Source organism: Chenopodium quinoa, unplaced genomic scaffold, assembly GCF_001683475.1.
Source record: "Chenopodium quinoa cultivar QQ74 unplaced genomic scaffold, ASM168347v1, whole genome shotgun sequence".
NCBI classification, from domain to species: Eukaryota; Viridiplantae; Streptophyta; class Magnoliopsida; order Caryophyllales; family Amaranthaceae; genus Chenopodium; species Chenopodium quinoa.
In genome coordinates, this window is record NW_018743863.1 from 116,371 (window position 1) to 260,549 (window position 144,179).

The 144,179-nt window shown below is 37.6% G+C and overlaps 2 protein-coding genes and 2 long non-coding RNA genes across 17 annotated transcripts; 1 reads left to right on the top strand and 3 right to left on the bottom strand.

Annotated features, from left to right (window-relative positions):
• Positions 1-35,636: 35,636 nt before the first annotated feature.
• Positions 35,637-39,563, bottom strand: LOC110686492. The gene is made up of 2 exons (XM_021863113.1): positions 39,393-39,563; positions 35,637-38,497 (listed from the first exon to the last, which is right to left on the bottom strand). Exon 2 carries the CDS (start codon positions 38,480-38,482, stop codon positions 38,015-38,017), a length of 468 nt encoding a protein of 155 aa, XP_021718805.1. The 5' UTR covers positions 38,483-38,497; positions 39,393-39,563; the 3' UTR covers positions 35,637-38,014.
• Positions 39,564-40,862: 1,299 nt separating this feature from the next.
• Positions 40,863-51,928, top strand: LOC110686494. The gene is made up of 3 exons (XR_002504204.1): positions 40,863-41,025; positions 46,372-46,624; positions 51,371-51,928. It is a non-coding gene; the product is annotated as an uncharacterized LOC110686494 (long non-coding RNA).
• Positions 51,929-68,405: 16,477 nt separating this feature from the next.
• On the bottom strand, positions 68,406-72,856 carry LOC110686495. 13 transcript variants are annotated; one of them, XR_002504208.1, is made up of 9 exons: positions 72,392-72,844; positions 70,669-71,339; positions 70,427-70,548; positions 70,145-70,249; positions 69,520-69,647; positions 69,260-69,344; positions 69,058-69,141; positions 68,735-68,854; positions 68,406-68,650 (listed from the first exon to the last, which is right to left on the bottom strand). It is a non-coding gene; the product is annotated as an uncharacterized LOC110686495 (long non-coding RNA). The 13 variants fall into 13 exon arrangements; XR_002504211.1 differs by adding an exon at positions 71,607-71,692 and having other exon boundaries at positions 69,520-70,548; positions 72,392-72,856; XR_002504215.1 differs by having other exon boundaries at positions 69,520-70,548; positions 72,392-72,500; positions 72,591-72,855.
• Positions 72,857-129,220: 56,364 nt separating this feature from the next.
• LOC110686496 lies at positions 129,221-134,399 on the bottom strand. 2 transcript variants are annotated; one of them, XM_021863115.1, is made up of 4 exons: positions 133,985-134,399; positions 130,443-130,800; positions 130,091-130,335; positions 129,221-130,012 (listed from the first exon to the last, which is right to left on the bottom strand). In XM_021863115.1, the coding sequence occupies exons 2-4, from the start codon at positions 130,664-130,666 to the stop codon at positions 129,744-129,746; spliced, it is 738 nt and encodes a 245-aa protein (XP_021718807.1). In that variant the 5' UTR covers positions 130,667-130,800; positions 133,985-134,399; the 3' UTR covers positions 129,221-129,743. The 2 variants fall into 2 exon arrangements, with proteins under 2 accessions (XP_021718807.1, XP_021718808.1); XM_021863116.1 differs by lacking the exon at positions 133,985-134,399 and having other exon boundaries at positions 130,443-133,798.
• Between the last annotated feature and the right edge of the window lie 9,780 nt (positions 134,400-144,179).

The following is a 144,179-nucleotide window of genomic DNA, read 5'->3' on the forward strand; positions in this document are numbered from 1 at the left end:
TCACCCTAGACGTGAAAGGTTTAATTTCTGAGGGTTTGGTCCCAAATATCTCTTTCAATTATTTAATTTAATTGCTTTGTTTTATTATTTTTCCTTGAAGTTACTAACGTGTGTATTTTGTTATTAGAAAGATGTACGAAGCATCAAAGTAAGTATTTTAATTGATTTATTGATATTATGATGTAGATATCATGTTTATATTGTTATTAAAATTCCTAGTATCATGTCTAGGGTAAACTTAATATCAAGTATGATTAAAAGTACGATGCTTCCTATATTCTTCCTAATACTTATGATTGTTAGTATCATGTTGGGGCTAAAGATGTGATTTTTATTGTTTAGTGACATGCTAGGATTTTTTATTAATCTCATTAGTATCATGCCTAGGATCTTGCTATGCTTTAACATGATTATGATGATTATTATTATGATTAATATTATTATTCATGATGTTGATATTTATTATGTTGCTTGATATTCATATTATTATATTTATTTATTGCTTGATCACCTTTTATTGCATGTTTAAAGGGAATTTGTACTTGCAATCACGCTTAATAAGATACTTAATAATCTTGTTAGGTTAATTGTGATTATAATTCAAGTGATCGCCAATAATAGTTTATTTGTGCATTTAATTCAACCAACATAGATTAAACAGGTTTAGGGTTAATCCTATTGATTGCATGTTAATTAGAAAGCGCACTTGAATACGAGCAGAATAAAGTAAAGGCCTATTATTAGGGCAGGGTCAATCTTTTTTAGGTTGGATTTGTACCTTCATCCCCGAACCCTTATTTGGTTCATGACCTTATGGAGTTGACGATCTATTGGATCGTTAAGGGGTGTAACCTTCACCTCGTAAACGGTTTACAAGTTCCTTAAAAACTTGTTGGCGACTCTTTTGCTCTATCTTCTTCCCTTTCGGACGCCACCGTACTTTAGTGTATGATCACAGTGGGGTTCGAGCTAGTTGGATTATTAAAGGCTTGAAATTATTCCCTACAGTTTTTGGCGACTGCACTGGGGAGGATTTCTATTTTAATTCTTGAATTTGTTTCGGCAATGATTTAGAATGAGTGGATGAGACTCGAAAAGTTCTAAGTATTTCATGTGCTTAATTTTGATTAACATTATTGTCATATGCATAAAAATGTTCTCATTGGAAAGATCATCCGTAATGAGTAAAAAACATAGGATTTTACACGTAGGAAATTTGAGAAATGTCTTTCACAACTAGGACTGAAATAACACCACGCGAAACTGGATGATTTTATTGAGCATAGAAAGCTGCTGAGGCATGTGGGAAGTAGCGTCAGGGGCCAGAGCTTGGCGCCATACTTTTAGCCGTAGCGCCAGACGCCAATATTGGCGCCAGGCGCTACAGTTAAAAGTTGGCGCCAATCTTTGTTTGCTGGCACCAATTTCCCCTAATACCGAGCTAGAAATATGCGTTCTAATTTCGACCGGTTTTTCGTATTGTTTGCTCGACCCTGCTTCCTGGTGGAATTTTTTCTCACTTTTCTGAAACCCCATATGTATTCTACATATGGACATAACCCTCTGGGAATTCATGCTCTATCTACCCGATTGAACGCTCCTGGCAACAAAGAGTACATCTGAGATGTTGAATTCACCAAACCATGGAAGTGAGTTTTTCTAAAAACTCGCGGTGTCCCATCCACATGCGCTAACCCTTCACGGTTAGGCTTCTGCGCGGTGCATCTGGACAATTAACCATGGACCCTCTATTGACTAAACCATATCCCGAACTTTAGAGAACTAGAGCCATGGTTAGGTTGCGAACTCATTGCATCATATTGTGCCTACTTGACTAATTGTGCATTATTTGTTGTGCATATATATTCTATGTTTCTCTTAACCGTTTGTTGACTTGTGTTGAGATTAAATAAATTAATGATTTAAAAAAACTTTTCCTAATCAATCAATTAATTAATTAATTTGAGTCAATAAAGTCTTTTTTTTAATCAGAATTGACCTAGCACGACTTTAGGCATACCCCAGTGGACTAATAATACCGAAAACAGTCCCGGACCGAAGTTCTAATATTGGCGCCAAAGTCTGAGCTGTAGCGCCACAGTATAGTGTGTAGCGCCAGACATTAACTAAATTGTCTGGCGCCAACCACCATAGTGTGACGCCAGTCTTGTCGCTTGGCCGACAATTCAGATTATTGGTCGAGTCATCACCTAGAGTCTAATTAACCAGTTTGCTAATTAATTCGGTTAATTTCCGCTGTCAATAATACCTTGTCAAGTCATTAATCGAGTCTTGGTCACATAGTCTAGCCACATGGTCATGACACGAGTCTCAACATGTCACCTACACTCACTAGTCTTAGCACACAGTTTGAGTACACATCACCATGACCATGTCTTAGGTTCATGCATGAGTCGGTCTTTCCGTCGTTTAAGTTGGGGGTACATTCTATTCCTAATTCTTTATATCCCTCCACCTCCATCATTCTTCTTTCACATCCTATACCACCTTTCTTCACTTCCTCCATCCATTGCATGTTGAATAAAGTTTGAGTCAAATAATTAACAATAAGTATCCCCAAATTCCTTTTCCACAGTACTTGGTTGAGGAGAGAAGGGCGATTAATCAAGGACAACACCTTTGTTCAAGTCTCGCTTTTTGATAAATAGATTCGTCAAAAGAGGAAGGCTAAGAAGATAATGGCAACTCAAGAAGAAGTTAATGAGTTTAGGAACCAATTGGTTACCATGACTGAAACACTGAAGCTCCTCACACTTAAGGTCGATGATCCCGTGAAGCAACAACAGATGAATCTCATGCAAGAGAGTCTAAGCAAGCTATCTAGTGACTACAAATTTCAGGGCATGAGTTCGCAAGGGGTCTCGCTGGACAAGGAACTTCTTCCACATAAGTTCAACGCCACTGACATCCCTAAATTCAAGGCAACAGATAACCCTTACTTCCATCTAACAGCTTTTAAAACTATAATGAGCATTAAGGGTATCGATAAGAAGGTTTTCCCCTCTCTGTTCCCACTATCTCTCGAAACCGTTTGTCAACAATGGTTCTTTTCTATTGAGAAAGAAAAAATTTCTTCTTGGGAGTCGATAACAAACGCTTTCATAGATAGATATAAGTGCAACATCCAAGACGAAACAGACTACAGACAACTTGAGATGTTAAAACAAAAGGAAAACGAAGGGTTCACGTCTTTCTTCAACAAATGGAGGGAAACTTCTGCTGATATGGTCAAGGCTCCCACTGATAAAGAATCTGTGAGGATGTTCATCAAGAATCTCCAAGGGAAGTATTCAAAGCACTTAAAGTACCAACACAACTAGAATACTTTCAAAGCTGTCTATAATATAGGCATTGACATTGAAGATGACCTTCTGAAAGATAATAGTGCGAGAGGAAAGAAGAGCGGCCATCCTTCTTCTTCCTCTCCCATTAATGAAGTATATGCTACAAACACCTCTAAACCACGAATCCAAAGATAAAAAAGGGTGTTCACTCCACTTGGTATAAGTTATGAAACGGCTTTTGAGAAGCTACATCACAGAGGACTAGTCATGCCCATAGGGCCCATCAAAGATCCGGTTCCAGAAGCTAGGCCACCTAAGTGGGATCCTAATAAGCATTGCAAATATCATCAAGGAAAGGGTCACGACACTGAAGAGTGTTGGAAACTCAAAGAAGCTATTCAAGATCTGATCGATAACAATGAGACTTCCGAGATTCTAGCCATCGAAGATGAACAAGCATCCTTTGATCCATCACTTCTTATCACACCTGTAGGAGAGCCTATAATCGAGACAGCTTATATGAACTCTCTCGATGAAGTGGCCATAATTGAGGAGGATGAAAGTCTTTTCTTAGATAATACCAAGGAAGACTCGTCAAGTCTAAAAGAGGAAATTCGAAAACTGCAAGATGTCATTGCCGTGCTCTTGAATGTGATAGAAGGATTAGCAAATCGGGTGATGGCCATTGAACAAAATTCTCGCCAAGAGTTTAATGAAGAACTCAATGCTCCTAAACCACAAGCAAAACGGACCATTGAAGAATACACACCAATAAGAATGACTTGCAATGAAGCTTTCGGTTGTCTCCACAATCAAGGATCTAAAAGGAAACCCAGGCGAGAGTTCACGCTCATTGGAATGACCTACGATGCTGCTTTCGATCGTCTCTATGATCAAGGATTAATCAAACCTATTGGCCCTACCGAGGATCCATCACCAGAAAATTGATCTTCGAGATGGAATCCAAATTCCTATTGCAAGTACCATCGAGGAAACGGTCATACCAATGATGAATGCTATAGGTTTCAAAATCTCATTCAAGACCTCATTGAAGAAAACAAGGTCCCATTGCCTCTAGTTAGCGAGAAGACTGGGTGATGATGAAGCGAATGACACAAGACAAGAGGCGAGCTTCAACGACAAGATTTCGTGACCTCTTTTTCTATTTCTTCTTCATTTTTTCCTTTCTCAATAAGTCTAGCATAGGCACCTTTTCTTTTCCTTTAGATTAATTTTGTAGTCTTTTTTCCTTTTCTTTTAATAAAAATGAGCATTTATTTCCTTACATATGATCATTTCATTATATTGCATTAAAAAAAAATTGTCGAATTAAACACAAGGTATACCAATGATATGAAGCACCCCTTGTAGCCACATCATATCTCCTTTCACCTTTCAAATTTACAATCCTTTCTTCATAAACCACTTTGAGCCTCGTCTAACGATAGACCCTTCTTTTTTCAACCTACATCTACCTAACCTTGGGATGGGACAGTGTGTAACTTATGCAATTCTAAAGAAAGCTTGAGCAAATTCAAAAGAAAGCAATAGATAAAAAATAAGCAATAATAAAAAACGAAAACAAGTGTACAAAAGGGCAAGTGTTCCAATGTCTTTGATATGAAAAATATCTTCAATAAGAACACGTCTCAGATTGCGTCTCTTATCGAGTGCTCAGTACCGTGCCTGAGAAACATGAATGCCAAGTGAGTGATAGACCGCATGATCGAGATTGCTCACACTTATTAAAATAAAATAAATGCTAAAGCAAAAACGAGAGCTAAAAAAAAGAGTAGAAAACCTCAAGCATAAAAATACAAATATTCAAAATCAAGGTTACACACCTTAGGGGGCTTATCTAGGGTCTTGAGCCTTTATCCCCTTCTTCTTCTATAACCTTTAGCCTAACCACGTTACAACCCTTAAAAGACCTTTTTGAGGTATACACATGATGCGTGGCATTTATGCCACCATTTTAACCCCTTTTTACTACCGATTTCCCCCGGATTTGTCACTTGCTTATGCCTATTTTAACCCCTTTTATCTTGATTTTAGTCACTTTAGCCCCCTCTCGTATTTTTCCTCCCCTTTTCGTCTTTTCTTCTAGTTTTGACCTCCTTTTTATGTGTTTTGACAGCTCCCAGGGCTTATGTGCGATTCACGAATCAATAGCTCGAGTGGAGATGCCAAAGGAGCTTGGCAAAGGAGTGGAGATGCCAGGATGGAGAGGGCGCGCTGTTCTGATGGGCCGCGGGCGCGGGCTTGTAAGCCGCGGGCGCGGACAGGAAAAGTCTGAAGCTAGCAGAAGAAAGTGGAGATGGCGAGCCGCGGGCGCGGCAGAGAAGCCCCGCGGGCGCGACACTTAGGCCCGCGGGCGCGGCTTTCTGGGTTTTACAAGGCTTTTTACCCAGCTTGGAGAGGGCGCGGCTGCTTGTTCGGAGAGCCCTCTCCCTTGCCCTTTTTCTTCCTTTTGGTAGAAGACTATAAATAGTCCCTTACTTGATTTTCTTAGCATCCACTATTCCATTGGCCCCAAAAATCATTTGTAGAGAGAGAAGTTCATGGTTTCTAGAGAGAGAAAACACTAGTGTTCAAGATTTAATCTTTGTAATCAAATATTCAAGCTTTCTTCAAGATTGTTGCTACTACTTTGATGATTTGGTAATCTTTAATCTTTATAATATCAATCTTTACTTTTGTTTCTCTAGTTTTTGATTTTCTTTGTTTTATTGCTCTTACTTCAGTTTATTTCCATAAATATTCAAGCTTTATTAGTTTCTTTGATTTTCCTTTCAAGTTAGAATCATGTTAGGTTGTGTTGGTATTGAATACAAGCTTATGTTAGTTGTTATGGCCATTCCCTTCCTTCTAGCTTAGGTTTTTAGCTAGGGAAGGGGGTGAAAATCATGTGTATTTGAATATCTATTGATTATTGATTAGGACTTATTCTTGAGTTGATGATTTGAGCTATAATATGCTTGGAGTTAGTGTGTGCACCTCTAATCCCAAGAATCTAGCCCTTGAATGAATGCATGAGAATGATTTAATCTAGGTGTGAATGATTTCGTCGACTTGCTTAAGTAGTTGCATGAGAATGAACTATTTTAGGTAGAGTTTATACTCCTAGAATCGGTTTCCTTTCGGTTTTCACTAGTATTCTTTGTTCATGATTGAATCCCCCTTTCCCTAGTGCTTTTGTCATTGTTATCTCTATAATCTTGTCCATTTATTTGCTTTTAAAAGTGTTTAATCTATTCCCCTTATTTCTAGTTTATCCTAGGCTCAATAGTAGTTAGTTTGTCCATAGAATTCTTCAACACAAATTCAAATACCACCTTTTGTTATTAGCAACTTCTCCTCGATTTTGTATTAATTGTGTTAAACCCCCGTTTCCTTGGGAATCGACCCTACCTTACCACTATCTAAAGCAAAATTTGATAGAGCTAGGATAGGAGTTATAAATTGTAATTTTGATCTAGGATAATAAACTAACGACCTATTGTCCACCGATCAACACACTTGTGCGAGGTTTGGCTAGAGCTACGTTCGGCCTGATTCCTAATGGATACGCAGGCAACCTCACATCGAGGTGCGGCCGTAATAAAAATGCATTCATATTCACATTCACACACTTGCACCATGATCATATCAAGGAATCTCCAATGCTCATCCCTTTTCACTTAGAGCTAGACTTGGGGGCTTGATCCCTACATCATTAGATTACCTAGCCTAAGAGTCACCATTATTTGGCTCTTCTAAATAATATCTTTCCACACACTTAGCTCTTGTGGCCTAGCTTTAGTGTCACTTTCACACACCGCACAGATACATGGCCAAATAGTCTTTCCCTTAGGAACCCTTTGTCATGAAATCTTAACACAACATTGAAGCATGCCTTATCATATCAAAATCGCTCATCACTCATAATTGTCATTGCGTCACGAAGTATGAAGTACTTAGCCTCCGTGCCTAAGTTACCCAAATGCTTTCATCATTGATTCAACAGTTGAGATAGCCTAGGATGGATTAATCCTTGAACTTTGAGAGATAGTATCGAACAACATTTGACTAAGCTCATTCAACATGCATATTCAAACTTTTTTTTTTCACGTCTTTCTTTTCCGGGAGAAATCGGTACCCTCCACAAAATTGACGGAAAATTTTTGCTTTTTGCATTTTCGAGTCGCACGATCACATTACAATGCACACACAGGTCACGAGTCACATGTGTCATGTTACTTCGAGTCGAGTCAACCTCGAGTCAGTCAATCAGCGAGTCAAGTTTATACCTTGAGTCGTGTCAAGTCGATGAGTCAAGCAACATTAAACCTTAGATCAACCCTAAGATAATTTTAAGCCTTAGGTCAACCTTAAGATAATTAAAGAAATTGGCAAAGTTCTATAGTCAAAAATAAATACAGGTGCAGCGGAATAGGGAAGACCCTACTCCAGCGCCTGGCACTAGAAATATTTCAGCAACGACAGAGCTCGAAGCCTCTCAGAAAGGTGATTTCGACTTCATACAGCAATTTCGGGTTCCTTGCTTAAAGCGCCTAAGATATGGCTCATCACGAAGACACCGACATACTGGTTTTAGCGGAATAAAGTTCAGGCGAGCTTTAGAGATCGACAAACGTTGGTCTTCGAAAATTTTTCTTCAAGACATTATCGCAACAAACGTTCAAGTACTGAAGCTCTATTGTTCAGAGACGCGTGAACATTTCCATCAAAGCTCTTTTGTTCAGAGACGCGTGGACATTTCATCAAAGCTCTTTTGTTCAGAGACGCGCAGACATTTCATCAAAGCTCTTTTGTTCAGAGACGCGTGGACATTTCATTCAAAGCTCTTTTGCTCCAGAGACACGTGGACATTTCATTCAAGCTCTTTTGCTCCAGAGACGCGTGGACAATCCTTTTCAAGCTCTTTTGTTCAGAGACGCGTGGACATTTCCTATTTTCAAGCTCTTTTGCTCAGAGACGCATGGGCATCCTATCATCAAGCTCTTCGTTCAGAGACGCGTGGACACATCATTCAAAAGATCATATCAAAAAGGAAGCTCTTTGTTCAGAGACGAGTGAACATCGAAACAGCAAGGTGGCGTTCCCTAGATTGTGGAGAGTTGTCACAAACAACTGAGGATTGTTTCAAAAGAAGAAATCTTCGATAGTATTCCCTTGGACGTGGAATGTTATCAATGCGGATGAGGATTGTTTCAAGAGAAGCAATCTTCGATAGTATCCCCTAGGATGTGGAATATTATCATTGCGGAGGAGGATAGTTTCAGGCGAAGCAATCTTCTAATTTGGAAGCAGTTACGGGCGTAGCGGTTTTCAAGTGGGATGACATTCTCTAGCTTGCAGGGGGTCATCAAAACAGCGACAACAACAATCGGTTACTTTCAGAGACGTGTGCTCGACGGTGCAAGATACGCGTTTCTTAACTCTTTTATCTGTTTAACTAACGCTAGTTTTGCAGGTATCGGCGTTACAAGAGTGGTTTAGGATCGCACAACGTTCTGAATCATTCTCCGTCCCTATCGATACTTTGACTTTCGTTTTCGAAACTTGCGTTTCTCCAAACTCAGTCAAAGTGGGGGCTTCTGCAGACACCCATTTGTGTCTCCCCAAAACCAAACCCATTAATGAGTGCCTTTCACATCGAATCATAATCGAATGAAACAAAAGTGTGGAAAGGTCTAGTGTTGCGGGAAGTTTTATTTCTTTTCTCTTCTTCCTGTTTTTGAAAACTTTATTTTAATAAAACAGCCAATCCAGTTTGTTTGGTCCATGATATGGGTCCAGTAGTGGTGTAGTTATATGGGGCTTGCAAAGACCTTTCCAACGATATATTATAAGCCCAATTCCGATGAATATTGAGGAAGTTATGGCCAATTTACTAAACTGGGCCCGGTTTGAGCTTTAAGTACGGCCTAATGATCTAGGGAAGGGCCTAATATAATTTATCATTCCTAATGTAATTAGGAATGGTTTTAGTCTTCTAGAACATTCTAGAAGGTTCTTTTCATTCCTAATTCAATTAGGACTCTTCACAGTATTAATTAAGATCAAATAGCATTTTCGATGGAATTATATTATTTTTTTCTTCCAGTACAGGAAATTTATCAGATTTTCGAAAAACGCGTTGAAAACCACTTTGGCGTCCAACCCCAGGCCTTGGCGCCTGGAACCAGGCTTGGCGCCAGACGCTAGCCATTGGCGCTGGTGCTAGCCACTGGTGCCTGGCGCCAATTAGCCAGGGTTGGCGCCAATGCTTTTTTGTGATCTTCAGACTCTGTTTTGTTAAATTATCTTTTTTGGATGATTTTCTCTATAAATATCGTATCAAAAACTCCGTTTTCATTCATCATCTACATCTATTCATCAATTCTCATCAACTCTCAGTCATTCATCAAATTCTTTTAATTCATTCTTCATCTTTCTTTCATCAACTTTCAATAATATTAATTCTTCAGTATTCTTTTCTAAACTTTGCTTTTTAATACAAAATTCCGCATTCAGAAGGTCTAGAAACACTTAGTCATATTCGAAGTTGCCTTCACCCTAGACGTGAAAGGTTAAATTTCTGAGGGTTTGGTCCGAAATCTCTCTTTCAATTATTTAATTTAATTGCTTTGTTTTATTATTTTTCATTGAAGTTACTAACGTGTGTATTTTGTTATTAGAAAGATGTACGAAGCATCAAAGTAAGTATTTTAATTGATTTATTGATATTATGATGTAGATATCATGTTTATATTGTTATTATAATTCCTAGTATCATGTCTAGGGTAACCTTAATATAAAGTATGATTAAAAGTACGATGCTTCCTATATTCTTCCTAATACTTATGATTATCATGTTGGGGCTAAAGAATTGATTTTTATTGTTTAGTGACATGCTAGGATTTTTTATTAATCTCGTTAGTATCATGCCTAGGATCTTGCTATGCTTTAACATGATTATGATGATTATTATTATGATTAATATTATTATTCATGATGTTGATATTTATTATGTTGCTTGATATTCATATTATTATATTTATTTATTGCTTGATCACCTTTTATTGCATGTTTAAAGGGAATTTGTACTTGCAATCACGCTTAATAAGATACTTAATAATCTTGTTAGGTTAATTGTGATTATAATTCAAGTGATCGCCAATAATAGTTTATTTGTGCATTTAATTCAACCAACATAGATTAAACAGGTTTAGGGTTAATCCTATTGATTGCATGTTAATCAGAAAGCGCACATGAATACGAGCAGAATAAAGTAGAGGCCTATTATTAGGGCAGGGTCAATCTTTTTTAGGTTGGATTTGTACCTTCATCCCCGAACCCTTATTTGGTTCATGACCTTATGGAGTTGACGATCTCTTGGATCGTTAAGGGGTGTAACCTTCACCTCGTGTACGGTTTACAAGTTCCTTAAAAACTTGTTGGCGACTCTTTTGCTCTATCTTCTTCCCTTTTGGACGCCACCGTACTCTAGTGTATGATCACAGTGGGGTTCGAGCTAGTGGGATTATTAAAGGCTTGAAATTATTCCCTACAGGTACCCGATCCGATAATCATAACGGTTCGGGTACTCGTTCAGATAATTTGTTATCGGGTATGGTTATTGGGTATCATTTTAAAATTAACGATTACACGATCCGTTCCGATAAGCATTTTTTTTTTTTTTGCTTTTTTCCCTACTTAATTTTTTTTTTTTTATAATCGTAACTCTTATTTTACTTCATAATTACTTTATAATATCAATGATTAGTAATATTATTAATAATTTGGTCAAAATCATATGATATTGTTGTTGATTAGTGGTAAATTATATCAAAAAAACTACATAATTAAGTTAAATTATCATTATTGGATATCTTATCGGGTACCCGATAACCGATCCAAAAATTCGGGTTCCCGAACTCCGGGTACCCGAACTTATCGGTTCGGGTTATGGATATCACTTTTAGAGATTTTGGTTATAAGGTACCCGAACCGTTAGTACTAACGGTACGGGTACCCGTCCCATGCTCACCCCTACCTTGAGCAAGACGAAATGAATCGTATGGATTGAATTGCTTGTCCTGAAAATAATGTATGCATGATGCATGTTCTTAGGCCAAGAGGCTAAGGACAATTACATCATGTTACACGATAGATGAATGAACTTAAGTCATGGAGCTAAGCATCATATATGGTGTAAAGAAGCGATCTTGAACGTCACTTAGGTCTGGAAGCTAAGCATGTATATAGATGAAGTGATTATGAACGTTGCTTAGGTCAAGGAGCAAAGAACGATATGCTTTGTATTATTACAAATCATTGATATAGAAATGTTACTCAGCACATTATGCGATGCATGAAACAATGAACATTGCTCAGGTCAAGAAGCTAAGCAAGTATACAACGTTTCTTCTTATGAATGTTGTCTTGAAAGATGATGAAGCATTCGCGGTAGGGAAACAAGATTTCATGATAAAGGGTTTCTAAGGGAAAGATGATATGGATATGTATGTGTGAAAGAAGTTTGTGAAAGTGATACTAAGGTGAGGCTGCAAAGGTTATGGTGATGGAAATATATGCGTGAAGAGTCAAAGATGATGACTCTCTAGGCTGGGTAAGCTAACGTGATTTGGGTTCAAGCCCCCAAGTCTAGCTCTAAATGGGTAGGGATATAGAGATAAGCATTGGATATTCTTTGACTCGAACATGCATAGATATGAATATGAATGTGGTCGCACCTCAATGTGAGGTTGCCTACGTATCCGTTAGGAATCAGGCCGAACGTAGCTCTAACCAAACTTTGCACAAGTGTATGTACACCTCAAAGAGTTCTTTCATGGGTTGTAATATGGTTAAGTTGATGGTTTAAGGAAGAAAGGGATAAAAGGCTCAAGACCCTAGAGAATCCCCAAGATGTGTAATTTTGAATTTGAAAATTTTGAATTTTGCAAGTTTATTTTCAACATTTTTTTCTTTTTTTTTCATTCTTTTGAATAAATATAGGCAATCTCAGATCATGCGGTCCATCACTCACTTAGCATTCATGTTTCTCAGGCACGGTACCAAGCACTCGATGAGAGACGCAATTTGAGACATGTTCATATCAAAGACATTAGAACACTTGCCTTTAGACATTGTTTTATTGTTGCTTTGCTGCTTTTTTTTTTTTTACTTTCTTTTTGTATGTTATACAATTACACAAATTCCAATCCCAGGGTTAAGTGAATGTGGGTTGAAGAAATAAAGGCCAAACGTTAGACGAGGCTCAAAGTGGTTGATGAAGAAATGGAATGTGATTGAACGGGTAACAAGGAATGACATGGTTGCAAAGGCGCCTCAAATCATTAGTGTACCTTGTGTTTAGTTCGGCAATTGATTTATTATTTTTTTTTGAGAATGAATGAATGAATGAATGAATGAAAAATTCTATGATCTAGATGTAAAGGAAATTTGCTTATTTTATTAATGGCAAAGGTGAACGAAACACATGAAACATATAAAAATTCAAAATGGAAAACCTATGCTAGACATGGATGGGGGAATGGAGATGAATGATAAAGAAAGAAATCATGAAATCTTGCACGAAGGATCTGCTGTGCGCCTTGTGTTCATTACTTCTTGCCGCCTAGAGGGACAGGAAGTTTGTTTGCATCCACCAAGTCTTGAATGACGTCCTTCAAATTCCAACATTGCTCCGTAGTGTGGCCCCTTCCTTGATGGTACTTGCAATGGGAATTGGGATTCCATTTGGCGCTCCTTTCTTCAGGTTTTGGCTCTGGAAATGGCCCAATAGTTGTGATCAAGCCTTGAATGTAAAGGTGATCAAAGGCCGCATCATAAGTCATTCCTAAAGGAGTGCAAGTTCTTTTCTTTTTGGGTAATGAAGTATCAAGAGCTAACACTTCGTTGAGATCAACTTGGCTTATATTGTTGGTAATATTTTCGTGCTTAGAAGACGAAGAAGAAGGATGGTCGTTCTTCTTGTTTTTCCAAGTGTTATTATTGTTACTACTAGAAGTCTTTATTAGCTCATCCTCGATATTGATGCCGATGTCGTATATAGCTTCGAAAGTGTTCGGTGGAAGAAATTTGAGATGTTCCCTATATTTATGAGTCAGATTTTGAATAAAGAGGCGAACCATCTCTCTTTCTTTGGGAGGATCTACCAAGAGTGAAGTTGTTTCCCTCCACCTGTTCAGGTAAGCGGTGAAGCCTTCATTCTCTTTCTGTTTGAGAATGGAGAGTTCACGTTCAGAAGTTTTAGTTTGAATGTTACACTTATAACGATTCATGAAACTGTCGGTGACATCTTGCCAAGTCGCAGTATGCTTGGCATCTAAGGAATAAAACCATTGTTGGCAAGCATGTTCTAAGGAGAGAGGGAACACCGTAGGGAAGAGTGTTACGTCCAATCCCTTAAGATCCATGGTTGCAGAGAACGCCTTCAAATGGTATATTAGATTGTCAGTAGGCTTGAACTTTGGAATATCAGCAGTGGAGAACTTTTCAGGGAGTCTGTCCTTCACATCCAAAGGAGTGGGAGGCCGTTCCACATAAGTGAAATCCTCAGAAATCTTACTCATTTGTTCCTTCAGTTTGTCAAGGGTGGAAACAGTGACCTTGTTTTGTTCCATGGTAGTGACCCTAGTGGTAAGGGCTTGCATCATGGCAGACAGTGCCTCGATGGATTTGTTGATGTTCTCAATATCTTCTTTAGTGGCCATTGAAAGGTGATGAGTAATGGAGATCGCAATGTTCTCTTTGAACGCCTATAAGATCTGAGAGATTGTTGCGGTAATGACTTGAACCGTATTAATCTATCCCTATCCTTGACCAAGTACTGTGAAATAAAATAATTCACTTAATAGTTTGACTCATTGCTCAAGATAGGAAAGGAAGGAAAAAATAGACATTTGAAAACAGGTGAGAAAACTCCACTCATTTTTGTATTATGACGAAAAAAGGGTGCATGAACCTAATATACGATCATAAAAGACCTGGTGCACGACTCGTTTCGGAACATAAAGAAAGTGTATGGACTATACTTGACTCGTGAGTGACTAAGTGATGTTATAAGACTCGTGGTATGATCGTATGGCTAGACATGTGAACAATAACAAAAATGACTGACACGAGGAACAAATTAACACGGAACACTTAAAAAAGCTGGCTGGACTTATTTCAAGGGCACCGTGACACGAAAAACTGTACCGTGTCACGGTACAAGCTGCCGTGACGTGGTGGTTTTTTTTTTTTTGGAAATCCACAGTGCCGCGGTGGAAACTGTCGTGACACGGTCAACTTTCTCGTGCCACGGTAAACTTTCCCGTGCCACGGTGGATGCTAACGTGGCACGTGAATTTTTTTTTGGAAATCCACCGTGACACGGTGAACTTTCTCGTGCTACGGTAAATTTCCTGTGCCACGATGGATGCTGACGTGGCACGGGATTTTTTTTTTTTTTTGTAGGTCCACCGTGCCACGGTGGAAATTTGCCGTGACACGGTAGATCTTCCCGTGGCGCGGAAAACCCCCCCTTTTTTTTCGCACTAATTACTAAATGAGTACGGTCCATTGGCAATCGTCAGTCATAAAATAATCCACCATATACAAAGAAAGATCATTAAGGTGAGGATCAAAACGACCAAGCATAAAACACGTAGGCACAATGATGCAAAGAATAGTTCGCAACCTAAGGTCAATTTCTATGTTCGACTATGGTCAGGTTTATTTGGTGTCAATAGGGTACCATGGTTAAGAGTTTGGACGCGTTAGCAAGGAAGCCTCCCTTGAGGGTGTATGCCAACGGGCGGCTCCGCAAGTTCGTGATGAAATCGAACTTGACTCCGTGGTTTAGGTGGATTTAATAACTCGGATGAACCATTATAGCCATGAGCGTTTTTGGGTTGATAGAGCTTAAATCCCCCGGGGCTAAGACGCATGTAGAACTGTAGGGAATAATTTCAAGCGTTATCCTCCTAGATTGAACCCCCACTGTGATCATACACTAAAGTACGGTGGCGTCCAAAAGGGAAGAAGATAGAGCAAAAGAGTCACCAACAAGTTTTAGGAACTTGTAAACCGTTCACAGGGTGAAGGTTACACCCCTGAACGATCCAAGAGATCGTCAACTCCATAAGATCTTGAACCAAAATAGGGTTCGGGGATGAAGGTAAAAATCCAATCTAAAAGAGATTGAACCTGCCCTAATAATAGGCCTCTACTTTATTCTGATCGTATTCATGTGCGCTTTCTGACTAACATGCAATCAATAGGATTAACCCTAAACCTGTTTATCTATGTTGGTTGAATTTAATGCAAAAATAAAACTATTATTGGCGATCACTTGAATTATAATCAAAATTAACCCTAAACAAGATTATTAAATATCTTATTAAGCGTGATTACAAGTACAAATTCCCTTTAAACATGCATAAAAGGTGTGATCAAGCAATAACAATAATTATTGCAAGCAACATAATAATAATCATAAAAATAATAATCATGAATCATAGTTAAAATAATCATCATCACAACAATTATAATCATAAATATAATCATAATCAAAACAATTATAAAAATCATCATGAATCATGTTAAAGCATAATAATAGCAAGATCCTAGGCATGATACTAACAAGATTAATAACAAACCCTAGCATGTCACTAAACAATAAAAATCAAATCTTTAACCCTAACATGATACTAACAAATATAAACATTAGGAAGAGCATAAAAGGCATCATAACAATCATACTTAATTTTAAAATTACCCTAGACATGATACTAGGAATAAAAATAACAACCTAAGCATGAACTCTATATCATAATATCAATAAAAACCATTAAAGTAATTACTTTGATGCCTCATACCTCTTTCTAATAACAAAATACACACGTTAGTAACTTCAAGGAAAATAATAAACAAAACAATTAAATTAAATAATAATTGAAAGAGAGATTTGGGACCAACCCTCATAAATTAAATCTTTCACGTCTAGGGCGAAGGCAACTTCAAATATGGCTAGGTGTTTCTAAATCTAATGAATGCGGAATTTTGTATGTAAAGGCTAGTTTAGAAAAGAGAGAGAGAGAGAGAGAGTAATCAAGAAAATCTTGATGAGAGTTGGTAGATGATTACAGATGAAAACTTGTTGTAGATTATTGTAAGTGAAAACTAGTCAAAACTGGTTATCGAAAACGGAGTTTTTACTACGTTATTTATAGAGAAAATCAGCCAAAAAGATAAAATATCAAAACAGAGTCTGGTGCATAAAAAACTGATCCGATTTGTTGCTGCTACGCCGTTGTTTTGATGACCTCCTGCCAAGAGAATGTCATCCCGCTTGAAAACCGCTACGCTTGTAACTGCTTCCAATATAGAAGATTGCTTCGCTTGAAACGATCCTCCTCCGCTATGATAATATTCCACGTCCAAGGGAACACTATCGAAGATTGCTTCGCTTGAAACAATCCTTATCCGCGTTGATAATATTCCACGTCCAAGGGAATACTATCGAAGATTATTTTGCTTGAAACAATCCTCATCCGCATTAATAATATCCCACGTCCAAGGGAATACTATCGAAGATTGCTTCGCTTGGAACAATCTTCTTCCACATTGATAATATTCCACGTCCCAGGGAATACTATCGAAGATTGCTTCTCTTGAAACAATCTTCTTCCGCTTTATGACCATCTTCCACGTCTAAGGGAACATGATCGAAGATAACTTCGCTTGAAATCACCTTCAGTTGTTTGTGACAACTCTCCACAATCTAGGGAACGCCGACGATCAATGTTTCTATATCTCGAGCCTTTTCTTGAATCATAGTGACAACCTTTCCAATCATAGCAAAAGTCATCGAAGACCGCCTCATCATGAACCGCTCTTTTCATATCTTAGTGACAACCTCCACAATCCTAGCGAACGCCGTCGAAGACCGCCCATCTCGTGCTATCTTCTCAAATCTTGGGTGACAAACTCCACAATCTTAGCGAATGCCGTCGAAGACCGCCCATCTCGTGCTATCTTCTCAAATCTTTTCTCAAATCTTGGGTGACAACCTCCACATTCTTAGCAAATGCCGTCGAAGACCGCCCATCTCGTGCTATCTTCTCAAATCTTTTCTCAAATCTTAGTGACAACTTCCACAATCTTAGCGAACACTGTCGAAAATAACTTTACTTGAAGTCATCCTCAATTGTTGCGATAATATTCAGAAGAAAAATTTCCGAAGACCAACGCTTGCCGATCTTTAAAGCTCGCTTGAACTTGCCTCCGCTAAAACCAGTACGTCGGTGACTCCGTGATGAGCCAATTCTTAGGCGCTTTAAGCTAAGTGAGACGATCTTTCGTCAGGTCGATCACTTATTTGTGTTTGTAATCAAATCGACTACTCAATCATGTCAAATTTTTTATAGGGGCTAACTGGCGTACTAAGGAACCCGAAATTGTTGTACGAGGTCGAAATCACCTTTCTGAGAGGCTTCGAGCTCTGTCGTTGCTGAAATATCTCTGGCGCCAAAAATTGGCTCTGTCGCCAGACGCTAAAAACTGTTGCCAGACGCTAGATGTTTTCGTCTGGCGCTAGGGTAGGGTCTTCCCTATTCTGCTGCACCTGTATTTATTTTTTACTATAGAACTTTGCCAATTTTTTTTTTAACCATCTTAGGGTTGACCTAAGGTTTATCATTGCTTGACTCATTGACTTGACACGACTCAAGGCATAAACTTGACTCGCTGTGATTGACTCGAGGTTGACTTGACTCAAAGTAAAATGACACGTGTGATTCGTGACCCGTGTGTGCGTTGTAATGTGATCGTGCGACTCAAAAATGCAAAAAAGCAAAAAAATTTCCGTCATTTTTATGGAGGGTACCGACTTTCTCCCAAAAAAGAAAGACGCAATAAAGAAAGAAGTGAAGTTTTTGAAGGTGCATGTTGAATGAGCTTAGTCGACTGTTGTTTGATACTATCTCTCAAGGTGCAAGGATTAACCCATCCTAGGCTATCCTAATCGACTCAAAGATGAAAGTATTTGGGTAACTTAGGCACGGAGGCTAAGCACTTCATACTTTGTGATGCAATGACAATTATGATTGATGAGTGATGTTGATATGACAAGGCATTCTTCAACGTTGTGTTAAGATTCCATGACAAAGGGTTCCTAAGGGAAGTATATTTGGTTATGTATCCGTGCGGTGTGTGAAAGTGACACTAAAGTTAGACCGCAAGGGCTAAGTGTGTGGAAAGATATTATTTGTTAAAAGAGTCAAATGGTGGTGACTCTTAGGCTAGGTAAGCTAATGATGTAGGGAACAAGCCCCCAAGTCTAGCTCTAAGTGAATAGGGATGAGCATAGGAGATCCCTTGATATGATCACGGTGTGTGAATGTGAATATGAACGCATGTTTATTATGGCCGCACCTCGATGTGAGGTTGCCTACGTATCCGTTAGGAATCAGGCCGAACGTAGCTCTAGCCGAACCTCGCACAAGTGTGTATACCTCAAAAAGGTCTTTTAAGGGTTGTAACGTGGTTAGGCTAAAGGTTAAAGAATAAGGGGATAAAAAGGCTCAAGACCCTAGATAAGCCCCCAAGGTATGCAACCTTGCTTTTGAGTCTTCATATTTTTATGCTTGAGGCTTGCTTCTCTTTTTTAGCTCTGTTCTTTTTTTTTGCTTTAGCATTTATTTCATTTTTATAAGTGTGGACAATCCCGATCATGTGGTCTATCACTCACTTGGCATTCATGTTTCTCAGGCACAGTACCGAGCACTTGATAAGAGACGCAATCTGAGACGTGTTCTTATCGAAGATATTTTCATATCAAAGACATTGGAACACTTTCCCTTTTGTACACTTTTTTTTTTTGCTTATTTTTGCTTTTAATCTTTTGAATTCACTCAAGCCTTTTTTAGAATTGCATAAGTTTCACACTATCTTATCCCAAGGTTAGGTAGATGTAGGTTGAAAAAAGAAGGGTCTATCGTTAGACGAGGCTCAAAGTGGTTTATGAAGAAAGGATTGTAAATTTGAAAGGTGAAAGGAGATATGATGTGGGTACAAGGGGTGCCTCAAATAATTGGTATACCTTGTGCTTAATTCAACATGGTTTTTATTTAATGCAATATAATGAAATAAATGCTCATTTTATTAAAAAGGGAAAAGAAAGAAACTACAAAATTAATCTAAGAGAAAAGAAAGATGCCTATGCTAGACTTATTGGGGAAAGGATAAATAAAGAAAAAAAGAAAAAAGATGTCATGGAATCTCGTCATTGAAGCTCGCCTCTGTCTTGTGTTGTTTCCTTTATCATCACTCGCTCTTCTTGTTAACTGGAGGCATGGGAAGCTTGTTATTATCAATCAAATGTTGGATAGCCTCCTTTAGCTTCCAACATCTCTCAGTAGCATGACCCCTACCTTGATGGTACTTGCAGTGTTCGTCTGAATTCCAACTAGACAATCTCTTTTCAGGTGCGGGATCTTGAATAGGTCCAATGGGAGTAATAAGTCCTTTGGCATGGAGTCGATCGAAGGCAGTATCGTAGCTCATCCCAATGGGGGTGAAGTCTTTCCTTAGTTGCTTCTTAGATCCTTGGTTATCCATGGTTAAAACTTCACTGAGGTCAAAGGTACTAACATTGTTACTAGAGTGGGCGTTTTCGGAAGAAGAAGGATTGTTGTTCTTCTTTCCTTTCCAGCCACCGTGGTTACTATTGTTAGTAGCTTTTTTCTTTGCGAGGTCATCTTCGATTTCAATTCCGATGTCATAAACGGCCTTAAAAGTATTTAGATTGTGTTGATATTTTAAATGCTTCGAATACTTCTCTTGGAGATTCTTGATAAACATCTTCACATATTCTTTTTCAGTGGGCACCTCAATCATCTTAGCGAAAGTTTCCCTACATTTATTAAAGAAAGACGTGAACCCTTCATTTTCTTTTTGTCTTAGCATCTCAAGTTGGCTATAGTCGGTTTCAACTTGAATATTGCACTTGTACCTATCAACGAAAGCATTTACTATCAATTCCCAGGCAGAGGTTTTCTCTTTGTCAAGGGAGAAGAACCATTGTTAGCAAAAAGTTTCGAGAGATAGTGGGAATAGAGAGGGGAAAACCTTCTTATCGATACCCTTAATGCTCATTATAGTTTCAAAAGCTCTTAGATGGAAGTAAGGGTTATATGTTGCCTTGAATTTTGGGATGTCAGTGGCGTTGAACTTATGTGGAAGAAGTTCCTTGTCCAGCGAGACCCCTTGTGAACTCATGCCCTGAAATTTATAGTCACTAGATAGCTTTCTCAAACTTTCTTGCATGAGGTTCATTTCTTGTTGCTTCACAGGGTCATCAATTTTAAGGGTTAAAGCCTTTAACACCTCAGTCACGTCATTCAATTGATTCCTAAGTTCATTGACCTCTTCTTGGCTTGCCATTATCTTTTTAGCCTTCCTCTTTTGACGAATTGGTTTATCGAAAAGTGAGACTTGAATAAAGAGGTTGTCCTTGATTAATCGCCCTTCTCTCCTCGACCAAGTACTGTGGAAAAGGAATTTGGGGATATTCATTGTTAATTATTTGACTCAAACTTTATTCGACATGCAATGGATGGAGGAAATGAAGAAAGATTGGAATAGATTGTGAAAAAAAATGATGAAGATGGAGGGATATGAATAATTAGGAATATAATGTACCCCCAACTCAAATGACGGAAAAGACCAACTCATGCATGAACCTAAGACATGGTCATGGTGATACATATACTCAAAGTGTGTGCTAAGACTAGTGAGTGTAGGTGATATATTAAGACTCGTGTTATGACCATGTGGCTAGACTATGTGACTAGACTCAATTAACGACTTAACAAGGTATTATTGACAGTAAATTTAACCGACTTAATTAGCAAACTGATTAATTAGACACTAGGTGATGACTCGACCAATAATCCGAACTGTCGGCAAAACGACAGGACTGGCGTCGCACTGTGTAGTGTAGCGCCAGACGATAGAGCTCTCGCCAGGCGCCACACCCTACAGACGGCGCTACAGTCCAGACTTTGGCACCAATGTTGGAGCTTCAATCTGAGACTGTTTTCGGTGTTATTAATCAACAGGGGTATGCCTAAAGTCGTACTAGGTCAAATCTGATTAAAATATTAGACTTTATTGACTCAAATAAATTATAATTAATTAATTAATTAGGCAAAGTTCTTTAAGTCATTAATTCATTTAATCTCAACACAAGTCAAACAAACGGTTAAGAGAAACATAGAATATATGCACAACAAATAATGCACAATTAGTCAAGTAGGCACAATATGATGCAATGAGTTTGCAACCTAACACTGGCTCTAGTTCTCTAAAGTTCGGAATATGGTTTAGTCAATAAAGGGTCCATGGTTAATTGTCTGGATGCACCGCGCGGAAGCCTAATCGTGAAGGGTTGGCGCGAGTGGATGGGACACCGCGAGTTTTAGAAAAAACTCGCTTCCATGGTTTGGTGAATTCAATATTCTCGGATGTCCCCTTTGTTGCTCAGAGCGTTCAATAAGGTAGATGGAGCATGAATTCCCAGAGGGTTACGTCCATATGTAGAACACATATGGGTTTCAGAAAAGTGATAAAAACTCAATCAGGAAGTAGGATCGAACAAACAATGCGAAAAACTGGTCGAAATTAGAACGCATATTTCCGGCTCGGTATTGGAGGAATTTGGCGCCAGCAAACAGAGCTTGGCGCCAAGTTTTAGCTGTAGCGCCTGGCACCAATGCTGGTGTCTGGCGCTACAGTTAAAATCCTGGTGTCAATCCTCTGGTTGCTGACGCTAATTCCTACATGCCTTAGCAGCTTTCTGTGCTCGATAAAATTTTCTAGTTTCGCGCAGTGTTATTTCGATCCTAGTTGTGAAAGATATTTCTCAAATTTCCTACGTGTAAAATCCTATTTTTTTAACTCATTACGGATGGTCTTTCCAATGAGATCTTTTTTATGCATATGACAATAATGTTAATCAAAATTACGCACATGAAATACTTAGAACGTTTCGAGTCTCATCCCCTCATTCTAAGGGCCTGTTCACGTTTACTTAATTTCAGTTCAGTTCAGTTCAGCTCCAATCAGTTCAGTTCAGTTCAGTTCAGCTCCAATCAGTTCAGTTAAGTTCAGCTCTTAATTTCCCTCTCTCATAAAATATTCATTTTAGCTCAATTCAGTTCAATTCAGCTCCAATCAGTTCAGTTCAGTTCAGTTCAGCTCCAATCAGTTCAGTTCAGTTCAGTTCAGCTCCGATCAGTTTAGTTCAATTCAGTTCATCTCAGTTCAGTAAATGTGAACAGGTCCTAAATCATTGCCGAAACAAACTCAGGATTTAAAATAGAAATCCTCCCCAGTGGAGTTGCAAAAAATTGTAGAGAATAATTTCAAGCGTTATCCCCCTAGATTGAACCCCACTGTGATCATACACTAAAGTACGGAGGCGTCCAAAAGGGAAGAAGATAGAGTAAAAGAGTCGCCAACAAGTTTTAGGAACTTGTAAACCGTTCACAGGGTGAAGGTTACACCCCTGAACGATCCAATAGATCGTCAAATCCATAAGGTCTTGAACCAAAATAGGGTTCGGGGATGAAGGTACAAATCCAATCTAAAAGAGATTGAACCTGCCCTAATAATAGGCCTCTACTTTATTCTGATCGTATTCATGTGCGCTTTCTGACTAACATGCAATCAATAGGATTAACCCTAAACCTGTTTATCTATGTTGGTTGAATTTAATGCAAAAATAAAACTATTATTGGCGATCACTTGAATTATAATCAAAATTAACCCTAAACAAGATTATTAAATATCTTATTAAGCGTGATTACAAGTACAAATTCCCTTTAAACATGCATAAAAGGTGTGATCAAGCAATAACAATAAATATCGTCAAGCAACATAATAATAATCATAAAAATAATAATCATGAATCATAGTTAAAATAATCATCATCACAACAATTATAATCATAAATATAATCATAATCAAAACAATTATAAAAATCATCATGAATCATGTTAAAGCATAATAATAGCAAGATCCTAGGCATGATACTAACAAGATTAATAACAAACCCTAGTGATTAGGGGATTTTAATACACCAATCACCGTCTGACAAGTGGACCAACCAGGTTCCGCCACGGGTCCTTCACGAAGGCCAATAGGAGCCTGCCACGTGTCAATCACAGATACGTCCTCTACGGACCAATCAAGGCACGCCACGTGTCCACCCATGCCAAATGGGAAAACCGGCCATCAAGGCCCAATCCAGTCTAGAGGCCCGATCAGCCCTAGGTTTACCTTAAACCTAGAGAGTGGCACGCTTCTCAAGGCTATAAATACTTAATTAATCCTCATTAGTTAGGAAATCGAGAAATCAAGAAATCAAGCAGAGAAGAACAGAGATATTACGGAACACCAACAACCGGCTAATCTCGCTAACGACGCAGATTACCAACACTAAGCACTCTCACCTAGAGAGATCTTATTACTTTAATTTCCGTATTAATTACTCCTTAATCAGGTACTAACTTGACCGTTGGAGGCGGAGCTCTCAGGAGTCTCCGTTATTTTGCAGGTACAGGCGTCCGGTTCCAGTCTCGGAATTGTAACTCTCCCGCAGGACATCAGAAAACCCCGAAACATTTGGCGCCGTCTGTGGGGAGAGTACTTCAGAGATGGCATCCAAGTCTGTACCGACTCCAGAAGAGAGGCGTCCCCTAGACGACCCTCAAGTTCAGTCGGACCATGATACCGAAAGTGAATTTGAAGTTGAAACTCATACAGCTCCAGACGGGACCCTAAGGGCCCGACGTACCCGTCATACCGAAAGGAGGGAACGGGAGCATCTTCAAACAGGAAGCGAGCCAGCAGGCGCACCGCTTGCTCGGCAACAGCCGACTGATGGGTCTGCTCCCATCACAAGGAACGAACTCATGACCTTCATGAGGGACTTCAAGGGAGAGATTCAAGAGTTGATCAACAAAAAACCGCCTGCTTCAGTCAAAGAGCAGTCGGCCAAGAAACCTTCCACTTTACTGAAGAGGAAGCCAGTTCAAGGGCGAGAGGCGACTCCTCATCCTAAATCCAAGAAGCGGGAGCCACCTGCTCTTGATTTCACAAAACTCCGTTATCCTACGGGAAATAGGAAAACGGTTCGTCATATTCAGGCGGACGGGTCAAAGCAAACGTTCACATATGCTCGGCTCCTGCTAGAGCAGAAGAAGAATGACCGATTATCAGAGTCGGCTTCTACTTCAAATTTTCAAGACAGTTTGCGAAATGCCTCGATGAGGCATACTCAGTCGTACCATGAGAGTCAGTCAGGCGGCACCTCCCGTCAGTCCGGCTTTCATAGTGCCCAGGCGGTACCAAACTTACCATTTGTGCCGCAACAACAGTATTTTATGCAGCCACCTCCATTTGGTGGACCTGCAGCAAAAAACGTCCAACCTATGGACTGGCAGCTACGGCTGCTTAGACTTGGTGAACAGCCGTCGGCCTTCTCCAAGGAAATTACTGAAGCCGCTCAGCCAGCCAAAGTAAAAAATGTTCTAGTAGGCGCCTATGATGGCACTACTAACCCAGAAGACCATCTGATAGCATTCACCAACCTGATGTACCTTCAAGGGTTGGACGATCCCACTTGGTGCAAGTGTTTCCCAGCGACTCTCAAGGGAATTGCACAGCAATGGTTCGGCAACCTGCCGACTGGTTGTGTAAACAGCTTCAGGACGCTTGCTTACTTATTTGCCTCCAACTTCGCTATGAACATCCCTGCGAAGAAAAGGACCCTTGATTTGGGAACAATTCAGCAGGGCGAGAAGGAGGGGCTTCGTTCTTACATCAGGCGGTTCAACCTGATGAGAATACAGATTCAAGGGTTACCGGATGAGGTAGCTTATACTGACTTTTTTAGAGGTCTCAAAGACGGGTCTACCTTCAAATTTGATTTAGTTCGAAAAAGGGTGGCGACTCTTCAAGAGGCCTTGATTGAAGCAGAAGCCTATATACAGGCGACTGATCTGTGTACGATAAAACAGTCGGACGGGAAAAGGTTCGACAAAAGAGAGGGACGACAGAAACAGTCGTCCAACAAAGATGAGAAAAGAAAAGAGGTCTGGGCGGCTGATTCCTCTAAACAGCCGGCTCAGAAAAAGAAAAAAGAATTCAAACCATACTCCCCAAAGTATGTGTTTAACAAGGATAACCAGTTTATCCTAAAAGAAATAAAGGGACGGTTCTCAATTGAGAAGCCGCTCCCCATGAAGGGTTCTGCAAACAACCGGAACCAAGATAAAATTTGTGCTTATCATGATGACGTTGGTCATCACACCAATGACTGCATCAGTCTCATGCGGTACCTAGACCGCTTGGCTGAGCAAGGTGATCTTGACACTTATGTCAAGAAACCTACGGGGAACACTTCCTCAAAAAAGCAGTCGGCCAAAAAGAATCAACAGGCCGACAGTTCTGATACAGATGATGCAGTCGTCTACACCATTGCAGGCGGCTTCTCAGGAGGCGGCCCCACTATTAGGGGCAACAAAGATAATATAAGGCGGTAGATGTAAATTCCGTTCACCAAGAACGGCCGTCCAAATATATATTTCCTGAGATTGTCATCACTGAAGAGGATCTAGGAGGGGTAAGGGGGCCGCATGACGACCCTCTCGTTATTGAATGTAAAGTGGCCAACCAGAGAGTTGGCCGAATCCTCATAGATACCGGGAGCTCCTCAGATCTCATCAGCAGCAAATGTCTGTCAAAATTGAAATATCAGACGGACTGCATACATCCGGCCTCCCACCCTTTAATAGGGTTTGGAGGAGGTGTCGTCCACCCACTGGGACGAGTAGATTTACCCATTCGCCTGGGCGAAAAAGGGGAAGGACGACACATGGTAGTCCGGTTCCTAGTAGTAGAGGAACTCTCGGCCTACAACATGATTCTGGGTCGACCAACCCTGAATAATTCCAAGGCTGTTATAATCCCGTCTCTTATGCTGCTTAAGTTTGAGAGGGATAATGGAACAGTCGGCTCCCTAAGGGGAGATCAGAGGATGGCCCGAGAGTGCTATCTCTCGGATGTCAAGCCCACTGTTATGGCCACTGGGTCAAGTGGAGAAAAAACAGACCTTGACAATGTCAAGGAGAGTGCGCCTGTTCAAGAAACAGGCGACAAAAAGAGAAAGGCGTCCCAGACAGAGTCCGCAAGAAAAACAAGAAAATAGCAATCATTGGCAGAGGAGCGGCCGGATGAGTTCCGCCCTCAGCCGGCTGGTGAGCATGCGGACCTGATATTAGACGACTCACGTCCTGACCGAACAGTCAAAGTTGGGACGACTGCTCTGAGAAACCTCGGTGACGACTTTCACAACCTGTTGAAAGAATACAAGGACATCTTTGCATTTGAAGTCCATGAAATGCCAGGCATTAGTCCTGATCTGGCGGTACATAAACTCGCTGTGGATCCGAAAAAGAAGCCGGTACGGCAAAAGAAGCGGAACCATGGCGAAGAAAGAAGTCAGGCGGCAGCCGCCGAAGTCAAAAAATTACTTGATGCAGGGTTCATTCGGCAATGTTACTTCCCAGACTGGGTTGCAAATGTGGTGCTTGTTAAAAAGCTGAATGGCACCTGGCGAATGTGTGTAGACTACACAGACTTAAACAAGGCGTGCCCCAAAGACAGTTACCCTCTGCCTAAAATTGATAACCTGGTCGACTCAACAGCCGGCCATGCCTTGATGAGTTTTATGGACGCCTATTCTGGTTTCCATCAAATTCCATTATGGAAGAAAGATCAGGAGAAGACGGCCTTCGTCACTGATCAGGGGTTATACTGTTACACGGTCATGCCGTTTGGTCTTAAGAATGCCCCGGCTACCTTCCAACGAATGATAAACACAGTGTTCTTTGATCAGATTGGGAGAAACGTCGAGGCATATATTGATGATATGATTGTCAAGACTAAACTTCAGAAAGATCATCTGGCGGACCTCCGAGAAACTTTCGCCACACTCAGGCGGCACCATGTCATGCTCAATCCCAAGAAATGTGTATTTGGAGTTGAGTCTGGGAAATTTCTCGGATTCCTTATCAATCAGAGAGGAATAGAGGCGAACCCTGAGAAGGTACAGGCGGTCATTGACATGCAGTCGCCTCGTACCGTCCGAGAGGTTCAGAAGTTAACAGGTTGTCTGGCGGCCTTGGGGAGATTCCTAAGCCGATCAGGCGACAAATGCCTATACTTTTTCCAGGCAATTAAGAAAAAGGCAAGGTTCGAATGGGGGCCGGATGCTGAGGCCGCCTTCCAGAAATTAAAGGTTCACTTGCATTCCTTGCCGAGGCTGGTCAGCCCTTTGCCCAAAGAAGATCTCTACATGTACCTGGCCGTCTCTGATCATGCGTTAAGCGCTGTGCTCCTTGCTGAAAGGGACGGCTGTCAGCTCCCGGTCTACTTTGTCAGTCACGTACTGAAAAATGCCGAGTTGAGGTATCCCTAGTGGAGAAATTTGGTCTTGCACTCTTCATGGCTGTTAAAAAATTGAAGCCCTATTTTTTGGCACATGCAGTCGTCGTGTATACCGACCAACCAATCAAGCGGCCCCTTACCATCATGGAGTCGTCAGGACGAATGATCAAATGGGCCATAGAAATACAGAGCCTCGAAGTTACTTTCGAGCCTAGAAAAGCAGTGAAGGGGCAAGCCTTTGCTGACTTTATTGTAGAGATGACTCGTCCTCCTGACTCTCAAGTTCCAGACCAAGTCTGGAAGGTATATGTGGACGGAAGCTCTACTTCAAATGGTTGTGGAGCAGGCGTCGTATGTCAATCTCCAGAGGGCGACAGGTTCGAGTATGCTCTACGCTTCAGTTTTCAGGCTTCAAACAATGAGGCAGAATATGAAGCTTTACTAGCCGGGATCCGCATGTGCAAGGCGGCGGGGGCAAGAAAAATAGACGCCTGTTCTGATTCACAATTGATAGTGAGTCAGTACAATGGCGAATACGAAGCAACCCATCCGGCCATGATCAAGTATTTACAGGCGGTCCGACAAGCAGTCGACTCCCTTGAGGATTTCCATCTGATCCAAGTGCCGAGATCAGAAAACAACCAGGCAGATGCACTGTCAAAATTAGCATCATCCGCCTCCTCCGATACTCCTCGAACTGTTTTTTTGGGAAGTAATGGAGAAGAGAAGCATCGAGGAAAACCCTATTGGAATCCTAGACAGAAGCTCAACCTGGATGGATTCAATCAGGGCATATCTGACAAACGGTACACTGCCGGATGATCCTCAACAGGCGGCAGCACTGAAAAAACGAGCCTCCTGTTTTGAAATGATACAGGGAGAACTTCACAAGAGGGGGTACCTTCAACCCTTCTTAAAGTGTGTTACTCCTGAAAAGGGACGAGAGATACTAGATGATCTTCACTCTGGTTTCTGTGCTTCTCATGTAGGTGGTAGGATGCTTGCTCAAAGGGCAAGGCGGCAGGGCTACTTTTGGCCTACTTTGGAAGCAGATGCAATGGAGATGGTGAAAAAATGTGACAAGTGCCAAAGGTTTGGCAAATTAATTCACCGTCCGGCTACCGACCTCACTACCATTCACAGCCCACTACCGTTTGCTAAGTGGGGCATGGACATTCTGGGTCCATATACGCCTGCTACAGGCGGCAGAAGGTATATACTTGTTTCCGTTGACTACTTCACTAAATGGGTAGAGGCGGAGGCTGTAAAGGGAATCAAGACGAAAGATGTAATTTCATTCATTTGGAAAAACGTCATCACTCGGTTCGGGGTTCCCATGTCTATGGTTTTTGATAATGGTCCCCAATTTGAGACGCCTGTTCTCAAAAGCTGGTTGGGAGACCAAGGAATTGCACACTACTTTGCATCTGTCGGCCGTCCACAGGCAAACGGCCAGGTAGAAGCCTTTAATAAAATCATCTCAGACGGTCTCAAGAAAAAGATTGAACGAGCAGGCGGCCTATGGGCGGATGAACTACCACATGTTCTCTGGGCCATTAGGACGACTGAAAAAGGGGCGACTGGAGAAACTCCATTCCTCCTAACTTATGGTGCGGAAGCTGTTCTTCCAATAGAACACTACGAGCCGACTCTTCGAATAATGCTATATGACGAAGAGGCAAACTGGGAAGCCATGCGCCTGGCATTAGACTCACTTCCTGAAAAGAGGGGCAATGCTGTTTTGCGCCATGAGATCTATCGCCTGAGAATGACTAGATCATACAACAAAAAAGTACACAGGCGTCCACTCAAAGTAGGGGACTTTGTACTTAGAAAAATGGAAGCAGTTGGTAGGGCTAATGAGTCTGGCAAACTAACTCCCAACTGGGAAGGACCCTACCGAATCTACGAGGAAGTCAGGGACGGTACCTACCGTCTGGAAACACCAGACGGACAACCGTTGCCTCGAACCTGGAATGTAGATAACCTTAAAAAATATTTCTTCTGAGAGATGTAAAGTAAAGAGCTACTTAATAAAGTTTGCACTTACTATTTAATGTTGTATTACGAGGGGCATGCCGTCTGTACCTTTACAGTCGGCTACTCTCCATTGAGTTTTTCACTCTATCTTCTGAGGGGCATGCCGTCTGTTCCTTTACAGTCGGCTACTCTCAATTGAGTATTTTACTCAAAATACTTAGCTAAAAAGATTAGGGCCTGGCCGACCCTGTGCCTAACAGGCGGCTACCCTTCTTTTACTTAGCACCTACGTTCACCAAGAACTTACCAAGGCCACCGGCCGAATGATCACCAGGCGCCAAGCCAACTGATCAAATCTTCAAAACTAATACGACCTGTCCCAACATCATAGCAGGCGTCCGACGGCATCCCTTCGGATGAAATTCGTCGCAGAGAGCAGCTCCCTTTTGGGTGGAACATTGTTCTATAAACTAATTACACGGCACCTATACGACTGTCCCCAAGGGCAACCACGTAGCCGTTTTTGAGACAAGGATAACTCTATCACTAACCAAACCAGTGGTAGCAGTTGACATCTAAGTCAGATGACCGCCTGTATTACTTGGGATAAATGCAGGGGGTACCTATTGAGTTAATAGCCAACAAACATTGGCGAATCAAGGGGTCTAGCCGGCCTACGCCGCCTGGCACCTCTACTTCTCAAACAAAAGTGACGGCGACTGAGTAACTCCAACGTTAACTCATAGTCACTCCTTCAAATTTGGTATAAAACCTAAAAAGTTTGAGTCGTCCGCCTGTTTCAAACAAACAAGGGCACTCAAACCCCTATTCCTACTAGGTAACCTATTGAGTTAATAGCCAACAAACATTGGCGAATCAAGGGGTCTAGCCGGCCAACGCCGCCTGGTAACTCCTAGGTTAATAGTCACTCAAACTTAGTATGGAGCCTAAAAGGTATGAGTCGTCCACCTGTTTTTAATAAACAAGGGCTCTCAACCAATACTCTTGCTAGGTTAACAAATTACGAGTTAAAAGCCAACATTGGCAATAAAGAAAAACAACCGGCACCCGCCGCTTGTTATCCTACTTAATTCCTTGGCAACTAGGTAATACTATTTACTTGGTCAGACCAATTGAATAAATAGTTCGAATACCGGTTGAATAAATGGACGACTAATCATCTACCCTGGAAACAGACCACCAGTCGTCCAGGGGCATAGGCGGCATACTTACTATTTGTACCTGTCTTAACGTTCGGCCATACACAACAGTCGGTCTAGTGAACAAAGGGATATTAGATATGGAATACTTAGACAAATTTGAACCAAAACAAAAATTTGATTAAAAATAAGCCGGTCATTAAAGACCAGCAGAATATTCAAAACCCCGGCCCCCTGGCCGGGTAATTACAAAGCAAACGGCACGCAGGCCGTGGAAAAAATACTTAAAGCTTAAGAAGGGGGCAGTTCAGTATCAGCAGCTGCCGCCTGGTCAGCACTCTTCTTGCTGGACTCGGCTTTAGCTGCACCCTCTTTTGATGCCTTACCCCCAAGTGGCACAAGCGCCACAACCGGCTCTTCCTCCTCCAACGCACCATCCAACGCCTCTTCTTCAGCAGCCGCCAGGATCTATTGATTATATGTTTCCGAACACTGGCGGTACGTTCTTTCCCATGAGGCAAAGTCGGCACTGGGGAGTCGGCATAAGACTGTTTCATGAGCGAGGCCCGCAACATGGCCGCCGCAGTCTTGGATGCTGTTATTTTACTCATGGCGTCATCTGCAAGAAATAAACAGCAAAGTTAGTAAAAATCCTAAGTAAACAAGGCGTGAAAAAACAGAGTATTTGTCAGGCCGGCTACCTCTAGAGCACCGACTGCTGAGGCCACAGGCGGCCAAAAAGTACTCTTCATAGAGCCACTTGAAGCTCGGGACGCAGTTTAGGGGTACTTGCTCTCGTACCCCTGACGTAGGGTTCACCCTAGTCTCTACTTTGAAGAGTCCTTTGTCTAGGATCTCTCTTTTAGCCTTTGGGGGAACAGGCGACATGCTTCGGCCGCCTGCGAGAAGAGGCGGATCCCTATTCCACTTGTTAAAACGTTGGTTCAGCTCCGTGTCTGAACCCTCAATGATAAGGAAGGTGTTCCGCCAAACCTTCCATTTGTTCGCCTTACCTTTCGTCATGAGGTAACCCCTATGGCTTGTTAATTGATACCAGCCGGTACCTCCCGACTTAGGGGTCCGGCTGAGATAGTTCATGTGGGCGAAAGCCTCAAAGCTTGGCTCCACCCCGTACATTTCGCACCCGGCCACATAGCCGAGTACGTTTACCCAAGAGTTGGGGGCTAACTGCCATAACCCCAAATCATACCCATCTAAAATCCGCTGAACAGCCGGATGTAATGGGAAGCGCAGTCCAGCTTTGATGGCCGCCACATAGCAGCCAAAGCAGCCGTCACCATAGCTGGTACCAGCCGGCCAGACGACAGTGTCTTCTGGATCTGGCACGAACAGTAAAAATTCCGGGCCCATTCTGTGGTTAGCAATAAAGCTCGCCACGTTGTCTTGCATGGTTGCGATCCGGCCCCGGGGTACCATGCAGTAGTAGGGGGCGTTCTCCTCTCTGTAAGAGGCGGACGGCTCCGCCCAATTGTCCCCCTTCTCTACTGCATGAGAAAGTCTCGCCTCTTGTAGGCGGCTATGTCTTTCTTCTGAGCCTGGAGAACTGTGGCCAGAAGAGCTGGACTCGGACTCGTCCTCTGATGAGTCCGAAGAGGACGACTCCTCCCCTCTCCCAGAGGGGCCCGCCTCCTCCCCCTTAGAAGGAGCAGGAGGAAAATTAGACATGTCAACGGTAAGATGGGAAGGGACCACCTTGGCCCCTCTCTCAGAACTGTCGGCTTGGCAGCCGTCTCGTTTCAATTCTACATCTGGCGCCTGGTCAGATGTTTCACTAAGGAGCACCCTTTGGGAGGAGCCGTCTGAGTTTGATATCATAGCAGTCTGTTTCGTTCTGGCCATCACGTTCTGCATAGACACAGATACAGTCGGACTTTGTATAAAGGGCAAAGATGGGTCCAGAAAAGGGCAGGCGGCACTCCTAGTCCTAGATTCAGCCGTCCCCGGTGACCGGCTGATCACTAACTTAGGTCGTGTCGTGTGCTTCCGTGGTGCCATTTCAAAAAATAAAAAGAAAATTAAGAGTAAGAGAACTGAGTTACCTGAACGAGTGACGGTTGATGAAGTTCTGGAAGTCCGGTGCAATCGGCTTGTCAGAACAGGCGGTAGGCAGAAAAGGTCCGAAATGTCAGAGCAAGTTCAGGGGTCCGAATGTTCTCGCAAAGTTCTCAAATGTGAAAATTACCGAAGTCAGCACTTCCTTTTATAGGCAAAGTGAGAAGGCGAAGGGTCGCTTCCAAATTCAAAATTTGGGCGGGAAAATCTCTCGGCCGTTTGCAAGGTGACACCTGTAGCAGGCCGTCGCCTGTCACCGTGCGACACCTGTCACAGGCGACACGTGACCAGTCACGTGCCACCTGTGAGGGGCAAATGATTAGGGGATTTTTATCCACCAATCACCGTCTGACAAGTGGACCAACCAGGTTCCGCCACGTGTCCTTCACGAAGGCCAATAGGAGCCTGCCACGTGTCAGTCACAGATACGTCCTCTACGGACCAATTGAGACACGCCACGTGTCCTCCCATGCCAAATGGGAAAACCGGCCAACAAGGCCCAATCCAGTCTAGAGGCCCGGTCAGCCCTAGGTTTACCTTAAACCTAGAGAGTGGCACGCTTCTCAAGGCTATAAATACTTAATTAATCCTCATTAATTAAGGAGAATAGAAAGCAAGCAGAGAAGAACATAAATATTACGGAACACCAACAACCGGCTAATCTCGCTAACGACGCAGATTACCAACACTAAGCACTCTCACCTAGAGAGATCTTATTACTTTAATTTCCGTATTAATTACTCCTTAATCAGGTACTAACTTGACCGTTGGAGGCGGAGCTCTCAGGAGTCTCCGTTATTTTGCAGGTACAGGCGTCCGGTTCCAGTCTCGGAATTGTAACTCTCCCGCAGGACATCAGAAAACCCCGAAACAATCTTCATTTTTTTTCCACCAGAGTCACACTATTATATATCTCTGACCAACACTCGCATAAAAGATTCTTCTTAGTATTCATTTGTCGACACTCTTCAAGTAGATTATCATCCAGGTTGAAAATAGGGTTTTTCGGTGCATCTTTTGTCCAACGGCCAAGTACATACAAGCTTGGTATTTCCTCTATATCTCTTGCTTTCAAAACACATATTGCATGTCTACATAAGATGCCAAGTCTCTCAAACAACTTACAAGAGCAAGATATAAGATAATTTTATGCGTTGAATAACACAATATAAGTCTTACTTCTAGTAGAATCTTTCACTATAAAATTCTCTCTATCATTTTCCTTTGTTATATCAATTATTCCACAATAGAAACATGATATAGTTATTTCTTTTTGGAATATATAAAAGATTGTATGGGTGTATACCTTAGAGGCATGCCTTTCCAAAGGCAAAGGTGTCTTTAGTTGAGGAAGTGAATGCTTGGAATCAAATTTAGCTTGTCTTGCTTGTGTCTTTGGGAATCTATGGCACTTTCAGGGCGCATGAAGAACTTAACCAATGTGATATGAGGATTTGTTAAGTTACAGAAAAAACTGTGTTCACTTTCAGACCTAGAAGTTGTCCTCATGATTCAACCTAAGAAGAGATCCCTGAAGTATGCTGGTATCCATGATTCCCTAATTGAAAACATGTAATTAAACCATTCATTATGCTCTTGCCATATTTGACTATAATTGCCCGCCACTCATATTCGAATTCTTTGGGTTCATTGTCCAAATTCCACACACAAGCATTGAGTACTTCAAAAAAGTTTTATACTTGGCGAAGCTCTAAGCTGATTTTTTCAGATGAGGAGTGTCATATATCTCGACTATTTTGGGCAAATGCTATTTGTCGAAAGAATTATAGGTTGTTTGGTGATATGGTTTCTTTTGGTGCTACATACGACACTAATATCATAATCAAAGTAAAATCCATCAAACACTTCTCTTTTCAAAAGAAAGTTTTCAGTTAACATCTTCCCACCTTGATCTTTGATGTATTCTTTCATATCCCTGTGAAAATTCTTGAAATCCGGAAATGTAGCACCAACGTTACCATAGCATCCTACTTGTTCTTTATATATCCGAAATGACTTAACTGGACCTACATTTACTCTTGCATTGTTAGCTATGAAGTTTTTATGCAAGATTGTCATTTTTCTTGAACTTTTCAAGTACCGAGAAGATACATGACTAGCAAGAGAATGATTGTGACCTTTATGAAAAGCCAACATTCTATATAATCTATCTTGAGAATAGTATTTCATAATGCACTTTACTTTGCAACCAGTTCTTGTGATCTTTGTGCTATGGCGAGGAGTGTTACTTTTCTTATCTTGACCAACCTGATTATTCTTGTTTCTTACCTCTTTAAAACCTGCCTTATTACAGAGACAGTGCTTTAAAGAGACAATGCCACCCGAGATTGTGGTCGTTGAAGACTTGCGTACAACAAAGTGACATATTTTAGCATAAGCCTTATAGAACTCGATACCATCCTGTAGGGTTTGAAAACTCTTTCCCAAACATGTTTTGCCTTTTCAGGGCAACAAGTAAACCACTCCTTAGTACCACCTAGAGTTAGATGTGTTTCAGGTCTAGGAGAACGTGGTAGTAGTTGTGGTGATGTTACCATTGTGGATCCTTCTGTCATGATATTTAGAGAGACAATCAGGAAAAAATTAGAACACTTTAATTTCCTGCTACTATATTAGATTGATGTATCTATAAGTTTGAGATGAAGTATCTCTATGTAATAGTCGTAAGTAGGGGTGGTTATTGGGAGGGTCGGTGCGGGTCATTAGCGGGGTGGGTCGGTTGTGGGTCATGATGACTATTTAGCGGGTCAGGGTCGGGTCAGGGTCAATGCGGGTCAGGGTCGAGGTAAAAGTAAAACGGGCCATTAACCTTTTGGGCAAAATTACCAAGATTGCTTAAGGAACTTGAATTGTAGTGTAAATTCCAACTCTGACTCAATACTTAATCAAGCAATATTTATGGATGAATTTACATTGAGTTCTTGAGAAAGTTGAACAAATTGAAATGTAAGAAATCACTAAAAGCTGATGAAATCTACAAAATATCTTATTATTGCATTGTTTTTATTTCTACATAAGTCTCTGATTCATAAACATTTGAAACTAGAAAAAACTACTAAATCAATCCTAAAGTGCTGAACTCAACTAACAGATGATATAAAGAGATCTCTTAGCTTTGTCAGATAACAAACTAAAAGCTTCTGTCACAAGTTGAAAAGCACCCTCAGCACCAACAAACTTATTTTTATCTAGGTGAAGTTGAAGTACCAACTTTCTGTAATGCTTTCTCTGTAAACTTCCTGACAGCAAAATCTTTCTCTGTAAACTTCAGGAGAACATTCATATGAATAAAACAGCCAGCAGCCCCCAGTAGAAAAAAAAAAAAAAAAACAGAAGCCAGACATTAGTTGCACCCAGCAAGGACAGAAACAGCCAGCAGAGCGCAAATCACTGCCAAGCAAATCTTTACTACTCTAATGTAATGTGACTAAAAAAACAGAATTATTAGTAGAGAAATGAACAGGAGAATATTACCTAGTAGAAAGGGTCTGCATCATCATTCTCTTCTTCTTCAATGATTTCATCTTCAAGTTCACTATCAACCTCCACTTGATTGCTATCACGATGCCAATCTTGCATACATACTAAAGCTTGAATTGTTTTTGACTTTAATGAACTTCGCGATGCCGAAACAATCTTTCCTCCAATACTAAAAGCAGACTCCGAAGCTACAGTACTTACAGGAATAGTCAACAAATCCCGTGCCATCTTAGATACCACAAGATACCTCACAGAACTTTGATGCCAAAACTCCAAAATATCTAATTGTGAATTGAGATCTAAAGCATCATCATCTAGGTACATCTCAAGTTGTGACTTTCCTACTTGAGATCTTGCACTAGTACCGACAAAATGGTCATAATCATCAAAGTAGTTTCTAGCTCCGGAAGTACTAGGAGGAGAAGGAGCAACTACAATGGGTGAACTACTAGCATATTGCAACTTATAGTCCTCAAACATTGACTTCATAGTTCCCAACACCAAGTTTATTCGTCTTGAGACCTCTACACTTCCATATAACTTACTAAAAAAATATTCCACAAATTTCACTTTGTACCTCGGATCAAGAATGGCGGCACATGACAAGTAAAAATTGTAATCCGACCAATACTTGTCAAATTTTTCAAGCATTGGTTTCACCATTTCCTTTAAATAATCATAAGGACCTTTCTCCGCCTCAAGCAAATGGCGATGCACTATCCATGCACCTTTAAAATACACATTAGAAGTAGGATAATTCACCGCCGAAAACATACAAGTAACCTCATAAAACAACTCCAAAAAATTGTGAATCACGCTTACTTTTTCCCACTCATCCTCTAAAGGAATATATGATTGAAATGAAGCATGACTAGATCACAAGTGAAGATAAACATCTTTGAAGTACAGAGAAGTGCCAAGCATTTTATACGTGGAATTCCAACGAACATGCATATCAAGGTTCAATTTCCTTTTTACATCAAGGTGAAATATCTTCTCCGCACAATCATAGAATTCTTCACTTCTATGAGAAGATTTAATGATCAACCTTATAAATGAACGAATTTTGTCCAAAATTCCACTAACACAAGTCAATCCTTTTTGCACAATAAGATTAATAATATGGGCACAACACCGCACATGAAACAATGTCTCACCACAACTTAACCCTCCTCTAGGAACAAGACGTCTCTTCAAACAAGATATCATTGCATCATTATAAGTTGCATTATCAACGGTGATAGAGAGTATCCTATCATCTAATTTCCATTGGCAAAGAAACATACAAATCTCATTAGCAATACTTACCCCATCATATGGAGGAGCTAAGGCCCTAAACCTAAGAATTTTTTTACGGAGTTTCCAAAAATCATCAACAAAGTGAGAAGTGACACAAATGAAATGTTGTCTAGTATGATTTGATTTCCAATTATCGGTTGTTAAACAAATTCTACCAGAAACATTAGACAAGAAATTTTTCAATTATCCCTCTCCAATACATAAGCCTTCAATAAATCTCTTTGTGATTGCACGGCCAAATGGTTTAAACTTAGGAGTAGCTCTTTTCATCATTCTCCTAAATCCTTGTTCTTCAACCATAGTGAATGAATGATCTCCCTTAACAATGAAATTAAGAATCACTTTTCGAAGTTCATTCATGTCAAAAACAAAATTTTCTTCATCACTATCTTCCTCAAATGTAAGTCCTAGAGGCCTATTTGCACACCTCTCTAAATGACGCTTCAAATGAGATGTACCACTATCACGATGTGCAGATAAAATAGAATTACAATGTACACATTTAGCAATTCTCTCACCTTGAACATTCTTCCCTTCAATAAGCTCTCTCCAAACTTTAGACCTCTTCTTTCTCTTTCGTTGCAGAGTGATGTATTCATTATATCCATCATCACGTGCCGTAGAAGTAGTAGTAGTAGTATCATCATCCATAATAATTGTTTTGCCCTGCCAGCACATTTAGGAGTTCGATCAGGAGAATAGCAAAATCCGAAAACAAAATCTTATATGGTCTGTTCACCACGTTATATCATTTGTCCCTTTGCTAATTTTAGCCTTTTCTATAATAATAATAATGTCAGAAAGAGAGGAAAACATAAAATGTTGTATCGATTGATATGTTGAGTCATTCAAGTTACAAGTACTGTAACTCACCATTGGAGAAGATTGGTTTAAAGAAGAAAGCAGTAATAAAAACAGAAACTCTGTAATGAATTTTTTTGTTGCTTTTACACTTCCAAAATGTGGGTCAGTGAGTATAATAAGGTCCAAATTTGCATGAATCAAACTTAGAACTAAAAAATTAAAATCAATCCAACTTACAATAAATTAAATTTATCCATCTTTATCAAAGTACTACATATATTAGTAGATAATATGGGCTTTGTATGAATATATAGATGGATTAATAGTATACTTTATCAAGCCTTTATTGGTTTGATTTAATTCAAGTATTTTCAAATTTTAGCTAATATAGAAATGAAAACATTCAATGGCACAAGTGCAGAAAATATGTGACATGATTAACACAAAAAATTAAGGGTTATATTCATTCATCCATGAGTTCAGATCAAACACAATTATAATCAAGCAAAAAAACTCCCAAATTATAATTAAAAACACCAAAATAAATCAGCATTAGCAACACCAAGAACAGCAGACTCATAAGTAGCAAAATTACCCACCAATCCTTTTATCACTCTCCAAACTCAAGTAAGAAGCAAAATCACCAAGAAGAAAATCCAATTTGAATTGATTTTCGATCACATCATATAACCTAAACCACATCTTCAATCAGATATTAAAATTGAAGAACAGATTAAGAGAGAGAAAATGATGTTACCTGAGACTCTGAGTGCGCGGCTTCAATGGAGAACTCTGAGTGTTTTAATGGAAAACTCTGAAGTTGCACTTCAATGGAGAACTCTGAGTGCGCTTCAATGGAGGAGAGAGAAAATGGAAGAGAGGATAGTAGCTGACTGCTGACCCTTACAATATTATTGGGCTCTTTAGTTTAATTATTAAATTATTGGGCTATAAAATAAAACCCTATAAAAGCCTTATAAAATATGACCATGTAAAAGCCTTGTCCATTAAAAAAATTAAATAATATTAGGCCCGACCCTTTTGCCATTGGGTAGCCCTACCCAATGACTAGGCCTAGTCGTAAGTATCACTAAACTATCATCTCCAACTAGGTAAACAAAGAGTTTAAATTTACATACTATTTAAAATATCTCAATTTCAAGGTTTATAGCCTCTTCCAATATCTAGCTACTTGCACAATTAAGCAAGGATTAACATAGTAAAAATAATGAGGAACCTCAAATAACACTTTTCATTTCTTGTTAAAATGTTACAATGATGTATCTAAAAGTTTTATATGGTGTATCCCTATGATATTGTCGATGTATCTCTATATGGTAGCTAAAGTATCTATACGGTTTAGTTAATGTATCTCAATGTTGAACAAATCCCAAATTAGTACTACACTGCTGTACCTACTTTGAACACTTAATGTATTTACCAGTTTCAGAAGGTGTATATGTAGGACCAAAATCATGAGCCATAAAACAAAGACTAATAATAATTTTCGGTGATTGCAAATCCTTGCTTTATAAGAGTATCATCTAACAAAATACTTTTATAAAAATTAGAATAAACAACAATTTTCGACATTTCCTATTTCAATAAAGCTAGACTAAAATTCCATATTGATATATTGTCATCTACATCAAAAGCCTAATTCACTGCATTTGAATTCTGATAATCACTTTACCACATAATATATAAATTTAAATTTTCAACATCTAGGTTAAAAATCCAATTACAGCTCATATCAAAAATAATAAATTTGCAGCAATTTGTTAATAGATTTGGTAGAAAAAATTAAGAGATAATTCTTACCCATTGATTTCAGAGCTAATGGTAGATGTTTTCAGAGTTAATGGTTAATGTTGCTTCAGTTAGTCGTTGCTTCAATTTTAAAGAGAAGTTAGGAGAGAGAAGTTCGGGGAAGAAGATGAACGTTGTTATAAGGTATTACGTATTATGTTGGATGTTAAGAGGTACTAGATTTTAACCTTTGGATGTATCTAAATCCAAGGGATGGGAAAGCTTCTCACCTTCTCACTCTAATTGTACTTCTCACCAGATACCAACCCAAATTTGAGATTATGTGAGAACCAAGGTGAATAATGAGAACTAGAAATTTTTCTCAACCATTAATCGCGCATTATCTAACGGCTGTCAATTCACCCGCTTCATTAAGGGTAAAATGGCAATATTTGCAAATCGAATGACTATCTAATTTTTGCAGTCGCTTCTTTTTCGTTTTCTGTCTCTTGTTCAGACTTTCTCTCTCTTCCTTTGAATGCTCTCTAAAGCGGTTTCATTTCTTTGGTTTCGCATATCGAATTCTTCAAATTGGTTTATTTAAGTTCTTTGATTTGCTGTTTCTGGTTGTTTCTGGAGAGGTAAGTGTTTTAATTTCGTATATTTTTGTTGTTTTTTAAATTCAATTAACGTCTTTTTTTAAAATCAAGGTTAAACGATTTCGATTGCAAAAATTAGGGTTTTCACTACTATTTGTTTCACTTTTTGTGATTTCGATTGATGTATAAAACTTTTACAATCATATGTTAGCGTATTGTGGTTTCATTTAATTAGCTGCAATTATGGTTTTGTGGTTGAATTATTGATATATATTCTTATATTTGGTATTATTAAATTGTTGCTTGCCTGATAAAATTTTGGTTTTTTTTGTTAGATTGTATGGTAAATTACTTTTAATTACATTTTTATTTTTATATTATGTGGATAATATTTACACTGTTATTGATTCGTTGCATTAGATTGTTATTGTAAAGAATAAGTTCCCTCTGCCTATGGTGCATAAAGAGCCCTTATTTCTATTTTAACGGATTTTGACATGATATTGGTGTGTGCAGATTGTTAAAACAGTAAGTGAAACTTTTCATAGTCATTTGGGGTATCAACCTGATCTTTGTAGGAATGTAGGGCCAATAATTAACTTAGTTAATAGCCAAGACACTGTTTTAGCTTGTTCTAACTAGTTTTATGTTCCTGAGAACTAATAAATAATAATAAGTTTAATGGTAAATGTTGTTGGTGCTGTGTTTGTTGCTGTAGATTATTTTTTTGTTTTTTTTTTGTACTCATTTGTTGGTGTAGATAGCAGAAGGTTTTGTGGACTATTTTGCGTTGTTGTTGTGGTGTGGTGTCGGTTAGCGTTAGGTTTGGGGTGTTGGATAAGCTGGCAGTAAGGTTGATGACAGGAGACTGTGAAGTTTGTATCACAAAATCTGTAAATATGAAGCCTTTTTGTTAATCTAGTATGCTGAATATTTATTTCACCAGCAATTATATATTATAGATATTCTAAATAGATAAGTATTAGATAGGTTTTCTATCACAAAATCATGTGGATAGTCTTCAAAGTTATATGTGAACATTATCTATATATACAATGGGATGTTAACAATAAGTAGTCCATTCTAGGGGTGTATGTGTGACTGATGCATTCCTTGTGGAAACAGCTCACCTCTTTTAATTTTTTCGTATTCCTTGTTGCTGTCATCATAATTTCTTCTATGTATAAGATCAGAATGAAGCTTATTGCATTCTTTAGTCAACCATTATAGGTAAATGGTAATGTAATTGTTTTGGGGTTAGGAACCTTAATTAAGGACTCTGTGCATATATGAACTCTCTCTATATATGAACTCTATAAGTTTTCTTAGTTTTAAGCAACTTACCTCGTTGGATTCATAGTAGAGTATGCCTACCTGTTTTTTTGGATGTTGGATGCCCTTGCAGCATTATGGAAGGAGAAAGCTCTGTTAACAAGTACACCCCTAAGCTTCCGGTACGGATAAAAGCATAGCAAAGGATATTTCGTTCATAACTTAATGTAAACATTTTCAAATTAAAAGTGAATAAAACAATAACAAAAGTAAATGGAAAAGAAAGTCAAAAATTTTCAAGTATATATGAAATAATTGAAAATGATAAATGAGCATAGTACTCGAGTCATTTACTTTTATATCGCTCTAAAAATGAAAAGTAATCAACTAAGAAAGAAGTAGTACTATGTATATGAATTGAGGTTAAAGTATAGGTTTTTAAATTAAAAGTAAATAAAAAAGAACCTAAAGTGAATAAAAAAGATTTTAAAGTAAACCTATTAGCTCAAGTGGTAGAGCACTATGCGGTTGCATAGAGGTGTAAGTTCAACATGGGTTATTATTATTATTATTATTATTTTTTTGAAGAAACCCACCAAAGGGGAATTATATTAATAGCTTATTAGCAGCAATGTTTAAGATATGAGTCGGGATTAGGTTATTTCTAAAAGTAAATGTAAAACACTCTAAAGTAATTCAAAATATCTCAAAAAGTTGATCAAATAACTAAAAAGTTAATCAAATTAGCTCTAAAGTATCCAATTAATTGGCTTTTAATGATTAGTGAGTATGGAAACTTTATTATACCACACTAACTTGGAGTCATTGACTTTAATATCCTTACTAGAGCAGTCAATTTATAAGAAAGAAGTATATGTAGCTCAACGTAAAATACTCTAAAGTTATTCAAATTATATTAAAATTAAATCAAACAACTAAAAAGTAAAACAATTTAGCTCTAAAGTATATGAATATCTTAATACATTATGTTGGTTTCTCAAGGTGTATACAGATGCGGGGATCATGGAAGTGGCCCAAGGGGTTTGGATTGTGATTGAATTTCATATCCTTACAAGATGAGCCAAGTTATATGAAAGAGGTATATAGAGATAAATATAAATGCTTTCAAATTAAAAGTAAGTAAATACCAAAAGTAAATTAAAAATTCCAAGAATATATGTATAATGAAATCATTTAATGGGAATCATTAAAAAAAAAAAGTCGTTATTATTGATCCGGTGTGTGTTGCTGTTATGTGTTTCTACTGCTAGCCATGCCTGGAGCTGGAGCAGCTGCTGCAAGAGAGGGGGCAGGGAGACGTGTTCTTGTTGCTGCTCATTCCAATGCTACCATTGCATTTGACCATGTGGTGCCTTGTGATCATCGTGTCATCATAAGGCAGGTCCCAGACTGCTACTGCCACTTCTGCAGCAACTGCGGATGGTTTTGTTGCTGTTTCCTCCTTTGCTCCCGCCATTGCTTCCACTTATTCCAGTTCCTGCAGAAAAGTAGAGTGCAAGCAATCGTTCAAAAGTAAATCAAATTGACTAAAATGTATATCAAATCAACTAAAAAGTAAAACAAATTAACTCTAAAGTATACAAACAATAAATTAGCTTGAAATGATTAATGAACCTTCAATACAAAGCCTAGTCTTTGAATTACACATATAAACCTACGTGGGATTCGAACCCACATCTTTTGTGCAATTGCACAATGCTCTACCATGTTGAGCTAGTAGGCTAATGAAAAGTAATAAAAAAAAATTACTCAAAAGGAAATAAAAAAAATTTAGCTAGTATATCAAACATTTGTAATAGATTAATATTACTTAAAAGTAAATCAATAGATATTTAAAGTAAATAAACCAATCTATAAAGTATAAGACATGGCTGTTAATGCAGTCATCTAAAACTCCCCCAATTTTAATTTGCTTAGATAGTTTGATGATCATGGTATGTATTCTGTAAGTAAGTAGCTCTTGATGGACATTTCACGCATAAGAGTAGTTGCTTTTTGGATTTCTGATACACAAAGTCCAGCAAATGTTTTATTTGTCTTAAGAGGGGTAGACAAACTAATCATACAATCACTTAACAATTGCATAAAATTTCACACTCATAACCCATAGATCCTAATTTCAGGCCAATGAGATAACCCGGACCAGGAGGATAATGAATAACAGCTTTGCAAAAGCAGCAGCCTCAAATATTAGCTTGATCTGAAAGATAATGATAGTACGAAAACAATATAAAATAAGTTCCTTGGACATAAAGGAGCATATTCGAGAGAATGATTTTCATTATAATATAGTCCAACGAATGACCAACAAAAAATTACTCAGTAAGAACTAAGAAGTGATAGAAAAACTAAGAAGCAACATCAGACAAAGAAAAATCATACTTTTCAACTTCCAATTACATAGCCGTATACTCCATATATACCTGGTAAGTAATTAGATGGCCCTAAGAATTTGCATAACTTAACAAGGATCAATTTGCCATAATGAATCACTTCAGCAAAACAAAAGTCTTCACTTCAACACCAAGCCCATATGCAGGATAAAGCCTATACTACAAGCTACTTCTCCTAGGCCACCAATCTTCTTGAGCTTTTTGACATTCGTTTGCAGAAAACTTTCAGCAATTGAAATCGAAATAATCAAACAAAAAAACTATAATTTCAACAATCAAAATTGCAAATATGCAAACATTGCATTGCAAAATCCCTATATTATCAATTATAAAACCAAACAATTATGAAAACCCTGATTTCCAATCGAATCGCAAAAAATGCCTTGATTAAAAATAAAATTAAATTTAAGATAACAATAATTATAATCTAATTTCCCCATTATAATATCATAAAAACGTAAGTTAAAAAATTCGATTATTGTCAGTGGTAACAAATCCAAAAATATTCACATAAAAAACCCTAATTCGAAACAAAACTCATAAAATACATCAAATTCAAACAAAAACTAAATCAAAAAAACTCTAATTCGAAGAAATCAAACAAATAGCTTACTTTGCGATGAATATCCGAGATTAACAACTGGAGAAACTGCGCACCGTCAAAGAAGAAATCGCAGAGGAATGGAGAAGAAATATCACAGAGGGGATGAGAGAGAAGCGCAGGATAAGAGAGAGAAAGTAAAAAGAAGAAATAGAAAAAAACGCAAAACAGATCGCAAGAAATGAAAATTTACAGAAATGCCCTTAATGAAACAAGCGAACTCTCATCCATTAGATTAAACAGAATCGACGGCCGAGATGAGTTCCTAGTTCTCTTTATTCATCTTGGATCTCAATTATATATATATATATATATACACACACATATGGGATAATGTGAGAACACATCCCTTATATGAGAACACTCTAATATATAAGAACAAATCTACACCGTTGGTTTGCTTAGATCTAACCGTCCATTAATAATGGCATATATGTAAATTTCATAGCTTACATTTTAAAATTTCAGCTACTTATTTCTTTCTCTCTCTCCCTCTTCCCCCCCCCCCCTCTCTCAACCCAGTGTATTTGGGTGGAAATTCATCAAAATATGGTAAGTTTATCAATTTTATCATCAAATTCTTCTATGTTAATAGATTTTTTCAAAGTATAATGTTCAATTTGTTTAATTTTTTTTTCATTTTTTATAGCTTAATTTTTTTTTTCAAATTGTGTTCGATTTTCTTGGATTAATTTTTTCAATTTGTGTTCGGTTTTTTGGCTTAATTTGTTCAATTTGTGTTCGATTTTTTCGGTATAGCTTATCACTTTGTGTTCGATTTTTTCAATTTCAGCATCCAATTTTATGAATTTTGTGTGTGTCGATAATTTTGATGATATTTTTTCTGATTTTATGTTTTTGTGGACATTTAAATCCGTTTTTGCTCAATTATTTCATGTAATTGTGTTTATTTTTGGACATGTAATGTTTTGATGTTTGCTAGCTACTTGTTAAATAATGCAGTGTAAATGTTTTGTGTTTTAAGGTAGTAATAATTGATTTGTAATTAAGGGAATGTAATGTGCACACCAAGTGTTTGATAAAAGTCTCTGATATGATACATATGTTTGAGTTCTAATTAATTGAATACATATCAATTAGCACTTTTAAGGTTGGATCTTAGAGCTGGAGATGGTGCACACTGATATTGACTGGTAGAGCGTGTTATGTAATCTGCTTTGGGATATATGGTTATGAAGAAATGCTTGGGTTTTTGAAGGGAAGATGGTTGATCTAGCTGGGATTCAACAAAAAGCTATGAGCATAATTGGAGAGTATAAGAAAGCCAATGAAGCTACATCAATTATTAATCTGGGTGCTGCTAGTGTTGTGGCCTGAGTTGGGTTGGTATAAGGTAAACTTTGTATTAGTTGAGAATTGTTTACTCATTTGATAAATGAACAAAGAATTGTTGCTCATTTGATAAATGAGCAAAAAATTGTTTGCTCGCTTGATAAATGAATAAAGAAATGTTTGCTCATTTGATAAATGAACAAAGAAATGTTTGTTCATTCGACAAATGAGTAAAGAATTGTTTGCTCATTTGATAATCCTATAAAACAAATGAGTAAAAATTTAAGTAGGATAGTAATAAGAAGTTGATCTGTGGTTTATGAATCAAAGCTTGAGGACTGGTTGAAGGATTATATTTATGAGACTGTTGTGGATTATAATAATAATGCATAAAAATAGTTGGTTTCTTCCATTCCTATAAAACAAAATGATCAATATATAAGAGAAGAAAAAGGGAAATTGATCTTTCATTTGTATGAGTGCTGCAGACACAAAACATGTAACATCTTCATAAATGAATAAAGAAATATTTTCTCATTTGTCAAGTGAGCAAATAATTGATTGCTCATTTCACAAATAAGCAAAAAATACTTGTTGATTTAATGAATAATTAAAGAAATGTTTGCTCATTTGACAAATGAGCAACTAACTTGTTCATTTGACAAATGAGCAACTAAGTATTTGCTCATTTGACAAATGAGCAACTAACTATTTGCTTATTTGCTAAATGAGTAAAAAATTGATCGCTCATTTCCTAAATGATCAAAAAATTGATTGCTCATTTCCCATATGTTCATTTTTTCTTCATTGATATTTACAAAAAATTACAGGTTATAAAATTGCAAAACAATTATTTGCTCATTTATCAAATGAGCATATAATTCTTGCTCATTTTGTCAAACATTAATATTTATTCTTTACTAATTTGTCAAAATGAGCAATTAATTTTTTACTCATTTGTCAAATGAGCAAACTATTTAATGTTCATTTGTCAAATGAGCAAACGATTCTTGCTCATTTTGTCAAATTAATGCTCATTAGTGAGTATGTTTGAATGTTTTAAATACGTTAGCCTACTAGCTCAAGGGTACAGCATTGTGCAAATGCACAAAAGATGTGGGTTCGAATCCTATGTAGGTTCATTTATGTAATGTGGAGACACAAGTTTGTATGAGAGTTTAACTGTAACAAAGTTTATATAGTTATAAATCATTTCAAACAATTTTTTTGCTCATATAATTTAATTAGTACGAATTTGATTATTTTTTTTTAAATTAATTTTGTTTATAGAGATAACCTATACAGAAATTGAACCTACATTTCCTATGCATTTGCATAATGTTCTAGCAATTGAGCTAATAGGTTTATCAAATGTTTTAAATCATTTTCTATGTTATCAAATGTTTTAAATTTTGAGTGTGCTAATAGGAATTCCTCAAGCTTTCTTTTGTTGTGGTTGCAAGATAATAGATCAAAGTTTGAAGGAAAAAGAATTTAAGAACTCAGAAGTAAGAAACATTGTTCCAGCAAAATTCATAGGCACTTATACCAACCTTGGTAAAGAACTATAAACTACACCAACTGAGGACTCTTTGTTATTGCATTCATCTTCAGTTGTTTTAGAACTTATTAATGGTGATAAGCCCGCATTGAAGATAATTTTGAAATAAGACTAGTGTAAAACAACAATAAGAATCATATTATTGAATTTCGTGGGTCAACAGCAAAACGAGAGATTATGCTACAAAATAGCAAAGATTTCATATAATCCAAAAAACATTAATAAAGAAAATTGGTCAAAACAAATTGCCAAGAATGAACCTCAGATTAACACAAGCTTACTTTGATTTAATGTGCTGAAAACAGGAAGCAATACAATAAGAATAAATTATTACCAAAAATGATCTTTTTTCTAAGCACAACAAATTGGGAAAGATAGCAAAAAGAGCATAGACCTAACATTCACATGAGAAACTATGCATATCATATCAGCTTCCCAATTAATGTCTCAGCAACACCCAGAATCATTTACACTTAAGAATCATGCATATATTAATAGCAAAACAAAGTGAGATTATCCAGGAGACAAGCAGACCTTGCTGTATCATAACATTTTCAATAGGTCCAATTGTTTCAAGCTATAATACTGGATGGTCTGGATGTACTTACCATTGATTTTGTCAGTTCCAAGTTCTTCATTCGCACCAACTAAGGAGCCAATTCCACCATTATTGTTAGATTGAATAACATTCACCTTTGAAAAGTGACCAACTGAAATGTTTCAACCACTTTAGAGCTATTTATAGGTGGCTGCAAAGTTACATCTTTGTTGATGCCTTTGGCCATATTTTGAGTGCCCTGAATTTCTTCCTTTGCCTATCCTAAATCGTCAATGCTAAAGATGCAATTTTCAACATTATTGGCAGTTGTTTGAGATAAATCAGCATTATTTTTTATATTAGAAATAGAATCCAAACTTTTCATATCATCTGATTCACTTGAGGTACATCGTCGTAGGACCTCCTCCGAGTCCTCCCCCAACCATGCTTTGTGGATCAACTCTTTTCTCAGAATGTAGCTATATTTTGGAGCTTTAGTGAAAGCAGTAATTACTTAAACTGAGCTGCACATACGTCACTTCTATGAGTTCTTTCAATTAGCATTTAAAGCCCATGGATTATCAATTGACAATGATAAGAAAAAAATCAATCATTCATCAGGACCAATGTAAAATATGAACTACTCCCTTTGCCCCAAAAAGAGAAACACTTAGTTTTTTCACATCTCAAAATGCTTAGTTTAAAACTCTACCAGACTACACAATTATTTAAGTGCTACTTTAATTAATCAACAAACCTATGGATGCTCTGAAATTTTTTTACATCAACAATATAGCTTCTTGTCAATCAAGTGCAAAGAATGAATACAAAATTATACTTAATCAAAATTAAAAAATGTGAAACCCAAATTTTTGTAATTAAAATCGCATAATCTTGATTTAAAATTCGAATTAAATCATAGACAACAATGAAAATCAAAATCAAATTAACTTACAGTGCCTTAAGTATACAAGAATAGCAAAGGATGATGAAAGTTTTGTGATGTTTCGAAATTTTCCTAATCGAAAATCGCATAACCAGATTTTGGCAAAAAAAAAAACCTAATTTTCGAAATCAAAATCGCAAAACATGTTTCAAAATCAATCAAATTCAAAATTAAACTGAAATTTACATACTGTAACAGATTATCGCGAGAAATTGATTAGCAAAAGCAAAGAAATTGAAGAGAAAAAAAATGGAAGAGCGTATTCAGATAACCTGGAGGAAGAGAGAGAAAATCTAAAGAGGAGAGAGAAAATCTCAGTTGTTGGCTTTGATCTAATCTAGCGGCTGAGATTTGTCCTCACATAAGGTGTGAGTTCTCATCAGGATCCCGACCATATGTATGTATGTATATATGTATGTATATATATATATATGTATGTATGTATGTATATATATATATGTATGTATATATATGTATGTATATATATATATGTATGTATATATATATATATATATATATGTATGTATGTATATATATGTGTGTATATATATATGTGTGTATATATACATATATATATGTACATACATATATACATATATATACATACATATATGTATATATATACATTTATGTATATATATATACATATATATACACATATACATACACACACACACACATATATAATCATGTGAGAACCAAGGTGAATAATGAGAACTAGGAATCAATCTCATCCTTTAATCACGCTCCATCTAACAACCCACGCTTCACCCGCATTCATTAATTTCATTTTCGTAATTTCTAATCATGTGAGAGCCAAGGTGAATAATGAGAACTGGGAATCAATCTCATCCTTTAATCACGCTCCATCTAACGGCTCACGCTTCACCCGCATTCATTAATTGCATTTTCGTAATTTCGCAGTTGTTAAAACGTTTTTCCAGTTTTTTAACTTTTAAGGCAATTTCATTTATTTTATGACTGATTTTATTTACTTTTACTAACTTTTCATTTACTTTTAGAAATGAAACTGGAAATCACTTTATAAAGTTGAAATGTTGCGAAAATGCCATTAATGACACGGGAAGCATGTGGATCGTCCGATTAATATGATCTAAGGGCCTAGATTAGTTGCTAATTCTTATTTTAGCCTTGGTTCTTTTTATAACTTGGTTCTCATTATAACTTGGTTCTATTAAAAAAATAATAATAGTTTTTTTTTTAAAAATGGCACTAGGAAGTGACACATGTCATTTTAGTGTCTATGCTGGTATTACGTTATAGATGGAATAGTACAGATATAAAATAATATTTTATACAATACAAGATATGAAAAGTATGTGAATAAAAAATATATACTCCCTTCGTCTCACTTTGTTAGTCCCCTTTGAAATCAATCACTCCAAATAAGAAAAGGAGGCATCCTAATACTTTGGAATTTAATTGAAGATTTGTAATTAATGTTTTGTCTTTTCCTATTTTATTTGATTTATTTATGAAAATTGGTTTCAATTAAATCACCTATAATAAATCTTGAGTGGAAGAATTTGTGCTTAGTTTTTCTTGTTTCTTAGGCTGTAATAAATCTCCATTGGAGTTCACAGGCTAAGATTTATTCTTAACTAGTTTTTCTTGTTTCTTTAAGTTTTCTAGTACTCTTATTTTTTAAGAAGAATATAAATGTTCATACTAGTTTTCAATTATTTATAATGTTATTCTTTCATCATCCCCTCTTTCCCATAATCTTGTTGCCTTATTGTAGGTTCCATGGCATTCCCGAGTGTACTTAGAGGCTTCCCTTGGCCGAGCTTTGAAGTGTAGAAGAAGGCATAAAGGTTAAGGAGGAGAAGAATAAAGAAGGAGCTTTCAAGCAAGGAGTTCGCTCGAACTAGCATGAAGTTTGCCCGAATCTAGAGGTTCGAACCCCTTAGAAGTTTGGTCGAGCTTTCACACAAGCTACTTTGATGATTTTTGGATTTTGGAGGTTCGGCTAAACTATTAAAAGGTTCGTCAGAACCTAGCACAGGGAGGTTCGCCTGAACCTACCCTCAGTTCGGTCGAACCTAACCTCTGTTCAGCCGAACCATTGCTCGATTATAACCTAGTTTTGTACGGGCTATATAAGCCTTTAGTTAAGACGTTTTCAAGATAACTTAGCTTAGCCTAATCTTAGGGTTCTTAGCTTAATTCTAGAGAGAGAAACACTTAGTTTTATGATTTTGGATGATTTGTACTCAATATTTTGAAGATTAATGAAGCTCCATTAGTAATTTTTTCCCTTAACTCTTTATTTGCTTGCTTTATGTTCTTTATTTTCTTATTAATCATGTTATGCATTGTTGATTGTATGACAAGCTTTGTTTTCAATATGATTAGTGAGTAATTCTTCAACTAAGGGGATGGTGATAGCTTGGCTTGATCTTGAGCATGTTAGGGGATTGGATTAAGGGTTGTTTAGTGATTAAAATCTTTATCTTTCATGATTTTTCAACTATTTCTCTTGAGTGGACAATCACTGGTTGTAGTTGGGTGAGTTGAAATTGATTATAACGATAGTGTGATTAAGTAATGCTCATTGGATGGTTAGTTCTCATTTACCTCATTTCATGCTTGATTACGACGATAGTGTAATAGTGTATGTTTGAGAAAGCAATTGCTCCCGATGATAGGAGAGTAGATTACTCTTTTAATCATCAATCATAAATAGCTTAGTTTGCTTGCTTCTTGTGTCCTATCCTTTGATATTGCTTGAGTGATGATGTTGCTTGATCCATTTCATTAGTGTTTTTCCTATTAGATTTTCTTTCTAGATTAATCATAGTTTACCTAGTGTTAGATCCTTTACTCAACTTTTCGAGCTAGCTTAGATGTTGAAGGCTTGAACAATGAAACTCACATCGGGTTACAAAAACTACCTTTAAGGCTTCAAATTCCCTAATGAGAGCAACACCATCTTACTACAAACAATTGAAATTAGGATCGGTAGGCCTTACGATTCTAGCATAACTACCTTAGCATAGGCGTATCCTAAACCAATGGAAATCCCAAAGGATACAAACTCGTAATACTTAACAAGAAAGACAATCAAACACAACAATCCACCTTTTTTTAATGCTGAATTTGCAAATGAAGCAAATAGAATTCACGTGGTTTGTCTTAAAAAAAAAGAAATTTTTTTTCTGTTTTTTTTTTTAAGAAAAGCAAAGCCCAACATTCGCGGAAACATGCAAAGCAATTAAATCCCAATCATCAAACAAAGATCATTCGGCCACAATGCCACTGACCAGATTCCGTAGAATCAATGCATACAACCTCGAACCATTCAAAATTGTTCTAACTACAACCTAATCTAAACACACAAAAAGAAAATTAAGAAAGAAAAGGCTAAACAAGAACGATCTCACTAAGTAGGAGGAAAACTAGGAACCATGAACGTAACAAAAGTATTACACCTTGTTGAGTCGCTCCAAGCTTCCAGTAGTATGCTACAAAGTAAGATTAGAAAACACAAAGAAATATTCTATAAGAAAAACTTAGTGAACCAAAACAAAGAACTAAAACTATGTACAAAAAGAAAAAGAACTAACATAAAGCTATCTATAAATTTGGATTAAGGGAATTTTGATTAAATGGGTTTGATTATCAGGAATTAAATTTCCATGTCAAGAGAGAAGAGGGGAAAAACATCACATCCATTGTCATAGCATCATTATCTTCATGATAATACAAGAACCAATTAACAAACATTCACCAACTACATCAAAACAATCATCCTAAGCCAACATCCTCATGTGCAAGAAACTATCCTACCACACCACATTTCCTATAAACATTTCAATTAGTCTTGAATATCCTCCCCCACACTAGTCTTTTGCTCATCTCGAGCAAAAGGAAAGACATGGAAAACCGGGAGGAGGGAGAGAAGAACCCTCATTGCCTATTTCTATCCTCTTTACCCTTGTTTGAGTTATCAAAATCAAACACAGGGATGTCCATGAAAGGATGAAATGGCGTGTTGAAATGATCATAGGGCCACCCTTGCTCGCTGATTAGGGATTTTCCCCCGCCACATGGACCAATCAGAGGTCGCCACGTGGATCAATCATAGGCTGCCACGTGGACCAATCAGAGGCCGCCTCGTGTCACCTTGTGAGAGGTCCAAGGTGGACCAACCAGGTCACGACACGTGGCAGGCGGAATTTTCAACTGAGCAAGTGGCCTTCTACGGCCCAAAGTTCCAGACAAAGCCCAATCGGCCCTAGGTTTACTAAAACTTAGTATTAGCCACGTTTTCCAACACCCTATAAATAGGAGATGTTTCCCTCCGAGGAACATCTATTCAAAAATATTCAACACACATTAACTCTCCATCAGAAAAGTCAGACACCTGACACCCCAAACCGAGCAATTATACATTGCCGATCCTCTCTTGGAATCCGAGAGAGACCCTTTACTTTCCACACTTTACTCCTCATACACGTTCTAACTTGATCGTTGGAGGCGGAGCTCCCACCCCCCGGAGTCTCCGTTGTTTTGCAGGTACAAGTGTCCAGAGGTCAGTCTTGGAATTGTAACTCTCCCGAAGGACATCAAAAAACCCCGAAACATTTAGCGCCGTCTGTGGGGAGAGTACTTCAAAGACGACTTCACAAGAACCTGTACCACCTCTTAATGAGAAGCGGCCTATGGTCGACGTCCAGGTCTTCTCAGACCAAGATACATATGATGAATATGAAGTCGCCACTCATACGGCCCCTGACGGGTCCCTCAGGACACGGCGCATCTGTCCCACCGAAAGGAGGGAACAGAACACTGACCAAGCAGGCCCCAGTGAAACAGTCGGCTAGCCATCAAGTTAGCCTCAGGCGGCCGAAGGATCCACCCCCATCACAAGAAATGAGCACATGACAAGTTTCAAAGGGGAGATAAAGGACCTTATTGATAGACGGACGACTGTCCCTACCAAGTAAAAGTCGGCCAAGAAACCCTCTTGTTCTGGGAGGAAGAAGCCGGTCAAAGAGCGAGAGGCCACTCCTTACCCTAAACCAAGGGAGGGACAGAAGCCTTTGATAAACCTGGCTGGACTACGGTTCCCTGAGCCAGGGTAGAGGAAGGCCATCCGGCATATACAGCCGGATGGTTCCAAGAAAACATATTCCGATGCTCGGATGATAATCCAGCAAAAGAAGGATATGCAACTGTCAGAGTTGGCTTCCACGTCGAACTTCAATGACAGTTTTCAGAATGCCTCGCTGAGGTATTCTCAGTCAAACCAAGAAGACCAGACAGGTGGCCTGTCCTCCCATTCCAGTCCTCAGATGTTCCAGGCGGCTCCATATGTGCCTTAACAGCTATACATGCCGTATGGACCACACTACATGCAACCTACCCTCTTCGAGGGGCAGGCAGCACCCAATATCCAGCCTTTGGATAGGCAGCTCCGACTGCTCAAAATTGGGGAACAACCTTCAGCTTTCTCCAAGGAAATAACTAAGGTCGCACAACCGGCTAAGGTGAAGAATGTGTTGGTAGGCACTTATGATGGTACCTCCAACGCAGAAGACCACCTGATGGCATATACCAACCTTATGTATCTACAAGGGTTGGATGATGCTACTTGGTGTAGATGTTTCCCGGCCACATTGAAGGGCGTCGCCCAGCAATGGTTCGGCAACCTGCCAGCCGGGTGCATCAATAACTTTAAGACGCTGACATATTTATTCGCGTCAAACTTCTCAATGAATATCCCTGCAAAGAAGACAAGTCTTGACTTGGGTGCCATACAACAGGGAGAGAAGGAGGGGTTGCGCACATATATCAGGCGCTTCAATTTGATGAAAATTCAGATTCAAGGGCTGTCTGATGAGGTAGCCTACACAGACTTTTTCAAAGGTCAGAAGGACGGGTCGACCTTCAAGTTTGACCTTGTCAGAAAGAGGGTGGCTACCCTCCAAGAGGAACTGATGAAGACGCCTATATATAGGTGACCAAGCTCTGCAACATCAGTAAGCAGTCGGACTCAAAGAGGTCCAATAAAAAAGAGAGTCGGCCATCAAAGCCGGCTAAGAAAGAAGAAAAGAAAAGGAAACAAGTCTGGGTGGCTGAATCCCCTGACTAGCCGTCCCAGAAGAAAAAGAGAGAAGCGAAGACGTACTCCCAAAAGTACGAATTCAACAAGGACTGCTACTCCATCCTCATGGAGATTAAGGATCGGGTCTCTATTGACAAGCCGGCTCCTATGAAGGATTCTGCCAAGAATCGGAACAAAAACAAATACTGCCATTACCATGAGGATATTGGCCATGACACCGACGAATGCTATAGCTTGAAGCGGTTGTTGGACCGTCTGGCTGATAAAGGAGTCCTCAAGTCTTACATCTTGAGGTCCAAGGTTACCTTGCAGACTAACCCTGGACAGTCGTCCAAGAAGAAGCCCCACTCTGCTAATAGCTCGGATACGGATGAAACTCCGATCTATACAATAGCAGGCGGCTTCGCTGGAGGCGGCCCCACCATCCGGGGCAATAAAGACTATGTCAGGCGCCTCGATATTAACTCAGTCGCGGAGGGACAGACGTCCAAGGAATACTTCCCCGAAGTCATTATCACTAAGGAGGACAAGGGCAAGATCCGGCTATCACACGATGATCCTATTGTCATCGAATGTAAAGTAGCCAACCAAAGAGTTGGCCTGATCCTCATGGACACTGGGAGTTCGTCTGATCTCATCAGTCACAAGTGCCTTGCCAAGCTCAGGTACAAGCTCCAGAGTATGCACCTGGTCTTTCATCCCTTAGTAGGATTTGGGGGTGGTGTGGTACATCCAGACCTACCCATTCGTCTAGGCGAGTGGGGGGACGGACGCCACATGGTGGTCCGGTTTTTAGTTGTTGAAGAACTGACGGCCTACAACATGATTTTGGGGCGCCCTACCCTGAATGAATCCAAAGCTGTTATCATCCCTTCTCTTATGCTTCTCAAGTTTGAGAGGGATGGTGGAACAGTCGGCTCCCTACGAGGAGACCAGAAGATGGCCAGGGAGTGTTACCTCTCTGATGTCAAGTCCACTATGGTCGCAGCCGGCCCCAGTGGAGAAACAACTGATCTTGACCAAGTCAAAGACGCCGCGACTGCTACAACAGCAGCCAGCAAGAAGAGAAAGGCCAACCAAATGATGGCCGAGAAAAAAGACAGACAATAGCAATCACTGACCGGTCAGAGGCCGGATGAACTCCGTCCCCAGCCGGCTGGTGAACACATGGACATCGTCTTAGATGACTCTCGTCCCGATCAGACTGTTAAGGTCGGGACGACTGCTTTTGCTTAACTTGGTGCAGACTTGCACCACTTGCTGAAAGAATTCAAAGACATCTTTGCCTTTGAAGTGGACGAGACGCCAAGCATCATCCGGAATCTAGCCGTCCACAAACTTGCTGTGGATCCTAAAAAGAAGCCGGTAAGGCAAAAGAAGAGGAACCATGGTGAAGAAAGAAGCCAGGCGACAGCCGTCGAGGTGAAAAAATTGTTAGATGCAGGTTTCATTCGACAATGCTACTTCCCTGATTGGGTTGCCAATGTTGTGCTTGTAAAAAAGACAAATGGAACCTGGCGCATGTGTGTGGACTACACAGACTTGAACAAGGCATGTCCAAAGGATAGTTATCCTCTCCCAAAGATCGATAGTCTGGTCGACTCTACAGCCGGCCATGCCTTGATGAGCTTCATGGACACCTATTCAGGCTTTCACCAGATACCCCTATGGAAGAAAGATCAAGATAAGACGACATTCGTCATTGATCAGGGGATGTTCTGTTATACCGTGATGCCATTTGGTTTAAAGAATGCGCCTGCCACCTTCCAAAGGATGATTAATACAGTCTTCGTTAATCAAATAGGAAGAAATGAAGAGGCATATATTGATGATATGATTGTTAAATCCAAACACCAGACGAACCATCTTACTAAATCCCAAGAAATGTGTTTTTGGTGTTGAGTCTGGGAAGTTCCTCGGATTTCTGATTGATCAAAGGGGGATAGAGGCCAATCCGGGAAAAATTTAGGCGGTCATAGACATGTAGTCGCCCCGCACTATAAAGGAAGTTCAAAAACTAACAGGTTGTCTAGCGGCATTGGGGAGATTCCTCAGTCGGTCAGGCGACAAGCGCCTCTATTTCTTCCAACCAATCAAGAAGAAGACTATGTTTGAATGGGGGACGGATGCAGAGTCGGCCTTCTACAAGTTGAAGGAACACTTGCACTCTTTGCCAAGGCTTGTCAGCCCTCTGTCAAAGGAAGTGTTGTACATGTATTTGGCCGTCTCTGATCATGCTCTCAGCGCCGTCCTCCTTGCTGAAAGAGACGGCTGCCAGCTCACTGTCTATTTCATCAGCCATGTCTAAAAGAATGCTAAGTTACGGTACCCCATGGTTGAAAAATTTGTCTTGGCCCTCTACATGGCAATTAAGAAGTTGAAGCCTTACTTCTTGGCACATCCGATCGTGGTCTACACTAACCAGCCGATCAAGCGGCCACTGACAGCCATGGAAATATCCGGCCGAATGATTAAGTGGGCAATTGAAATGCAAAGCCTAGAAATTACTTTTGAGCCGAGGAAAGCAGTGAAGGGGCAGACACTTGCCGACTTCATTGTTGAAATGACTAGGTCGGCTGATCCAAAAAATCTAGACCAAGTCTGGAAGGTATATGTGGACGGGAGCTCCACAATGAATGGCTGTGGTGCAGACGTCATATGTCTGTCTCCCGAGGGAGACAAGTATGAGTATGCACTACGTTTTAAGTTCCAAGCCTCAAACAATGAGGCAGAATATGAATCCCTACTAGCCGGTATCCGTATGTGCAAGGCGGCCGGGGCAAAGAAAGTGGACGCCTATTCTGATTCCCAACTAATTGTTAGCCAATATCATGGTGACTATGAAGCCACACATCTGGCCATGATCAAGTATCTACAGGCGGTTAAAGAAGAGGCCGGGACACTTGAAGAATTTCACTTAAGTCAAGTGCCCAGGTCCGAAAATAATCAGGCGGATGCCCTCTCCAAATTGGCATCATCCGCCTCCTGTGACACACCAAGATCTGTTTTTTGGGAAGTGATGGAGAAAAGGAGCATTGAGGAGGAATCTATTGGAGTGATTGTAATGAAAAAGCGTGCGTCTTACTTTGAGATTCACAAAGGGGAACTTTTCAAGAAAGGTTAACTGCAGCCTCTTTTGAAGTGTGTTACCCCAGAGAAGGATCGACAGGTCCTCGAAGATTTTCATTCAGGGTTTTGTACCTCCCATATAGGCGGCATGACACTGGCAAAAAGAGTCAGGCGGCAAGGCTACTTCTGGCCTACCCTTGAAGCAGACGCCATGGAGATGGTTAAAAAATGTGACAAGTGTCAAAGGTTTGGCAAGCTCATCCATCGTCCGGCCACTGACCTGACGGCTATCCATAGCCCAGTACCATTCGCCAAATGGGGCATGGACATTCTGGGTCCCTATACGCCTGCTACAGGCGGACGGAGATATATTTTGGTAGCAGTCGACTACTTCACCAAGTAGGTAGAAGCAGAGGCAGTCAAAGGCATCAAAACCAAGGATGTCATCTCCTTCATTTGGAGAAATATCATCACTCGGTATGGGGTGACCATGTCTATGGTTTTGACAATGGACCTCAATTCGAGATGCTTGCTCTCAAGAACTGGTTGGGAGACCAAGGGATCTCTCATTTTTTTGCATCAGTCGACCGCCCTCAAGCAAACGGCCAGGTTGAAGCATTCAACAAGTTAATCTCTGATGGCATCAAAAAGAAAATTGAAAGAGCCGGCGGCCTATGGGCTGACGAGCTACCGCATGTTCTGTGGGCCATCAGGACGACTGAAAAAGGGGCGACAAGTGAAACGTCGTTTCTCATGGTTTATGGGGCAGAGGCTGTTCTATCTATTGAACATTATGAGCCAACTCTTTGAGTCATGCTTTATGACAAAGAGGCCAACTGGGAAGCCATGCGGCTAGTACTAGATTCACTTCCAAAACGCAGGGGCAATGCAGCCTTGCGCCAAGAGATCTATCGTCTGAGAATGACGAGAGCTTACAACAAAAGAGTGCACAAGCAACCCCTAAAAGTAGGGGACTTTGTGTTACGAAAGATGGAAGCAGTTGGTAGGGCCAACGAACAGGGAAAGCTGACTCCTAACTGGGATGGCCCTACTGAATCTATGAGGAAGTACGAGGCGGCACCTACCGACTGGAAAAACCAGATGGCAGGCAGCTAGCCAGAACTTGGAATGTAGACAACTTAAAAAAGTACTACTTTTGAGATTTGTAAATTATTTGTAAACATATCAATAAAGTTTTTTATTTCAATTATTCTACAAGTCTCCTCAGTGGGGCAAGCCGCCTGTGCAAACACAGTCGGCCTTATTTTACTTAGCAATCTGTTCTTTTTTGAACAACCTAATGAGGCCATAGGCTGGATGATCAAACTAAGGCCCATGGCCGAATGATATTTTTCTTAAAAAAAATAAAAAAATAAAAGAAATTAATTAAACTAATACGTTTGTCCCAAAACTAGATCAGGCGTCCGACGACATCCATCTGGGTGAATTCGTCGCAGAGAGCATATCCCATTTGGGTGGCACATTTCTCTATAAAATTAAAACAAACCGCTCAATCGAGTGTCCACTTGACAACCTCGTAGATGTTCGACCTGAGCTGGCCTAAGCTGCCTGATTCCTCTACTACTCAAACCAAAGTGACAGAGACTGGGTAACCCCAAGGTTAACTCATAAGTCACTCTCAACCTAGTACGGAACCTAAAGGTATGAGAAGACCACCTGTTTTTTGGCAAATAGAGGTACTCAACCACTATTCTTACTAGACTATACTAAAGCCACCGCCTGTAACCCAACAGGCGTAGCTACTCTGGTTGGACATTCTACTTGACGCCTGCTTCTATGCAGCCACCATAGCAGACGGCTAGATAACATCCAACAAAATAAACTAAGTACCAAACTTAGTACATTGCAATTCATATGAGGAACCATGCGGCAAAAGCAGCCTGTTTCTTCTACTCACTCAAATCAAAGTGGCAAATTAGTTAACCTCAAGGGTCAACTCATAACACCTAAAAAACTTAAGATGGAACCTAAACGGTGCGAACCAAGCCGCCTGTTGTTTGGTAAACAGCCGGTATACGGCCACTATTCCTCTAAGTTGCAAACATTACAGACGGCCACAACCAACTATTCCCTTTGATTACTGAAATACAAGTGAAATATTGATCAACCTACAAAATTCATGGAGACTCAAAGAATCTACATTTGGAATTTAAAAGGTACGAACAAAAATGCCTGTTTTTTGGCAAACAGACGGCCTTCGGCCATTGTTCCTATTTTTGCTAGCACCATGAATTTACCTTGAGTAAAAACGTCCAGATTGGCGCCTGTTACATACAAGCACCAAAAAGACGGACTATCTACAACCAATAAAATAAACTAAGTACGAAGCCAAGGTTCGTCAAAACATTATTGAGGCCGAGAGCCGAGTTATGCCAGGTGATCGCCTGGAAAATGGCCGACTAGCGCCTGGTTTGGGGCAATCACCATAGTGATTGATTGACCTAGAATTAGTAATACTGACAAGGTACTAAAAAATCCAAGTCAATCAACTCACCTTTGAAAACCAGGCGCCAGTCGCCCAGGGGCAAGAATAGTCGGTATATAATGCATTCATGAAATCAAGAAGCAAGCTACATACACTTGGCAAAATTCATGAAAAGCAAAAATTCAAAAACTTCAAAATGTGAAGAAAAACGGCAAAATAGCTGAATGATTGATATAAACAGTTGGCAAAATGATCGATTGAAAATGTTGAAGTTAAAAATTGTATATAAACCCCGACCCCTTGGTCGGGTAAAGATATAGAACAAACGGCACACAGGCCGAAGAAAGTTGAATAAAAATTGAATTTAGGAAGCCGGAGGACCTTCAGTGTTGGCAGCCGCTTGATTTGGGTCATCACCCGGTGCCTGTTTCTTAGTAGCGTCTACCTCCTACTTTTGGTCCGCTCCCCCGAGGTGGAATCAGACGACTCGCCACCCTCCCTTTCCTCATCATGGCCTTGTCCCATGATGTTGTCATTGTACTCTTGGGTATAGATGGCAAACTGATTCCTCCAGCTGTCGTAGCTGGTATCGGGGAAGAGAGCCGCCCAGGTCATCTCCATAATAAAGTTGTTGTCCTCCATCATGTCCTTGACCAATTCCTTTTTCTCCTCGTCGGCCTGGGAAGTGAACTTCTGGGCAAGCTGGGTCTCTTGGTTGGCAAGCTTCTGCTTCAACTTTTCTACCCGGTTGCGGAGTCCCTCGGCTTCCTTGTTCGCCTCCATAAGAGGCTCGAGCTCATCCTTGAGGTCCGAAACGGACTTATCTAGGTCAGAGATCCTCTTTTTGGCCGCCTCTAAGTCATCTTTGACCTGCAAATTGGTAGTCGCCTGATAATACAGAATGTCAGTGGTCAGAATTTTGTTTTGAGCAATCTGGAACATAGCTTTGTCAAAATCAGATGCAGTTCGGGCCTTCGCAGCCTTTACCTCTTTGTTCTTTTCGTTCAAAGGCTTACGAAGACAGTACACTCGCGGCATTGCCTACACTCGACCAAAAAATAGTCGTCAATAACAGGCGTTAGGCAATTATTTAAACAAAGAAAAAGTTACCAAGTATACCTCGGCCAGGATAGCCAGGATGACCTCAAGGTTAAGGGTGCCGACTCCCTTAACAGACTTCCTGTCCTTGGTAGGGATGGCCTTCAGCATGGACCTAGCCATCTGAACCAGGTTCGGCCTTTGAGGGGCATCTGCACAATCAACACCCTGTAAGTACTTGGTGTAAATGAGGCCAATAGACTGAATGCTCTCAGAAGTGCTAGGCGACTGCTGATTGAATTTTACCCTCAAAGGGTAAGGGAAGGGACAGAAGTCCTTGGTACCTTCAGTGGCCTCCTCTTTCTCCTTCCCTTGCTGACTGCCGCCTGGGACGGCTCGAGATTTTAGGGGTACATGGCCTCCTGGCCTTGAGGACACGTGCTTCCTGGTTCTCCCAGGAGTCGTCACGTCAGATCACCAGCTGACTGTTTCCTAACCTTAGGAGCCGGCTGGGTGGAGGAGGAAGGCTTTGCTGGAGTACCCTATAAAATAACAAGTGAGAAAAAACAGGCGGCAGAAAAAACTAAATGAATTTTGTTCAGTTCAAAGTTCAAAGTTCACCTTTGACGCCTGTACAACAAGTGATTCTTCAGCGGGCCGCTTGCCAAGGATGGCCGAGCAGTATTGAGCAGCGGCTTTTTTGGAGGCCGAGAGTTTCTCCATGGCTTTGTCTGTAAAAGATGAATCGAGTTAGTTGATACAAAACAAAACAAGTTTCACAAGACATGTAAACAGGCGGACAACTACCTCTCGGCATCTCATCACTTAGGCCACAGGCGGCCAGATATGTCCCATTGTATAACCACTTATACTTGGGAACATATTTTTAAGGAATAAATTCCCTCGCCCCAGTCTCAGGGTTCGTCTGTATGACAACCTTGAAGAGTCCTCTGTCAAGGATCTCCTCTTTGGCTTTATGGGGAATAAGCGGCAGCTCAGAGCCGCCTACTAGGAAAGGTGGGTTCCTATTCCACCTGTTAAACTTTCTGTTCCTAACTGTGTCAGGGTTGGAGATGATGTAGAAAGTGTTCCTCCAATCTTTCCATTAATTCTCCTTCCCCACAGTCATCAGATAGCCTTTGTGGCTAGACAGCTGATACCAGCCGGTACCGCTTGTTTTTGGGGTCCGACTGAGGTAGTTCATATGGGCGAATGCTTCAAAGCTTGGTTCTACCTCATGCATCTCGCAGCCGGCAACATAACCCTAGATGTTGAACCAAGAGTTAGGGGCTAGTTGCCAGACACCCATTGGTATCTTCCAAAATCCTCTCTACAGCCGGATGTAGAGGAAATCTCAAGCCAGCCTTAATTGCCGCCTCATAGCAGCCAAAAAAGGCGTCCCCGTAGCTGGACTGCTCGGGCCAGACTACCGTATCCTTGGCATCCGGCATGCAGATTGCATACCCATGTCCCATGACATGTTCAGCTTTGAAACTTTCCATTTTTTCAGCCATCACCTTTCGCCTGCCCTTTGGGACATGATGAAAGTAGGCGGTGTATTGTTCTCTGTTGGAAGCAGACGGCTCCGCCCAAATTGGTCTCATGTCTACTAAAAGGGACTCTCGCGCAGTCTCTAGCTGAGAGTGCCTCTCTTCAGATTCATCTGAGACTCTGTTTGAAGTACTTGTCTTAGAATCACTATCTGAGCTCTCGGTTGAAGAGCCCGCCTGGTTTGCCAGATCAACAAGCACTGGCATAGCATTTTTAGCCTCTTCCCCTGATTCTTCTAAAATGGAATCACTAAGGGTACTTGGGGCAGGCGGCACGTCAGACAACTCACTGACAGGCGCATGGAAATAGGAGCCATCTGAATTGGTTACCCTTATTGTTCTTTTGGTTCTGGCCATGGTGTCTTGCACAGGCACATAGACAGTCGGACTTGGGCCAGTTCCCAAAGGGTGGTCCAGCAAGGGGTAGTCGACACTCCTAGTTCTAGATTCAGCCGTCCCCGGGGACCGGCTAACCTAGGCCGTGCCGTGTGCTTTTGGGAAACCATTTTCAAAAAGAAAGACAAAGTATGAAAAAATAAAAAGGAACAGACGGTTACCTTTACTTGATGAAGATGAAGGTACTCGAAAGTCCACAGCGATTGTAGGAGCAGGCGGTCTGTAAAGCAGTCGGTTGTTCTCTCAGAAAAAGAAAGTTCTCTCTGGAAATTTTTCAGGAAATGTCCAACAAATGATTTGAACACTCCCTTTTTATAGGGAGGTGAATTCCAAGGGACAGTAAAAAAAAAAAGGAAAAAAAAAGGGTAAAAACCGTTCTCCAATCATGGCGTGACGCCTATCACAGGCGCCACGTGGCATGCCACGTCATCCTTGTGAGAAGCAAATGATTAGGGAATTTTCCCCGCCACGTGGACCAATCAGAGGTCGCCACGTGTCACCTTGTGAGAGGTCCAAGGTGGACCAACCAGGTCACGACACGTGGAAGGCAGAATTGTTAATTGAGCAAGCGACCTTCTACGACCCAAAGTTCCAGATAAAACCCAATTAGCCCTAGGTTTACTAAAACCTAGTATTATATTGGGCAGGTTTTCCAAAACCCTATAAAAGGGAGATGTTTCCCTCCGAGGAACATCTATTCAAAAATATTCAACACACATTAACTCTCCATCAGAAAAGTCAGAAACCTGACACCCCAAATCGAGCAATTATACATTGTCGATCCTCTCTTGAAATCCGAGAGAGACCCTTCACTTTCCGCACTTTACTCCTTATACACGTTCTAACTTGATTGTCGGAGGCGGAGCTCCCACCCCTCGGAGTTTCCGTTGTTTTGCAGGTACAAGTGTCCAGAGGTCAGTCTTGGAATTGTAACTCTCCCGAAGGACATCAAAAAACCTCGAAACACTCGCCCTTACCGCCATTAAAAGGATTAGGGGTGAATTGTGGTGGGCACGCTGGATCATAGTGCCAATCACTACCACTCGGCCGGTAGGGGTCATAAGGTGGGGCCCATCATGTTAGGAGGGGTCGATAGGACCCTCCCAATAAGGATAAGTAGGGAATAGGGTGCACGGGATCATAGGGCTCCTATGAGGGATCGAGCCCTCTTGTGGTGGGTGGTAAGGATATTTAACATAAGGCGTTTGAATGCCAGCTTGTACATTGGTATCATACATCATCCTCCGGTAATACCACCAATGTTCCATGAAAGATTGGTTATCATGACGAATATCATCAAGGGTGCTACAGAGGGCACTAATATCAAAAGGATAAGAGGAGGAAAATGCCTCACCTCCCCTAAGAGAGGGGGGGGGGGATAGGTTGCTTCGAATGAAATAATGGGCTTCACCTCTACCACGAGTGGTGATCCTCAAGGCCCTCGGGAATGACTTGCCTTGGGATCTTTCGCCGCAACGGATTAGTAGGATTAACCCGAGTGAGAGTTTGATCGAGAAGAAAACACCTCTCATCCTACTTGATGACAGTTAGGATGAATTGACGGTCACGATCGGTGGTGTAGTTGATAAAACGTTGTTGTCGGAGAGTAGAAATATGTAGAGAATAAGCCACGAAAACTGTGTCTTCACCTTATTTTTCTTGATTGACATAGGGGAGTAAGTGTTGGGTTTCGTAGTGTCCAACGCTACGCGGAAGAGAAACCCGCCCAAGATCCGCTCACTAATTAAAGCAACTAAACATGCAATCACATAATTAACAACATAAGAGAGAGAAAGAGAAAAGACATTCTTACCCTTTGACGCGTGTTTCGCTCGATTCACGAGCTCTTACTTCAAAGCTTGAGCCACGCAAGTGCGACGATCTCCTACGGCTCGCGCCCTCGACCCGACCTGAGCGGTCTTAATCCCGAAGGTTAATCGGGACTTGACCAAATAAAACTAGAGTATTACGAACTTAAAGGTTTTCTCACTTTTCAAGGAGATGCCTTTTTGAGTTCAACTCAAGTGATTTTTCCCAAACCCAAAACTTGGGTATTTATAGGGAAGGGAGCCTTGATCTCCCTTCTCTCATCAATGTGGGAGATTTTCATTTTCCTCTATTTTATTTTAATCAAAAACAAAATAAAAATGCAAGGCAATCAACAAGCTCCAAGTGTCACATGGAGGAGAGAGTAGGTGAGGACCACCAAAGGGGGGGGACCAAATCACCTTGCTCCCCAAGCCACACACCAACCCCTTGGTCCCCTCCTCTTGACCGGCTGACCATGCCACATGGCTGGCTGGGGCGCCTAGCACCAAGGCTTGGCAGCCCAGCCAGCCAGCACACATCATACGCGCAGCTAGCTAGCACGCAACACATGCGTAGCTAGCCAGCACGCATGCGATGCTGCTGTTGCTGCTGCTAGGCGCTGCTATGCTATGCTGCTTCTTGGTGCGAGGCAGCAAAGAGCTGGCACACACACACAACATGCTGTGATGGCTGGCTCTGCTTTCTTAGCAAGCACGCACAACCACACACACACACATGGCTTGCGATGCTGCGTGTTGCGCTATGCGATGCTCAGCATGCTGCAATGCTCATGCTAGGTGCGTGCAATGCTTGCAGCTGGGTGCATGGCCTAGCACACTAGCCATGCTAGCATGCTTGCGGCCAGTAACACCAGCCATGCTAGCATGCTTGGCTTAGCACGCAATGTATGCTAGGCTTACGACATGTTTTGCGATGTGCATGGTAGCTTAGGCTAGCCTAGCATTCGTATGGCTAGGCCAATGCGAGGCTACGACCTAGCTTGAACTTTTTGCTTGTTGAATCTACGTCTCGTCGAATTCTAAATTCGACTCGACTTACGACACTCAGTTTCGATGCTCGAAGCTCGGCATCCGATGTCTTTGTTCTTAATTCTCTAATGAATCATCTAATCCTTCGGATTGATTTGTCGTCTCGGATCGGTTATTCTATAGGGGTGCGCCCAAAGGGTTCAGTCAAGATTAAGCCGTAATATTAATTATGCATTAATATTACTGATCGGAAGCGGCCTCCACCTAGGCATTCTGATCACTTGACCTCATTGAAGAAATTAGCTTTCTAATAATTCCGAACCCTCTATCAGAATAATACACTTGTTGGAAGGAAACCATTCCTTTCAACTCCTACTTGTCCTTTCGGACAAGTGTGCAGTTAGTGTGTAGCCCTTTTCCTATGTCGCTTAATGTCTCTTCATGAACTATAAGGTAAGATTATTCGTCATCCTTATTACGTCCAAAAGTGTTTCTCGATTTTTGAGTTCGACTATCAATAAGCAGATGATTTCCATAATCCATCTAAGCACACCATGCATTTTCATAGTTTCGCTTTTCGAGAGGCCTTGTAAACAACAAAGACGTATTCCCTACTGCAAATAGGGGGACATTCCTAGTCTTGTATTGTTAGCTACCCTTACTAAGAGGACCTAGTCGCCCGAGTGTTGCCGTTATAATCCCCATTTACGGCAGACGTTTGACAACATTAAAACAACTAGTACTCAAACAAGAGAGCTTACAATACTCATGGTCGAGGAAAAAGGTTCCGATAGCTATAATGAGAAATGTATTTATGACAGTTTTTAAATCTCTTAAAGTACTCTCATAGGTCGATCCGGTATAGTTCCAAACTAGTACCTGTGCAAATGATTTATGACAATCATGTCCTCGTAGCACAAGAAACGGTGCTATAAATCATACTACCACTAGGCGAAAATTGCTAATCAGCACCGGTTCAAAACACCCATTTCACACCGGTTTTGAACTGGTTCTGATTTGAGGGATGCCAAATCCCAAGACTTTTCGCACCGGTTCAAAACCGATGCGAAAAGTCCCCAAAAATATTAAAAAAAAAACTTTTTGCACCGGTTCTTGCTTTGAACCGGTGCAAAAAGTGGCCAAAAAAAATTTTTAAAAAAACTTTTAGCACCGGTTCTGTTCCAAAACAGGTGCGAAAAATGCCCAAAATATATATATATATATATATATATATATATATATATATATATATATATATATATATATATATATATATATATATATGTATGTATGTATACAATTTATTTATTTTTTTTATTTTTTTTGCTTTTTTTTCACTGAAATTGATATATAAACAGTTAAACACTAGCATATATATAAAGTTACATATTTTCATTAAAAAAAGCCGTAATATTACAATTTTCGTCTAAAAAAATAAAATAAAATTCTGTATATGAAATTACTCTTTAATTTGTTTATAAATGCCTTCTTGGTGATGGATGAGTTGATGTGGGGTGCTGGGTGGGTTGCTAGCTACTGTTTGTTTTTCTCTAGTGGTGCTGCTGCTGTACTGTTGTTGCTGCTTTGGTTATGGCTTGCTGGTTGTGTGCTGCTGCTGTTCCCTGCTGCTGCCATTGCTGGTTTATACTGCTGGCTGAATCAACATGCAGAACCACGAAAATGAATCAGAACAAACACACTATATATGTAGGAGTAAATTACAGCAGGGTACACTTACAATAGCTTCTATATATGTAGAAGTAAATTTGACACCTTCCATGAAAATAGTCGCATGGGCTAATAGTATAAAGGACATAACTGTTTTTATGGAGAAGAGTGTAATATTGTCCATTGATTTCTGTCAAAGAAAATAAATGAAATTAACTCAAACTCTCAAACATCAATCAAACAAATGATTAAGAATATCAATGTATTGTATGTACTGTGCAAAATAAAGAAAACTACTCTTACACCAAGAAATAGGAAAGGTAAGACATTCCCCATTATGAAGTTTTCTCAATATGTAAGAAAAACCAATCCAAAAAAAAAAAAAGGAATTACCTCTTTCTGTACCATGACCTTCTTGCTAAGGACATAACGGGATTGGTTTGTCACATTAGAAGCCATATCACTCCAAAAAAAAGCCTTTCATGAAAACAAAAACATAATAAGCAAATGGTTCAGATAATACTCATGCTGAAAACCCAGCAGGATCCTTGGAAATAGGGAGCACAAAATCTTGTCAGAAAGTTATTTCGCTGACCAGTTAAAAAAGGCTTCAGTCACTTATGCAAGAGCCACCCTCCAACAATGGGAAGAAGTAAAAGCACTACCCAAGGAGTGGGATTCTGCAATGAAGGATATGAAAATTAACCCACACATAAATTGAATCACAAGTGAAAACATAATAAATACTTCAACCACTGGCTGAACAATGTCTAATCCTACTCATCAGAGAATCTTTCACATTTCAACAATTCTATGTATGTTAAAATAAACATATGAAAATTATGTGAAATATACCTCTCCCAAAAATGCAGCAGACAGTAAAACAGAGAAAAATGGCTCCATAGCTTTGATTGTGTGAGTAAATGATACTACCACTTTACCCAAACTCATGTTGGTGAAGAGCTTGCTCAGGGTATGTACAACTGCCAAAGGCAGAATAGCAGCTAGCTGTGAAAGACCAGTAAAATTTTTTTGTACACATCTTGCTAAAATAACCACTTTGAAATGGAACACAATCTACACTACTAATTGGATGTAGTATTATATTAGTAAAACACCATTATTTGAGCACATTGAATGTTAAACACCATAACTCACTCATAATTGAATCAAAATAATAACATATCTTCCAATTGGAGTAATAAGAAGACTTTATTATAATATCTATTAGCTCAAACAGATAACTGAATCGAGGAGCTTTCAGATCAAGCAAAGGTATCAAAATTTGATAAAATCATATTCGGATCAAGAAAGATCAGTAGCATGTGATACCATACGTATTTTTTAAAAGCTCATTGAGGGAGCTTCATAATCACATTTAAAAAAGTAATAATGAAATGTTGAAAGAGATACTTTAGGAGCTTGCTTCTAAGTACAGTTGGTTTCTCAGAAAGAGATTAAGAAAAAATGGAAAGCATACCTCGTACATATTAAACGGCCTTTGCATATAAATCTGATGTGACAGAAATCAGGCGCATGTTGACGCACATAGTTGGCCTTTTTTGATTTAGGCTCCACCATTTTCCTTCAAGACAATAACACAGGAAAATCTCATTCTTTGAGGTTTTTATTGATGTATGACTTGTCTCAAAGTATATGACCTAGAAATTAGTCAAATCTAAACATCAAACATTCACAATTGGGGTCTATGAGCCCTATAAAAATCATTAGGGTTTTGCACAACAAAATCCATTATGGACACCTTGAATATCTACTATCTGCTGCTGCACCCATGACGAGTCTCCCTATCTTTTGTTGAGATATGATTTCCACAATTCCCTCGTCTATGGAGTCCCTTTCAATATGTAGTTTCTCGGCATGTGCCTATCAAAGTTTCAATATGAATACTAACATAAAAAAAGACTCAGATGGAAAACAGTGCTAATCAACAGTAAAATTCAATCACAGCTTGCTATTTCCTATCAGTTTAGAAAGAGATGATACCCCAACTATGGCACAAATTTGTAGATAATCATCCAGAATTTTATTCATCTCTCTATTTTCCTGCTCTCGAAACGCCTTGAGTTCCTTTTCTCCCACTTGACTAGCTGGAAATTTCCTACCCACTGCAATTTTTAAAATTGTAGCTCTTGTTGCTGGTGCTCCAAGGGTTGTTTCCATTCTTTATACCTTCAGCTCTTGTTGCTGGTGCTCCGAGGGTTGTTTCCATTCTTTACACCTTCAAGATGTGTTTCCTGATTGTCTAGAGAAGGTTTTGAAAGAATACAGGGATAAGAGAGTGAAATGTGGGGGGTTGGCAGTGTATAAGAATGACTCAAAATTGCAGGATTTGGAGAAAAAGTGTAATGGAGTTGAAAGGGGAGTTTTGTTGAACTGGAAAGCTTATAATTGAAGTGCCTTATTATGATGAGGATCAGACTAAAGGCAAAGTTATGGATATGCTTGAAAGGGGAATTTTGTTGAATTGGAAAGCTTATAATTGTACTGTCTACTTAAAATCTGGAGGGCAGTGTGAGTTTGATGAGCCTAATAGTCAATTCAATTGTTTCTGTCCTGATAGAACTCATGCTCTTCAATGTATGGAGCCTATACAATCTGCCCAAAGTGCTGCACTTGTTCATAAACTTCTGTCACGTTATGAAGCGAACTGCACTCTGAAAAACGAAAATTTGTACGGTTACATAACGTGTGAATGGTAAACTGTAGGACAAATTTAACAAAACTAGGTAGCGAATTGTGTTCCCAAACCCCCATTCACATACCGCAAATCAGGTAACACTACACCAAACACAAGATTTAGGCATAAACATAACAATATCCAGCAATCACTCCCAATAAATGAAACTAACATTAAAGTACCAAAATATTAATGACATATACTAAATTAAAATAACAGAATCAATTAAAATTAATATAATTACTTGGCATGGGAATCATTTTGGCAGGTTTGAATTCTGCAATAAAGCCCATTGTAGTGTAATTTTGCTTTCCTTCAACTCCTTGCTTACTGCCACAAGTACCTTGTCATCAATTACCATCCCTTTTCTTGTTTCCCCTAAAAGATCTTTGCTTGATCCCATTTCTGGGGTTTTCAATAATTTACCCAAAAAAAAAAATCACCCCCTCAATTTTATTGATTTACTCAGATTACTTAAGCACCGACCCCATCACTGCCAAGCCGCTAGTCTTGGAACGATGGGGTCGGCTACATGAACCAAGACTTAATCTCTGTGATCGTCTACAAAGATCCTATTTCTAATTACTTACCATATAAAACATTATAGAGATTTAATCAAACTAGCCGCCTAGAAAATTACCTATTAGTTTCATAATTCAATACTAACATCAGATAAGCTCCAAAAATCCAGGGATATTTGATTCGATTATCAATTCAGGCTTGAAAAATCACATATTTTTAAGGTTTTTTTATTCAATTGTCAATTTAAGGCTCGAAAAAGCACATATTTTTAGGGTTATTTGATTCAATTATCAAATTATGCTCGAAAAATAACATATTTTAAGGGATATTTGATTCAATTATCAAATTAGGATCGAAAATTCAGAGGGAAATCTGATTCAAACATCAAAAGTAGTAGAGATTTCAAACCCTAAACTTACCGCATTGACAATTAAAATGAATGAGATAAAACATAAACCCTAGAGTATGAAATTGATATGATGACTATAAAAAGAAACAACAAGTTACCTCAGAAGCTGCCTCTTCAATGAGGGATACACGGATTAGAAGGCGTCGTCTACTTGAAACTAAACCTTAACCACCGAAACTCACTCCAACCACCCTGAAATACTCAACACTCAACCGAAAACACCCACCTAGAAAATTCAAAAATCCGAAAACACTCACTCCAAAAACGATTGATCTAGAAAGAGAAAGCGAGAAATACCTGAATACCAGAAGAGGGGGAAGGTGGGCGCCGGTGGAGAAGGAGATCGAAGGAGAGAGTAAAGGAAAGGGAAAGAGATGGAGGAAACAGAAAGAAAGAAGACAGAAAGAGAAAGTAAGAGTAGATATTTAGAGGCAGACCAGGTTTTTTTTTTATTTAGCTATAGCTTCGCACCGGTTCGGTTAGAACCGGTTCGAAAAATAAAATTTTCGCACCGGTAATCTATTTTCCAATCCCGCCTAAAATAGGTTTTCAAAAATCGGTGTGGATTGTGCGGTGCCTATTTCATTTTTCTACTAGTGTACACACTAATCTCAAGTGTTCATTAATCATCCATCGTTTAAATGACCTTGATTAGGGACAATTTTCGATTGAAATATTCAATGTTCACTTAACAGGTGTTTCTTTATCCAAGACATGGTCTTGATACACTGTTTTGAATATTCTCAGTAATCGAATGGACTCATTAATTAATTTTAAACCATAATTAAATAGAAATGGAGTAATAATAAATTTGCGGAAAATTTAATTGCTCCAAGACCAAATGGTTCAACATAGTGTATTACATTAAGACATCAAGTTTAATTAAAACACATATACAGGGATATCAAAGCCGATCTCCAACATGCTTGATTCCCATTGCCTCAACGTGCTTGTTATGCTTCACTTGAGGCAAAGGTTTAGTCAATGGATCGGCTAAATTTTCGTCCGTTCTAATCTTACAAATTCTGATTTCACCCTCGGACGTCCATTCCCTTATCATGTGAAATCGCCGCTTGACATGTTTGACCTTCTGTTGTTCCCTTGGCTCCCTGGCTGGAGTAATAGCTCCATTGTTATCACAATAGAGGTCTATCAGACCCTTGATGGAGAGTACAACACCAAGTTCACGAATGAACTTACGAATCCAAACTGCCTCCTTAGCTGCTTCCGAAGCTGCCAAGTATTCGGCTTCAGTTGTAAAATCTACAGTGGTGCATTGCTTAACTCTCTTCCAACTAAACGCTCCTCCATTTAGGCAGAATATGTACCCTAACTGCGAGTTGGAGTCATCTCTGTCAGTTTGGAAGCTCATGTCAGTATAACCTTCAACAACCAAATCATTACAGCCACCATAGACCAGAAACTTATCCTTGTTCCTTTTCAGATACTTTAGAATATTCTTGGCCGCAGTCCAATGCGCCTCTCCGGGGTTTGTTTGGTATCGGCTCGTACTCAAGGCATACGATACATCCAGCCTAGTACATATCATGGCATACATGATCGATCTAATAAGCGAAGCATATGGAATCTGACTCATCCTCTCTCGCTCATCAAGTGTCTGTGGACACTGTTTCTTGCTGAGAGTTATGCCATGTGACATAGGTAGGTGCCCTCTCTTGGCCCCTTCCATGTTGAATCGTGCCAGTACCTTATCAATATAAGTACTTTGGCTAAATACAATCATCCTTTTAAATCTATCCCTATAGATCTTGATGCCCAATATGTAGTGTGCTTCTCCCAAGTCCTTCATTGAAAAGCACTTACCAAGCCAGCCCTTTACAGACTCTAACAGTTTAGTGCTATTTTCAATGAGTAATATGTCATCGACATATAAAACTAGGAATGCGATGTCACTCCCACTGACCTTCTTGTAAACTCAAGACTCATCTGAATTCTTGATGAATCCAAACTTACTAATGGCTTCATCGAATCGCAGATTCAACTTCTGTTTGCCTGCTTTAGTCCATAAATGGACTTCTTAAGCTTGCATACCTTCCCAGCATTGCTTGGATTAACAAAACCTTCCGGCTGTGTTATATACATAGTTTCTTCCAAAATCCCATTAAGGAAGGCGGTTTTGACATCCATTTGTCAAGTTCATAATCATAATATGCAGCAATCGCTAGGATAATCTAGACGGACTTAAGCATTGCGACTGGTGAAAAGGTTTCATCATAATCAACGCCGTGAATTTGCCTCTAACCTTTTGCCACCAGTCTAGCTTTATATATAGTTACATTTCCATATTTGTCTGTTTTCAACTTGAAATTCATTTGCAACCAGTAGGTTTTTAACCTTCAGGCAAATCAACCAAGTCCCAGACTTGATTTTCAGACATGGAGTCCATCTCGGATTTCATGGCTTCTTGCCATTTTGCATAGTTGGGGCTCGTCATAGCTTGTTTCTATCCTCATCTCCATCCATAACTAGGATGTCTTGATCTTCGGTTAAGACAATACTAAGGTATATGTCTGGTTGAGATCTTGGTCGTTGCGACCTACGCAGGGTAATAGGTTGAGCATTTGCATTGTCGGTTTGACTCTGACCAATGTCATTAGCTGCTTCTAAAGCCCTTTAATTGTCAGTTTTTTCAGGTTGCCTTTGATGCTCGTCCACTTGAACTTCGTCGAGTTCGATTTTCCTCCCACTTGTCATTTTGGAAAAGTGTTCCTTCTCCAAAAAGACACCATCACGAGCAACAACCACTTTGTTCTCGGATTTGTTGTAGAAGTAATACCCCTTGGTTTCTTTTGGGTAGCCCACAAAGAAACACTTGTCAGATTTTGGGTGAAGTTTGTCAGAAATTAATCTCTTGACATATGCTTCGCAACCCCAAATCTTAAGAAAAGACAACCGTGGAGGTTTCTTCGTCCATAATTCATATGGAGTCTTTTCGACAGCTTTTGACGGAGCATGGTTCAGTGTTAGTGCCGCAGCTAGAAGTGCGTGTCCCTAGAAAGAGATAAGAATTTCACTAAGACTCTTCATTGATCAGACCATGTCTAAAAAGGTTCGATTCCTCCATTCAAACACTCCATTCCATTGTGGAGTTCCGGGAGGTGTCAATTCTGAAAGAATACCATTTTCTTTCAAGTGATCGTCGAATTCGTGGCTCAAATACTCGCCACCTCGATCCGATCAAAGTGATTTGATTTTCTTTCCAAGCTGATTTTTAACTACTCCAAAACTCTTTGAATTTCTCAAAAGATTTAGATTTGTTCAACATAAGGTAGATATAGCCATATCTACTATAGTCGTCCGTGAAGGTAATGAAATATCGACAACCATTCCTTGTAGGTGAACTCATTTGTCCACATACATCCGTATGTATTAGACCTAATAAGTCACTAGCCCTTTCTCCAAACTTGGAGAATGGCTGCTTTATCATCTTGCCTAACAGACATCCTTCGCAATTTTCAAACGACTCCAAGTCGAATGAGTCAAGAATACCCTTATGAAGAAGTTTCTTGATGCGTTTGATGTTAATGTGGCTAAGACGATAATGCCACAAGTAGGTTTGATTCAACTCGATGGTCTTAGCTCTTTTGGCGGTATCATTCATTTGTCTAATCATACGTAAATCATGCATTTTTATAGAACATATAATCAAGACATTTCAAAAAACATCCATTGTTTTCGTCTTGTGATCAAAGTAACCCGGTGTCCAACACCATAGATCAAAAGTATGTTCAAAAGCATGAGAAACTAATATTAGTTAATTACAAGCCATAGACAAAAAAATGTGCCTACAAGCACGATCGAAAGACCACCTTTGTCGTCCGCTCGTAGTTGCACATCCACTTGTGAAGCCCTCTCACCCGGTTCCTGAAAAGGAAACATAAAGTGAGTTATACATGGTATCAAATACCTATGAATAGGTTTATACACAAGTGTTAATGAAGATACTTGAGGCAGATGCAACATTCCTCTCCTCATCAACCTTTCGGAAGAGCTTGCATTCCCTCTTGTAGTGGCCTTGCCCACCACAATAGAAGCATCGCATCTTCTCCTTGTTCTTGAACTCCCTCTTCCTTGCTCTCAAGGGCCTTTTGGTTGCTCCATAGGAGGTGGCTCGCTGAAGCAATTGCATCACCTCTCTTAAAGAGCGTGTCTCTTCTCTCGCAGCTATATGCACTCTAAGTGCATCATAGCCCGAGTGGAGTGAAGAAAGCAAGATATGACCCGCCATCTCATCCTCCAATGAAATTTCAAGAAGCTCCATGTGCTTGAAGAGCCTAGTCATACCAAGCACATGAGGTCGGAGGGGCATACCAGGTCTCAATTTGGTATTGTAGACCCTTGACCAAAGCCGGCGCCTCTCCTTAGCAAGACAACCCACTTTCGGTGGCTTTATCTTCATGTTTGAGAGTGACCTAGTCACATCAAACACGAGAGTCCATCATAGTTTCCATTGTCACTCTTAGTGACTCTCACATTGACAACGTCCTCAAGTGCTTTGAGGAACATGTCCGGAAGATAGAAGGAGAGCCTTTCCTTCCAATCTTCCGGGATGGAATTAGCCATTAGTCGTGAGACTTTCTTGCAATCGTAAGACCATTTATCATGAGCCTCATCACTTATGATTCCCTTAGAGAAGAAGCTTGGAATAGGAGTATCAAGAGTGTACTCCAAGGAACAATTCCAAAGAGCTTTACTGAGTTCCTCTTCCCATTCCTTGAAGTTGACCAAGTTAAGGCTAAAAGCCAACTTGTCGGGGAGTTCCGGGCACATATAGTTGTTGTTGATTGAGTTACTTGCAGACATATTTATACAATTGAAAGAATTTGAAATGAAAAACCATTCATAATCTAAGAAGTTTGAAATTTAAAGCGTTCATGTAAATTTCAATCTTATTGAGAATTTTATCCACGCATTAACATTAGTCCCTTTTAGGCGAGAATAAAATGATTCTAAGATCCCAAAAATCAAAAAGTGATTAAGCATGCTTTGGCTTGTCTTAACACTTAATATTTTATGGTAAGAAATCCAATTGCTAATAGCTCCAAGCTACTCTTGGTTCGATAAAATGTCACATCTAATGCTTCCTTGACATTTTATCTCCATTGCCACGACATATAAGGACTCCTTACTGATATCTTTAAGCTTAACCAAGACGACTTGTATACCTAGTATACATTACGTTCCTAGGGAAGCGGTGATGCCTCGCTTTGGCGTTGCCCATTACCACGCGCATTAGTTCGGTAAGTGTCGTTCTTGGAATGAAAAATTTGGCTCAATATTATAGGGACCTAGGGTTTCTATGTTGGTTTATTTAAGTGAACTTAATTAATCATCGCAACATTTGAAATCCTAAACATGCATCTATCATACAATTCAAGCATATATAAACACAATATATATAAATCATAAGTATAGGGTGCATTTGGCAACTAGCATGACACCTTGAGTCTTCAAATCTTCAAGGGTCTTCGATTCAACTTCTTGGCTTGTCTTCTTAGAAGCGCCGTCTTCGAGACATCTCCGCCAACCTATGCAACTACTAGCTACTACGACTAGGAATAATCTAAATATTAAGGTACAAAAATACGCAACGGTACGTAAACTGTATTTAGATTTACAAAAATACATAACGGATCGCAGCCCGTATTTACTATCCTAGTCGGGCCCCACTAGTTGCCATTTTCACAAAACCTGTGAAACAATATACATTCCATTCATCCATTAACTATATGTGAATGACCCATGCATTTTACAACGATAAACAAGTAACAATGCATAACACGCGCAAACTAGTAACTAAATTAGGTGGTTAATCCAATTAATGCGATAATTAAAACTAGTCAAAGTTATTAGCCATTTTATATGATTAAGACGCAATTAATTCAAGTAATTAACGAAGCTTTCACTAAATTCCACATCCAACTTAATTAATCCAATTAATTAAGTCGGTTAACTCAAATTTTGTCAAAATATTTTTGCAAGTGCCACAAGAATCGAGGCCTAGCCTCGTTATAATAATAAAATAAAATAGTTAAAACGGCCCCAATAACGCAAAACAATAGCCCTCATCATGCCCCAAGTGCCTAGCATCAAAGCCACGGGGCTAGGCTTGCTATGCACTAAGGCCGTGCCTTGCTTGCCTAGGGTGCTGGGCCGCCCACCATGGCTGCCTTGCTGCCCCTAGGTGCCGTGGCTGTGCGCGCTGGCATGCCTGCCTAGCAGAGCACACCACGCGTGCTGGCACCACACGCATCAGAGCAAGCTACGCATGCTTGCGTGCATGCTGGTGGTGGCAGCGTGTGTTGGGCTTGCTGGGGCTCGCCGCTGCCCAGCAGCACTTGCGGGCAACTTCACATAGCACACGCATCATTCTCGCACAGCCCATAGCACCAAATGTGCAACACACTCTTTCACACACACCATGCACAAGCGCATCTACGAGGCAAGGCAGCCCATCACGCACCTAGCATAAGGGCGTGTCTTGGGCGATATTGCCTCGATTTGCGTGAACTTGCCTCGGGATTTTAATTCCCAATTTATGTGATAAAAATTAATTCTAAATTTATTTTAGAACCAATTTAGAGCAAAATGAAAATAAAACAATTCCAACTTAATTAAATTCAAGTTTAATATTGCGCAAGCCTAAATTATTCAAGAACCATTCTTTAAATCAATTTAGGTTTATCTTGGTGCTACAAAATTGAAGGACTATACTCATAATTAATTTAACCATACATGAATTAAAAATAAGATTTGACAAAATTAAAGAAGTGATAAAAATAAACCCATTCATCTAATGAAAAAATTTCCAACATTAACTTGTGTATAATTGAAAAATTACATCTTCCAAATGAAGACTAATTAAATTTCAATCACAAGTTTTGAACTTTTAAGACTTTAATCAACTCAAAATGATTAAATCCAAGAATTACTTCAACATGGAATTTAGCAATCAAAATTCCAACCAAATAAACAATTAAAGATTGGATCTTTAACATATTAGGGACTTCAAAATTACAAATTCACCATAAACATTCACACTTGAAGCAATTTATTAGCAAAAATGTGAAAATTTCAAGTTTCTGTGAAAAATGAACTCACCAAATTAAGCACCAATTATGATTTCATAAACATGATTAATAAGGTTTATTATTGTAGTAGATTAGTGATGCAACTATACATTTAATCTACCTTTAACATGCCATAATTAATCATGGTTTAAAGATTTAAAATTTTTCGTCAAAAACGAAAAACTCCTCGAAAAATATGTTTCTGGGTGGATTTTGGCTTCAGGACAACCCTTAAAAGAATCAAAAACGATTTAGAACATCGATTCCACCCAAATCACTATTTTTGAGTCGAAATCTGGGTTCGTCAGCCAAAATTAGTAAAATACGAGATTAAAACTAATCTAAACTAGCTTTGAATCTAATTAGAAAGAAAAACCAGAATTTAAATCCATTTTAAATCACCTCAATTAATTATTAGTTACAATAATTAAAATGAGCGCGGCTCCGATACCGCTGTTGGGTTTCGTAACGTCCAACGCTACGCAAAAGAGAAACCCGCCCAAGACCCGCTCACTAATTAAAGCAACTAAACATCCAATCACATAATTAAAAACATAAGAGAGAGAAAGGGAAAAGACATTCTTACCCTTGACATGTGCTTCGCTCGATTCACGAGCTCTTACTTCAAAGCTTGAGCCACACAAGTGCGACGGTCTCCTACGGCTCGCACCCTCGACCCGACCCGAGCGGTCTTAATCCCGAAGGTTAGTCAGGACTTGACCAAATAAAACTAGAGTATTACAAACTTAAAGGTTTTCTCACTTTTCAAGGAGATGCCTTTTTGAGTTAAACTCAAGTGATGTTTCCCAAACCCAAAACTTGGGTATATATAGGGAAGGGAGCCTTGATCTCCCTTCTCCCATCAATGTGGGAGATTTTCATTTTCCTCTATTTTATTCTAATAAAAAACAAAATAAAAATGTAAGGCAATGAACAAGCTCTAAGTATCACATGGAGGGAGAGAGTAGGTGAGGACCACCAAAGGGGGGGGGGGACCAAATCACCTTGCTCCCCAAGCCACACACCAACTCCTTGGTCCCCTCCTCTTGACTGGATGACCATGCCACATAGCTGGCTCGCAGCCTGCCTTGGCTGCTAAGGCTGCCAGCTGGCGTTTAGCACCAAGGCTGGGCAGCCCAGCCAGCCAGCACGCATCATACGCGCAGCCAGCTAGCACGCAGCACATGCGCAGCCAGCACGCATGCGATGCTGCTGTTGCTATTGCTAGGCGCTGCTATGCTATGCTGCTGCTTGGTGCGAGGCTGCGAAGAGCTGGCACGCACGCATAATATGCTGCAATGGCTGGCTCTGCTTACCTAGCAAGCACGTACAACCACACACACGCACGCATGACTTGCGATGCTGCGCTGTGCGATGCTCAGCATGCTGCGATGCTCATGCTAGGTGCGTGCAATGCTTGCGGCTTGGTGCATGGCCTAGCACACTAGCACGCTAGCATGTGCTAGCTTCTAGCATGCTTGCGGCCAACAACACCAGCCATGCTAGCATGCTTGGCCTAGCACGCAATGCATGCTAGGCTTGCGGCATGCTTTGCGATGTGCATGGTAGCTTAGGCTAGCCTGGCATTCGCGTGGCTAGGCCAATGCAAGGCTACATCCTAGCTCGAACTTGTCGCTTGTTGAATCTACATCTCGTCAAATTCTAAATTTGACTCGATTTACAACGCTCGGTTTCGACGCTCTAAGCTCGACATCCGACGTCTTTGTTCGTAATAATCTAATGACTCATCTAATTCTTTAGATTGATTTGTCGTCTCGGATCGGTTATTCGATAGGGGTGCGACCCAAAGGATTTAGTCAAGATTAAGCCGTAATATTAATTATGCATTAATATTACTAATCGAAAGCGGCCTCCACCTAGGCATTCTGATCACTTGAGCTCACTGAAGAATTAGCTTTCTAATAATTCCAAACCCTCTATCGGAATAATAAACTTGTTGGAAGGACACCATTCCTTTCAGTATGGAGATAACATCTTTGTATGCTCCATTTTTCAAATGGAAGGCAATAAGTGTAATCATGCCTCCCATGTGGATCTTATCTCTAAGACGACCATCCTGAGTGTCCAAAAATCTAGAGATGAAAGTTGGTACTGAAGGATTTATGTCTTCTTCTAATGCAATTACTAGATATATAAATGGATTAAATTATTAAGATAATTAAGTTCGTTCTTTTAGGTTGTCGTTATATCATAGCTAGAGGTACTAACGATCTTTGCACTAGTAAAATATTCTAAAGCCCAACTGAACGAATCCTATAAGGTCACACAAAGGGCTTAGATTGAGTATAGGAGGAAGAGACCCATGATGAGCCTTCTCCCTCTAAGTGGCCGGCCACATGGAGGAGCATGGAGGGTTTTGGGCTTTGCTCCTAGTCTAATTATTATATGATTATAAATAGACTAGGTGCCTAGGTTTTTCCTAAGACATTTTTATTGTTAATCGAAAACCCGAGTTAGCAAACACAAGACCAACCCCTCTCAAACTCCCTCTCTCTCACGACAATTTCTCTCTCTTGCCCCGGCTTGGTGTACGGTGGTGGTGGTGGCTCTAGTTGTCCGCAAAGGTGGTGATCGTGGTGTTTTCCCTCCATCCAACCAATATAGTATTGGTGGAAGGCTCATTTGAATCCCGTGGACTAAGTAGAGAAGCAACGCTTGGGGCTCTATTCTCTCCCTAATTGTCAATCAACTTGCTACGTGGAATTCACGCTTCAAAGGTATAATTATGTGACTCTTGTGTGTTATGCATGCGATCTTGTTTTAGGTGCATATGAATATGATTCATGAAATTCCTCTTAGAGTACCTAAATCCCTATAGTGGTATCAGCTAGCCTTTTGCATGAACACGCTTGATTATAATAATACGATTATTTGAAGTCCATGTTCATAATTTTATAATCAAGTAAGAGGGAGAATTAATTTAATTATGGTTCAATTATTATATTAAATATGATTTAACTTTTGAAATTGATTAAATATGATTTAATTTGCTCAAATTCATCAAGGAGAGGACCGAATGTTTTGCCTAATTGCATTCAAAAATTTCGAACCCTAACCCTAATTATCTCGAAAATTTCGAACCTAATAAGCCTTAAAAATATGATTTTATGTGCTTATTTTGTTCGATTTCGATTTAAATATGTTTCATGATTTTAATAGCATTGATTTGATGTTTAAATTATGAATTTTACATGATTAATTAATTATTTTAAGTCTTAAATTAATTTAGGATTAAATTCATGATGAGTCCTAGTTTTAAGTTGAGTTGGGATTTAATTTTAATTATTTTGACTAGTTTAATTTAATTTAAACAGGTGTTGTTTTAATTAAATTAAAAATAAAAAAATATAATTTTGAGGTTAATTTGGGGGCGGCGACTGGGCCGGTCCAAGAGGGAGGGGAAGGGAGGGCAGGCAGTCTGGGGTAGCTGGGCAGCAGCTGTGTAAGGGTTGCACGCTGCTGCTGTGGCTACAACTGCTGCTGTGCTGCGTCACTACTTGCGACGTTTTAAAAATTTTGTTTTAAAATATTTTAAAATAAAATTAGATTTTAATTATGGGATAAAATCAAATTTTCAAAGTATTTAATTTGGTAATTATCCATAACTAAAGTTGTTAATTTTGGATAGGATTTGTTGAGATATTTTGATCAATATTCCGAAAGGATAATAATTTATTTAAATAATGAGACTATTCCATAATTAGTTTAGGATATACTTGTTTTTAAAATTTTTGATTGGCTAGTAATTAGGATAGAATCTCCTAAGTTAGTTAGGATAATCATGGAAAATAAATATGATTTATCTTTCCATATTAAAATAAGATTTGATTCTATCTCATACCAAATTTAAAATATATGATATTTTATAGATGGTAATGAATAATATATGATATTATCTAATTATGAATTTATAAATTATGTTTAAGAATTGCGTTGCCTTAATTAAGAATATTCGATATTTTAGTTTAGGAAAACATGTTGAGTGATTTATTAAATGACACTTTTTATAATATATGATATTATTCTGCTATATATAGACTAGTATGGCCCATAGATTCTAAATACGATCTGCGCATCATGATGTATTTTTGTAATCTAAATACGATCCGCGTACCATTAAGTACCATTAAATTAAAGTAAATACATTAGTTATTTAAATAGTTTAGTCCAAAAGCCCATGAAGTGAAGGCCCAAAGGAGCAAGGTGGATGAAGATCCATGAAGGTTCAAGTGGGAGCATTTCAAGATTAGTTTTCTTAGGACTATGGGGCCATACACTAATAGAAAAAATTAAATAGGCACCCCCTATAGCACCGGTTCTTAAAAACCGGTGCCAAATAAAACGGGCGGGACCAAAAAAATTTAGAGTTGGCACCAGTTCTAACCTAAACCGGTGCCAAGCATGCAATTAGCACCGGTTCAAACCGGTGGCAACTTGTAAAATTAAAAAAAAAGGATGGGGAAGGAGTTGGCACCGGTTCTCCTTAAACCGGTGGCAATTAAGGTAGTTAGCACCGGTTCAAGCCGGTGCCATTTAAAAAAATAAAACGCGGGTTTTGCTGGGTTTTCTGCTTCAACTTGGTTCAATTTAACAGCACTTTCTTCATTCCTCATTTTGGCTTCAAAAATTCCTAGAAATTTTCGCCCTATTCTCTTCTCCCTCCATCTCTATTGAAAGGTTGTGCGAGCTTTCTCCTTTCCATTGAAGCAGTTAAGCTAAGCGACCTTACTCACATCTTTCATTCAATTCAATTCAATTTTCTGCATTCCCTATTCCCAAACCCTTCCTCCATTGAAGCTTCTGCCTCCTCACGCACGCTGCCTGTCTGGGCTTTGTTCTGCCTCCTCACGCACGCACGCACTCAGTTCTTCTCATCTGCCTCCCTCCATGCATTATTGAAGCAGCTTTGACCTAGGTAAGTAATAACGCTCCTCCATTCACTTAGCTTCTCCATGTATTGCATTAAAACCATTGTTGGGTTTTATGAGGAATTGGTCTTTAGTTTAATATTTGTAAGTTTCTTGTAATTGCTAGGGTTTGTCAATTGCTACTTAACTACTCCATTAAACGCGCAAGGCTCCCCCTCCATTAAACGCACAAGGCTACCCCTCCACAAATGTAAGTCCTTTGTAGTTGTTATTGTTGCTGTTTATAAGTTGAGAATTCTATTTAGTGCAAGCTGCATTTATCTATAATTCTAAATTGTTATGAGAACTTTATTTATCATCACTAATAAAGTTGAGAATTTTCTTTTGTTTATAGGATAATTTAGTATTTTTTTATTTTAGAGAACAAAGTTGAGAGGAAGCTAATAATAGTAGTTCATTTATATTAGTAGCTCATCAAATTCTACTAAAAAGCGTATCAAATGAGATAAGTAAGCATTAGATAATTGAGTAAAGCATATGAGAGGAATAGCCAAAGCACACACTAAATAGGTCGGCAGAGAGTTTATAATACAAGGATCTGTTGTTGAATTCTTACGCATAAGAGTAGCAAGCAAAAGAGGCATATTTTCGAGGCCGGTGCCAATTTTTTGAGGATTTGACATCCCTCAAATCCCTAACGGTTATCTCTGTATAATCATATAGTAATTGGAAAAATAAAGGAACATTTTTTTTATAGGTTACATAATTGATTTTGGATTGATTATAATTTCTCTAACTTATGTGTTTGATTGTTGAACATTTTTCTTCCTTCATTTAACTTCCCTTGAATATACTTTTCTTTATGAGTTGCTTCTCACTATATATGGGTTTCAGGCTAAGAAATGGGTGTCAAGGGCTTCTAGGGTAAGATCATCAGTTTGGAGAGTGGGCGGAAAGCATCCTGGTATCTTACTCCGACTGTCCTTGTTCTTGCTCACTAATATCATTTTATCTTTTCCCTTAATCTGGTTTTCTATTTGTGTTCTATATAGGCTATATTGAAAAAGATTCAGAGAAATTTTTGGGTGAAGCATTGACCCTTGCATTTGACCTTCTATTTGAGACTGTTGAGACTTTATAGGTACTCAGGTATATATATAACTTTATGTGCTATATATAAGTTCTTGTTTGCACACTTTTGTGGAGATGATGTATGATATAATTTTAGTGTAACTTCTATCATGATGTGTGATTAATCCATTGTTTTTTAATTGATTGCATGTATCATCATATGCCTAGATACCCGTTCAAGGCTTTCTCATTAGGAGAAAGTCTTGAATAGTCCCCGGTTGGGACTGTTCTTGAACGTTTACTCTCACTTAGGCGGTGAATGTATGTCCTTTTTTTCGATTTTAAGGAACATCTTGGCTTACCATTTCCTCGATCACCATGTTCTCTGGGTACATATGTGGGTAAGTAATTACCTACGTCGTGTACTTGGAGAACTGGGGGGAAATGTTGCCGGATTTTCCTTAAAATTAGAAAGTCGACATACATTCACTAGTGAGAGTAAACGTTCAAGGATGGGTTAGGTTGGAGTGATAAGGGCCCTTTGGAAGCATATATGCATTTTTGTATCTATATGAATGTTATATGCATGTTGTGTGTTTGAATTTGATTTACATATATAATAGATGGTAGCAATTATACATGATTCGTTATATGTTTCCATGTTTAGAGACAATTTACTTAATGGAGAAGGATCGTGGCTGGATATATGGTAGACGTGATACATTGGAATTCTTTAATGGGGTTCAAGAGTTTTGCGAGAGGGCTTCATCTTATCAGCGCAGAATGGGTTTCGATTGCCTCTATTGTCGTTGTGGTCAATAGTGTTAATATCATTAGAGATCATGTAGTTTGTCGTGGGTTTAGGCTTAAATACCATGTGTGGATTTGGCACGGTGAAGAAGGAGAGTATAGTGGGGATGTTATTGGGAATGATGTGCATGATGATAGAAGCAATGACATTTGTGTGGATGAGGAGTACAAGAATAATGATGAACATATTGTTGATCATGGTGCTGAGGATGGATTTGAGGATGATCATGTAGATCAGTTCGAGGATGAAGGGGTGGATGAGATGATGCGTGGTTCTGAAGGTGACGTGTTTGAATCATTATCGGAGGCTTCTAAAAATCCTTTGTATCTTGGGTGCAAAAAATACTCCAAACTATCAGCCGTACTAACACTTTTTAACATTAAGTCGAAGCATGGGTGGACGGACAGTAGTTTTACTTCTTTGTTGACCGCGTTAAGTGAGATGTTGCCCGACGGGAATGAAATTCCTAAGTCTTACTATTACGCAAAGAAGCTCATGTGTCCATTTGGTTTGGAGTATAAGAAGATACATGCATGTCCTAATGATTGTATTCTTTATCGAAATGAATATGAAAAATTGGAGGAGTGTCCACGATGTAAGAAGTCGCGCTACAAGCGCATGAGTTGCAATGCTGGTACGAAGGGACCGCCTGCTAAGGTGTTGTGGTATCTTCCCATTATTCCAAGGTTTAAGTGTTTGTTCTCTTTACCACAAGACGCTAAAAACTTGAGGTGGCATGCAGAGGGAAGAAAGAAAAACAGAATGCTGAAGCACCCAGCCGACTCCCCGCAATGGAAGAAAATTGATATGAAGTTTAGGGAATTTGGTGATGAAGTCAGAAATTTAAGGCTTGGTTTGTGCACGGACGGGATGAATCCATTTGGCACTCTTAGTACCCAGCACAGCACATGGCCGATACTTTTAGTGATCTACAATTTGCCTCCTTGGTTGTGCATGAAACGGAAATACGTAATGCTTTCACTTTTGATATCGGGGCCAAGGCAACATGGAAACGACATAGAGGTTTATCTTGTGCCACTTGTTGATGATTTGAGAAAGATGTGGGACGAAGGGGTTCTGCTCATAAGAATGAGATGTTCACATTGCGTGCAACTCTTATGTGGACCGTTAATGATTTTCCTGCATATTACAACTTGTCTGGGTATAAGATTAAAGGGAAAAAAGCATGCCCCATTTGTATTGATGATACGCCAAGCAGACGCCTTGATTATTCTCACAAAGAGGTGTATTTGCGGACCAGAAGGTTGCTCAGGCGCGATCACCCGTACCGTAGGCAGAAAAAAGGCTTTTGATAGGACAGCGGAAGAGGGGAGTGCGCCTAGGCCGTTGACTGGCGAGGAGGTTTACGCTTGAGTTAAGGGTTTACGAACAGTCTTTGGGAAATCAGAAAAAGCGGCGGAGTCAACTGCTCTCTTAAAAAAAGAATCAATCTTTTGGTTGCTCCCGTACTGGAAAGAACATGACGTTAAGCACTGTCTTGATGTAATGCATATAGAGAAGAATGTGTGTGATGCTCTTTTGGGAACGCTGATGAATATTCAAAGGAAGACAAAGGACGGAAAGGATGCACGGGATGATTTGAAAAAGATGGGGGTGCGTCTAGAATTATGGGTTCAGTAAAGGGTTAGTAAGGGAAAGGAACAAGAAAAGGAAAATGAATTGAGTTCGAAAACAGGAAAGGGGAAGAGCAAGGGAAAGGGAAAGGCCACGGATGCGTCAAAGAAGAAAAATGAGGGAAAAGCCAAGGAGGGCAAGGCCTATTTACCTCCGGCTTGCTACACATTGTCAAGGGTAGAAAAACGGATGTTTTGTGCATGTCTGTATGACATTAAGGTTCCATCAGGGTACGCATCTAACATGAAGAGATTTGTATCCTTAAATGGAGATTTGAAGCTGACAAGTATGAAATCCCATGATTGTCATGTTCTAATGCAAGTTTTCCTACCAATTGCAATACGTGGTATTTTACCAAAGCACGTGAGGGAAGCTATTACAAGCCTCTATTCGTTTTTCAATACAATATGCAGCAAAGTTCTTGATCCTTGTACACTTGATGCTTTACAGGCGGATGTGGTTGTGACTTTATGCAAATTTGAGATGTACTTCCCACCCTCGTTTTTCGACATAATGGTGCATTTGATTCTTCATTTGCTGCGTGAGATTAAGTTGTGCGGTCCAGTGTTCATGCGGTGGTGCTATCCTTTTGAAAGACATATGGGTACATTGCAAGATAAAGTGAGGAATCGGGCTCACCCGGAAGGAAGTATTATTCAAGGGACCGTGGCTGAGGAGGTCGGTAATTTTGTGGCCGACTATATAGCCGTTGCTAAACCTATTGGTATTCCTACTTCTCAACACGAAGGGAGACTTGATGGTCATGGCACAATCGGGTCAAAACGAATGTCACCTGATCGAGATAAGTTCTTACAAGCACACCTATATGTGTTGCACCATGTTGCAGATGTTCACCCATATTTAGACGAGCACATGGCTAGTTTTCATGATGAATTTCCATCGAAAAGTGAACGGGCACTGATGCAGTTGCATAATAAGAAGTTTGTGAGTTGGTTTCATGATCGAGTGATGGGTGGTAAGTATGAGAGTGTCACAGATACAGTAAGGTGGCTTGCTTATGGTCCTAGGGATGACGTTCGCTCATTTGAGGGATATGACATAAATGGGTACACATTTTGGATTGAGCGTCAGGATTTGAAATCATCCTCGTCCCAAAACAGTGGTGTAACGCTTGTGGCATCGTCAAGGGAGTTTTCAAGTGCTAAGGATAAATCACCTGTTGATGCAGAGTTGTCATACTACGGTCGAATTCAAGAAATGTGGGAGCTTGATTATTATGACTTCATGATTGCTCTTTTCCGGTGTAAGTGGGTTGATAATATCAGGCATAACGTCAAACATGATGACTTTACTCTTGTAGATCTTGGCCACCTGAATGATAGTGCTGAACCATTCATCCTTGCATCTCAAGCCAAGCAAGTGTTTTACGTAAGTGACCCAACCGACTCAAACTGGTCTATTGTGCTAGCAGGAAAAAGAAGAATCCTTGGTGTTGGAGATGTCGAGGATGAGGAAGAATATGATGCGTTTGATGACTCGGCACCTTTCACTGTTCCTAGACCTGTTGTACCAAATGAGATAGACGACCAAGCCAATTACATGCGATCAGACCACGACGAATGAATATTAGATTGAGGTACTATTTTTTGTTAGTTTGAAATTGTAGGCGTCGAAAGTATTATGAAATAACATTTTTAGGTGAAAATGAATGAAATTGTTAACTTACTTGCCCATTTTTCGTATTTTCTTTTAAATGAATGAAGTAACTTAGTTCCGCATTTTCTATGTTAATTTGTATTATAATTCAACAATTTATATTTGATTATAAGTTTACCTTACAAATTTATTTATATTTCAACTAATAACGTGTTATGTTTGTAATGACAGGTTTTACATCTCATGGCGGATGATCACTACCGTATTGGAGTGGAGGATGTAGAGGATGATGATGATGATTCATCTAGGGATGGGGACGAGTTGTATGATGTGAATAAGGAGCCTGATTTGGGTGAGGCAGAAGATCAGGCTCAAGATGTTTTGAATCGTATGCTTGATGAGTTTGAAATTGCAGCTCAACAAGCGCCTCCTATCGAAAATGCAATGTCTGAGTCGTTTGATGAGAATCCTAGTGGAGGGGGGGTAAAGGCACCAGCGAACAAAAAGCTGAGGGGTCCGACGACAAGCTTCAAGAAACCTGTCGGTCCAATGGTCTTGGAGTATGACAGGGTAGGCCAACCTACAGGAAAATGGCGTCGTCAGTATGCTGTTCAAGTTGGGACTTGTGCACGCAAAATTCCCATTACTCTTCGTTTGAGCGAAGTACCTACAGGCTTGATTGACACGTTTTGGAATGATACTAGGGCAAGTGTTTTTTTTGCACATTTACAAATTCCTTCAATTTATTGTTATCAAATGGGAAAACTAATAATGACTGTTATTTGTGCTTGCAGAGTCTATTTAACATTCCAAATGAGTACGCCAAGCGAAGGGTGTTTGAATCCTTACTTGCGGCAAGATTCAGAGGCTTCAAGACCACCTTAGTTCGTCGGTTTATCACAAAGAAACTTGTGAGAAAACCAAAGAACAAGAAAGGAGGTGGCAATGATGATGAAGTCATCGATGAAGAGAAACTCCCATGGCAAATATGGCCTAGCGTATCGAAGGATGATTGGGAAGCTTTCGTTCTTCAAAAAAGTCAAACAAAAGCAATTGTAAGTTTAAGTAACTCTGATGACAATTGTAGAATATATTTACTCTTTTGGTAGTAACGAAACTAACATGTCTAATTATGTAGGAAATGAGGGAGCAGAATTCCAAGAATGAATTGCAGAAGCAATACTACCATCGTATGGGGTGTATGACGTTTGATGAATGGAGGGAGACGTGCGTGAGTGAGGGAGTATACCCCACTGCGCTTCTAGGGTCCTCCACAGTGCCCTCTGACTCCACGACCAGTACTTTGGTGAGTCGTTCCGGAGATTTCTTTTGTTCTTTGCATTCTCGTGACAAGAAAACCGGAAAATGGTCCATCAAGGCTCCGGAAACGAAAGAAATGGCAGATAAACTTGTAAGAAACTATGACTTGTGAACTGCATGAATCTTTTGCATATATATCACTTTACATAAACACTAAATTGATGTTGCCTTTTTGTTTTAGCTACAGCTTGAGTACACTAAAGAGCTTGTTGAAGGCAAGCTCGTCCCAACAGTGGAGAAGGACCCTTTCACCTTGGCTTTGGGAAAGCCCTACCATCAAGGACGCGTATTGGGTGCGGGGGGGGGGGGGGGGAGCTTGCTAGGATGGGAGAAGGTGATGGGTCCGGAATATACCAAATCAGGGAGATCCCGGGCAAGTGTGAACTCACCGGTCAACTTGGATGCCACGGTGGCATCAATTAAGGAACAAGTGCGCAACGAGATGCGAGAAGAGTTCAATGCATGGGCAAAGCAAACGAACTTGCCAAGCTTGCCTTTCTCCTCGGCTACACCGGTTGACTCTTCTAGTCACCCACAAAAATAAGGACAAGATGAGATACATGCAGATGAGGAGGTACATGATCAAGTGGTTTCTAATGTATAAGTTTTGACTTTTTTGAGTTACGTGGGTTCTAATTAGCCTCGCACTATCAATACACTATTGCAGGTTAGTAATCCTGCACATGCGTACTTGAGGGAGCTTGAAAATCCAACACCTCATGACTTTCCAGTTCTACAGGTGAGTTGTTTAATTATTTCTTTGGATGGTGATATTGGTTCTTTGATTCTGCTGTGAATTTGTGTTGTTTCTTTATATTGGATGAAGTTTGCGGTTTTATGTGCTGTAAATGTTCTTCGTTTCTTCGTTTGTTTCGTGTTTCTTCGTTCCTGTAAAGACCGGTTTCTGTGATGTTTCTGTGCTATTGTTATCGTGTTTCTGTGCTGTCATGCTGTTTTTATCATGCTTTTTCTGTGCTTGCTGCCTGCCTGTTTCTGTGCTTGCTGACTGCCTGCTTTCATGGTTGATCTAATGCTGTCGTCTGCCTGCTATGCTGTTGTGAGTTGTGCTGTGAGCGTGCTGTGTTGCTGTTGTTTCTGTGGTGTGAGCTGTGTCTACTGTTTCTGTGGAGCTATGAGATGTGTTGCCTGCTGTGATGTTGTGAGTTATGCTGTTTCTGTGCTGTGTTGCTGATGTTTTTGTGTCTGTGAGCTGTGTCTTTCCTGTGAGCTATGAGTTGTGTTTGTGCTGTGAGTCGTGTCTGTGCTGTGAGCTGTGTCTACCTGCTGCCTTCTGTGAGCTGTGTCTGTGCTGTGAGCTCACTGCTCCTGTGCTGTGCTGCTTGTGAGCTGTGCTGACTGCCTGATGAACTGTGCTGCCTGCCTGTGAGCTGTGCAGGCAGCAGCTGTGCAGCTGTTCCGCTGTTGTTGTTGTTCTGTTTTTCATGCCTGTTTTGCTCTTCCCTTTTTTTTTGTTTTACTTGTTTCTTACAAGTGATATTCCAAATTGGTGCAGGAAGAGACCCGTTGTGAAATTCTTCACCCGGGCGAATCTCTTAGTGGAGCTTTGAATGTCGTTGCATATGGTAGTGCACAACCGGCCGAACAAGGTACAGTCCATTTGCGACCGCTTCGACCTGAGCATTATTCGGTCGGGATCCATTCTGTGGTTGCCGGGTTCGAGGACATCCTATTACATGTGCCCGTAGAGAAGGATGAGTTTACTACACTTTGGGCAGCAAAAGGTAGTTTTGTGCAATGGCCATGTGCTTGGATACGGTTGGTGAACCAGGTAATTAAGATTTAAAGTTCACGCTTTACTCTATACTCGATTTTCATCCAAAGAGTTGGATGAAATTCTTTTCTAACCATTTGTGTGATTTGTCTTATTAGCCATCTAGGAAAAGCCAAACTCCAAAGAAGAGGGTGGAGGGGCCAAAAAGCATTGATCAACCGATGCCAAATAAGAGGAGTGAACATGGCTCGGTGAGTGGAAAAGCGTCGAACAAGAGCTCTTCACGAGGTTCAGCTATGCAAGCTACTCCACTAGTTGAAGACACGGTGCTTCAATCACTCTCTAAGGAGTTAACTTATCTGCACAACCGTGTTTGCGTGTTGCCTAGTGACAGCCCCATTCAAGTTCCACTACCTAAGGAAATGTTCCATTACGATGATGATGCAATGGCATGGCTATTCAAAGAAGATGTGAAGGAATTTCTAAGTGGTGCAATGCTTAACATTTCCCTCACTCAAATATGCATCAGGTAATTCAACTAGTACTCAATTTATGTTATTCAGTTTAGTGGTGATTGTCGGTTGGTTTTCGATTAACATTCTATTATCATGCATGCAGAGCACTCTAGGAGCACTTATGGGAGCTTGGTTCTCCATGTCAAATTGGGTGGTTATGCCCTGAGCATATCTCCACTGCTAGAATCTTAGGCAACCACGCTGACGTGTTGTACTATGTTGAACGGGGTATCAAGGAATCAGTGCGTGCGGGAGACATGTTTATACTTGCCCCATATTATGAGGAGTACGTCAGATTATGCTTGTCAAATTCATTTGTTTTCCCAGTTTATGCTGTACTTGCCTAATTATTGATTTGTTTGTCACATGTGAATGTATGTACGTAGTTATCATTGGACCCTACTGGTGATTTGTGTTTCCAGTAACACAATCTTCTTCTTTGATTCTGCTCGGTTACCTCAACCAAGAAGGCGCCTCGTGAAGTCCATACTGCAAAAGTAAATATACATTGCTTCATTTCTTGTTATTGATTATCATAACCTAACTCATATATATTAATTATACTAATCAAATTTGAACTAACTTTTCTATGTAGTGTTATGAAGAAGATAAATTTTCGAGCTCCTCGAGGTCCTACATGGAAATCACCGATGGTAATGCCACATGATATTGTGATTTTCGTAATATACAATGCGTAAGATGTTGCTAATTTGCTATGTATGTTTGATTCATGTACTTTGTTCCTCATGCTAGGGCACACAAAAAGATAACGGAGTTAATTGTGGCCTATACATGATGAGATTCATGTTTGACATAGTGAGTCATTGTACAGACACACAACAGCTTGAAGAGGTATGCCAGTTTGGTTGAAAAAGCGTTCTCAAACCCCTTAATTGCTATTTTCTTGTAATTTCAAGCCTTTACCACCAATAAATAAGTGATAAAGACATGTTATGATTATTTATGAGTTCACTTGAAAAGAAATGTGGGAAATAGGCATCCTATTAGTCAAAATGGCCTTACTCGGGCCATTTTGGTTGAAAAAGTGTTCTAAAACCCCTTAATTGCTATTTTCTTGTAATTTCAATCCTTGGCCACCTATAAAAAAGTGATAAAGAAATGTTATGACTAAATATGAGTTCACTTGACAAGAAATGTAGGAAATAGGCATTCTAGTAGTCAAAATGGCCTTACTCGGGTAATTGCTATTTTCTTGTAATTTCAAGCCTTGGCCACCTATAAATAAGTGATAAAAACATGTTATGACTAATTATGAGTTCAATTGAAAAGAAATGTAGGAAATAGGCATCCTAGTAGTCAAAATGGCCTTACTTGGGCCATTTTGGTTGAAAAGCGTTCTAAAACCCCTTAATTGCTATTTACTTGGAATTTCAAGCCTTAGCCACCTATAAATAAGTTATAAAGACATTTTATGACTAATTATAAGTTCACTTGAAAAGAAATGTAGGAAATAGGCATCCTAGTAGTCAAAATGGCCTTACTCGGGCCATTTTGGTTGAAAAAGCATTCTAAAATCCCTTAATTGCTATTTTCTTGTAATTTCATGCCTTGGCCACCTATAAATAAGTGATAAAGACATTTTATGACTAATTATGTGTTCACTTGAAAAGAAATGTAGGAAATAGGCATCCTAGTAGTCAAAATGGCCTTACTCGGGCCATTTTGGTTGAAAAGCGTTCTAAAGCCCCTTAATTGCTATTATCTTGTAATTTCAATCCTTGGCCACCTATAAATAAGTGATAAAGACATGTTATGACTAATTAGAGGTTCACTTGAAAAGAAATGTAGGAAATAGGCATCCTAGTAGTCAAAATGGCCTTACTCGGGCCATTTTGGTTGAAAAAGCATTCTAAAATCCCTTAATTGCTATTTTCTTGTAGTTTCATGCCTTGGCCACCTATAAATAAGTGATAAAGACATGTTAAGGCTAATTAGGAGTTCACTTGAAAAGAAATGTAGGAAATAGGTATCCTATTAGTCAAAATGGCCTTACTCGGGCCATTTTGGTTGAAAAGCGTTCTAAAACCCCTTAATTGCTATTTTCTTGTAATTTCAAGCCTTGGAAACCTATAAATAAGTGATAAAGACATGTTATGACTAATTAGGAGGTCACTTGAAAAGAAATGTAGGAAATAGGTATCCTAGTAGTCAAAATGGCCTTACTCGGGCCATTTTGGTTGAAAAATCGTTCTAAAACCCCTTAATTGCTATTTTCTTGTAGTTTCAAGCCTTGGCCACCTATTAATAAGTTATAAAGACATTTTATGACTAATTAGGAGTTCACTTGAAAAGAAATGTAGGAAATAGGTATCCTCGTAGTCAAAATGGCCTTACTCGGGCCATTTTGGTTGAAAAGCGTTCTAAAACCCCTCAATTGCTATTTTCTTGTAATTTCAAGCTTTTGACATCTATAAATAAGTTATAAAGACATTTTATGACTAATTATGAGTTCATTTGAAAAGATTTGTAAGAAATAGGCATCCTAGTAGTCAAAATTGCCTTACTCGGGCCATTTTGGTTGAAAAAGCGTTCTAAAACCCCTTAATTGCTATTTTCTTGTAATTTCAAGTCTTGGACACCTATAAATAAGTGATAAAGACATTTTATGTTTAATTATGAGTTCACTTGATAAGAAATGTAGGAAATAGGTATCCTAGTAGTCAAAATGGCCTTGCTCGGGCCATTTTGGTTGAAAAGCGTTCTAAAAGCCCTTAATTGCTATTTTCTTGTAGTTTCAAGCCTTGGCCACCTATAAATAAGTGATAAAGACATGTTATGACTAATTATGTGTTCATTTGAAAAGAAATGTAGGAAATAGGCATCCTAGTAGTCAAAATGGCCTTACTCGGGCCATTTTGTTGAAAGAGCGTTCTAAAACCCCTTAATTGCTATTTTCTTGTAAATTCAAGCCTTTGCCACTTATAAATAAGTGATAAAGACATTTTATGACTATTTATGAGCTCACTTGACAAGAAATGTAGGAAATATGTATCCTAGTAATCAAAATGGCCTTACTCGGGCCATTTTGGTTGAAAAAGCGTTCTAAAACCCCTTAATTGCTATTTTCTTGTAATTTCAAGCCTTTACCACCAATAAATAAGTGATAAAGATATTTTATGACTATTGATGACTTCACTTGACAAGAAATGTAGGAAATAGGCATCCTAGTAGTCAAAATGGCCTTACTCGGGCCATTTTGGTTGAAAAAACGTTCTAAAACCCTTTAATTGCTATTTTCTTGTAATTTCAAGCCTTGTAAACCTATATATAAGTGATAAAGACATGTTATGACTTTTTATGAGATCACTTGACTAGAAATGTAGGAAATAGGCATCCTAGTAGTCAAAATGGCTTTACTCGGGCCATTTTGGTTGAAAAAGCGTTCTAAAACCCCTTAATTGCTATTTTCTTGTAATTTCAAGCCTTTACCACCAATAAATAAGTGATAAAGACATGTTATGACTATTTATGATTTCACTTGACAAGAAATGTAGGAAATAGGCATCCTAGTAGTCAAAATGGCCTTACTCGGGCCATTTTGGTTGAAAAAGCGTTCTAAAACCCCTTAATTGCTATTTTCTTGTAATTTCAAACCTTGGAAACCTATAGATAAGTGATAAAGACATTTTATGACTATTTATGAATTCACTTGACAAGAAATGTAGGAAATAGGCATCCTAGTAGTAAAAATGGCCTTACTCGGGCCATTTTGGTTGAAAAAGCGTTCTCAAACCCCTTAATTGTTATTTTCTTGTAATTTCAAGCCTTTACCACCAATAAATAAGTGATAAAGACATGTTATGATTATTTATGAGTTCACTTGAAAAGAAATGTGGGAAATAGGCATCCTATTAGTCAAAATGGCCTTACTCGGGCCATTTTGGTTGAAAAAGCGTTCTAAAACCCCTTAATTGCTATTTTCTTGTAATTTCAATCCTTGGACACCTATAAAAAAGTGATAAAGAAATGTTATGACTAAATATGAGTTCACTTGACAAGAAATGTAGGAAATAGGCATTCTAGTAGTCAAAATGGCCTTACTCGGGTAATTGCTATTTTCTTGTAATTTCAAGCCTTGGCCACCTATAAATAAGTGATAAAAAAATGTTATGACTAATTATGAGTTCAATTGAAAAGAAATGTAGGAAATAGGCATCCTAGTAGTTAAAATGGCCTTACTAAGGCCATTTTGGTTGAAAAGCGTTCTAAAACCCCTTAATTGCTATTTACTTGGAATTTCAAGCCTTAGCCACCTATAAATAAGTTATAAAGACATTTTATGACTAATTATAAGTTCACTTGAAAAGAAATGTAGGAAATAGGCATCCTAATAGTCAAAATGGCCTTACTCGGGCCATTTTGGTTGAAAAAGCATTCTAAAATCCCTTAATTGCTATTTTCTTGTAATTTCATGCCTTGGCCACCTATAAATAAGTGATAAAGACATTTTATGACTAATTATGTGTTCACTTGAAAAGAAATGTAGGAAATAGGCATCCTAGTAGTCAAAATGGCCTTACTCGGGCCATTTTGGTTAAAAAGCGTTCTAAAACCCCTTAATTGCTATTATCTTGTATTTTCAAGCCTTGGCCACCTATAAATAAGTGATAAAGACATGTTATGACTAGTTAGAAGTTCACTTGAAAAGAAATGTAGGAAATAGGCATCCTAGTAGTCAAAATGGCCTTACTCGGGCCATTTTGGTTGAAAAAGCATTCTAAAATCCCTTAATTGCTATTTTCTTGTAGTTTCATGCCTTGGCCACCTATAAATAAGTGATAAAGACATGTTAAGGCTAATTAGGAGTTCACTTGAAAAGAAATGTAGGAAATAGGTATCCTATTAGTCAAAATGGCCTTACTCGGGCCATTTTGGTTGAAAAGCGTTCTAAAACCCCTTAATTGCTATTTTCTTGTAATTTCAAGCCTTGGCCACCTATAAATAAGTGATAAAGACATTTTATGACTAATTAGGAGTTCACTTTAAAAGAAATGTAGGAAATAGGTATCCTAGTAGTCAAAATGGCCTTACTCGGGCCATTTTGGTTGAAAAATCGTTCTAAAACCCCTTAATTGCTATTTTCTTGTAGTTTCAAGCCTTGGCCACCTATTAATAAGTTATAAAGACATGTTATGACTAATTATGTGTTCACTTGAAAAGAAATGTAGGAAATAGGCATCCTAGTAGTCAAAATGGCCTTACTCGGGCCATTTTGGTTGAAAGAGCGTTCTAAAACCCCTTAATTGCTATTTTCTTGTAATTTCAAGCCTTGGCCACCTATAAATAAGTTATAAAGACATGTTATGACTAATTATGAGTTCAGTTGAAAAGATATGTAAGAAATAGGCATCCTAGTAGTCAAAATTGCCTTACTCGGGCCATTTTGGTTGAAAAAGCGTTCTAAAACCCCTTAATTGCTATTTTCTTGTAATTTCAAGTCTTGGACACCTATAAATAAGTGATAAAGACATTTTATGTTTAATTATGAGTTCACTTGTAAAGAAATGTAGGAAATAGGTATCCTAGTAGTCAAAATGGCCTTGCTCGGGCCATTTTGGTTGAAAAGCGTTCTAAAAGCCCTTAATTGTTGTTTTATTGTAATTTCAAGCTTTGGCCATCTATAAATAAGTTATAAAGACATGTTATGACTAATTATGAGTTCACTTGAAAAGAAATGTAAGAAATAGGCATCCTAGTAGTCATAATTGCCTTACTCGGGCCATTTTGGTTGAAAAAGCGTTCTAAAACCCCTTAATTGCTATTTTCTTGTAATTTAAAGTCTTGGACACCTATAAATAAAAGATAAAGACATTTTATGTTTAATTATGAGTTCACTTGAAAAGAAATGTAGGAAATAGGTATCCTAGTAGTCAAAATGGCCTTGCTCGGGCCATTTTGGTTGAAAAGCGTTCTAAAAGCCCTTAATTGCTATTTTCTTGTAGTTTCAAGCCTTGGCCACCTATAAATAAGTGATAAAGACATGTTATGACTAATTATGTGTTCACTTGAAAAGAAATGTAGGAAATAGGCATCCTAGTAGTCAAAATGGCCTTACTCGGGCCATTTTGGTTGAAAGAGCGTTCTAAAACCCCTTAATTGCTATTTTCTTGTAATTTCAAGCCTTGGCCACCTATAAATAAGTGATAAAGACATTTTATGACTATTTATGAGCTCACATGACAAGAAATGTAGGAAATATGTATCCTAGTAATCAAAATGGCCTTACTCGGGCCATTTTGGTTGAAAAAGCGTTCTAAAACCCCTTAATTGCTATTTTCTTGTAATTTCAAGCCTTTACCACCAATAAATAAGTGATAAAGACATGTTATGACTATTTATGATTTCACTTGACAATAAATGTAGAAAATAGGCATCCTAGTAGTCAAAATGGCCTTACTCGGGCCATTTTGGTTGAAAAAGCGTTCTAAAACCCCTTAATTGCTATTTTCTTGTAATTTCAAGCCTTGGACACCTATAAATAAGTGATAAAGACATTTTATGTTTAATTATGAGTTCACTTGTAAAGAAATGTAGGAAATAGGTATCCTAGTAGTCAAAATGGCCTTGCTCGGGCCATTTTGGTTGAAAAGCGTTCTAAAAGCCCTTAATTGCTGTTTTATTGTAATTTCAAGCTTTCGCCATCTATAAATAAGTTATAAAGACATGTATGACTAATTATGAGTTCACTTGAAAAGAAAGTTAAGAAATAGGCATCCTAGTAGTCAAAATTGCCTTACTCGGGCCATTTTGGTTGAAAAAGCATTCTAAAACCCCTTAATTGCTATTTTCTTGTAATTTAAAGTCTTGTAAACCTATAAATAAGTGATAAAGACATTTTATGTTTAATTATGAGTTCACCTGAAAAGAAATGTAGGAAATAGGTATCCTAGTAGTCAAAATGGCCTTACTCGGGCCATTTTGGTTGAAAAGCGTTCTAAAAGCCCTTAATTGCTATTTTCTTGTAGTTTCAAGCCTTGGCCACCTATAAATAAGTGGTAAAGACATTTTATGACTAATTATGTGTTCACTTGAAAAGAAATGTAGGAAATAGGCATCCTAGTAGTCAAAATGGCCTTACTCGGGCCATTTTGGTTGAAAGAGCGTTCTAAAACCCCTTAATTGCTATTTTCTTGTAATTTCAAGCCTTGGCCACCTATAAATAAGTGATAAAGACATTTTATGACTATTTATGAGCTCACTTGACAAGAAATGTAGGAAATAGGTATCCTAGTAATCAAAATGGCCTTACTCGGGCCATTTTGGTTGAAAAAGCGTTCTAAAACCCCTTAATTGCTATTTTCTTGTAATTTCAATCCTTTACCACCAATAAATAAGTGATAAAGACATGTTATGACTATTTATGATTTCACTTGACAAGAAATGTAGAAAATAGGCATCCTATTAGTCAAAATGGCCTTACTCGGGCCATTTTGGTTGAAAAAGCGTTCTAAAACCCCTTAATTGCTATTTTCTTGTAATTTCAAGCCTTTACCACCAATAAATAAGTGATAAAGACATGTTATGATTATTTATGAGGTCACTTGAAAAGAAATGTGGGAAATAGGCATCCTATTAGTCAAAATGGCCTTACTCGGGCCATTTTGGTTGAAAAAGCGTTCTAAAACCCCTTAATTGCTATTTTCTTGTAATTTCAATACTTGGCCACCTATAAAAAAGTGATAAAGAAATGTTATGACTAAATATGAGTTCACTTGACAAGAAATGTAGGAAATAGGCATTCTAGTAGTCAAAATGGCCTTACTCGGGTATTTGCTATTTTCTTGTAATTTCAAGCATTGGCCACCTATAAATAAGTGATAAAAACATGTTATGACTAATTATGAGTTCAATTTTAAAGAAATGTAGGAAATAGGCATCCTAGTAGTCAAAATGGCCTTACTTGGGCTATTTTGGTTGAAAAGCGTTCTAAAACCCCTTAATTGCTATTTTCTTGTAGTTTCAAGCCTTGGCCACCTATAAATAAGTTATAAAGACATTTTATGACTAATTATAAGTTCACTTGAAAAGAAATGTAGGAAATAGGCATCCTAGTAGTCAAAATGGCCTTACTCGGGCCATTTTGGTTGAAAAAGCATTCTAAAATCCCTTAATTGCTATTTTCATGTATTTTCATGCCTTGGCCACCTATAAATAAGTGATAAAGACATGTTATTACTAATTATGTGTTCACTTGAAAAGAAATGTAGGAAATAGGCATCCTAGTAGTCAAAATGGCCTTACTCGGGCCATTTAGGTTGAAAAGCGTTCTAAAACCCCTTAATTGTTATTATCTTGTAATATCAAGCCTTGGCCACCTATAAATAAGTGATAAAGACATGTTATGACTAATTAGGAGTTCACTTGAAAAGAAATGTTGGAAATAGGCATCCTAGTAGTCAAAATGGCCTTACTCGGGCCATTTTGGTTGAAAAAGCATTCAAAAATCCCTTAATTGCTATTTTCTTGTAATTTCATGCCTTGGCCACCTATAAATAAGTGATAAAGACATGTTATGACTAATTATGTGTTCACTTGAAAAGAAATGTAGGAAATAGGCATCCTAGTAGTCAAAATGGCCTTACTCAGGCCATTTTGGTTGAAAGAGCGTTCTAAAACCCCTTAATTGCTATTTTCTTGTAATTTCAAGCCTTGGCCACCTATAAATAAGTGATAAAGACATTTTATGATTATTTATAAGTTCACTTGAAAAGAAATGTAGGAAATAGGCATCCTAGTAGTCAAAATGGCCTTACTCGGGCCATTTTGGTTGAAAAAGCATTCTAAAATCCCTTAATTGCTATTTTCTTGTAATTTCATGCCTTGGCCACCTATAAATAAGTGATAAAGACATGTTAAGGCTAATTAGGAGTTCACTTGAAAAGAAATGTAGGAAATGGGTATCCTATTAGTCAAAATGGCCTTACTCGGGCCATTTTGGTTGAAAAGCGTTCTAAAACCCCTTAATTGCTATTTTCCTGTAATTTCAAGCCTTGGCCACCTATAAATAAGTTATAAAGACATTTTATGACTAATTAGGAGTTCACTTGAAAAGAAATGTAGGAAATAGGTATCCTAGTAGTCAAAATGGCCTTACTCGGGCCATTTTGGTTGAAAAATCGTTCTAAAACCCCTTAATTGCTATTTTCTTGTAATTTCAAGCCTTTACCACCAATAAATAAGTGATAAAGACATGTTATGATTATTTATGAGGTCACTTGAAAAGAAATGTGGGAAATAGGCATCCTATTAGTCAAAATGGCCTTACTCGGGCCATTTTGGTTGAAAAGCGTTCTAAAACCCTTAATTGCTATTTTCTTGTAATTTCAAGCCTTGGCCACCTATAAATAAGTGATAAAGACATGTTATGACCAATTAGGAGTTCACTTGAAAAGAAATGTAGGAAATAGGTATCCTAGTAGTCAAAATGGCCTTACTCGGGCCATTTTGGTTGAAAAATCGTTCTAAAACCCCTTAATTGCTATTTTCTGGTAATTTCAAGCCTTGTCCACCTATAAATAAGTGATAAAGACATGTTATGACTAATTAGGTGTTCACTTGAAAAGAAATGTAGGAAATAGGTATCCTAGTAGTCAAAATGGCCTTACTCGGGCCATTTTAGTTGAAAAGCGTTCTAAAACCCCTCAATTGCTATTTTCTTGTAATTTCAAGCTTTGGACATCTATAAATAAGTTATAAAGACATGTTATGACTAATTATGAGTTCAGTTGAAAAGATATGTAAGAAATAGGCATCCTAGTAGTCAAAATTGCCTTACTCGGGCCATTTTGGTTGAAAAAGCGTTCTAAAACCCCTTAATTGCTATTTTCTTGTAATTTCAAGTCTTGGACATCTATAAATAAGTGATAAAGACATTTTATGTTTAATTATGAGTTCACTTGAAAAGAAATGTAGGAAATAGGTATCCTAGTAGTCAAAATGGCCTTGCTCGGGCCATTTTGGTTGAAAAGCGTTCTAAAAGCCCTTAATTGCTATTTTCTTGTAATTTCAAGCCTTGGCCACCTATAAATAAGTTATAAAGACATTTTATGACTAATTATGTGTTCACTTGAAAAGAAATGTAGGAAATAGGCATCCTAGTAGTCAAAATGGCCTTACTCGGGCCATTTTGGTTGAAAGAGCGTTCTAAAACCCCTTAATTGCTATTTTCTTGTAATTTCAAGCCTTGGCCACCTATAAATAAGTGATAAAGACATTTTATGATTATTTATAAGTTCACTTGAAAAGAAATGTAGGAAATAGGCATCCTAGTAGTCAAAATGGCCTTACTCGGGCCATTTTGGTTGAAAAAGCATTCTAAAATCCCTTAATTGCTATTTTCTTGTAATTTCATGCCTTGGCCACCTATAAATAAGTGATAAAGACATTTTAAGGCTAATTAGGAGTTCACTTGAAAAGAAATGTAGGAAATGGGTATCCTATTAGTCAAAATGGCCTTACTCGGGCCATTTTGGTTGAAAAGCGTTCTAAAACCCCTTAATTGCTATTTTCCTGTAATTTCAAGCCTTGGCCACCTATAAATAAGTTATAAAGACATTTTATGACTAATTAGGAGTTCACTTGAAAAGAAATGTAGGAAATAGGTATCCTAGTAGTCAAAATGGCCTTACTCGGGCCATTTTGGTTGAAAAATCGTTCTAAAACCCCTTAATTGCTATTTTCTTGTAATTTCAAGCCTTGGCCACCTATAAATAAGTGATAAAGACATGTTATGATTAATTAGGTGTTCACGTGAAAAGAAATGTAGGAAATAGGTATCCTAGTAGTCAAAATGGCCTTACTCGGGCCATTTTGGTTGAAAAGCGTTCTAAAACCCCTCAATTGCTATTTTCTTGTAATTTCAAGCTTTGTACATCTATAAATAAGTTATAAAGACATGTTATGACTAATTATGAGTTCAGTTGAAAAGATATGTAAGAAATAGGCATCCTAGTAGTCAAAATTGCCTTACTCGGGCCATTTTGGTTGAAAAAGCGTTCTAAAACCCCTTAATTGCTATTTTCTTGTAATTTCAAGTCTTGGACACCTATAAATAAGTGATAAAGACATTTTATGTTTAATTATGAGTTCACTTGAAAAGAAATGTAGGAAATAGGTATCCTAGTAGTCAAAATGGCCTTGCTCGGGCCATTTTGGTTGAAAAGCGTTCTAAATGCCCTTAAGTGCTATTTTCTTGTAGTTTCAATCCTTAACCACCTATAAATAAGTGATAAAGACATGTTATGACTAATTATGTGTTCACTTGAAAAGAAATGTAGGAAATAGGCATCCTAGTAGTCAAAATGGCCTTACTCGGGCCATTTTGGTTGAAAGAGCGTTCTAAAACCCCTTAATTGCTATTTTCTTGTAATTTGAAGCCTTGGCCACCTATAAATAAGTGATAAAGACATTTTATGACTATTTATAAGTTCACTTGAAAAGAAATGTAGGAAATAGGCATCCTAGTAGTCAAAATGGCCTTACTCGGGCCATTTTGGTTGAAAAAGCATTCTAAAATCCCTTAATTGCTATTTTCTTGTAATTTCATGCCTTGGCCACCTATAAATAAGTGATAAAGACATGTTATGACTAATTATGTGTTCACTTGAAAAGAAATGTAGGAAATAGGCATCCTAGTAGTCAAAATGGCCTTACTCAGGCCATTTTGGTTGAAAGAGCGTTCTAAAACCCCTTAATTGCTATTTTCTTGTAATTTCAAGCCTTGGCCACTTATAAATAAGTGATAAAGACATTTTATGACTATTTATGAGCTCACTTGACAAGAAATGTAGGAAATATGTATCCTAGTAATCAAAATGGCCTTACTCGGGCCATTTTGGTTGAAAAAGCGTTCTAAAACCCCTTAATTGCTATTTTCTTGTAATTTCAAGCCTTGGAAACCTATAGATAAGTGATAAAGACATGTTATGACTATTTATGAATTCACTTGACAAGAAATGTGGGAAATAGGCATCCTAGTAGTCAAAATGGCCTTACTCGGGCCATTTTGGTTGAAAAAGCGTTCTCAAACCCCTTAATTGCTATTTTCTTGTAATTTCAAGCCTTTACCACCAATAAATAAGTGATAAAGACATGTTATGATTATTTATGAGTTCACTTGAAAAGAAATGTGGGAAATAGGCATCCTATTAGTCAAAATGGCCTTACTCGGGCCATTTTGGTTGAAAAAGTGTTCTAAAACCCCTTAATTGCTATTTTCTTGTAATTTCAATCCTTGGCCACCTATAAAAAAGTGATAAAGAAATGTTATGACTAAATATGAGTTCACTTGACAAGAAATGTAGGAAATAGGCATTCTAGTAGTCAAAATGGCCTTACTCGGGTAATTGCTATTTTCTTGTAATTTCAAGCCTTGGCCACCTATAAATAAGTGATAAAAACATTTTATGTTTAATTATGAGTTCACTTGAAAAGAAATGTAGGAAATAGGTATCCTAGTAGTCAAAATGGCCTTGCTTGGGCCATTTTGGTTGAAAAGCGTTCTAAAAGCCCTTAATTGCTATTTTCTTGTAGTTTCAAGCCTTGGCCACCTATAAATAAGTGATAAAGACATGTTATGACTAATTATGTGTTCACTTGAAAAGAAATGTAGGAAATAGGCATCCTAGTAGTCAAAATGGCTTACTCGGGCCATTTTGGTTGAAAGAGCGTTCTAAAACCCCTTAATTGCTATTTTCTTGTAATTTCAAGCCTTGTCCACTTATAAATAAGTGATAAAGACATTTTTTGACTATTTATGAGCTCACTTGACAAGAAATGTAGGAAATATGTATCCTAGTAATCAAAATGGCCTTACTCGGGCCATTTTGGTTGAAAAAGCGTTCTAAAACCCCTTAATTGCTATTTTCTTGTAATTTCAAGCCTTGGAAACCTATAGATAAGTGATAAAGACATGTTATGACAATTTATGAATTCACTTGACAAGAAATGTAGGAAATAGGCATCCTAGTAGTCAAAATGGCCTTACTCGGGCCATTTTGGTTGAAAAAGCGTTCTCAAACCCCTTAATTGCTATTTTCTTGTAATTTCAAGCCTTTACCACCAATAAATAAGTGATAAAGACATGTTATGATTATTTATGAGTTCACTTGAAAAGAAATGTGGGAAATCGGCATCCTATTAGTCAAAATGGCCTTACTCGGGCCATTTTGGTTGAAAAAGCGTTCTAAAACCCCTTAATTGCTATTTTCTTGTAATTTCAATCCTTGGCCACCTATAAAAAAGTGATATAGAAATGTTATGACTAAATATGAGTTCACTTGACAAGAAATGTAGGAAATAAGTATTCTAGTAGTCAAAATGGCCTTACTCGGGTAATTGCTATTTTCTTGTAATTTCAAGTCTTGGACACCTATAAATAAGTGATAAAGACATTTTATGTTTAATTATGAGTTCACTTGAAAAAAAAGTAGGAAATAGGTATCCTAGTAGTCAAAATGGCCTTGCTTGGGCCAATTTGGTTGAAAAGCGTTCTAAAAGCCCTTAATTGCTATTTTCTTGTAGTTTCAAGCCTTGGCCACCTATAAATAAGTGATAAAGACATGTTATGACTAATTATGTGTTCACCTGAAAAGAAATGTAGGAAATAGGCATCCTAGTAGTCAAAATGGCCTTACTCGGGCCATTTTGGTTGAAAGAGCGTTCTAAAACCCCTTAATTGCTATTTTCTTGTAATTTTAAGCCTTGTCCACTTATAAATAAGTGATAAAGACATTTTTTTACTATTTATGAGCTCACTTGACAAGAAATGTAGGAAATATGTATCCTAGTAATCAAAATGGCCTTACTCGGGCCATTTTGGTTGAAAAAGCGTTCTAAAACCCCTTAATTGCTATTTTCTTGTAATTTCAAGCCTTTACCACCAATAAATAAGTGATAAAGACATGTTATGACTAGTTAGAAGTTCACTTGAAAAGAAATGTAGGAAATAGGCATCCTAGTAGTCAAAATGGCCTTACTCGGGCCATTTTGGTTGAAAAAGCATTCTAAAATCCCTTAATTGCTATTTTCTTGTAATTTCAAGCCTTGAAAACCTATAGATAAGTGATAAAGACATGTTATGACTATTTATGAATTCACTTGAAAAGAAATGTAGGAAATAGGCATCCTAGTAGTCAAAATGCCTTACTCGGGCCATTTTGGTTGAAAAAGCGTTCTCAAACCCCTTAATTGCTATTTTCTTGTAATTTCAAGCCTTTACACCAATAAATAAGTGATAAAGACATGTTATGATTATTTATGAGTTCACTTGAAAAGAAATGTAGGAAATAGGCATCCTATTAGTCAAAATGGCCTTACTCGGGCCATTTTGGTTGAAAAAGCGTTCTAAAACCCCTTAATTGCTATTTTCTTGTAATTTCAAGCCTTGGAAACCTATAGATAAGTGATAAAGACATGTTATGACTATTTATGAATTCACTTGACAAGAAATGTAGGAAATAGGCATCCTAGTAGTCAAAATGGCCTTACTCAGGCCATTTTGGTTGAAAAAGCGTTCTCAAACCCCTTAATTGCTATTTTCTTGTAATTTCAAGCCTTTACCACCAATAAATAAGTGATAAAGACATTTTATGATTATTTATGAGTTCACTTGAAAAGAAATGTGGGAAATAGGCATCCTATTAGTCAAAATGGCCTTACTCGGGCCATTTTGGTTGAAAAAGCGTTCTAAAACCCCTTAATTGCTATTTTCTTGTAATTTCAATCCTTGGCCACCTATAAAAAAGTGATAAAGAAATGTCATGACTAAATACGAGTTCACTTGACAAGAAATGTAGGAAATAGGCATCCTAGTAGTCAAAATGGCCTTACTCGGGCCATTTTGGTTGAAAAAGCATTCTAAAATCCCTTAATTGCTATTTTCTTGTAATTTCATGCCTTGGCCACCTATAAATAAGTGATAAAGACATATTAAGGCTAATTAGGAGTTGACTTGAAAAGAAATGTAGGAAATAGGTATCCTATTAGTCAAAATGGCCTTACTCGGGCCATTTTGGTTGAAAAGCGTTCTAAAACCCCTTAATTGCTATTTTCTTGTAATTTCAAGCCTTGGACACCTATAAATAAGTGATAAAGACATGTTATGACTAATTAGGAGTTCACTTGAAAAGAAATGTAGGAAATAGGTATCCTAGTAGTCAAAATGGCCTTACTCGGGCCATTTTGGTTGAAAAATCGTTCTAAAACCCCTTAATTGCTATTTTCTTGTAATTTCAAGCCTTGGCCACCTATAAATAAGTGATAAATACATGTTATGACTAATTAGGAGTTCACGTGAAAAAGAAATGTAGGAAATAGGTATCCTAGTAGTCAAAATGGTCTTACTCGGGCCATGTTGGTTGAAAAGCGTTCTAAAACCCCTCAATTGCTATTTTCTTGTAATTTCAAGCTTTGGAAATATATAAATAAGTTATAAAGACATGTTATGACTAATTATGAGTTCAGTTGAAAAGATATGTAATAAATAGGCATCCTAGTAGTCAAAATTGCCTTACTCGGGCCATTTTGGTTGAAAAAGCGTTCTAAAACCCCTTAATTGCTATTTTCTTGTAATTTCAAGTCTTGGACACCTATAAATAAGTGATAAAGACATTTTTTGTTTAATTATGAGTTCACTTGAAGAGAAATGTAGGAAATAGGTATCCTAGTAGTCAAAATGGCCTTGCTCGGGCCATTTTGGTTGAAAAGCGTTCTAAAAGCCCTTAATTGCTATTTTATTGTAATTTCAAGCTTTGGCCATCTATAAATAAGTTATAAAGACATGTTATGACTAATTATGAGTTCACTTGAAAAGAAATGTAAGAAATAGGCATCCTAGTAGTCAAAATTGCCTTGCTCGGGCCATTTTGGTTGATAAAGCGTTCTAAAACCCCTTAATTGCTATTTTCTTGTAATTTCAAGTCTTGGACACCTATAAATAAGTGATAAAGACATTTTATGTTTAAATATGAGTTCAATTGAAAAGAAATGTAGGAAATAGGTATCCTAGTAGTCAAAATGACCTTGCTTGGGCCATTTTGGTTGAAAAGCGTTCTAAAAGCCCTTAATTGCTATTTTCTTGTAGTTTCAAGCCTTGGCCACATATAAATAAGTGATAAAGACATGTTATGACTAATTATGTGTTCACTTGAAAAGAAATATAGGAAATAGGCATCCTAGTAGTCAAAATTGTCTTACTTGGGCCATTTTGGTTGAAAAAACGTTCTAAAACCCCTTAATTGCTATTTTCTTGTAATTTCAAGCCTTGAAAACCTATAGATAAGTGATAAAGACATGTTATGACTATTTATGAATTCACTTGACAAGAAATGTAGGAAATAGGCATCCTAGTAGTCAAAATGGCCTTACTCGGGCCATTTTGGTTGAAAAAGCGTTCTCAAACCCCTTAATTGCTATTTTCTTGTAATTTCAAGCCTTGGCCACTTATAAATAAGTGATAAAGACATTTTATGATATTTATGAGTTCACTTGACAAGAAATGTAGGAAATAGTATCCTAGTAATCAAAATGGCCTTACTCGGGCATTTTGGTTGAAAAGCGTTCTAAACCCCTTAATTGCTATTTTCTTGTAATTCAAGCCTTGGCCACCTATAAATAAGTGATAAAGACATGTTATGACTAATTATGAGTTCACTTGAAAAGAAATGTAGGAAATAGGTATCCTAGTAGTCAAAATGGCCTTACTCGGGCCATTTTGGTTGAAAATCGTTCTAAAACCCCTTAATTGCTATTTTCTTGTAATTTCAAGCCTTGGCCACCTTAAATAAGTGATAAAGACATGTTATGACTAATTAGGAGTTCACTTGAAAAGAAATGTAGGAAATAGGCATCCTAGTAGTCAAAATGGCCTTACTCGGGCCATTTTGGTTGAAAAGCGTTCTAAAACCCTTAATTGCTATTTTCTTGTAATTTCAAGCTTTGGACTATAAATAAGTGATAAAGACATGTTATGACTAATTATGAGTTCAGTTGAAAAGATATGTAAGAAATAGGCATCCTAGTAGTCAAAATTGCCTTACTCGAGCCATTTTGGTTGAAAAAGCGTTCTAAAACCCCTTAATTGCTAATTTCTTGTAATTTCAAGTCTTGGACACCTATAAATAAGTGATAAAGACATTTTATGTTTAATTATGAGTTCACTTGAAAAGAAATGTAGGAAATAGGTATCCTAGTAGTCAAAATGGCCTTGCTCGGGCCATTTTGGTTGAAAAGCGTTCTAAAAGCCCTTAATTGCTATTTTCTTGTAGTTTAAAGCCTTGGCCACCTATAAATAAGTGATAAAGAAATTTTATGACTAATTATGTGTTCACTTGAAAAGAAATGTAGGAAATAGGCATCCTAGTAGTCAAAATGGCCTTACTCAGGCCATTTTGGTTGAAAGAGCGTTCTAAAACCCCTTAATTGCTATTTTCTTGTAATTTCAAGCCTTGGCCACTTATAAATAAGTGATAAAAACATTTTATGACTATTTATGAGCTCACTTGACAAGAAATGTAGGAAATATGTATCCTAGTAATCAAAATGGCCTTACTCGGGCCATTTTGGTTGAAAAAGCGTTCTAAAACCCCTTAATTGCTATTTTCTTGTAATTTCAAGCCTTGGAAACCTATAGATAAGTGATAAAGACATGTTATGACTATTTATGAATTTACTTGACAAGAAATGTAGGAAATAGGCATCCTAGTAGTCAAAATGGCCTTACTCAGGCCATTTTGGTTGAAAAAGCGTTCTCAAACCCCTTAATTGCTATTTTCTTGTAATTTCAAGCCTTTACCACCAATAAATAAGTGATAAAGACATTTTATGATTATTTATGAGTTCACTTGAAAAGAAATGTGGGAAATAGGCATTCTATTAGTCAAAATGGCCTTACTCGGGCCATTTTGGTTGAAAAAGCGTTCTAAAACCCCTTAATTGCTATTTTCTTGTAATTTCAATCCTTGGCCACCTATAAAAAAGTGATAAAGAAATGTTATGACTAAATATGAGTTCACTTGACAAGAAATGTAGGAAATAGGCATTCTAGTAGTCAAAATGGCCTTACTCGGGTAATAGCTATTTTCTTGTAATTTCAAGCCTTAACCACCTATAAATAAGTGATAAAGACATGTTATGACTAATTAGGAGTTCACTTGAAAAGAAATGTAGGAAATAGGTATCCTAGTAGTCAAAATGGCCTTACTCGGGCCATTTTGGTTGAAAAAATCGTTCTAAAACCCCTTAATTGCTATTTTCTTGTAATTTCAAGCCTTGGCCACCAATAAATAAGTGATAAAGACATTTTATGATTATTTATGATTTCACTTGAAAAGAAATGTGGGAAATAGGCATTCTATTAGTCAAAATGGCCTTACTCGGGCCATTTTGGTTGAAAAAGCATTCTAAAACCCCTTAATTGCTATTTTCTTGTAATTTCAAGCCTTGGCCACTTATAAATAAGTGATAAAGACATTTTATGACTATTTATGAGCTCACTTGACAAGAAATGTAGGAAATATGTATCCTAGTAATCAAAATGGCCTTACTCGGGCCATTTTGGTTGAAAAAGCGTTCTAAAACCCCTTAATTGCTATTTTCTTGTAATTTCAAGCCTTGGAAACCTATAGATAAGTGATAGAGACATGTTATGACTATTTATGAATTCACTTGACAAGAAATGTAGGAAATAGGCATCCTAGTAGTCAAAATGGCCTTACTCGGGCCATTTTGGTTGAAAAAGCGTTCTCAAACCCCTTAATTGCTATTTTCTTGTAATTTCAAGCCTTTACCACCAATAAATAAGTGATAAAGACATTTTATGATTATTTATGAGTTCACTTGAAAAGAAATGTGGGAAATAGGCATTCTATTAGTCAAAATGGCCTTACTCGGGCCATTTTGGTTGAAAAAGCGTTCTAAAACCCCTTAATTGCTATTTTCTTGTAATTTCAATCCTTGGCCACCTATAAAAAAGTGATAAAGAAATGTTATGACTAAATATGAGTTCATTTGACAAGAAATGTAGGAAATAGGCATTCTAGTAGTCAAAATGGCCTTACTCGGGTAATTGCTATTTTCTTGTAATTTCAAGCCTTGGCCACCTATAAATAAGTGATAAAAACATTTTATGTTTAATTATGAGTTCACTTGAAAAGAAATGTAGGAAATAGGTATCCTAGTAGTCAAAATGGCCTTGCTCGAGCCATTTTGGTTGAAAAGCGTTCTAAAAGCCCTTAATTGCTATTTTCTTGTAGTTTCAAGCCTTGGCCACCTATAAATAAGTGATAAAGACATGTTATGACTAATTATGTGTTCACTTGAAAAGAAATGTAGGAAATAGGCATCCTAGTAGTCAAAATGGCCTTACTCGGGCCATTTTGGTTGAAAAATCGTTCTAAAACCCCTTAATTGCTATTTTCTTGTAATTTCAAGCCTTGGCCACCTATAAATAAGTGATAAAGACATGTTATGACAAATTAGGAGTTCACTTGAAAAGAAACGTAGGAAATAGGTATCCTAGTAGTCAAAATGGCCTTACTCGGGCCATTTTGGTTGAAAAGCGTTCTAAAACCCCTCAATTGCTATTTTCTTGTAATTTCAAGCTTTGGACATCTATAAATAAGTTATAAAGACATGTTATGACTAATTATGAGTCCAGTTTAAAAGATATGTAAGAAATAGGCATCCTAGTAGTCAAAATTGCCTTACTCGGGCCATTTTGGTTGAAAAAGCGTTCTAAAACCCCTTAATTGCTATTTTCTTGTAATTTCAAGACTTGGCCACCTATAAATAAGTGATAAAGACATGTTATGACTAATTAGGAGTTCACTTGAAAAGAAATGTAGGAAATAGGTATCCTAGTAGTCAAAATGGCCTTACTCGGGCCATTTTGGTTGAAAAGCGTTCTAAAACCCCTCAATTGCTATTTTCTTGTAATTTCAAGCTTTGGACATCTATAAATAAGTTGTAAAGACATGTTATGACTAATTATGAGTTAAGTTGAAAACATACGTAAGAAATAGGCATCCTAGTAGTCAAAATGTCCTTCCTCGGGCCATTTTGGTTTAAAAGCGTTCTAAAACCCCTCAATTGCTATTTTCTTGTAATTTCAAGCTTTATACATCTATAAATAAGTTATAAAGACATGTTATGACTAATTATGAGTTCAGTTGAAAAGATATGTAAGAAATAGGCATCCTAGTAGTCAAAATGGCCTTACTCGGGCCATTTTGGTTGAAAGAGCGTTCTAAAACCCCTTAATTGCTATTTTCTTGTAATTTCAAGCCTTGGCCACTTATAAATAAGTGATAAAGACATTTTATGACTATTTATGAGCTCACTTGACAAAAAATGTAGGAAATATGTATCCTAGTAATCAAAATGGCCTTACTCGGGCCATTTTGGTTGAAATAGCGTTCTAAAACCCCTTAATTGCTATTTTCTTGTAATTTCAAGCCTTAACCACCTATAAATAAATGATAAAGACATGTTATGACTAATTAGGAGTTCACTTGAAAAGAAATGTAGGAAATAGGTATCCTAGTAGTCAAAATGGCCTTACTCGGGCCATTTTGGTTGAAAAATCGTTCTAAAACCCCTTAATTGCTATTTTCTTGTAATTTCAAGCCTTGGCCACCAATAAATAAGTGATAAAGACATTTTATGATTATTTATGAGTTCACTTGAAAAGAAATGTGGGAAATAGGCATTCTATTAGTCAAAATGGCCTTACTCGGGCCATTTTGGTTGAAAAAGCGTTCTAAAACCCCTTAATTGCTATTTTCTTGTAATTTCAAGCCTTGGCCACTTATAAATAAGTGATAAAGACATTTTATGACTATTTATGAGCTCACTTGACAAGAAATGTAGGAAATATGTATCCTAGTAATCAAAATGGCCTTACTCGGGCCATTTTGGTTGAAAAAGCGTTCTAAAACCCCTTAATTGCTATTTTCTTGTAATTTCAAGCCTTGGAAACCTATAAATAACTGATAGAGACATGTTATGACTATTTATGAATTCACTTGACAAGAAATGTAGGAAATAGGCATCCTAGTAGTCAAAATGGCCTTACTCGGGCCATTTTGGTTGAAAAAGTGTTCTCAAACCCCTTAATTGCTATTTTCTTGTAATTTCAAGCCTTTACCACCAATAAATAAGTGATAAAGACATTTTATGATTATTTATGAGTTCACTTGAAAAGAAATGTGGGAAATAGGCATTCTATTAGTCAAAATGGCCTTACTCGGGCCATTTTGGTTGAAAAAGCGTTCTAAAACCCCTTAATTGCTATTTTCTTGTAATTTCAATCCTTGGCCACCTATAAAAAAGTGATAAAGAAATGTTATGACTAAATATGAGTTCATTTGACAAGAAATGTAGGAAATAGGCATTCTAGTAGTCAAAATGGCCTTACTCGGGTAATTGCTATTTTCTTGTAATTTCAAGCCTTGGCCACCTATAAATAAGTGATAAAAACATTTTATGTTTAATTATGAGTTCACTTGAAAAGAAATGTAGGAAATAGGTATCCTAGTAGTCAAAATGGCCTTGCTCGGGCCATTTTGGTTGAAAAGCGTTCTAAAAGCCCTTAATTGCTATTTTCTTGTAGTTTCAAGCCTTGGCCACCTATAAATAAGTGATAAAGACATGTTATGACTAATTATGTGTTCACTTGAAAAGAAATGTAGGAAATAGGCATCCTAGTAGTCAAAATGGCCTTACTCGGGCCATTTTGGTTGAAAAATCGTTCTAAAACCCCTTAATTGCTATTTTCTTGTAATTTCAAGCCTTGGCCACCTATAAATAAGTGATAAAGACATGTTATGACTAATTAGGAGTTCACTTGAAAAGAAATGTAGGAAATAGGTATCCTAGTAGTCAAAATGGCCTTACTCGGGCCATTTTGGTTGAAAAGCGTTCTAAAACCCCTCAATTGCTATTTTCTTGTAATTTCAAGCTTTGGACATCTATAAATAAGTTATAAAGACATGTTATGACTAATTATGAGTTCAGTTTAAAAGATATGTAAGAAATACGCATCCTAATAGTCAAAATTGCCTTACTCGGGCCATTTTGGTTGAAAAAGCGTTCTAAAACCCCTTAATTGCTATTTTCTTGTAATTTCAAGACTTGGCCACCTATAAATAAGTGATAAAGACATGTTATGACTAATTAGGAGTTCACTTGAAAAGAAATGTAGGAAATAGGTATCCTAGTAGTCAAAATGGCCTTACTCGGGCCATTTTGGTTGAAAAGCGTTCTAAAACCCCTCAATTGCTATTTTCTTGTAATTTCAAGCTTTGGACATCTATAAAAAAGTTGTAAAGACATGTTATGACTAATTATGAGTTCAGTTGAAAACATATGTAAGAAATAGGCATCCTAGTAGTCAAAATTGCCTTCCTCGGGCCATTTTGGTTGAAAAGCGTTCTAAAACCCCTCAATTGCTATTTTCTTGTAATTTCAAGCTTTATACATCTATAAATAAGTTATAAAGACATGTTATGACTAATTATGAGTTCAGTTGAAAAGATATGTAAGAAATAGGCATCCTAGTAGTCAAAATGGCCTTACTCGGGCCATTTTGGTTGAAAGAGCGTTCTAAAACCCCTTAATTGCTATTTTCTTGTAATTTCAAGCCTTGGACACTTATAAATAAGTGATAAAGACATTTTATGACTATTTATGAGCTCACTTGACAAAAAATGTAGGAAATATGTATCCTAGTAATCAAAATGGCCTTACTCGGGCCATTTTGGTTGAAATAGCGTTCTAAAACCCCTTAATTGCTATTTTCTTGTAATTTCAAGCCTTGGCCACCTATAAATAAGTGATAAAGACATGTTATGACTAATTAGGAGTTCACTTGAAAAGAAATGTAGGAAATAGGTATCCTAGTAGTCAAAATGGCCTTACTCGGGCCATTTTGGTTGAAAAATCGTTCTAAAACCCCTTAATTGCTATTTTCTTGTAATTTCAAGCCTTGGCCACCTATGAATAAGTGATAAAGACATGTTATGACTAATTAGGAGTTCACTTGAAAAGAAATGTAGGAAATAGGCATCCTAGTAATCAAAATGGCCTTACTCGGGCCATTTTGGTTGAAAGAGCGTTCTAAAACCCCTTAATTGCTATTTTTTTAATTTCAAGCCTTGGCCACTTATAAATAAGTGATAAAGACATTTTATGACTAATTATGAGTTCAGTTGAAAAGATATGTAAGAAATAGGCATCCTAGTAGTCAAAATGGCCTTACTCGGGCCATTTTGGTTGAAAAAAGCGTTCTAAAACCCTTAATTGCTATTTTCTTGTAATTTCAAGTCTTGGACACCTATAAATAAGTGATAAAGACATTTTATGTTTAATTATGAGTTCACTTGAAAAGAAATGTAGGAAATAGGTATCCTAGTAGTCAAAATGCCTTACTCGGGCCATTTTGGTTGAAAAGCGTTCTAAAACCCTTAATTTCTATTTTCTTGTAGTTTCAAGCCTTGGCCACCTATAAATAAGTGATAAAGAAATGTTATGACTAATTATGAGCTCACTTGACAAGAAATGTAGGAAATATGTATCCTAGTAATCAAAATGGCCTTACTCGGGCCATTTTGGTTGAAAAAGCGTTCTAAAACCCCTTAATTGCTATTTTCTTGTAATTTCAAGCCTTTACCACCAATAAATAAGTGATAAAGACATGTTATGATTATTTATGAGTTCACTTGAAAAGAAATGTGGGAAATAGGCATCCTATTAGTCAAAATGGCCTTACTCGGGCCATTTTGGTTGAAAAAGCGTTCTAAAACCCCTTAATTGCTATTTTCTTGTAATTTCAATCCTTGGCCACCTATAAAAAAGTGATAAAGAAATGTTATGACTAAATATGAGTTCACTTGACAAGAAATGTAGGAAATAGGCATTCTAGTAGTCAAAATGGCCTTACTCGGGTAATAGCTATTTTCTTGTAATTTCAAGCCTTAGCCACCTATAAATAAGTAATAAAGACATGTTATGACTAATTAGGAGTTCACTTGAAAAGAAATGTAGGAAATAGGTATCCTAGTAGTCAAAATGGCCTTACTCGGGCCATTTTGGTTGAAAAGCATTCTAAAACCCCTAAATTGCTATTTTCTTGTAACTTCACGCTTTGGACATCTATAAATAAGTTATAAAGACATGTTATGACTAATTATGAGTTCAGTTGAAAAGATATGTAAGAAATAGGCATCCTAGTAGTCAAAATTGCCTTACTCGGGCCATTTTGGTTGAAAAAGCGTTCTAAAACCCCTTAATTGCTATTTTCTTGTAATTTCAAGTCTTAGACACCTATAAATAAGTGATAAAGACATTTTATGTTTAATTATGAGTTCACTTGAAAATAAATGTAGGAACTAGGTATCCTAGTAGTCAAAATGGCCTTGCTCAGGCCATTTTGGTTGAAAAGCGTTCTAAAAGCCCTTAATTGCTATTTTCTTGTAATTTCAAGCCTTGCCACCTATAAATAAGTGATAAAGACATGTTATGACTAATTATGAGTTCACTTGAAAAGAAATGTAGGAAATAGGCATCCTAGTAGTCAAAATGGCCTTACTTGGGCCATTTTGGTTGAAAAAGCGTTCTAAAACCCCTTAATTGCTATTTTATTGTAATTTCAAGCCTTGGACACTTTTATGACTATTTATGAGTTCACTTGACAAGAAATGTAGGAAATAGGTATCCTAGTAATCAAAATAGCCTTACTCGGGCCATTTTGGTTGAAATAGCGTTCTAAAACCCCTTAATTGCTATTTTCTTGTAATTTCAAGCCTTGGCAACCTATAAATAAGTGATAAAGACATGTTATGACTAATTAGGAGTTCACTTGAAAAGAAATGTAGGAAATAGGTATCCTAGTAGTCAAAATGGCCTTACTCGGGCCATTTTGGTTGAAAAGCGTTCTAAAACCCCTCAATTGCTATTTTCTTGTAATTTCAAGCTTTGGACATCTATAAATAAGTTATAAAGACATGTTATGACTAATTATGAGTTCAGTTGAAAAGAAATGTAAGAAATAGGCATCCTAGTAGTCAAAATTGCCTTACTCGGGCCATTTTGGTTGAAAAAGCGTTCTAAAAACCCCTAATTGCTATTTTCTTGTAATTTCAAGTCTTGGACACCTATAAATAAGTGATAAAGACATTTTATGACTAATTAGGAGTTCACTTGAAAAGAAATGTAGGAAATAGGTATCCTAGTAGTCAAAATGGCCTTACTCGGGCCATTTTGGTTGAAAAGCGTTCTAAAACCCCTCAATTGCTATTTTCTTGTAATTTCAAGCTTTGGACATCTATAAATAAGTTATAAAGACATGTTATGACTAATTATGAGTTCAGTTGAAAAGATATGTAAGAAATAGGCATCCTAGTAGTCAAAATTGCCTTACTCGGGCCATTTTGGTTGAAAAAGCGTTCTAAAACCCCTAAATTGCTATTTTCTTGTAATTTCAAGTCTTGGACACCTATAAATAAGTGATAAAGACATTTTATGTTTAATTATGAGTTCACTTGAAAAGAAATGTAGGAAATAGGTATCCTAGTAGTCAAAATGGCCTTGCTCGGGCCATTTTGGTTGAAAAGCGTTCTAAAAGCCCTTAATTGCTATTTTCTTGTAGTTTCAAGCCTTGGCCACCTATAAATAAGTGATAAAGACATGTTTTGACTAATTATGTGTTCACTTGAAAAGAAATGTAGGAAATAGGCATCCTAGTAGTCAAAATGGCCTTACTCGGGCCATTTTGGTTGAAAGAGCGTTCTAAAACCCCTTAATTGCTATTTTTTTTAATTTCAAGCCTTGGCCACTTATAAATAAGTGATAAAGACATTTTATGACTATTTATGAGCTCACTTGACAAGAAATGTAGGAAATATGTATCCTAGTAATCAAAATGGCCTTACTCGGGCCATTTTGGTTGAAAAAGCGTTCTAAAACCCCTTAATTGCTATTTTCTTGTAATTTCAAGCCTTGGCACCTATAAATAAGTGATAAAGACATGTTATGACTAATTATGAGTTCACTTGAAAAGAAATGTAGAAAATAGGCATCCTAGTAGTCAAAATTGGCCTTACTCGGGCCATTTTGGTTGAAAAAGCGTTCTAAAACCCCTTAATTGCTATTTTCTTGTAATTTCAAGCCTTGGCCACCTATAAATAAGTGATAAAGACATTTTATGACTAATTAGGAGTTCACTTGAAAAGAAATGTAGGAAATAGGTATCCTAGTAGTCAAAATGGCCTTACTCGGGCCATTTTGGTTGAAAAGCGTTCTAAAACCCCTTAATTGCTATTTTTCTTGAAATTTCAAGCTTTGGACATCTATAAATAAGTTATAAAGACATGTTATGACTAATTATGAGTTCAGTTGAAAAGATATGTAAGAAATAGGCATCCTAGTAGTCAAAATTGCCTTACTCGGGCCATTTTGGTTGAAAAAGCGTTCTAAAACCCCTAAATTGCTATTTTCTTGTAATTTCAAGTCTTGGACACCTATAAATAAGTGATAAAGACATTTTATGTTTAATTATGAGTTCACTTGAAAAGAAATGTAGGAAATAGGTATCATAGTAGTCAAAATGGCCTTGCTCGGGCCATTTTGGTTGAAAAGCGTTCTAAAAGCCCTTAATTGCTATTTTCTTGTAGTTTCAAGCCTTGTCCACCTATAAATAATTGATAAAGACATGTTTTGACTAATTATGTGTTCACTTGAAAAGAAATGTAGGAAATAGACATCCTAGTAATCAAAATGGCCTTACTCGGGCCATTTTGGTTGAAAGAGCGTTCTAAAACCCCTTAATTGCTATTTTCTTGTAATTTCAAGCCTTGGCCACTTATAAATAAGTGATAAAGACATTTTATGACTATTTATGAGCTCACTTGACAAGAAATGTAGGAAATATGTATCCTAGTAATCAAAATGGCCTTACTCGGGCCATTTTGGTTGAAAAAGCGTTCTAAAACCCCTTAATTGCTATTTTCTTGTAATTTCAAGCCTTGTAAACCTATAGATAAGTGATAAAGACATGTTATGACTATTTATGAATTCACTTGACAAGAAATGTAGGAAATAGGCATCCTAGTAGTCAAAATGGCCTTACTCGGGCCATTTTGGTTGAAAAAGCGTTCTCAAACCCCTTAATTGCTATTTTCTTGTAATTTCAAGCCTTTACCACAAATAAATAAGTGATAAAGACATGTTATGATTATTTATGAGTTCACTTGAAAAGAAATGTGGGAAATAGGCATTCTATTAGTCAAAATGGCCTTACTCGGGCCATTTTGGTTGAAAAAGCGTTCTAAAACCCCTTAATTGCTATTTTCTTGTAATTTCAATCCTTGGCCACCTATAAAAAATTGATAAAGAAATGTTATGACTAAATATGAGTTCACTTGACAAGAAATGTAGGAAATAGGCATTCTAGTAGTCAAAATGGCCTTACTCGGGTAATTGCTATTTTCTTGTAATTTCAAGCCTTGGCCACCTATAAATAAGTGATAAAAACATGTTATGACTAATTATTAGTTCAATTGAAAAGAAATGTAGAAAATAGGCATCCTAGTAGTCAAAATGGCCTTACTTGGGCCATTTTGGTTGAAAAGCGTTCTAAAACCCCTTAATTGCTATTTTCTTGGAATTTCAAGCCTTAGCCACCTATAAATAAGTTATAAAGACATTTTATGACTAATTATAAGTTCACTTGTAAAGAAATGTAGGAAATAGGCATCCTAGTAGTCAAAATGGCCTTACTCGGGCCATTTTGGTTGAAAAAGCATTCTAAAATCCTTTAATGGCTATTTTCATGTAATTTCATGCCTTGGCCACCTATAAGTAAGTGATAAAGACATGTTATGACTAATTATGTGTTCATTTGAAAAGAAATGTAGGAAATAGGCATCCTAGTAGTCAAAATGGCCTTACTCAGGCCATTTTGGTTGAAAAGCGTTTTAAAACCCCTTAATTGCTATTATCTTGTAATTTCAAGCCATGGCCACCTATAAATAAGTGATAAAGACATGTTATGACTAATTAGGAGTTCACTTGAAAAGAAATGTAGGAAATAGGCATCCTAGTAGTCAAAATGGCCTTACTCGGGCCATTTTGGTTGAAAAAGCATTCTAAAATCCCTTAATTGCTATTTTCTTGTAACTTCATGCCTTGGCCACCTATAAATAAGTGATAAAGACATGTTAAGGCTAATTAGGAGTTCACTTGAAAAGAAATGTAGGAAATAGGTATCCTATTAGTCAAAATGGCCTTACTCGGGCCATTTTGGTTGAAAAGCGTTCTAAAACCCCTTAATTGCTATTTTCTTGTAATTTCAAGCCTTGTCCACCTATAAATAAGTGATAAACACATGTTATGACTAATTAGGAGTTCACTTGAAAAGAAATGTAGGAAATAGGTATCCTAGTAGTCAAAATGGCCTTACTCGGGCCATTTTGGTTGAAAAATCGTTCTAAAACCCCTTAATTGCTATTTTCTTGTAATTTCAAGTCTTGGACACCTATAAATAAGTGATAAAAACATTTTACGTTTAATTATGAGTTCACTTGAAAAGAAATGTAGGAAATAGGTATCCTAGTAGTCAAAATGGCCTTGCTCGGGCCATTTTGGTTGAAAAGCGTTCTAAAAGCCCTTAATTGCTATTTTCTTGTAGTTTCAAGCCTTGGACACCTATAAATAAGTGATAAAGACATGTTTTGACTAATTATGTGTTCACTTGAAAAGAAATGTAGGAAATAGGCATCCTAGTATTCAAAATGGCCTTACTCGGGCCATTTTGGTTGAAAGAGCGTTCTAAAACCCCTTAATTGCTATTTTCTTGTAATTTCAAGCCTTGGCCACTTATAAATAAGTGATAAAGACATTTTATGACTATTTATGAGCTCACTTGACAAGAAATGTAGGAAATATGTATCCTAGTAATCAAAATGGCCTTACTCGGGCCATTTTGGTTGAAAAAGCGTTCTAAAACCCCTTAATTGCTATTTTCTTGTAATTTCAAGCCTTTACCACCAATAAATAAGTGATAAAGACATGTTATGACTATTTATGATTTCACTTGACAAGAAATGTAGGAAATGGGCATTCTAGTAGTCAAAATGGCCTTACTCGGGCCATTTTGGTTGAAAAAGCGTTCTAAAACCCCTTAATTGCTATTTTCTTGTAATTTCAAGTCTTGGACACCTATAAATAAGTGATAAAAACATTTTACGTTTAATTATGAGTTCACTTGAAAAGAAATGTAGGAAATAGGCATCCTAGTAGTCAAAATGGCCTTACTCGGGCCATTTTGGTTGAAAAAGCGTTCTCAAACCCCTTAATTGCTATTTTCTTGTAATTTCAAGCCTTTACCAGCAATTAATAAGTGATAAAGACATGTTATGATTATTTATGAGTTCACTTGAAAAGAAATGTAAGAAATAGGCATCCTAGTAGTCAAAATTGCCTTACTCGGGCCATTTTGGTTGAAAAAGCGTTCTAAAACCCCTTAATTGCTATTTTCTTGTAATTTCAAGTCTTGGACACCTATAAATAAGTGATAAAGACATTTTATGTTTAATTATGAGTTCACTTGAAAAGAAATGTAGGAAATAGGTATCCTAGTGGTCAAAATGGCCTTGCTCGGGCCATTTTGGTTGAAAAGCGTTTGAAAAGCCCTTAATTGCTATTTTATTGTAATTTCAAGCTTTGGCCATCTATAAATAAGTTATAAAGACATGTTATGACTAATTATGAGTTCACTTGAAATGAAATGTAAGAAATAGGCATCCTAGTAGTCAAAATTGCCTTACTCGGGCCATTTTGGTTGAAAAAGCGTTCTAAAACCCCTTAATTGCTATTCTCTTGTAATTTCAAGCCTTGGCCACCTATAAATAAGTGAAAAAGACATTTTATGACTATTTATGAGCTCACTTGACAAGAAATGTAGGAAATATGTATCCTAGTAATCAAAATGGCCTTACTCGGGCCATTTTGGTTGAAAAAGCGTTCTAAAACCCCTTAATTGCTATTTTCTTGTAATTTCAATCCTTGGCCACCTATAAAAAAGTGATAAAGAAATGTTATGACTAAATATGAGTTCACTTGACAAGAAATGTAGGAAATAGGCATTCTAGTAGTCAAAATGGCCTTACTCGGGTAATTGCTATTTTCTTGTAATTTCAAGCCTTGGCCACCTATAAATAAGTGATAAAAACATTTTATGTTTAATTATGAGTTCACGTGAAAAGAAATGTAGGAAATAGGTATCCTAGTAGTCAAAATGTCCTTGCTCGGGCCATTTTGGTTGAAAAGCGTTCTAAAACCCCTTAATTGCTATTTTCTTGTAGTTTCAAGCCTTGGCCACCTATAAATAAGTGATAAAGACATGTTATGACTAATTATGTGTTCACTTGAAAAGAAATGTAAGAAATAGGCATCCTAGTAGTCAAAATGGCCTTACTCGGGCCATTTTGGTTGAAAAATCGTTCTAAAACCCTTTAATTGCTATTTTCTTGTAATTTCAATCCTTGGCCACCTATAAAAAAGTGATAAAGAAATTTTATGACTAAATATGAGTTCACTTGACAAGAAATGTAGGAAATAGGCATTCTAGTAGTCAAAATGGCCTTACTCGGGCCATTTTGGTTGAAAAGCGTTCTAAAACCCCTTAATTGCTATTATCTTGTAATTTCAAGCCTTGGCCACCTATAAATAAGTGATAAAGACATATTATGACTAATTAGGAGTTCACTTGAAAAGAAATGTAGGAAATAGGCATCCTAGTAGTCAAAATGGCCTTACTCGGGCCATTTTGGTTGAAAAAGCATTCTAAAATCCCTTAATTGCTATTTTCTTGTAACTTCATGCCTTGGCCACCTATAAATAAGTGATAAAGACATATTAAGGCTAATTAGGAGTTCACTTGAAAAGAAATGTAGGAAATAGGTATCCTATTAGTCAAAATGGCCTTGCTCGGGCCATTTTGGTTGAAAAGCGTTCTAAAATCCCTTAATTGGTATTTTCTTGTAATTTCAAGCCTTGGCCACCTATAAATAAGTGATAAAGACATGTTATGACTAATTAGGAGTTCACTTGAAAATAAATGTAGGAAATAGGTATCCTAGTAGTCAAAATGGCCTTACTCGGGCCATTTTGGTTGAAAAATCTTTCTAAAATCCCTTAATTGCTATTTTCTTGTAATTTCAAGTCTTGGAAACCTATAAATAAGTGATAAAGACATTTTATGTTTAATTATGAGTTCACTTGAAAAGATATGTAGGAAATAGGTATCCTAGTAGTCAAAATGGCCTTGCTCGGGCCATTTTGGTTGAAAAGCGTTCTAAAAGCCCTTAATTGCTATTTTATTGTAGTTTCAAACCTTGGCCACCTATAAATAAGTGATAAAGACATGTTTTGACTAATTATGTGTTCACTTGAAAAGAAATGTAGGAAATAGGCATCCTAGTATTCAAAATGGCCTTATTCGGGCCATTTTGGTTGAAAGAGCGTTCTAAAACCCCTTAATTGCTATTTTCTTGTAATTTCAAGCCTTGGCCACTTATAAATAAGTGATAAAGACATTTTATGACTATTTATGAGCTCACTTGACAAGAAATGTAGGAAATATGTATCCTAGTAATCAAAATGGCCTTACTCGGGCCATTTTGGTTGAAAAAGCGTTCTAAAACCCCGTAATTGCTATTTTCTTGTAATTTCAAGCCTTTACCACCAATAAATAAGTGATAAAGACATGTTATGACTATTTATGATTTCACTTGACAAGAAATGTAGGAAATAGGCATTCTAGTAGTCAAAATGGCCTTACTCGGGCCATTTTGGTTGAAAAAGCGTTCTAAAACCCCTTAATTGCTATTTTCTTGTAATTTCAAGCCTTGTAAACCTATAGATAAGTGATAAAGACATGTTATGACTATTTATGAATTCACTTGACAAGAAATGTAGGAAATAGGCATCCTAGTAGTCAAAATGGCCTTACTCGGGCCAATTTGGTTGAAAAAGCGTTCTCAAACCCCTTAATTGCTATTTTCTTGTAATTTCAAGCCTTTACCACCAATAAATAAGTGATAAAGACATGTTATGATTATTTATGAGTTCACTTGAAAAGAAATGTAAGAAATAGGCATCCTAGTAGTCAAAATTGCCTTACTCGGGCCATTTTGGTTGAAAAAGCGTTCTAAAACCCCTTAATTGCTGTTTTCTTGTAATTTCAAGTCTTGGACACCTATAAATAAGTGATAAAGACATTTTATGTTTAATTATGAGTTCACTTGAAAAGAAATGTAGGAAATAGGTATCCTAGTAGTCAAAATGGCCTTGCTCGGGCCATTTTGGTTGAAAAGCATTCTAAAAGCCCTTAATTGCTATTTTATTGTAATTTCAAGCTTTGGCCATCTATAAATAAGTTATAAAGACATGTTATGACTAATTATGAGTTCACTTGAAAAGAAATGTAAGAAATAGGCATCCTAGTAGTCAAAATTGCCTTACTCGGGCCATTTTGGTTGAAAAAGCGTTCTAAAACCCCTTAATTGCTATTTTCTTGTAATTTCAAGTCTTGGACACCTATAAATAAGTGATAAAGATATTTTATGTTTAAGTATGAGTTCACTTGAAAAGAAATGTAGGAAATAGGTATCCTAGTAGTCAAAATGGCCTTGCTCGGGCCATTTTGGTTGAAAAGCGTTCTAAAAGCCCTTAATTGCTATTTTCTTGTAGTTTCAAGCCTTGACCACCTATAAATAAGTGATAAAGACATGTTATGACTAATTATGTGTTCACTTGAAAAGAAATGTAGGAAATAGGCATCCTAGTAGTCAAAATGGCCTTACTCGGGCCATTTTGGTTGAAAGAGCGTTCTAAAACCCTTAATTACTATTTTCTTGTAATTTCAAGCCTTGGCCACCTATAAATAAGTGATAAAGACATTTTATGACTATTTATGAGCTCACTTGACAAGAAATGTAGGAAATATATATCCTAGTAATCAAAATGGCCTTACTCGGGCCATTTTGGTTGAAAAAGCGTTCTAAAACCCCTTAATTGCTATTTTCTTGTAATTTCAAGTCTTGGCCACCTATAAATAAGTGATAAAGACATGTTATGACTATTTTTGAGTTCACTGGACAAGAAATGTAGGAAATAGGCATCCTAGTAGTCAAAATTGCCTTACTCGGGCAATTTTGGTTGAAAAAGCGTTCTAAAACCCCTTAATTGCTATTTTCTTGTAATTTTAAGGCTTGGCCACTTATAAATAGGTGATAAAGACATGTTACGACTATTTATGAGTTCACTCCTACTAACTTACGTTTTGTGTATGTATTCTAAGTTTTGCAATGGACAAACGGGAAATCCGTTCACGAGCGAGGAACTCAATGTAATTCGAGACATGTTGGCGGCCTACATCACATTTAATTTGTAAATATCTTTTTTTTTCTATTTTAACTAGCTTAGTGTACTACATTATTACTAATTAATTATGTTTATTTGTAGTTATGACACATTTTTCTAATTAATATCATATTTTGGGATTGTTATCAATATCTATGTCCTTGTTATTATTTTCAATTATTATTATTATAAATATATTAATAATACTAAATATTATTAATATTATTATAATAATATTATAATAATAATTATTATTATGAATATTATAATAGTAATAATTATTATTAATATTAATATTATAATAATAATAGTTATTATTATTAAAATTATTAATAATGATAATAATAATTATTATTATTAATTATCGGTATTATGTACATGATCTCATTATTATTATATTTATAAGTATTAATATTAATATATATTATTATATATTATTGCCGAAAAAAAACAAGTCAAAGGCACCGATTGATGCTTAAAACCGGTGCTTATTGCATTGAATTTAATAAAAAAAAACTGGCGCCATTAAAGTTGGCACCAGTTTTGAAACGGTTCAAAATTTTTGAGAATTTGACATCCCTCAAATCCCCAACGGTTCAAAATCGGTGCCTTAGGGGGGGTTTGAACCGGTGCCAAATTAGGATTTTCGTCTAGTGATACTATGTCATGTTTTATTTTATGCATTAGTAAATTATGCATGCTAGGTTTTATTTATATATGTTGTTGATGATGCGCTAGAGTTCACTATACAACATAATAAATCTAGGTCCCGGTAATATTGGGATTGCTTTTCCAATTAAAAACCCAACAACCCTTCGATAATTAATGATAGGTCATGCCAAAGCTGGGTGTCATTTTTATATCTTAGGTAACTTGGGGTAAATCAAGTTTTACAATTTTAATTGGTTGTGCTCAACAAGATTACCTAAAGGGTTTAGAATCTTGAAGTAAAGGGTTAACTATTCAACCAAGAATTGCAAGAGTTGTAATCAGTAAAGAGCTTACTCACCTTGAAAATGTAATGGTTGATGGTAGGGCCACAACAAGGAAAAAGGGCTTAGGCAACGACCAAAAATTGCTGCCATAGATTCAAAAACTGTTGCATTAGGCCTTTGGCAATGGTTTTGTAACGCCGCATTAGGGTGGCGCAGCCTTGGGTATTAGGCAACACTTTTGATATCTATGGCAAAGAAATTATCAAACCTTCGCCTTTAATTTCCTATGGCCACGGTTTTCTAATGCAATGCTTAGCTATCTAAACCAACGGTTATCTTTGAATTTTAGCCAACGCTTATATTTGATTTGCAATAATTAGCCACTACCTATAACCATGGTTATATTTTTTGCAAATTAAATGTACCAAGTTAGATAATCCTCCTACTATATAAGATGTATTTACACAATCTTATAATTTAATACGAAGTACATAAGATTCATAGATAAAGTGGCTTAATATGTTTTAAATGTACATACATCATATATATATCAATCAATTACATCAACCCATATACTACCAAGGCTTCTTACATGTCCAAAAACTTGCAAACATATATCCTACCAAGGCTTTTAACATGTCCAAAAACATGCATATATACCAAAATGTGAATCAAATCTAATTTTAAACTGTCGCCTAATCCTAACGAGCTTAATACTTCAATTAACAAAAAGTTGTATATGCTCCATATATAAATATCCTTCAAACATATATACACATAAAAAAAACAAAATCAATAATAGAAAATATGCATGGAATAAAAATTAATAATTCAAGTCAAAAATTCGGCAGAGTTTCCTCTATAAATTGGACAACCCAGAAAATGGGAGTGTTTCGAATCTAGAATCAAATACAATGAAACCATGTTCCCAAATCAAAATAGGACAATTCATAAGATAAAAAAAGAGATGAGTAACCAAATTCAAGTATAAAATTCAGCAGAGTTTCCCCTACAAATTGGACTACCCAAAATTTTGGGGTGTTTCATACCAAGATTTAATAACAATAACAAAATTCTCAGACCACAATAGGACATCTCAAAAGATAGAGAAAGAGAAATATGGATTGGAGGGGAGGAGGGGGGGGGGGTGATAGAGAGATTGGAGGGGGAGGGTATATTTTTATGAAAAAGGGAACATACCTGATTCAATAGTGGCTGATGCTTAAGTTTCTGCACCACCATCAATAGTAGATACAACAGCCTTGGTGATTAAATCTGGAGTAAGATTAAGGTCCTTTTTTCCACTAAGATGAGCAAGTACTAAGGATACCACTTAACTTTATGTGCCAGACTACTTTTTGAGTTGCATAATTTTTTTGCAACTCAGTAAATTCAGCTACTTTTGCTGCATGTACTTCATTTTCCTTATCTAATTCTTCTTTTTCAGCAACATATCCTTTTGCACATCGGCTTTAATGGTCTCCATAACCTCAGTTGGAAAAACAAGTGAATTACTAGCTCCACTTGCCTCCAACTTTTTATGAGAAACTCCTTTCCCAATTAGACGAACATATCCATTATGGTCTTCTTTCATTACTTCATCAAATGGATCCTTTTTAGAATCATCACTTACATCTACTTGGGATTCTTCCAAACGCTTCATTGCTTCTTCCTGTATCATTTTAGAAACTAGTAGGAAAATATTCATTTCTAGTTTAGTTGATGAATAAAATTATAACCCATACATTTATAACAAAAGTACCCACAATTTTCTTTTGTGTATCATCAGCTGATGTATTATAGGTCCTTCCTTCTTTACAACGTCGCGTTCGTTCAAACATCTTTAATTTTGATGGTGCTTCACCATCCATTTCTAAATGCGTTTCATACAAAATTAAACATTACTGTACTAATATATAAATTCAACTTTTCATTATTGAAATTAGGTATGGCATAAAATTCTCACCATTTCCTGATGTATACCCGCAAAACCCTTAGGACTAGTTGTATGCATGTTGTCTTGTTGCTGGCGATTTTCAAAATTTTGCAAGCTCGTTTTCTTATAAAAGAAAATAGAAGTTAAGCATGATGTATAGAAGGATAATTATTCATAATGTAATATTTTTTATTTATCTTTGCTGCCTGTGTATTCCAGTAAGCTAGAAGAGTTTTGAAATGTGCTTCAGGCACATTCAATGGGCGAAACGTCCATCTATCACTGTTGATGGAATATGAGTAGTAATGTAATTTCTTGAGTCGCTCCAACACTAATCAACAGTTGTAAGAACACAATCTTTAGCTATAGTCGGAAGGATGTACTTGTTCTAGTTAAACAAAAGTTATCACCATTGTAGTAAGAAGTACAACAATATAAAGGATCTTTTTATGACCAAGAATTAACAAGTAAAATTTATGCAAATTGAGTTTACTTGAACATATTCCCAAATCTTATCCTTGTTAGGTACTTTGTGCCAATCAGTATAAATTAAGGGTGCCCAATTTTGATCGCGAACAATTGTTCCCAAAAATAGACTAAGTTCATCCTTAGCTTTAGAAGGGCCTATAGGTTGTCCTTTATCATTGCAGTAGATTGCCACGCGGTCTTCCCATTTTCGAGCATGAACCTCAAACATATTCGTTGGCCCTCTAGTTTTTTTTATGGGGCCTGATCAAGTAATGAAAAATTTCAATGTTGAAAAAACTAACATAGAAAGTAAAAACAATAATTTGTTTGAACCATTACCTTGCTTTTCCGGAGGGACAACTACTGGATTATCTATGACGCTGACATCAGTTTGATTTTCAAATGGAATTATAGCAGTTTGCTTTCGCTTGGATCTTAAATGTGTTTCCAAATTTTGTATCTTTACATCCACTTGTTGAGTTTCACTTGGATCTTTTTGTTGCTGCAACTTTATGAAATCATCCATCGCCATGGAAGGACATAATGGCTTCTTTTTTATTTTCTTTTTCAGCAGATGCAAGTTCCTTGGTCATTACCCAGATTACAGAATAAAAGCACCCAATATCAGGTTACATAAAATAAAACTCATTTATACTTCAGGAATCAAAGAAGAAAAATATTTAGTAAGTACCTTCTTAGATATAGATTTGTTAGTGTTTCCACTAACTCATTAGTTTCTTCTATCTCATTACTTGAAACTTCAAAAAATTCTTGTTCAGAATCATCATTGTAATCAAATTGATCTTCATCATGCACATAATCTTGATCTTTCAACTCTATGATCTTGTGTTTCTTTTTATCTTTCTGCTGCAAGCTCTTAACTTTGGCTAATAAATCATTAGCTAACTTTTCCATCCCAAGCTCTTTGAATTTGAGAGCATTTTTTCGAGAGTCAGGTTCCTTTGTTTCTCATATTCGGTCAACTTCAATGGTTCAAGTACTTTTAAGCCTTTCTTTGAACCTAAACTTTTTCCTTGCTTTGCCATATTCTAAAATAAAAAAATTAACAACATAAGAATGAAATATAATCCTACAACCAACATAGTACACATAACTAAAGAACAAAAAATATAAGGAAAAAACCAACCTTATAAAATGTATAAGGCCACATACCTAATCAGTCTTTATCGCCGAGTTCAAAAGGATATAAAAAGGTCTTGTCCAGCATTAAGAAAATTTAATGAACCAATTTTATGTAATAAATCTATAAGTGAAACTAATTCTCTAAATATTGAAGTCACTACATGAAAATTATAAGACACATAAAACAACCAAGTTTAATGAAGAATTAAGGCATAAAAACAACATTCCTACTTATATAACATCACAACTTTCTTAGAGCAAATCGTGAAAATGTCATTTCAGACTACAAAGATACGACTTAAGACTACATACATAAAACTAAAATTAGTGAAACAATAGAAATGAACAACAAACAAATATCCAAGAGCCACCATCCTTAAGACCCAAGCGCTAGGGGATCATCAGTGGCATGCATCCAGCCGAATCTGTGTAGCAATTTTTTTTGCTATGTTTTAAATACTGAGGTGTCACATCATGATTACAACAAGGACATGTGTAATGGCTGGGAAATCATTTATTGTCCCTATTAAAGCTGCATGCATCCTAAATGTTTTCTTATGAAATGCATCATATGTCTTTGCTCCACTTTCCCACAATTCCTTCAATTCGTCGATCAATGGTTGCATATAGATGTCTATTTCATCTCCTGGTGACTTAGGGCCTGGAATCAATAAAGACAACATAAAATATTTGGGTTTCATTGACAACCAAGGAGGGAGATTATAGTTGATCAATACAATTGGCCATGTGCTGTGAGAAACACTCATCGTTCGAAAAGGGTTGAACCCATCACTAGCAAGTGCTAATCGAATGTTGCGTGGCTCTATCGGGGTAAAATGAATCAAATCGCTTCCAAGATTATCCATCTGCTCGATGCCTTATTTTATTGTCATCCAGACGTTCTTTATGATGCTAAATCATTGATTCTACTATTTTTGAGCACATATATTATCTTTGTAATCTAGGCTTCAAAGGAAAATTCCTTAAAACCTTTGTAGGAACGTTATCAGATTCCCACCTAGATAAATGACACTTAGGACACTCTTGAGCTGATTCATATTCCTTCCTATAGAGAATACAATCATTAGGACATGTATGTATCTTCTTATAATCAAGACCTAAATCCTTAATAATTTTCTTGGATTCGTAAGAGGATTTAGGAAGATTAGCCATGGGAAATGCTTCTTTCAAAAGCTCCAAGAGATCACCAATAGCTACATTACTTAATCCATTAAGACATTTGAAGAGTTATAAACGAATGAGAAAAGACAACTTAGAGTAAGTTTTATAATCGGGATATAAATCTTGTTTCCCTTCTTCAACCAACTTGTAAAACTTTTTAGCTTCCTCATTCGGTTCATCTTCAATCCCTTAGCATGAATTTGATTCTTCAGCAACATCTTTAAAATTATCATGTAATAAACTATGAATATCATCATAAGTGTTCTGACCACCAGGTTTTGGGTCATTACAAGGTGATGAAGATTCTTCTTTTTGAAGAACGCACTCCTTGTTTCCCTTCATAAACCCATCAACTACCAAATGATCATATACATTATGTCTATAATGGAAAATCGTCTCTTACAGTTTTTGCAAGGACAACAAATTTGTTCCCCAACGGCATTGCAGGCAAACGAATGATCAAGAAATGCATTCAACCCTCTTTTATACTTATCTAATTATCGGGGTAGTTCATCCAATTTTGATCCATCATTAATTTTCTTGTGTAAAATCAATGGTAACTAGATATCACAGAAAAAAAAAAAAAAAAAAGTTGAAGACAGAATTATACAAAAAATTATGACATTTAAGGGTAAGCATACACTATCTTTATCATTCCAATATGACGGTAACAATATCATCCAATTTTCCAAAGATATTGTACATGTTCCACTTTAATTGAAATCCCCAAAAAAAGATACATTATAATTGAATTTAAAAACAGGTGAATAATAGGATATTATAATAAACATAGTAACATGATTTATAAAACAAACAAATGTATCACATTTAAGGTATATAAATTAAAGCTCAAGACTAATTAATTTGTTGAAATTAACTAGCATATTTCCAACAACACATGTTCACATCATCAATTACTACTAAGGTTTCCTAGATTATATGTAGACATTATCCTTTAGTGCACATAATCACATTAATACTAATAAAAGGTTTGACAAAGTTCAATCCTTAATACTACATTAAATATCAAAACAGGGCATAAAATAAAGATTTAAAAACAGATAATAACTCACAAAATACATACAGAACAAGAGTGTGATTTGTACAGAGAAGTTGATATATACAATCTTATATGGAGGGAATCAAAATTAGTGATGCAACCTTGACCTCCTTCGTCTTATGCAAATGATTTTATTTGCCATTTGATAATGAAAGCAAATATTAGCAAATCGACATAAAGGCTAGAAGTAATTACTCACTTTCCACAATAAATTTCACTAGCAAACAATGCAGGTGAATATTCAATTTCACCTAGCTAACAACAAGTATTACTATCAAACAACATATTTGAGTACTAAAATGTGCCTTTTATACTATGCTAATAGAAATAAGCCAAGGCACCATAACACACTACTTGCTTATTTAGAAATTTAGCCGTACAATTTATCCCCAATGTATAAATTGCAAAATTAGATAGTAAATTGCAAAAATTATACTAGTAACCTCAACACATTTCTCAATTTGTTTATAAAGCATACTAGATGGCAAATGCTACAAAGAAACTCACAATACCCAATTTGTTTAAAAGCATTCTAGATGACTAGTGGTTCACCCCCACTAGAGGACTTCATTTTTAAATTTACACAACAACAAATTAAAACCCAAACTCTCTATATATATATATAATACATGAAAACAGAAAATTCACTTGGTAGTAGCGTAAAATCACAAACCCATTCTCAATAAATAATTAAAAATAAAATAAAATAAAATAAAAACTGGAATTGACAAGATTTTTTCCTACTATATTAAATTTGTAAAAAAAATATATGTATTGATTACCCTGAACTTGCTAAGAATCAAATTTGAAGATCTAATTCTCAAAATTCAGCTGGGAAGGACACTTACAACAAATTAGCAGACCACTAGCACTTGATGAGAAAATCGCTAACCCGATAATTGTACAGTTTCTACACACAATTCTGCTGGCTGCTATCGGATCTTCTTGTTGAGAAATTCGTTGATACTACCTAGACACTTGTGAATGAGATGTTAGAAACCTAATTATGAAATTTAAGCTAGGTACGGTAGGGGATTGTGAGAAAAATTAAGAGATCTAAAGATGAGCTAAATTTATGAGAGAAAAGAACAAAGAAATTCGAAATTAGGGTGTGAGATTGATGAGAGGGTTAACATCTTGTTCATGAGAGAAAAAAAACAAGCGGCTTGGGGTTTTGGTGGGATTTGGTTTGTGGGAAAAAAATTCATGGGAGGGAAAAATTTGGGTCCTTGGCGCGTTTACCAAAATTTAATAGGCTACAGTTTAAGTTTCTTTAATCGTTGTATGATATTCTAAAATAAAGTAGTGATAAAACTGTTGCCTTACTTAATCTTTATCAGCGGTTTAAAGGGCTAAAATAAAGGTTGGAAAAGTGCAGCCATAAATGCCTTTATGCAACGCTAAGAAAACTATTGCTGATTCGGCGTTGCCTAAGCCCCTTTTCCTTGTAGTGCGGCCAAAGTCCGGTCAATTATTGCACTAATATAGGATTTTGGAATCACTTAATTCAATTGAGACCATTTATTATTGAATAAAGAGCTTTAAAGTAACCTAATTAATTCATTTATGGTACTTTAAATTTATTATACATAATTATTGAACTTTTCCTCGTTTTTGTTTGTAGATGAATAACATTAATGACAACACTAACTTGCCAACCAAATTAAAAACATGGCTAAACCTAGGAAACTTCAGGGATTGGGAAAGGGAGCAAAGAAGTGTTCTAAAAAGCCATGGGCTTGAAGCTCGCCTATAAATTCCCATTGAAAGCAGATTCACTGTCGATTTTACTCCTGAAAGGCATGAGAAATATGTTTCGAATGCAGAGAAAGTCAGGAATCTTATCCTATCCTCTATTCCAACCTGTTGGTAAAAGATTTAAGGATTATGAGCCAACTTTGCTGCAAAGTTGCCTATACGATGCATGCAGAGGGTGTGTACGACTAATAGGCAGTGCATGCATCATCGATAAGAATGTTGAGGAAATCGCTGATTCGATTCCCAAGATTTATTACACCTGGACTAAAAGTGTAAGGTATGAGACTTACATCATTCATGGAAAGGTTATAACCAAGAAACTCATACTTGGTCAGTCAGTTAGGGACTATGTTAAGGAACTGATTGAATTACTCAATTGGATGGATATCCTAAGGAGACCTTTTGATGATTTGTTTGCTCATGACATGATTCTATTTTCACTCCATGCTGGTTATGATATCGTCAAGCTTATTCATGATGATGAAGGCTCTACAGCCAAGCTTGTCGATTTACTAGTTAACCATTCAGAGGAATACTTGAAGAAAGGTGAATGCCATTGTTTCAACTGCGGCAGGTGGTCTTACCACACAGCAGAATGTCCCCACAACATGCTGTTGTAAACGGAAGGTAAGGCGTTACCTAATGTACTTGTTGTAGAAATTAATCTTACTTCTTCTTCCACTTGGGTATTTGATACCGGTTATGGTGCTCACATTGTTAATAACATACAAGGATTAAGTGAGAGTAGGAAGTTAGCAAAAGGGGAGATAACGCTTTGAGTAGGAAATGGAGCAAAAGTTGCTGTGCGTGCTATTGGAAGCTATCACTTAAAGCTCCTGTTCGATCTTATTTTAGTGCTTAATAATTGTTATTTTATCCCAACTATTACCAAATACATTATTTCAGTTCCAATGTTAGATACTGAAGGTTTTTTCTTTTGAAATAATAGTCAAAAGTTGTTTTATTTGAAGAGATAATATGTTATATGGTAACGCTAAGTTGATTAATGGTTTGTATATTTTAGACTATACAGCTCATGTTTACAACATAGATCACAAGAAGCGCAAAACAGAAGAATCAAATCAAACCTACCTATGGCATTATGGGTTAGGTCACATAAACCAATCGTGCATCTAGAAATTTCAAAAGGATGGACTCTATTCCTCATTTGATTATGAATTGTGAGTCATGCTTGTTAGGTAGAATGACCAAATCACCTTTCACAAAAAATGGTGAAAGAGCTAGTGACCTCTTGGGCCTCATAAATACGGATGTGTGTGGACCAATGAGTTCAAAAGCTAGAGGTGGATTTAACTACTTCATCACTTTTACTGACTATTTAAGTAGATATGGCTATATCTACTTAATGAAGTAAAAGTCGGAATACTTTGAAAAGTTCAAAGAATTCCAGAATGAAGTACAAAATCAGCTTGGGAAAACATTTAAAGCACTACGATCTGATCGTGGTGGTGAATATTTGACTCAAGATTTTGATGATCTTCTGAGGGATTGTGGAATTATTTCACAATTAACTCCTCTAGGAACACCACAATTAAACAGTGTATCAGAAAGGAGGAATCGAACTTTGCTAGACATGGTTCGATCCATGATGAGCTTTACAGATCTCCACATATCGTTTTGGGGATATGCATTAGAGACAGTTGCGAACATACTAAACATAAGCCCATCCAAATTAGTTGAGAAGACGCCATATGAGTTATGGACTGGAAAAATTCCAAAGTTGTCTTTTCTCAAGATTAGGGCTTGTGAATCCATTGTAAAACGTTTATAAGGAGACAAACTTGGCCCTAAATCAGATAAATGTTTCTTCGTGGGTTATCCTAAGGAAACAAAAGTGTATTACTTCTACAATCGCGTAGATAACAAAGTGTTTGTTGCTCGCGGTGGTGTCTTTCTAGAAAGAGAATTTCTTTCTACAAAGCGAAGTGGGAGTAAAGTGGTTCTCGAAGAAATTCGAGACGAGCAACAAATGGATGTGGATAATACCACGTTAGAGGCGAGGGCACATGACTCAGCTAATTTGACAAATCATGCGTTGGAGCAAGCTAATTTAACTAACGAGACTCTTATCGTCCTACTTGAATCTAAATCTTGTGAAAATCTTCAAAGAGTTGAAGAGAATATTTCTATTATTGCTCCCATCCCTCGCATGTCACTCAGAATTAGAAACAAACAGTTTGTTGATGTTTTGTTAATTGAGGATTCTGAAATCCTCCTATTGGAAAATGAGGAACCCACAACCTACAAGCAAGCTTTGGCGAGCCCTGACTATGAGAAATGGCTTGAGGCCATGAAATCCGAAATGGACTCCGTGTTTGAAAATGATGTGTGGGCCCTAGTAGACTTGCCTGATGGGATCAAACCCATTGGTTGAAAATGGGTCTACAAGATCAAAATAGACAAAGATGGAAATGCTTAGAGATATATAAAGCAAGACTGGTTGCAAAAGGCTTTAGATAAATTCATGGTATTGACTATGATGAAACCTTTTACCTGGTAGAAATGCTTAAGTCTATTCGAATTCTTCTAGCGATTGCTACATTTTTCGATTATGAAATTTGGCAGTTGGATGTTAAAACTGCGCACCTTCTTTAACGGGTTCTTGACGAAGGATGTGAACATGACACAAGCTGAGGGTTTTAAGCATCCAGAAAATCCTAGAAAGGTTAGCAAGCTTCAGAAATCCATTTATGGATTGAAGCAAGCATCATGGAGTTGGAACATTCGTTTTGATGAGGAAATCAAACATTTTGTTTCCTCAAGAGCAAAGAAGAACCTTGTGTATACAAGAAGTCCAGTGGGAGCAACCAAGTTTTCTTAGTCTTTTATGTAGATGACATACTGCTCATGGGGAATGACATACCAATGCTTGAGTTAGTCAAGGAATGGTTGAAGAGTTGTTTCTCTATGGAATACTAGGGAGATGCAGTGTACATATTGGGAATTAGATCCATCGAGATAAGTCTCGAAGGATGATTGGAATAAGTCAAGAGACTTATATTGATAAGATCCTTGACAGATTCAAGATGAAAGACTCTAAGAAAGGATATCTACCCATGTCTCATGGTATTACGCTAAGTAAAACTCAGTGCCCTCAAAAGCCAGAAGAGTTGAGTCGTATGGCTAATGTACCTTATGCCTCGGCAATAGGGTCCATTATGTCTACCATGATATGTACAAGGCCGGATATTACATATTCCTTAAGCATGTGTAGCAGGTTTCAAGCAAATCTAGGAGACGCACACTACACTGCTGCTAAGAACATCCTTAAGTACTTGAGAAGAACTAAAGGAATGTTTCTAATTTATGGTGGTGAAAGTGAAATGGTTGTCAAGGGCTATATGGATGTGAGTTTCCAAACAGATAGAGATGACTTCAAATCCCAATCTGGATATATTTTCTATTTGAATGGAGGAGCAGTGAGCTGGAAGAGTTCAAAGCGAAGCACTGTCATAGTCTTTACAACAGAATCTGAGTATTTGGTTGTAGTAGAAGCAGCTAAGGATGCAATTTGGATCAAGAAGTTCCTCATTGAGCTAGACATTGTACCTAGTGCTCAAGAAAGAATTGAGTTATTTTGTGATTACAATAGTGCCATTGCCAATCAAAGGAGCTAAGGTCACATTACAAGTCCAAACATGTTGAGAGGAAATATCACCTTATTCGAGAGATTGTTGGAAGGCGGGATGTCAAGATCTGCAAAGTTCATACGGATGAGAGTATCACTAATCCGCTCACTAAACCCCTTTCACAGCCCAAGCATGAGAGTCACTCTAAGGCTTCTGGATTAAAGCAAATTATGTAATTGAAGTTGTATTTGTTTTGTGAAAACTTATTAAATATGTAATACATTAACTTGAATTATGTTTAATAAAAAAAATTTCATTTCTCTTATTTAATTGTGGTTTCATATTAAATAAAATGTCCAAAATAATTATGAATTGATGGGATCATCAAATACGTGATTTGGTTAATGAAACCCCACAGGTGAACTAAATTCATAAATTATTTAAGTTCCTAGTTTGAAATCATTAAATTGGACATAAATGATTTCAATAAATAGATTGGCATGTAAGATTGATTGGATAGCGCAGTTTCATGGGCTATAGGGGCATAGAGATTCTTGATCAATCACATGGATATGCATGAATGATGCATGATTGAACTATTGACCTACTTTAAAGTTCAAGTATAGAGCGTCCGGATGTATTAGTGGATTCCTTTGACATTAGTGTAACACTGATTTGATTCAATGATTGATTTAACTATGGTACATCATAACGTCTTGTCGTAAAAGGGGACTATAAAGGGTGTTTCCTGGTTACTTGAAAAGTTGAGTGGGAGCTTTGGTTGCCACAAGATTGGATTGAGTCTACCTATTTAATTAGGATTGTGTCATGGCCTCTTTGAAAGGAATGATGGCGTTTGAACAAGTGTATTATTCCGATAGAGGGTTAAGAATCAATTACGCAGTTAATTATTCAGTAAAGTCAAGTGATCAGAAAATCGGGCTAGAGGCCATCTCCGATTAGTGAGATTAATCTCACAACTTTCGTTTAACCGAACCCAACTGGTCACACCTAAGCGTGTAACCAAACTAAGGCGATGAATTAAGCCGAAGGCCTTTATACGTCAAACAAGAGGGTACGTACTCCGATGATGGATTCCGAGCTTAGAGCATCAAAGCCGAACATCGAGTTAAATTCTAAGAATTTACGAGATGTACAAATAAGTCAAACAACAAATAATAAAGTCAAAGTGCATAGCCCTATCCCCGTATCGGCCTAGCCGTACGAGAACTAGACTAGCACATGCTGCCGCAAGCACCAACAACCCGCAAGGGCGTGCGAGCTTGCGGGGGCAGCACTAGCGAGCAGCTAGCATGGCGCACCAAGCACCCCGCATGCCAGCAGCTCCCAGCAGGCTAGCTAGCCTCGCGCGCCAGCAAGCCCGCAGCAAGCGCTAGCTTGCGAGGTATGTTGGCAGGCCTGGCATGGCAGCCAAACAACGTACAATAGCCCAGCAAGTACAGTGGGCTTACGGTGCAGTTGGCAGGCCTAAGCCAAGCTCACAAGGCCTTGACCGGCCATTCCTTGGTGCCTAAGGATGTTGACCGCTCATACCTTCTTGTGATTGGTGTGTTTGGTGGCTTGGGGAACAAGGAGGCCATGTGGCTCTCCTTGTGGTCTTTACCTAACCACTCCCATGTGAGTGCCACTTGTTTTTTGATTATTTGTTCTTTACTTCTAATTTATTTTAGAATTAAATTAAATGCAATTATTTCTCAAATTTGCGAAAGTCCCACATTGATAAAATATCAAAGGGATGAAGATGCTTCTCCTAGAAATACCCAAGCCTTACCTGGGAAAAAAATTGCAAGAGTTGAACTCTATACAAGGCATCTCTATTGAGAAAACCTTATAAAGAGATCCTCTTATTAGTAGTGTTAAAATTACCCTAACCGGTAATATTAGCCAAGTTTGGGCGCGTGGGTGGACTACGTTGGAGGGGTCGTGTTTGAGACTTTTTCTTCGTTCGTAAGTTCGTGCTTGTGCTAAGTGGAAAACACGCATCAAGGGTATGATCGTCTTTTTCTCTTTCTTTCTCTCTCTCTATTATTATTATGTGTTTATTGTTTAATTAATTGTATGCATGTTTAGTTGCTTTAATTAATGCACAAATCTTTGGGCGGGTTTTGTTTCCACGTGGTGTCCGAAACCCAACAGCGGTATCACGAGCCACGTGCATTTAATTATTGTGAATAATAATTAATAAAGGTGATTTAAATGGATTTAAATTTCTGGTTTAGCAACCTAATTAGATTAGGATTGTACCTCGTTTTTAATTAGATTAAAATTGTATTTTTGCTATTTTTTGCCAACGAACCTTGATTTCGACTTTAAAATAGTGAATTTTAAGTGGAATCGATGTTCTAAATCATTCTTTACCTACAATGTGGTTAAAAATGACCTTCCAGAAGACCAAAATCAACCAAGAAAATGGTTTTTCGAGGTGTTTTTCATTTGAAACGAAATTTTTTAAATCCTTAAACCTTGATTAATTATGGCATGAAATTGTTGGATTATGTGTTTGATTATACCATTGATCTTCTGCAATTTTACTCCTTATTTAGCATTTTTGTATTGTAAATTGGTTGCTTAATTTGGATAGCTCTTAATTTCACATAGACTTGGAATTTCTCATTCTTGCAAATAAATTGCTTGTAGTGTGAAAGTTTATGGTGAATATGATTTTTGAAGCCCCTAAAATGTTCAAGATTCAATCTTTAATGGTTTAAATGGTTGAATCTTAACTTGCTAAAATCCATAATGAACAAATTTTAGGTTTTAATCATTTTGGAATTTGATTAAAATCTTAAATGTTCATACTTGTGCTTGAAATATCATTACTCTTCATATTGGAAGGTTGTAATGTTCATATATGCATAAGTAAGTGTTGGATAAATTTTTTCATTGGATGATTATTTATTTATTCAACTATTTTCGTCAAATCTCATTATCAATTTATGTTGGTTAAAATAATCATGAGACTAGCCCTCAATTTTTGTAGAATCAAGTTGAGTCAAAAAAATAATTTAAAGAATGGTTCTTGAATTAATTTTGGTTTTTGCATTAAAATTGAATTTATTTAAGTTGGACTTGTTTTAATTTCAAAACTTCTCAAATATTAGTTCTTAAATCAATTTAGAATTAATTTAAAGTCACACAAAAAAAAAATCAGAATAAAATTTCGAGGCATAAGGACAATGCTCGAAACATTAAGTTTCGAGCACCAAGCTTGGCTAACAAGGCTTCTTGCGCAGCCCGCATGTTGCTGTGGAGCCACTGTGTGTGTGTGTGCGAGGGTGTTGTAGATTAATGCTGGAGGGTGTGCGGGGAAGCCTCATGGCACGACACCACCATCAACATGCGCGCGCGCCATGTGGGAGCTGATTGCCAGGCAGCGCCCAGCATCAGTTCGGCACGCAAGGCTGGGGCTACTAGGCAGCGCCCAACACTTGCGTGTAGTGCGAGTGGCTGGGGCTGCTAGGCGTGGCCAGCCCATGGCCTTATTTTTCCTTGTTTTGGTTTTGAGTTTTGTTTAAAACGAGGCTAGGCCTCGTTTTTTCGTGTAATTGCAAAATTATTTTGACAAAATTTTAATTTTAATTTTTATTTTTTTATAAAATCAGCTTAATTATTTTTAATCGGATTAAATTTAATTAAGTTGGATGTAGAATTTAGTGGGAGCTTCATTAATTATATTGTTTCGAGCTTAATTTAGCCTTATGCTTATATTATTGCGTTAGTACACATAATCGGATAAACACTTTGACTAGTTTTAATTAGGCATGTTAATCGGATTAACCACCTAAGTTAGTAACTAGTATGCGCTCGTTTTGATACAATGATTTGTAATGTTGATTGAATTATTTGTAAAATGCATGGGCCATTCACTTTAGAAGTGAATGGATGAATGGAGTATTTTAGATGTTCTAATGCAGGTTTTACAAAATGGCCTAGTATGGCCCGACTAGGATAGTAAATACGGATTGCGATCCATTTTGTATTTTTGTAAATCTAAATATGGACTGCGTGCCGTTAAGTATTTTTATAATTAAATTATTTAGATTAGTCCTAGTTTTTCTAGTAGTTGCATTTTTGGTGGTCATGACTCAAGATGGCGTTTCTAAAGAAGACAAAGCCAAGAAGATGCAATGAAGGCCTTTTGAAGATTGGATGTTTCAAGTTTCAAGGGGCTCATGCTAGTTTGCCAATGCATCTTTATTAATGCCTTATATATTTTTCTTATATATAATTACGATATTACATGCATGTTTAGGATTTCGAATGTTGAATGATTAATTTAGTTCACTTAAATCAACCAACATAGAAACCTTAAGTTCCAATGAATATTGAGTAAAAAATTGCCAGTCCAAAATGATACTTACGGAACTAATGAAAATAGTAATAGGCTATGCCAAAGCAACGCATTACTACTTTCTTAGGGAATAGATATTCTACTCCCTAGGAAAGTAGTGAATGGAAATTCTATTAATAAATTATGCGTGTTTTGCATTGTTACTTGATTTATTTTGTAAAATGAATGGGCCATTCACTTTAGTGAATGGATGAATGGAATAGATATTATAATGCAAGTTTTTCAAAATGGCAAATAGTGGGGCCCGACTAGGATAGTAAATACGGACTGTGTTCCGTTTTGTATTTTAGTAAATTAAAAAACGGACTGCGTGCCGTTAAGTATTTTTGGTACTTAAATTATTTAGATTGGTCCTAGCTTTTCTAGTAGTTGGATGATTGGTGGTGATGTCTTGAAGACGATGTTTCTAAGAAGACGAAGCCAAGAAGATGCAATGAAGACCCTTGAAGATTTGAAGATTTAAGTTTTAAGGGGTCATGCTAGTTGCCAAATGCATCTCTATTTATGCTCTATATATTTTTCTTACATATAATTGCGATACTAGATGCATGTTTAGGATTTGTAATGTTGAATGATTAGAAACCCTATGTCCCTATAACATTTAGTTAAAATTTCCCATTCCAAAATGACACTTACCGAACTAATGAGAATATTAATGGGCTATGCCAAAGCAAGACATTACTACTTTCCTTGGGACGTAAGGTATACTAGGTATACGCCTTAATTTTGGTTAAACTCAACGATATCAGTAAGGAGTCCTTAGATGTTGTGGCAATGGAGATAAACGTCAAGAAAGCATTAGATGCGACGTTTTATCGAACCAAGAGTAGCTTAGAGCTATTAGCAATTAGATTGCTTACCTTAAAATATTAAGTGTTAAGACAAGCCAAAGCATGCTTAATTACTTTATGATTTTTGAGGTCTTGGAATCGTTTTATTCTTGCCTAAAAGGGACAATTTTGAATGTGTGGATTAAACGCTTAATAAGATTGAAAGTTTGCATGTATGCTTTAAATTTCAAACTTATTGGTTTTATGAATGGTTTTTCATTGCACATTCTTTTAATTGTAGAAAAATGTCTGCAATTAACAACAACAACATGTGGTCGAAACTCCCCGAAAAGTTGTCTTTTAGCCTAAACTTGGTCAATTTCAAGGAATGGGAAGAGGAACTCTGGAGAACTCTACGGAATAGTTCCATAGAGTACATATTGGACATTCCCATTCCAAGCTTCTTCTCTAAGGGACTCATGAGTGATGAAACTCATGAAACTTGGTCCTTGGATTGTTACAAGGTCACAAATTTGATGAGAAACTCCCTTCC

What these genes read in the sequence shown, in the direction of transcription:
- LOC110686496 (XM_021863115.1), bottom strand. Translation starts at nt 130,666, where the DNA reads ATGGAAAAGTTAGCTAATGATTTATTAGCCAAAGTTAAGAGCTTGCAG. An exon ending in ACAAATCTATATCTAAGAAG is followed by an intron (nt 130,336 to 130,442) that starts GTACTTACTAAA and finishes GTAATGACCAAG; the next exon opens with GAACTTGCATCTGCTGAAAA. An exon ending in TGTCCCTCCGGAAAAGCAAG is followed by an intron (nt 130,013 to 130,090) that starts GTAATGGTTCAA and finishes TTACTTGATCAG; the next exon opens with GCCCCATAAAAAAAACTAGA.
- LOC110686492 (XM_021863113.1), bottom strand. Translation starts at nt 38,482, where the DNA reads ATGGATGATGATACTACTACTACTACTTCTACGGCACGTGATGATGGA.